A 116,897-nucleotide genomic window follows, 5' to 3' on the forward strand; every position below is an offset into this window, starting at 1 on the left:
GTTCCAACCAGTACTTTGTTTAGTACTCTGGTCCCTTGTAGAAGTGGAGAATTGCTCTGAAGTCCAGGACAGTTGACTGTGTCTCTCTCGTCTTTGGTGAAGTTTCCTGGCCAATGCCTGTGTTTGTCCTGACCTGGGAATCACTTCTGAGTTCCTGTTGTAGAGTTTCACCACTAGGAGGAACCTGGCCACTTTCTTCTTGGACTCTGTAGCTTTGACAGATGGCTAGTCATGACTGAAACTATATGACCGTCCCTCTGGGTCTCCCTCACCTCCCCAAACCTTCAGAGTCAGTTTGGCAGCTGGGTAGATTCCCTTAAGAGCCTGTCCTCATGCAGAATCTCTTAACCTCCCTACCTGTTCATATTCCTATGAGGCCATTTTACCTTGAGTCAGAGGGCTAAGTTATGAAATACTACTGAAGGGAGGATTTATAAATGGACACAGAAGTGGCAGGTACTAGACACATAACAATCTTCTCCAGAGGGATTGTAGGTCCAACTTCAAATCCTCCATACTTAGAGTTCCTTCTCAAAAGATTTGGTTCACATAGCATACCTTTTGGTTCATAGCTAAAAACTAAGCCCTATGTTAAACCTTTCTGGTAAAGGAAAATCATATGAGTTATATATAAAGCGCATGATATAAAACAGAAATAGCTTTCCAAATGCACTATAAATTTTTAGAGCTAGAGCAATGATAAATGTTGAAAGAAAAAAGAATGTCAGCGATACTTTGACAATGCTAGGAATGAGATGCTGCTTCTACCTGACATAATAAAACAGAGAATCTAGAGTCTGCTAATAATCAGAAATAAAGATGGAGAGGGGCACCTGGGTGGCTCAGTCAGTTAAGTGTCTGCCCTCGGCTCAGGTCATGATCCCAGGGTCCTGGGATGGAGCCCCACATCGGGCTCCCTGCTCAGTGGGGAGCCTGTTTCTCCCTCTCCCTCAGCCTTTCCCCCTCCTCTGCTTGTGCTCTCTCTTTTGCTCTGATCTCTCTCTCTCAAATAAATAAATAAAATCTTTAAATAAAGATGGAGAAAAAGATTCGGTTTTAGTAGTGACAAAAACTATAAAATTCTTAGGAATAAATTTTAAAAGGAAGGTATATGACCTATATGAAACAGACTGGAAAATCTCTCTGAACGATATAAAATAAGATTCACATAACTTGAGGGACACTTTTGTTCTGGATGGGAGGAAGACTCACTATAAGAAAAATGTCTGTTCTTTCCAAATAAATGAGATTCGTGTATTGGAATTCCAACTTGAATCCCAATAAGCTTAAAAAAAAAACCTGGGCAAAATATTTTAGAGTGAGGATAGAAGGTTAAATATCTAAACGTGACCAATAATTTTTTAGAAGGATTGAGAGGGGCATGCCTCACCAATTATTAAGACACTATATGAAACAACTGTGACTGTAGTTAACACCGTCTTGTGTAATTAAAATTTGCTGAGAGAGGGCACCTGGGTGGCTCAGTCAGTTGGGCGACTGCCTTCGGCTCAGGTCATGATCCTGGAGTCCCGGGATCGAGTCCCGCGTCGGGCTCCCTGCTCGGCGGGGAGTCTGCTTCTCCCTCTGACCCTCTTCCCTCTCGTGCTCTCTCTCATTCTCTCTCTCTCTCAAATAAATAAATAAAAATAAATAAATAAAATTTGCTGAGAGAGTAGAAATTAAATGTTCTCGCACAAAAAAAGATACATATGTGAGGTGATGGATGTGTTAATTAACTAGATAGAAGGACTCCTTTCACAATGTATAGCCCAAATGCTCTTAACATTTTACAACATATGTTATGTAGTAAACAAAGCATTCCTTTGTCCCTCTTATATAAATTAATAAGCAAAAGATAAACAATCTTATTGAACAATGGATAAAGAATGTGAATAGGCATTTCATAAGAAAGAAAATGAAAATGGCAATAAATATATGAAAGAAATGATCAATTTCATTAATAGTTTAGAAGTTTAAAATAAAATTAAATCAAATCATCATGTTGTACACTTTAAATATCTTACAATCTTGGGGTGCCCGGGTGTCTCAGTCAGTTGAGTGCCCGAATCTTGGTTTCAGGTCAGGTCATGATCTTCAGGTTGTGGGACTGAGCCCTGCACTGAGCCCGGCTTTGGACTCTTTCTCCCTCCCCCCATGCACTCTCTCTCTCTCTCTCTCTAAAATAAATTAATAAATCTTTTAAAAAATATCTTACAGTCTTGTCAATTATAGCACAATAAAGCTGAAAAACAAGAAAAAAAGAACATTAAATAAATTGAAAACATTTTGAAAACCAAAAAATGAAAATGAAAAAAGACTCTAATTCAGACAGTGTTAGCATAGGACTGCAAATATTGATAGGAAGACTAGAAAAGAAAGTCCAGAAACAGATCAAAATATAGGAACTTAGTAAAACAAGGACAAATGGTGATTCATGAGAAAAGTTCTAGTCCCCTCTCCCATACACAAGTATCCTACAGATGTATTGAAAATCTTGGATGTTAAAAATAAAATAATAAACATGTTACATGAAATTAAGATGATATTTTTATTACCTGGCACTAAGAGAGAATTTCTTTATAAAGACTATAAATACAGGAAAGCCAAAACCCATAAAGTAAAGATAGCTTTATTTGACTATATGAAAGCAGAAAATAAAAGGATGCATCACAAAGTCTAAACACAAACAGACTGGGAAAAATTAACATTTTACAACATATGTAGTAAACAAAGCATTTCTCTGTCCCTCTTACATAAATTAATAAGCAAAAGATAAACAATCTTATTGAACAATGGATAAAGAATGTGAATAGGCATTTCATAAGAAAGAAAATGAAAATGGCAATAAATATATGAGAGAAATGATCAATTTCATTAATAGTTTAGAAATTTAAAATAAAATTAAAAACAAGATCCCATTTTTTTGTCATCAAAAACTTTAAAAGTGTCACAACTTCCATTTCTGGTGAGGATGCAGAAAAAGGGCAGATATGTATTATTTGTGGGTGTGTGGATTATCACTGGTAGTTTGGAAAGTAATTTGGTAATTTCTATTAAAATTAAGTAACACAGATCTTTTGGTCCAGCAGTCTCACTTTGGGGATGTTTATTCTAGAGAAATTTATAAGGTCCTATAGTCACGAATATTTATTATAGCCTATATACCATAAAAATCTGTATGTCTATCATGGAAAAAGATTGAAAAAATATATATCCTGGCTTATCCATACCAGATTTATTATTATCCATACCAGAATAAGTTTAATCTGTGGGTACTGTGTTGGAAGGAAATCCAAGATCTATTGTTAAGTGGGAAAAAAATTAGATAATTTGCTTAGTGTTTACAGTACAATATATACTACTGAGTTTTTGTTCATGTTTTAATGAAGTCATTTAACCCTCACAGCAATTCTGTAGAAAGGTTCTGTTATTACTTCCATTTTACAAAAGCAAAATCAGGCATCAAGATATTGAGGTAACATATCTGAGCTTGCAGATCCAATAAATTTGAATCCAGACAGTCTGATTTTAGAATCTATGTGCGTAACCATCATGCTGAAAGTTACATTTTGGATGTTCCAAAAACAAACAGAGATTATTAACCATTTCTTACTACATCTCTGTAATGTTTGACTTGTTGCAAGGAGAGGATAATTTTTAAAACACCTATTAAGAAAAATGTTTTAAAATTAAATTTAAAAAATAAAAAAGGGTTTTAATTACTATATTGTACCCTTGAAACTAATACAACACTATCCGTTAACTGGAATTAAAATAAAAACTTAAAAAGAAAATTAAAAGGGGGAAGAAAAACACATCAGGGAGCATGATGCTGAATCCTGCATCTAATTATCCCACTTACAGAGGGAAGGTGACTCAGTGTAAACTCTTTATGCATTCACTCATTCAACAAATATTTATTGAACACCTACCTATCCTGTTCAAGAGAATAGACATAAATCCTGCTCTCGTAGAGTTACAGTCTAGCTAGAAAGAGACAAACAAGCTAACTAAAGCATTTCAGATGGTAATAAGGGTTCTAGCAACAAAATAAAACAAGATAAGGGATATAGGAAGTGAGGTATGAGTGTTATGGGTAGGTGAGTTGCTAATTTTTGTGGAACGGTCAGAGATCTTAGGGATAAGGTGACATTTGGGAAGAGAACTGAAGGCACTGAGGTAACTGCCACGTGGGTAACTGTGGGAAGAGTGTGACAGCAGAAGGAAGAGCAAGTGCAAAGGCTCTGAGATCGGAGTATGCGTGGTATGTCCAGGGAACTAGAAGGTCAGTGTGGGGTAGGGGTGGTCAGGAGGAAGAGATCATGGCAAGACCATGTAAATAAAGGATCTAGCTTTTTCTACGAGTGCTATGGGAAACCACTGGAGGATGTTGAACAGACAATGACATGATATGTCTTACTAACCAATGATGACTATTAGTTGGTCATTTCAAATTTGAAGGTAGTGCAGTATTTGCCAATCACTCCACACAGGACACATAGACACTGCAGTGAGTGTCTCCTGAGAGCATTATCGGAAAAGAGAATTTTCAAATGGCCTGGGAATGTTTTCAGGGAAGTCTGAGAGGGCAACTGAGTGGGATTCCAGAAAGGGTTGGAAATCCCATCCTTGTTTGAATGGATCCTGCTGACAGAATGTGCTGTCCATGTGGTTTGCTTGGTGCCTATCCCATTCAGAGAAAGAACCTTGGAAAAGTGATAAGGACATTTTATTCCAGAAGCAGTATTGTTTGTTTGTTTGATTTTCAGCAAACGGAAGATGGTTCATAGGACTTACCTAAGGCCTGACCTCTTCCCCCAAAAAACAAACCAGACCAAAACAAAACAAAATGAATAAAACCTCCAGGATTTTGATTGGTCAAGAAAGCTCAGAATGACATGATCATTTCAAATATATTCTACACATTGTGGGCCCAGGCAAACTTAGTGTCTTAGGTTGGGTTCCCCAGAAGCAAATCTTAAGACTGATTTGTATAAAAGTGATTTATTAGGGAGTGTTCCTAAGATGAACCTACAAGAGGTCGGAGAGTGGGGCTGGGAAGAGAAGGAACCACGCAAGGAAGCATGTAGTGTCGAGAAAGTCTGAACGGAAACTGGCTCCATGGCACAGGGGAGTTCTGCAGATAGTAGGCACACCTCCGTGTTGGCCCCGTTCCGGCAAGTTTGCTGCGCTCTTTATGGCACAGCTTAACATCAATGACGCCTTACGTCAGTTATTGGTCAAGTGCTGTGGGAAGGGAAGAAATGCTAAATCCTCAGGCAGACAAATCACAGAGTGGACTCCACTGAAAATCTCTAAGAGAAAAGATCCAGGATAAGGACGTCATTTGACTACTAAAGCGGTCTTTGAAAACTTTGAAAAATGTATCTCACTCTTTCATTCATGCTTTCCAAGCCATTATGCTTCCACAGGACAATAAACCTTTAGCTCAAACATCAACTTGGATGTTTGAAAAATGAAAGCAACATGCTTTCTCAGGCATAAAAGACAACTTCTTCAGTACTTAGAAGAGCTATCTTTTCAAAAGGTATAGACAGGGGGCACCTGGGTGGCTCAGATGGTTAGGTGGCTGCCTTTGACTCATGTCACGATCTCCAGGTCCTGGCATCCAGTCCCATGTCGGGCTCCCTGCTCAGTGGGGAGTCTGCTGCTCTCTCTCCCTCTTCCTCTTCCGCCTGCTTGTGCTCTCTCTCTCTCTCTCGCAAATGAATAAATAAAAAATCTTAAACAAAAAAAAAGTATAGACAGTACATAATACTTTCTCTGATGTCCAACTCCCAAGTGCTGAACAGTTCATGCAGACTTAGTTGCCAGTTGCCCGATTCAGGAAAAAGGCACTCACTAGTGGTCAGGAACCTATCCTGCTCTCAGACATGCTTCATTTGGCTACATATGTTTAAAAATTGGAATTGCAGTATTTGTCTGCATAAAAGATATATTGTGCCCACAAAGAATGTATAAAAAATTTATTCTGTCTTCAGAGTATTCATATTATGAATAAAAGGCTGAGAATCAAAGATATAAAATAATCTATGCTAGGGGGACAGTGAATATGGCAACATAAAATATCACAACAAAGATAAGAATTTCACATCCTTTCGATAGTTTCCTTAATAAAAATAATAAGCCAAAGATAACACATAACCAATCTGAAGTAAAATGGTCAAACAAATTTAAAAGGCATTTTGAGGGGCACCTGGGTGGCTCAGTTAAGCGTCCGACTCTTGATCTCAGCTCAGGTCGTGATTCCAGGGTTTGAGTTCAAATCCCATACTGGGCTCCACGCTGGGTGTGGAGCTACTTAAAAAATGAATAAATAGGGCCACCCGGGTGGCTCAGTCAGTTAAGCATCTGCCTTCGGCTCAGATCATGATCCTGTGGTCCTGGGATCAAGCCCCACGTTGGGCTCCCTGCTCAGCGGGGAGTCTGCTTCTCCCTCTCTCCACCCCTCCTCCCCCCCCCCATCTTCCCTCCCCTCCCCTGGTTCTCTCTCTCTCAAATAAATAAATAAAATCTCTAACAAAAATAAATAAAATAAAGGACATTTTGAGGAACTGATTATTTATAGGTATTTTAAAAGGAATGATAGAATAAGAATGCTAAAGTAAATACAAATTTTTGGAGGTTATATTTCACCTAGACAGAAATCATTTGCATCTCTAACAGACAAAAATTGAGACATTAATATTTAATATGCAAAGTTTCCATTTTATAATGTAATATTTACATATAAATATTGTATATATAATTATGTTATTACATATTATAAATCACATATGTAAATATGTAGTTACATGTCACATTTAAATATTACAATATATAATTTTACAACATATATAGGTTTATTACAAAATCTGGGCCTTTAGTCAATAATAAACAACACATCAAACAAAAGTACATTCCTCTAGATGATTAAATAATACATGGGTGGGATTGGTAAATAACATCCTGGTCCAATATTATGTCCTCTCTGTCTTATTTCTAAATTTTGGATAATTTTTTTAAACATCTCTGGCTGTACCACTAGAGATTATAATTTAATTGGTCTGAAGAAGGACTCTGCGTAATGATGTTTTAAAGCTGTCCCAGATTCATAAAATACATAAAACCTACCCACCACCATTTTGAAACTAGCTATGAAGAGCCAAGCTGTGGTTGAACAGGGATCTACCAATGGAAATTTTCTGATGCATAAGACCAAGAAATGTCTCTAGTTTCTATCTGTGATATGGAGCTAGGCCACCTGGGAGCCTGAAGATAGAAAATAGGACTGGGGGCTGGGTTTAGTTGGGGGGAGTGTTAACATACGGGCTGTTCAAGAGCTTATTGAGAAAAGAGAAGAGATGAAGAAGCATAAAGGACAACAGAAACAGTAGAAAAAGAGAGACCTGAGTACAAAGTGAGATAAAGAGATTCTGAGAATTTGACAGCATATTGTTCTTGTGAGTTACAAAAACTCACAAACATAGAATTGATGGGGCCAAAGTTAAGAGCATTTATAATATTAACAGACATTGCCAAATTTCTCTCCAAAAAAAGTCATACAGTTTACACTACCATCAGTCGCATATGAAAATGGATGTTTCTTACATCCTTACCTAAACTATAATAGCAACTGTTTTGATTTGTACCAATATGAAAGGAATAATTTTAAAAGGTATACACAGATGTTCTAATTTTCATTTATTTACCTACGACTTAGATTGTTAGAATGAATATCTTTTCAAGGTTTATTTCTTTTTCTGTTTGCTTTTTATATTTGTGTAGCCCATTTTTCTGTTGGGCTTTTTATATTTTTTTCTTAGTGATTTTTAAAACTTGATTTATTAAGGAGATTAGCTCTATGTCAAGGACTGTGTAGGCAGAACTTTAAGAAGCTTCTAGGTGCTTCTTTTTGAAGACTGTTTAGTCACTGTTAAAAAAGGAAAAGTCAATTGAATGGCCCCTCTTAAGTTCTAAATAGGAGTCAAACTGGCAGGTATCACCCCTAAGGAAAAATGTAACTGGAACATTTTTGTGGTTTATCTATGACTGTCCAAAGCCAAACATCCCTTGGTATGTTAAAACAGTAACTATTGAAAAGGTCAGGCAAATTTGCAGAGTCACCAGGATGCCTCCTGGGAAGATAGGATTATGTCTTCTACCCAATTCCTTCCCTTTTGAGTTTTGTTTTCGAACCTCTCTTGTAGATTGAGATGATCTCAGAAGGGACAGGAAACAGTCCTAAGAGTCCCAGAGTGAAACTCACCATGAGGGACATCTAGAGTCAAGACTTGAGATCAATATCAGGTTTAAATGCCCATGGATGGGGAAAGGGACAGGGTTGGCTCTGAAATAGTGTATTGGAGCCCCTTCTGAGCCAGACTGCCTGGTGGGCATGAGCTGGGAATAAACTTCTGGCGAACTGAGGCACTATGCACTGCTTGGGCTCTCAAGGTGACAACTACCACAGCACTGCATGGATTAAGGTCATCCTTCCTCACTTCAGCCCTCATAGTGCTGTTGACCTGTGAGGGCATTATTGCCACAGTAGACGCACATTAAGAAATTGTGCAGAGCTGGTGTTCAACAGTGACCCCGTGTGGCAGCAACAGAAGCTGCACAGCAGTGGGAAAGAGGCCTGATGTGAATGGATTAAATTCACCAGTTAGTTCTCTTTTGCCCGGAATTTGGAAGCAGGCACGTCTGGAATCAAATGCCTCAAGGGTTCTCGGACTATTTGAAGGTGGGAATATCAAGAAAGAGAGGTTGGGCATCCTGGTAATTTGACCGAGGGAATATTTTGAATAATTGTGAACTCAGATTTGAGAGTCAGATTATACCAGTTACAACATATGTGTGGCAAATGTTTCTTATCTCTCATTTGGATTTTTGGATTTTTTTTTTTTTTTGCATTTTGGCACTTTTATGAGCCATAGAGAGTTTTAAAGATTTATTTATTTTGAGAGAGAGAGAGAGAGAGAGAGAGAGAGAGAGCATGACCGGGGGGGGGGCAGAGGGAGAGGGAGAATCTGAAGCAGACTCCGTGCTGAGCATGAGCCTGACTTGGGGCTCGATCTCATGAGCCTGAGATCACGACCTGGGCCGAAACCAAGAATTGGACATTAACCAACTGGGCCACTAGGAGCCCCATACATAGTTTTAAAATATTTATTAGTCAGTTACTTCCTTTGTGGCTCTTGTGTTTTGTACCAAGAAAGGCCTTCCCTTCTCCCAAGATATTATATATATGAGATATAGATAGGTAATGCCAGGAAAATTGTGAAAGACTTTGAAGTGGGCCAAAAAGATGACTGGATGATCTTTCAGTGGTACACTACACGGCTTTCCAAGGTGACGTGGAAGGACACCAATGATAGAATGGATATCCATTAATTTCTACGGTATGTTAGCCACAGTCTTCCAGTCTCATTATCAAATAGGTTTCTGCTTCCTGAAACTTGCCTGAGGCTCTGCAACAAACTGCAGGCCAAAATCTGATTCTTTAGCAAAGACAAACTGCCTAGAATCTCATGGAGTTGGACTGTGCCAAGTACGTTCAACTATTGACACTTCAAAGAATAGACGCTTGGGTACAAGCTTGAGTTGACACAGCTTTGACAACATTCAGGCTGTACCTGAGCAAGGAGGTGGATGTCCAGGACTCTATTCCAGAAGCAGACAACTTTATGAAAGCAGAACGCTAACCCAAGATGCCACAGAACAGAATTTCACGGGATAAAACGAGCTGATGAGGGAAATTTAACTTTGGTAGTGTTGAGGCTGTCTTAATGCTCTATTTTCTGGATATATAAGGAGGCCATTCTTCTTCTTAAGTGACCTTTAATCTACAACAATCCGGTAGACTCTGCTTTTGTAAAGTGAAATTAAACTTCTTTTTCTGCCTCTCATAGAACTTCCTACCATCCCCAAATTAAAAAGCTCTGAGTTCCCTTACTTTTTCACAGCAATATGCTTATTTGCATAGGTTCAACAAGAATCTTTTCCTTTCTACCAGTATATAATTGGAAAAAATTGATCGTGTATCTGTGGCCTTTCTTGGAATGTCATATTTGAGAATGATGCTCATTTAATCAGTTATGTCAACTCTAAGGAACAAAGGTTGATTTTACTTATGGAAACAATGCCTACAAAACCATCCCAGGAAGTTGGCCTTAGTACCATCCCTAAAGGTGGTAAGAACGGGGCACGGGTTAGGGGACAGAACTCAAGTAGAGAGGAATTCACCCAAATTTATAGATAGTGCAAGCAAAATATGGTAGTTTCTTGGGGTTCCTTCCCCAGCCTTGAGCTAGAAAATAATAGAGACATTTAAAAGTATAATTCTGTGGTTCCAGTAGCTGTTCAATACTACATGGCTCTCAACTTTAAAAGCAAACCCAAGGAACCCTATATGATTAATTAGCACTCGTTGCACCTATGAAAAGAATCAGGCAAACCTGATGAATCCAGTCCTTTTTTTTTTTATGATCAAGAATAACTTTTGAGATTTTTATGGTCACAAAAAGGGAAGTTGTTAGGGAAATTGGAAAGACTTTGAAAGGGGCAAAAAAGGCTACTGGGAATACTTTGATGGAATACCAGATATCTCTTCTGGGTTATCTGGTTCTATACACATTTTGCCTTTTTGGGTGGGGGGTGGGGCCTTGAGTTATGTTATAGTCCTGTGAATTATGGAAAACCGATGTAGAAATGATTACTGCCTGGAGAAGTAAAAGAATTCTGCTGGTGGAGATGCAACTGATTTCCCCCTGTGGATAAGGCCAGTTTTTTGTCTATAAGCAAATTCATTTCAGCTCTCCTAATTGCTTATATATGTGTCTGTTCTTTGAATTATCCTTTGAGCCATTTTTTAAAACATCTTACTTGTTCCCTCATTAATAATGAGCTAAATAAAATTTTTGACATATAACAGCTTTATGAGAGTCATGGATTTACACTTGTGAAAAAACATATTTATCCACATGTTGTGTATTTGAGCTCTCTTTAGATATAAGAGGTGAACCAAGGACCCAACTTTTATTTTGTCAAAAAGCTAATCATCTTTTCATAATTTATTGAATAGCCCTTACTTTCCCTATTAATTTAAAGGCCCCCATTCTGGTGTTATTTGGGCCATTTACGTGTTCTCTATTATGATTATTTATTTCCACATCAGTAAAAATCTGTTGTAGGTGCTACAGCTTTATAATACATTTTAATAATCTGACAGGTTATTTTGATGTTGCACTGAGCCCACAGAGGAAGAACAGATTGTCCTGCCAATTTGGATTAGTCTAAAATGTAAACTAATTGGGCGCCTGGGTGGCTCAGTTGGTTAAAAGCAACTGCCTTTGGCTCGGGTCATGATCCCGGAGTCCCAGGATCGAGTCCCGCATCAGGGAGCCCACTTCTCCCTGACCCTCCCCCCTCTCATGTGCTCTCTCTCTCTCACTCTCTCTCTCAAATAAATAAAATCTTTAAAAAAAATAAAATGTAAACTAATTAAAGATAAAACATTGGTATACAAAAAATTGGCCCAGTTATTTGGGCCTCATCAACCCCTTTCAGACTATCCTAAACAGACAGAACACAATTATGAGCCTAGAAGGTAAGCAAACAGGTCTGAGTTGCAAAGTTAGTAAACTCGTAGTTTATTCCATAGGGGAAATAGAGAATAACCCTTACCCAGACAATTACATGTAAAATAGGGCAGAATAGAATCGTACTGGCAGACATTCATGGAATGATAGTAGAAGAAATCAGAATTTTCAAAAGCACTGGAGGATTGAACCTTTTGATTTAGAACAAAACCTGCTCATATGCTCAATGGCCTTTTGGATGTTTGCATTTTGACAACTGCTTGAGTTTGAAAGTAATAATTACACTCTTTGCCTCTGGAGTTTTGATCAACAAAGGATTAGACAAAGAGATGCATATGGATAAAAATATCAGCTTTATTGCCAATGAAGCTAAGTTGGAATACACAACTTGGACTCCTGTGCCCCAAATTTCCAACTTGAGATCCACATGTGCACCTGTGCTCTGCAGAATGGGCTATCATCCAGGCAGCTCGGGGAGAGTCAAGAAGGGCCTCATACCTGGTCATACTATGCCCAGGTTGTTTCTGTACTAACCCCGTCTACAAAAGGAATCTGGGTATCAGACTCTGGCCATGTCGCTGTTCTATAAAACATGCGGGAGGAGCCAGGGATGGATAGAGAAAAGGTCAAGCTGTAGAAGCTTTCCCCTTAGAAGTTCCAGAGAAATGGAAGTGTTGACAGAATTTTCTGTGTTACAGGTGGCTACAATATGAGTAGAGGAAGACTAGAGTCCCTATTACAACATAGTACAGAAAGTGATATCCATAAAGATGAACCCGAGTTTAAAAAGAAAATATTATGTTCAGCCTACTCTGATTACAAAGAATGGAGAAAAATGTAATCTGTTTCAGATCGGATATATTTCTATCAGAAGTATTTTTTTTTAAGTTTGGGTACGTAAATATGAGCTTTCATGAACGTGTAATGTTCTAGAACACTGACAAATGTGTGCAAATCTGTCTCCAACAATCAAACGCCCCCCCCATTTTAGTATTGCATCCCAAAAGAACGAAGGTAAAACTCAAAAATACTTTTAGTTCACATTTTTAATGTTTAAAAACTATGTTAACAGAGCAATTATAGAACAGAATTTCTTATATTTCTTTATTTACACCACATCCTGGGGGGGAAATAAACTATTTGATTAACCATGAATAGCAAAGTTTTGTGACTTGTGACTCACTTCTATCACCCATCTGAAAGTCATTTACAAGTTTTTACATTAATAAAACAGTGGTGTGCTACACATACTGGACTTATATGAAGTCCAAAATACAACTGGACTCTGGAGAGTGGATTACGTACCAATGGTCAAGATTCAAGTGTTTTGGGAAAAAAATGACTTAAGACAGTCTATGTTGGTGTCAACACTGAAAATGAAAGGCAAACATGCAAGACTTTCAAAAGCTGATAAATAAGATAACGGTCCTTTTTTTGTCCTTCAAATTTGTGCTCATAGTTAATGTTCAGGTTTTTCCCCCCTTTCAAAGATCCCAAAATTTGGGAAATGCAGCAGTTCAATTTAATTTTGAAAAGAAAAATTCTCCCCAACTTCTGTTTTCATAAATACTGTGTAGTGGTATCAGTGTTAACAGCAAAAGAGCATTAGGAAGAAACAGTTTGCCATTTTGGGTATATCTATTTCTATATGACAATAATTTGGGTCTAAATAGTCCTTATTTGTAGTTCAGAGGATTATCTCTTAAATAATTCATCTTAATACCAGTATAAGAAATCAATGCAACTATTTCTCCGACATTTTGCTTTCTAAACAATTAGGTAAGAGTTTTAGATTCCAAGTTTACACTGAGAACGATGTTACCTGGGTGAGAATGTAAATTTTTCTAATTCCCAAACAAAACCACTAATATCTATGACAACATTTATTCTTGATATGCAAATACTAGATTCTTGATATGCAGACTTTTATTTCAGTGTGGGTCAACAACTGCAAAAATATACAGCCTCCTATTTATTTACAACATATTTACATACAAATGAAGTATTTCCTACAATAAACCTCAGCTGCATAGATTCTTCCTTTTAAAAACACAAATTCAAGCCTGTAGACAGATGGGCCCAGTTCACAGCCCTTCCTCTGAGAACACCCTAAAGGAAAATGACCTAGCCTTGTGAATTTTACAATTTTCAAGAACTTTCCCTTTTAGATTTAGTGATATTTTTCAGTTGTTAGCCACCCCATTCCCAATTTGTACCTGAAAGCCCTATGTCATCACAAATAATTCACTGTGTATATTTTAGAGGAAGTATGTTCTGTTGCTAAAGGATTCTCAGATCTGCCATCTCTCAGGAAAACCATTTATTAGCACTAGATACAGTCTGTATCTTCTGTGTTTTGAGAGTGGCTACAAGTTGATAGTGAAGTGGAATGGAGGAATTCTATTCTTAAAGCTTCTGCCCTTTTCTAAGCCTCAAGCCATTTACATTGATAAACTGAGGGAAACTCGTGGCTTTTGCTCTGAGCCGTAAGATCAAGTATCTGATCATGCCCTCAACCTCTTTCCCCACCCCAATAAATGTGCCGTCCTGCATTGTGATCTACTGAAATGGAGCCAAGCTCTACATCCTTTTCTGAGCAGTTTGTAGATGCTTTATGCAGTACAGACCTTTCTAGAGAATTCACTTTAAAAGGAGGACAGGCTCAATCATTACACAATGTGCACGAACACAGTGGAGAGCTTACTCCTGACATGAATTCAGTATTTCACCTAAGGCTGCCTTTACAAAGGGTGCTTTCTTTTCCTTCTCCGCAAAAACAAAAACACTTCACTTTCATTTCTTCACAGCTTCAAAAAATGTCATCTTAGTGCACCTCAGCCCAGGCAGACCCGAGGGCAGGCAGCCTTGTCGACTGCACACCAGCACCAGCATTTCCTAGGCACCATACTCTGAGGTAGGACTAATGGGGAGAAAGAAATGAGAGACAAATTGACCTGGAGTGGTTCTCACACTTAACATGCATCAAGATCAGGCGGAGGGCTTGTTCAAACCCAGACTGCTGAGGGCTTCCACTCTGAGCATTTCTGATTTCATTAGTTCTGGGTGGGGATCCAAACCCTGCATTCCAACATGTCCTTGGGTGATGCTGCTGCTGGTCTGGGGACCACACTGTGAGAACCACTGGCTTAGAGGCTTGAGTCCAACTCCAGAAGGAAGTCAGCTGTGGGGGACTTTCTGATGTGTCCTCTCAAACACAGGAACCTTACCACAGTCCCTTGTCCACCCCCAGCCCCATGACCATCCCCCCTGGGTGCCTTTCTCAACAGGGTCTGCAAATAGAAAGAAGGAAAGTCAGGAGAAAGCTTTTTTACACCGATCTGATTACTAGGCAGTTAAACCATGGTTCACTAGCATGAAACCCATTAAAAGTGCTGTGTGCTGACTTCAAGGACTGGCACACGGGAGAAGTTATGCAGCAACATCCTGTTCTGTAATGGGCAGGGGAAGAGACAACCTATAGGAGCAACAGGTCCTATAAACAGAAAGGTCAGGCCAAGCCTGAGACCTCCAGGCAAAAGAAGGGATACCAGCTGAGGAATGCCACTGGCGGGTTCACAAGAGGCCCCTCATCGTCCTTCCCCTCCTCCTACCACAAGGTTCTTCGGTGGCCCTGGACTTTTTCTTCCCCTCCTTTGCTGGAGACCCTGCTTCAGGCCCCGCTGGTCTCCACTAACTGGTGGTGACCCTACCCCCACCATCTGGAAGGTGGCATGTGGCTGGCGTGGGCAGTCCAGATTCCATTAACAGGAGTGATGTACTCTTGGCAACTGTGAACAAATACTCCTTAGAAACAATATTATTTTTGGTGGTTAAGGCTTTTTAGCCATCGTGTTATACTATCCTATTCTGCTAAATGATGGGTCTCATCATCTTTTCTAGCTGCTCTGGGGGCCTAAACACCACGTATAACCTGGTTTTTAGAGGAAAATACATTCCAGGTTGCAAACAACCACCTAACAGGGTTTTGCAACATGATCTGCTTATAAATTGGGGATAGCCTGTATTTAACGAGACTAGATTTCTTTCCTTTACACCCTTTACTACTCCACTCCCAATAAGTAACATTAGGTAAATTAGGGATTTACAGTATATTGTGTTATAATAACTAGAGAACAGTTCTAAATCCAAAGTATGAAACTGGCACTGTTCACTAGTGTTAAGGTTCTATCTACCAAAGGAAAACGTGCTGCTCCCAATGGCTTAGGTATAATATTCTTTAGTCTACTAATTTAGCAGAAAAACTTCTATAGCACTTGACTGCTGTTTAAATTCTACCTAACATCTGTGATACATGTATTTTTGGCTACCAGTTCACTATTCTGAACAAGAAGAATTATTGCAGTACACTTTACAGCTAATCCCACACAAATGATGTATTTAATCCGTGGTATTTGACAAATTACAGTAGGGTCTATTATATTCAGTCAAAAATAAACTTAGATAAACATACAAAGAAGATTTTTAAAAACCTGCAGTATCACAGACATCAACAACAATGTGCCTCCTCTAAATAAATATTTTAAATAATAAAAATTCCCTGTACTGACACATAAAATCCAGAGATCCAAAAATATCACTACCCATCCCAAGAGTTAATGATAATTTTCTAAGTTGACTTTGTGTAAAGTGTAGAATGAATTGTTATAAATTAATGAGGAAAATAGAAAGTAGCATAATATCACTTGCAAATTCAACTAGGTATTTTTTTTTAATGGAGGGTCAGTCCACTACCTGGCTATTTCATTACTCGGTGCCCTAGACAAGGTTCCCAGGGCCAACAGACTTGTTTTGCTCAGTTTCTCTCCCTGTTCATCCAATGTGGAAGACATTGCTGAAAAGGACAGAGGTGGCTATGGACTTTACTAGGTTAGGTATTCACGTATGGGTAGGTATTCATATCTAATTACCTGAACTCTGACCTAACGAGGATATAATTCTGGAGCAGTACATTAAAAGCTATGATGATCCTACCAAGAAATGCAGGAAATAACCTTTCCTTCTCCCCCAAGAGGATCACAACAAGGTGCTTCGATGCCTGCCTTTTCTACGGGACATTAGTCTGTAAAGGGGGAGGGGACAGTTCCCTGTTACTCCCAGTGAATGGTGAGCAAAGGCCTTTGGGGATTTGAGTGAGGGAGGAACAGAACCCAGAGCTAAGTGCTTGGAAATCCTGCCAAGAGTCTGCGATTAGATTCTACTTATCTCTGGATAAGAAATCTGTGCTTGGTGAACTATGTGTTTGAGAAATTCAACTGGAATATAAATAAAACACAAGTCCTATTTCAAGAGACCAGCTCACAGAGCACAAACATTTCTTACTGTGTGATAGAGACAGTCCAATCACAGGTGATGGTCCAGCTTCAGGAGGATTCGGTTTTGGGTTTCCTTATTGTCCCCCAACTTTCCAAGCTATGCCTTGTCCCCAACGCTCTTCTTTTTCAGTCTCTGTGTAATTTCCTTCCACCCCCTTTAGGAGATAGTGGGGCTAGAGTAGGGGTGTGAGGCAACTCTGTCCTCTTGTGTGGGTCATGTTGGGCAGGGTAATGGCCCACACTTTGGTTAGGGACAAGAAGAGGAGACAACAGCTCAGGCACCAAAGTCCCCATCTGAGGGAAGGAAGGTACACTGATTCTGTCACAAGTTCTTCTCAAAGGCTATCTCTGAGGGTTCTTTTCCTTTCCTTTTTTTTTTTTTCAAGACTGAATGGATTGTTAATGGAGAAGAAATAGGAATGAGGCTTATTTAAGGTACAAAAATCTTGTATTTGTAATAACCTAAATTTATAGATATAAAACAAGTCTTTTAAAGACCCCCTAAAGTACCCAATATAAAACAGGAATTACTTATCCTAGATCATCCTTGGTTAGATACACATTATTCCCTGTGCAAAAAGCTGGTGGACATGAGTAAAAGCTGCTGGGTTTATAATTTAAGAAAGTGTTTTTTCTCCCTTCAACACTACAGGTGTAGGGTTGAAGGCTATTTGCATCACAGGAATATTTTCTTAGGCATTTTGTATGCTCTTTTTGTAATACTCGTGCTTCTCAATTTATTACAAAGGTGTCATGGGTCTCCCACAGTGGAAGGTGACTCAGATTAGAGTAACTTTGACACAACTGACCAAGAGGGAAACAAAACTTCATTTGCTAGATAACCCAAATGTGTAGTTTAAGATGTTTACCAAGGTTAAGAAATCATTCTCACCCCCTTTCCAGCAAAGAACACTCATTGGAGAAGGTCTCTGACTAAAACAGGATGTAGTACCAGTGAGGCCATTGGGCCAACCAGAGCCTGGCTGCCAGGTTGATCAGGGCCACCTCAAATGTTGGGTAGGCTCTGATCCTGCAAGGGCACACACCCCGTCATTCTCTCATGATTATCCCTGTGTGCTATGTTAACCAAAGTAGGCAAAATATTTATGAAACCATTTTCTTTTTCTGTAAAGCAAAATAACTATATACAATTCGAGATTCTTTTCTCTTCTAAAAAGGTATCAGTGGCATGAGCGTAACATCGGCAGGAAAATTATTTCAGAACCTTGGACGCATAATAAATAAACATGATCAATGATTATGTTTTCAAAGTTCTAAGGGACCATGAAGTCACAAAAAATAGAGTTAGGACTGTGAAAAATAACTGACTGTGAAGAGTACTGAGAAATACAATTGCATGAAACTTAAAAAAAAAAAAAAATCCACAATCCTTAAATTGATCCCAACTCTTAGGGGGACAGGAACCATTATAGAAACAGGTTTCTGTTTTGCTACCAAAGTGTTATTCCATTTTAAGTATCCTGTGAATTTCTGTTTTGCTTCTGTAAACTTGCGAAAGAAGTGATGAGAGATTGCTGATGTGTGGTGATGTGACCGAGCTGCGGGCCGGAACGTTTCCTGTCCTCAGCTGGTCTCAGTGGCCTTTGTCACTACTTGATGAGCAGGCCCAGTCGTAGATGACCAAGGGAATGCTGACCAGGGAGAACAACACCCCCAGGACCAAGAAAAGGGCAGCCTGGAGCAAAATAAAGGCATGGGTTATTTTCAGGGAAGCCAACATCTCCCACATACACCTGGGAAAAAAATAGAAATGCTTTTCCCTCTCTTTTTGTGTCCCCTTGTATTTGGAGTTTGTTACAACCATTGCTGAACAGTGAGAATCATTCCAAGATTGTAAGGATCTGATTCTCCAAGGATGGGAAAACAAGAACTAGCTATGCAGGGCCATCCTCCATATTTTGTTCTTTGACTTCACGGTCATCTCAGAACAAATCCATTCTATAACTCACTGGGTATCCTTACAGTTTCTTTCAAATTAAGATTACAACTAAAAAAAAAAAGGCCTTTGAAAACATAGAGGCTGTTTTGTTACTTTTTACCAACCAACCAAGGTTATCAGTGGCAGGCAAACATTTCTTTCTGAAAAAGTGGGGAAAAAAGATATAAAAAAGCAAAGTCGATTTGATCAAGTGAAATAGGAAATGGGTGTCCAGAACTAACTTATTGTAAGGGTTGAGGAAGGCCAGAAGGGGGGACAGGTTACTAAAACCAGAATCTGGAGAACATGAGATTAGAAATTGCTTGGCCTTCAAAGTATCAAAGGAGAGCTTTGCAGGGAGAAGGACGAAGTAACATGAGACCCAAGGGGGCTGGACTGGAACCTGGAGGGCAGAGCTAAGGGAAGGAGAAGAGGCAAATGGGGTTGTACACGGGCTTTCCATCATAGGTCTGGTCTAACTCCCCGTGGGGCCCCACATGGACAGGAGCCCTTGTCTAATGTTATCTGCTAGATCCTACTACCAGTTTTAAGGTAGGAGCAGGGTTGGGGAGGCCCAGAGAACTCATGTGCAACAGGCCTCTAAGCACTTTCAGATTTAATCTGAATATATTATACTGCTATGCCAGAGTAACTGCTCCTTCTCTGTCCTTGTGGAGCCCCTCCCCTACTGGTATGAGTTAGAAGGACTTGGGACTTACGGTTTCAGGGATAATCCTTTTGGGGAAGTAGATGCTGTACCAGCATCAGTGTTGCTTCTCCTAAATGCACAAGGATGATCCCTCCTGCCTGCAACTCTCACCCAGGTCTGTTGACTTGGGTCATGTGTGCAACTGGAGCACTTACACTATCTGGGAGGGCAGCTGAGAAGCCTTCTCCGAGGCCAAACAAAATGGTGCTCCAGGAGGTACTCAGGCAGTAGGCACATCACCCCTGCTTCCCTCACTCGCTCCAAGTGCACCACCTTCAAGATGCCTTTGAACTTCACCAGACCTGGAAGCAGGAATCCCAATATAGAAAGGTAGTTTCTGAATCCAGGTCTGTTGTTCCAAAATATTTCTGTCAAATCATAAGAAGGCTCTTGAAGCAAACTCAGCGGTTTTAATGAAGACATGCCATGTGCCCTGGGCTGTCGGAGGGAGTTTCGGGGCTAAGAATGGTACAGAAACAGTGGGCTGCATTAAGTCTTCGAGTCCCTTTCCCCTTCCTAGCTTGTTAAAGACAAGGCATCGCCAGAGATGCAGGATGACAAACGTCCAGTTTCCCAGATGGCCCTACCCTAGCTCAGAGCAAAGGCTAAGGCACAGTAAGAATAACACATTTTGAGAGAACAGATCAGAGTCTGATACGATATTTTAAATCTCCCAAAGGGGAAAACTACAGGACTGCTGCTCCCCCTCTGAGGCTGCTAAAAGTAGGATTAGGTGGACTATTCATTTGGTAAATTTAAATGAAAAACCAATCAGAAAAATTAGAGTCGCTGGCCTGAGACATACCCAAATTCTTTGAGTTCCTTTATCTCCATCCTGGCTTGTGATTTTTAAATAAAGAGATGAAGGAAGAATGAAAATAAGCATATTAGCAGATGTCACTCCTGTAAAATAAGAAAAAAAAAAAGGAAGTTGTTACAGTGAAATTTTAGCTTTCTAAACAGCTGTTGTAGAACGATAAGTGTAAAGTTCATAAAGCCGTACCTACGACCCCAAAAATGTCCTTCATGGAGGGTATGAAGATCACCAACAAGTTGATAATAACCAAGAGTATGAAGGTAACCAAGATATGACGACATAAATTAAACTTTGTTTTCTTAGCTAGTTCAAATAAAGATGAACGAACCTACAGGAAAAGAAAACAAAGGCTCTGTGAGGACCCCAGCATGCCAACTTTCGCGTCCTCAGTAGAAACTCACGTCCTGGTGCACAGGAATCTGGGAAATGTTTTGTAAAACACTGTGCAGTATTATAGACAGGGGGGCTTGACTTAAGGAAAGTCTGTTTATTTAAAAATAGGTTTGCGGGTGCCTGGGTGGCTCAGTTGGTTAGGCGACTGCCTTCGGCTCAGGTCATGATCCTGGAGTCCCGGGATCGAGTCCCGCATCGGGCTCCCTGCTCAGCAGGGAGTCTGCTTCTCCCTCTGACCCTCTTCCCTCTCGTGCTCTCTATCTCTCATTCTATCTCTCTCAAATAAATAAATAAAAATCTTTAAAAAAAAATAAATAAAAATAGGTTTGCTCTGGTGGGGGATAATTTCCATTTGCTCTGGTGGGGGATAATTTCCGTTTTTATCTATGACTAAGTATGCTCCTCCGGTCCCTTTCTGTTCTCTCATCATGCACAAGCAAGATCCAAACACTTTGTCTGCATTTCTTTGTGAAGAAGGAACAGATTAATGAGAATTAAGATTCATCCCAGCAGAGCCCGCCCTCTCTCACTGACCCTACTCTTTCCAAAGAGCCTTAACCGAGTCTTGGGGATGCCTCCCTGGTACCGTTCCAGTGACACCGGGAAGTTCCCGCAGCAGGCTTTCTCTGGAGCAGGCTCAGAACACGAAGGAAGGGCGGGACCTCAGCTTTTCTTATAGGGCCCTGAGGCCCGTTACTCACCGTGAAGAATAACACGGGCACCGTGAGGATGACAGCAACAATCACAGCCAGCCGCACTGTCAGGATGAGAATGTCATCTTTACTCTGGTACTTGTGAAGGAGGTCCGACTGCACCTTTTCTAAAGCGAGAAAAAGAGAGTATTGAGAAAGAAACAAGGCACACTGCTGAATGACAGTTTATCTGAACAACAAAGAACTTGCAACCAAAATAAAGGGCAAGGGAAGCAATGTTCTGGGTGTTGAAGTAACTATTAAAACAATTTATGAAGTTGAGAAGAAAAATGCCCTGTGTGAGACAGGCTCTGCTTGTCCATATGTAACTTTAAGAGGAATTTACAGTCATCGCTAGAAGCAGCTACACAGTGTGGGGATGCTCAATTTGTACTGAATTCAATCTAGGCGTAAACTGGGGTTAAAAGGAACATACAGTTGAAGCACAAAACCCTTCTTCTTCTTTTTTTTTCTTCAAGATTTTATATTTATTTGAGAGAGAGCACGAGTGGAGTGAGGGGCAGCGGGAAGAAGCAGCTCCGCCCCCCAATGAGCAGGGAGCCCGACGCAGGACTCCATCCCAGGACCCCGGGATCACGACCCGAGCCGAAGGCAGATGCTTAACTGAACGAGCCACCCAGGTGATCCGCACAAAACCCTTCTTAATCTAGACTTTCCCCCACTTGGTGCCACTCATCAAACGAACTTCACCACCAGCAGGAAAGAATTCTCTTCCATGTATGCTTTTCTTATTAAAAAAAAAAAGTATCTAGCTTATGTACCACTTTGAACTTATTTCTTAACTCTGAACTTCCGAACGTGATTTCAAAGACAACCAAAGCTCTAATGGCAGTCCCTGCAAATGCTCACTGCTTTGACAAGAGCTTCTTCCCCTCCTGCCATGTCTCCTATAAGGTCTTCTCACTGTACCAGTCTCAAGGTTCCGAGGGTGGAATTCCAATTCTATTCTGTGCCATAGATTGGTCCCAGTTTTGGAAAAGGGAGCCTAGGTTATAATAAAAATCTCACTAGTTCTAATGTTCTTGAGTCAAGATTTATAACCATCTAAAAATAGCTGAGCCTTTTTCTTTAACCAAAGAGTATAAAAGGGTTTGGCATTTTATTTTACGGGGGGGAAACTATGGATTTGCGAAGAAAACTCATGGTGTGGACAAGGTAACAGTGAGATTGTTCAACGAACATGAAGCTCTCCCTCCCTCGTTTTACCTACCCCCAGCCCTGCAACTCTGCAGGGAATCTAGAAACACTATTTTTATGCCAAACTTCAATATGGCATTTATGGATTCATCAGACAATGCTGTCTGCCATTGCTTGTGAAAATGGTAACAATACAACTGTATAACCAGGGTAGCCATGCTCTCCAGGCTGAATTAATCATCTCCAAACGAGCTTAAATTTTGAGACATTTGTGTTTATGGAAAAAAAAATGCCTCAAAGAAATATTGTTTAATAGAGAACAATGTGAGGTATATGTGTTTAAATTTAAATCAGGTCCCAAATTATAATGGTAATAAAAGATGTTAAATACAGTTTGAGGGTCATTTGAATAGGAGAGGATGAAGACCTAATAAAAGAAGGAAAACTATTCCTACAGGGCCAATAAGTTACAAATGAAACCCAGTTGTTCTCTTTTTCAGATTTCATTCCTTTGAACCTTCTCTGCCATTCCTTCAAATCTTTGCAGGGCTCCAACTTCCAGTGAACAATCAGGCGTTTTATTTTTAATTAACACAAGTGTCATGGGTGTAGCACTCTGCTCTTTCTCACTTTCAACATCTGTCTCTGTCTCTCTTCTCTATTAATGGAATCTGACTCAATTTGCAACAGCAATTAGGAGAGCCTTCTCTGGTCTAGTTTTAAACTTTCCTCAGTAAAGGTGGCATGCTTATAAAATGCAGTGTCTTTTATGGACAGTATTAGGAGAAAAAAATTACAGTATCTTGTTTCAGTAATTATTCTATTGTGCTGTCTGCACAAATATGTAAAGGAATCATCTCCATTTGCTTTATGTAGACGAAAAGACCAGCAAAATCAATAGGTAGATTTGTTGCTTTTTTTGGGCTATCGTGTTAAAAGTTATTTGGATATTGGGGTGCTGGGGTGGCTCAGTCGGTTAAGCAGCTGACTCTTGATTTCAGCTCAGATCATGATCTCAGGGTCCTGGGATTGAGCCGCGTGCACTGGGCTCTGGGCTGAGCAGGGAGTCTGCTTCAGGATTCTCTCTCCCCCTTTGCCCTTTCCCACCACACGTGCATACTCTCTCTCTCAAATAAATACATAAATCTCTTTAAAAATGTTAAAAGTTATTTGGATACTGATTTTCACTAATTTATTTACAAATACCTCTATTTATGTGCTAACAGAAGTCACTTACCATAGAATGTCAAGTAGCCAAAAATGGCAGTCAAGAAGTACATAACAAACATGGCAAAAAAGGAGATATTGGAAACCATCTGCATCTTTTTCTGTGATCGACTAGGAACAAAGATAAGGGAATTTTAAAAATTAAAAACCATGTTACTGAGTTTAAGTACCGGTGTTAACACTGAATACGAACAACTTTCTATCAGGCTAGGGAAAATATGACCAGCTGAGATTACCCCTCTTCCACCTCCCCTGCCCCCAGCAATTTAAAATAACTTCTTTTATACCAAACCGGTATTGTGAGAGAGATTCATGGCACTACCACTACCAATCCCTCAAATGTCCTTCCCCATTCTTTTGAAAGAATATCAGGTTCTCATCTGAGGGCAGAGAATATTTTTTAATATTTGTTTTTGATATTATCTCCACACTCAGTATGTACAGGGAAAAGGGCAGAATAAATTCAAATCTCCCAGCCCAGAGATCAGGGGCAAGGCTAGAACTTGACCTCAGGTGTTCTGTTGCTAAAGCTCTTATTTAGTTTCCTTTTTTCCCACTGAGTAGCTTCAGGGATGCACCTGGAAGTCTATGTTTCCAGAGCAATAAGTACCCAAGTGATAACAACTGTGATGATGAAGGGCTCTATCTCTTAAGTCAAGTTTAATCTGGAAGTTTGGGTGAACCTTTAAGTTTCTTCAATGGCCCAATAATTCATCTATAAGACTTGTACTCAATAACAGACCACGATAGTCATAACATTTGTTTGTGTCATAACAGGAAAAATTGAGAGGTACACACACATCAGAAAATTACAAACTAAAAGCTGGACTATTACATTTAAAAGATGTCAAAGACATCTTTTAAATGTCCTAAGTATAGGATCATAAGGTAGGATTAATGTACACATAGGTAGATATAGATATTTCAAAACTTACCCATATATCAATTAAATATGAAAGAGGAAGAGTCATGAGTGAATCAAAGCTAAATGATACTTTATTTTTCAATATGGAGACAGCTATATTGTATATCTTTTCTGAGCTTAAGACTATGCCATGAAGACTATTTTGATCTGTAAAGTCTGCTAACAGTAGGCTAAAATGAGAACCCAGGAGGAAATTTATAAGCAGGACTTTAGTTTTCTCTAAAACAGCAATCAAAAACAAATCCATAGAATCATCTTAATAGTTTAAAATTAACAATAATATTCTCTTGGCCAGTTTGTGGCCTTAATACTAATTTCTTTCTGCCTGATTTCACAGCCTTTTCCCTCTAAACCAATACGAGGCAAATCAGACACAACACATTCTGCAATTTATACATGAATCTATTATTACACACTTGCAAAATAAGCATAAGTGACATAAAGCAACACAAATACTTGAACTCTCCTAAGTAATATAGTATGCGAAAAACCAATTTAACAAAAAAAGTCCACATAGTTGGCCACTTTATATATTTACAGCCAAAACAAACTGCAGATTTCTGATTTTTCTTGTTCTTTTTTTCCTTTAATATAGTACTTGCTCAAGAATGGCCGAAAGTAAATCTTGAAGCTGGCTGATGAGTCCATGGGGGTTCATTATACAAATCTATTTATTTTAATACAGTACTTGCCTACTAATGAGGGGATGTAAAAAATAATTAAGGTAAAAAAAAGCAAATCTCTTACTCTTTAAGCTCACTGTAAATTGGCAGGACTGATGGGTGGCAGACAAAAGCAAACGCAATGGTTGGTAAAGCGTACACGGTCTATTTGAAAGAGAAAAATAAACATTAAGAAGAAGCATTTTTTACTCTAAAAATTATTCTGCTCCAATATTTCTGCGCTGTCGTTTTCTTTGACAGCTCTTCAGAATCCCTGGATTAGTCGGTTATTAGGAGGGCTTTAATACCAAAAATAGAAGCAGCCTTTCTAAGAGAGCTTATCTAGCTTGAGATGTGAGGCACTTGGCACACAGGGGTTTTAGGTTCGCCTCACCTACATTCTATTTTACTGCCTCAGGCAAAGCATCATCCCATATTTACATGGCACTGGCCAGTCACCAGGCACTTTCCCTGCATTATTTCATGGAGTCTCTCCAACAACCCTGAGGAGGAGACAGACCACTGATGCTCTCCCAACTCCCTCCAACAGGTTAGGTGACGCCCAGGACTTCTCCTATCTCTGTTCCACTGCTCTTTGCTCTATAGGGCCCATCAAATCAGACTTAAAAGATGGCATCTAAAAAGACAACTACTTCCTCAGTCACTACTTTGGCTGTGTCCTTAGAGTTGCAAGAGAGAGAGAGAGAGAGATCTCTTTAGTTTTCTTAGATAAGACTTTTTAAAACTCTCAAACTCAATACAACTTCTGATGCAAAAAAAAAAAAGGAAGAAAAGTAACATTTCTCATGCTTTAAATCTGTGCAAGCACTGGACCAGGCCCATTCTAAAAAAAAAAAACCCTGTGAGAGACAGAACAGAATCCTTGTTTTTCACATGGGGTTTGGTAACTTGTGGAAGGATTTAAATCCAAGCATGATTGGTTCCATAGTCCACTGCTCTCCATGCTATTAGCAGCATCCCTACTATATGAAAGTTTGCTAAGCGTCAATTTGTGTATGTGTATTTTGGTATCTGTATTTCAACTGTGTGAGCTGGGGAAACTTGAGGGATGCCTTTCTGTCACCACCAGGGAAGAGCAGTGCGCTAACAATGGCATTAATCTGTTTTTAAAGATCTACAAGGAAGAGAGGAGCTGAGACAATGATCCAGAAAGAGATTTTCACAGAGAATGCTTAAGGTTGTCCTTTATGTAAACTGGATAAGAGGAAGCATGAAATGTAATATTTGCCTATTTCTCAAAGGTCTCCAAATTATGGAATTTGGGAAGCAGTGGTATGGCGCTCTATTGAGAATGATTAATTACAACAAATATGAGAATGATAATGCTCTTAGTAAAATGCTCTTTTTTATATTTAAAAGATAAGGAAACTTACCTTTGAATTGAAGGTGACATATTTTGGCGTACACATGTCAGGGTTCGTTAAATTAGCACTTATTGTTGAATTTAGCTCCAGAACAACGCAGGAAATCTGAAATTTCTTGTAGATAACCTGGTATTAAGAAATATAGGAGAAACAATATAGACATTATCAAATAAAGCCAAACAATGAATAACTGCTGCATGGCATTGTACTATGGCAGAACCAAGCCAACCATTTTCATCAGCACTTACCACTATCAGGAAAAAAACCATACAGCTCAAAGAAAACCCACTAGTATAGCCAAGATACCCTAAAAGAAAAGTTGAAAAAATTTATTGTTATTATTTCACATATCACCTTGTTTCTTTCAATGCATTATTTATTTTTTTTAAGATTTTATTTATTTATTTGATGGGGAGAGAGTTAGTGAGAGCAGGTACACAAGCAGGGGGAGTGGGAGAGGGAGAAGCAGGCTTCCCGCCGAGCAGGGAGCCCGATGCGGGGCTCGATCCCAGAACCCTGGGATCACGACCTGAGCCAAAGGCAGACGCTTAACAACTGAGCCACCCAGGCATCCCTCCATGCATTATTTCCAGCATAGTTCCAATAATATACAAATATGCCTATGTGAATATAAGATTTATTACTTGAGAGTGCTCCTTTATTTGGCAAAATAATGGTGACTTTAAATAAAAATATTATATTACCGCTTTGATTCCCGTTTTCCCTGATACACTAGACAATGCAGATTCCCAGACAGGGAAAAAAGAGCCTCCCAAATTTGGCCAGAGCTCTCTGTTGCTCTACTCTGATGGAGTTGGTTTTTTTTTTTAAAGATTTTATTTATTTATTTGACAGACAGGCAGCGAGAGAGAGAACACAAGCAGGGGGAGTGGGAGAGGGAGAAGCAGGCTTCCCACCGAGCAGGGGGCCCGATGCGGGGCTCGATCCCAGGACCCTGGGATCATGACCTGAACCGAAAGCAGATGCTTAACGACTGAGCCACCCAGGTGCCCCATCTACTCTGATGGAGTCTTACGGCCAAAAGCATTTTCTCCTTGATCTACTCGATAGTTCTTTATTATGGACTTATTGTGTACGTACTGAATATCAGCTACGTAATACTTCTCATCCCAGATGAGGGGCATACAGAGAGGAGATGAAGTGATTTCTAGGCATAAATTGAGCATCTGGGGATCTTCACCTTGCTCCCCTTGAAGTCCCCCAACCACTGTAACTTCCACAAAGGCAGAGGCAGAGTAAGTGGTCTCTGGGAGGTTGCACTATTCTCATCCCTGGAGAAGAAGAGCCCTTCCCTCCTTAATCTGAAAAGAGCTACATGTATATATACAGAGAAGCCAAAACACAGACCCAGAAACCAGAAAGTTAAGTCGTTTTTAAGATCTACTTCTAGATCTTACATAACAGCTACAGAGGCTTGATATTTTTCATACAAAACAAAACACTATGGTTAGCAATCATTTGGGGGAAGAACTTTAATCTAAATGTCTTCCTTGAATTAGCCCAGAATTAAAGGAAATGCGTTTTGGACTGGATTGCAGTCTGGCCACATTATTCAATGTATACAATTCCCACAACATGAGACACACTTGTCTCCAAATACAAACATACACACAAAAAATGTCAAAACCAAGTGGATAGGACTTGGTGATTATCTGCAGCCTTTGACTTTTCCCTTCTCTCTTTCCCTTCAGTGAAGCAAATAATTGAGATTGGTTAGACTCTGATAATTCAAGAGTGATTCATAATACTTCAGGGGATAAATATAAGCAACTTCCTGTTTTGATAGTAGATTTGAAAATCTACTTCTCTAAATAATCAGGATACTTAAGACCTTGTATAAGGAGAATTCCATTTTCTGTACTTTTCTCAGAGTAGCCTGTAGGTTGTGCTATCGGATATGGCACTGTGTCTGTTGCTGGTCCCAGAACCTCACTGCCCCCCTCTACAGCTCAGTAGAGGGATTGCTTAGGAGGTCACATACTGACCAGTGGTTTTATCCCATATTAAAGTCAAGCCTGATTAATACTTGTAATGTATCATTCACTTAATCTTTACCCTACAAGTGAAAGTAGAGGGGGCAAAGTTGTTCATTTTTATTAGGTTTCTGACTCATTTGGGCACTGTAGAGACTATGATAAAAGCAAGCTCTTTCCTTACCTAAGTTCTTCAAGAGACACAGAGGGAGGATTATGCCAAAAGTAACTACCACCACCAGAACTCGGCCATCCACATACCAGGCTCTGAAAAAGGCATTTAAGTGGTTGGGTCATATTTCCGTAGAAAGTCACATTTTTTCTCAAATGTAAATTTCACAATATGTTTTAATGAGTTTTTACTATTATTAATTTTTACCATTAATTTCTATCATTATTCAGGTTTATCCAAACACTTTAACCCAACCACTCCCCATTTACTATTGTCTCTCTCCCAAGTGATGGAAGAAGGGATTTTTTTTCCCTCCCCCATCAGCTAAATGTGGCATTCCTCTGAATAATTTACGTGGTTTCAAAGCTGAATGCACACACTGCATTCTGTCAGATCACAACATGTCTTATCAATTATTTAAGGAGAAGTTCCTTTTTGTTTTGCTTGGCTAATACCATTGAAAAACAAGTCAACACAGATAGGCATCGCTTTCTCCCTAACCTCTTGTATTTGACCTTGAGTCCTGATGACAGAACAAGAGGAACTCTGGCTCCTATGATTCTCCCTTGAAAGAAAACAGAAAAACTAAGACTGACAAGAACTGTTAAACAAGAAGGAGTGAAAACAGCAGATGTGCCAGGTGTAGCTCCAACATTTTCCAAGCTTATCTTTAATGAAGTCAGCTCATGTAAATTTTGCTCCCTTCTTTAAGAAAGAGACTAGGGTCTTAATGTTTTTGCGTGTTCCACTTCTGTGTTAAATATATGTCTGTGTTAAAAATACTCTGTATCCATTCTGTTTTGTAGAAACTAGATATAGATTTCAGGCTCTCTGGGAGAAGCAGCATCTACTGTTTGCAGCCTGACAGATATATCTACCTTTTAAATGCTCAGAGTCAAATGGCTTTCATTTATATAACAGCCCCAGAGAAATTTGATGGAACAACAAAGTAAGAAAAAAACAACCCGGGGAAAACTCAGGTGCCTCCAGTTTTCATAAAACAAAAACTTTGGTTAGCCCACATTTACATTAAAAATATTTTCGTTATCTTACAAAAAAATGATCTATAACTTACGAAAATGCCTCTTCCTTTCCCATGAGAAACTTTATGGCAGAGGGTAGTTCATTTTTTACTATGAAGAGGTAGCTCAGCATTGCTAGAGGAAAATGAGAACATTTTTAGAAAGAAGATACTAAGGCTCATGTTGCAAGCTATATAAAAGGCTACCAGCCTGTTCTTAGACTGACCTTCAGTAAGACACAAAGACAGTTTTAGCTACTCAGTATACTTGGTTTTAAATGAGTGACTGCTCTTACTTTCTGCCTTACTTTCCATGTGCCATTTTAGCAATGAGAACGATACTGCTTCCATTTTGTTAAAATTCATGCGGCCACCCAACCACCAGAATTAGAAAAGATAATAATATTCACATACTTTAAAGTTATGTATAGAGAAGCGTGTTCTTTTTACCTCCAGTGTTCTGTAGAGAGGTGGCTCCGAAGATTACAAGCTTCCCTGTGGTGCCAAAGACCTGTTCTCCCAGCTTTTCATAAACCATGCAGCCTATTTAAAAATCATAGTTGAGAACACAAGAAATGACACAGGGATCTAAAAGTTAAAGAAAGCTAATATTTCCTCATTCTATGGACTATTCCCCAAGTTATTCTGTCTTTCTCAAAATCATACACATAGCCTTTTGGGCTTTGCAAGGGTTAAGGTGTTTCAACCTCGTGACATTTTAAAATGTCAGAAATGACCACCATTTCTCCTTTTTCAGGTTGGCTACAAGAGCATTTACAATTCAATTATTAGGTCATAAAAGGCTTATTTTTAACTGTCTCAAAGAGTCTTCCTACTTGGGGAGGAGGGGGGAAATTCCTACTCTGATCTCCTTCTCAGTCTGGTGCATATCATTAAAGTAAAGATTTGATTTAAAAATAAAAATCCTTATAGTTGGGACGAAAGTTTCCTTTTGAATTAATTACATGAACTGATGAGGCTAACAAGGGATTATTTTAATAACATTCCACGAATGCCTCATGTGTCCTAAACACAATAACAAACATATAATAGTCAACACCAGAACGTTGATCATTTGTAAAATTTAGTTCAAAGATATGCAACTCAGAAAAGAAACCAACAGATAAATCTGTCAAAAGAATAATTTGGCTACAGCAAAATCCTAACATGTTCAACTGTCTCATCTCAATAAATACTAAACTGCTAAACCATCCATTAAAAAAACATGTTTATATTTCTTTATAATAGTTCGGTTCACGTTTTCAAAATGTTCACAGAAAGCAATATGGGTCAGACTATAATTAAAACTTTGTTTAATCTCTCATAAGACTGGTGTTTAAACAAGACAATGGTAGATCCTCGATCTATTACAAAATGTCCCAGTTAAATGGAGTTGTCTCTGTACAGTAATAGTTGGCCAATGTGGTTTTAGCTAAGGTAAAAGTCAAAGTATTACGAACAGAATCCATTTGTCCCAGGAATAGAAAATAAACATTTCAGGTATCACACTCCCCAGAACTTGGAGCCTTTCCACAGCACCCTCGCTCCCACATTGCCTCGGGTGTAACATTTTCTCCTTGGAATACACACACAAGAGAATGAAAGCTCCGTTTACTTTTAAAATCTTAAAGTCTATAATATCAAAACTTGGGATCCTTGTTCTGAATTTATAAAGACCTAAGGAAAAATCAAAGCCTTTCAAATGAAGTCATCTTAAATTAGAAAAACAGGTATAATTGGGGGTGTGCTTTAAATGGCAACACTATTCTCTCAGTGTTCAAGACAATTTAATTTCCATGGTGCTGTGTCTATTTCTCTGGGTAAATGCCACCAGAGGTTTTTGAGGGACTGTAGGTCAAAGTACTCTTCAATAATCAGTTGCTGAATGGGGAGGATATCACTCGTCCACAATATCACCATGCAAATCATTCACCCTGGCTTTAACAAAATTAGACATATTATCAGCTTACCTGTTTCCTTTGAACAGATCAAAAGAAGGTTTATTGAATATATAGATAGCAGTGTCACAGAAGTCAAAAGTATCCTAAAGCAAAGAAAATAAGTCTTGTAATAACTATAAAAGAACATACTTGGATCTTACATTTTAGAAGGACAAAGGCGTATTTATATGGTTAACACTGTTGGTAGCATCCAAATTCTGGAAACTATTGGTCACACCCTCTTTTAAAATCCTCAATAAAAATGTTCTACCAAATAAAGAGCTACTCATTAGAATCTGAGTAACCCTAACTGTGCAAATCCTCTACATTAATTCAAAGCCTAAATAGCTCTCTGAGGTCATTTCAGTTGAGATGAGTTTCAGACAGTATTATGAAAGAAAGCTTTTATGGTCTATGATGTACTTTCTGTTACATCCCTGTGAGAAAGTGTGAAAGAGGTGTGGGGCTGGGGGCGGGGAGGGGCTGAGGGAAAGGCTTGTCGATGACCATGTAACTTTAGGCAACTTGCTCAATTTCTCCCATCCCTAGATTCCTCACCTATAACATAGACACAAGCTAAATGAAGTCTAAGGTTCTTTTCATCTAATTACTCTGTGGCTATTTTTGAATCTATATACTGGACCACTAAGATAATTCAATTTTTTTGCACCTGGTTCCTCTTAAAGACTAAGCACTTCTTTTAACTGATGGGAAAATTTTGACAAGCAAAATGAAAAGACTTTTTTGAATGACGAACTCATGTTTTTGTTTTAGTACATCTGGCTCATTATCAAACCCTCCTCAAGAAAAAGCACAGTTAAAATGATGTGGGAGATTACATAGATTATTTCTGAATCATTTGGTTAAAACAGACTTGGTAATTGAAAATAAAGCCTATTTGCTAAAAAGAAAAAAAAATTCCAGTCCCCCAAATGAAACCACTCACTCCCTGATGTAGGGAAATATATCCCTAGAACAATATATTAGTGCAATTGATTCCACATTTGAGTAATTAAGGCAAAGATTTTTCTAGCAAGTGCCATTGAGAGGTACTTGGTGCATCATTCAATTCTCTCTGTGTGGGCTCTCTCTTCCCAACCCCATCCCCCAGCCCACACACCCACTAAACCACTGTCCTTGGGCCCAGCTCAGATGTCACCTCCTTAGGTGACTCCCCTTGCCCCAGGCAGAAAGACAGTTCCATGGCTCTCTCATGTCTTATAGCATTTTGCTTCTCCTATATGCAATGGGGGAGTACAGAATGATTAACTGCAGAGCAGACAAGAGTGCCAGAGATTGGTCACAAAACATAAAAGAGGGACAGAGCTCAGCAGAGGTAAAAACAAACACTGGGAGAAAGAACAGAAAACCTAACACTCTGGGTGAAGACCAAACTGACCAGCTAATGAAAAGGGGAATTTAGGTGAAGATATGATGGTAAGGAAGTGCATTCAGATATATATTGACTTAGCTAAGATCCTGAGTGGGAGGGTGATGATTAAGAAGGTAAGTCCCTTATTATCTATTCTGGCTGAGGCACAGGAGAAACTGAGAGCAGGCAGTTATTCACCCATCCAGTAGTTCTGAGATATGTAATGGAACACGATTTGATATGCTCTGCCAGAGAGGAAGATACAGGACCCAACTGTGGTATGATTTTTCTTTCACCTTGTAAGAGATAAACAATATTTATTCTGAAGAAGCAAGCTTCGAATTTTGCTCAGAGTTCACTGTTTTTAGGGACACTGAACACGAACAGGAACTCCTACGTGTGCATATGACAAGCCATAGAGGACTTGGGCATGATGTGGACTAGCATGGGCTTCCAGTTGGGGATAGGAGAGATGCAAGTTTCTGCTGCTCTGGAGTGACCACGTGCCCTGTTGAGTCTATCCCTCTGGGACTGACCTGGAGAGGAGAGGGGATCCTGCCACCAGGCCCCAGGCTAATGAGTAGAGAGTATGACCTTGCAGGAAGTATGTGCCTAGCAGGAGGGACAATTACTAATGTCTACCTAATGATTAACGAAAGGCCCTAAGCCTTGGAGATCTGGGTACTTATTAGCAAAAGAAACATTATAAGGAAACATCCATTCCCTCAGCTAGCAGCCCCTGGGACCACATGGCTCTTGCACACGGTTGCCTCCCAACACATTCTACTGGGTTGAATCTCTGTAGGTGATGCTGAGCTGACCTGTGGCCCTTGGCAAGAAGTAAAAGATTTCTTCATAAACTCCTATCACCTCTTTTTCTCTTTCTGGGGGGGAAAAGTGTTGGTCAGGGAAGAGATTAGCAGGGAGTTCATCTATCTTCTCCTCCACACTTACCAACAGCAGAGTGAGGTCCTCCCACTGTGATGAAAATGACCCCCCCACTCCCGTGTTTAAGAGACATAACATTGCACCCCAGACAAAAGGACCTGGGGTGAGAGTCTGACAGTCTCTGCCTTTAACCACCCCACCTCTGAAGACAGTCTTCTCCATCCCTCCCAAAATATAGAGCTTCCCTTCGAAAACCAAAAACTAACATAAAACAAAACCCTTTTTCTATCAGGTTGTAAGAGGCAAAACCTGTATGTAAAATTTTAAGACCGCTTTAGGCTATAAAAAATATCTAGCAGTATTAATGGAATTAAAAGTTAGAGAAGTGCATCTCCTTGTTTAGATTCTTAGCAAGAAACTCTAAGTTGTCTAACTGGCTATAATGATGCTAGAATAGTTTAAGGGCATACAGGGATGTCAAAGACACAAAACATAACATCAAGAAGAAAGAGCAGGAGGAATGACTTGCAAGAAATGTAATGACTTATTTGAACATTTCTCCTGTCTTGAGCGTGATTGTACCTCTATTTGTCCAATTAGATATTTGTACATATTATTGTGGTTTGCTGGAAGAGAAATATACACCGGTATTCCTGTGCTAAGAGGAACATGAGTGATTCCTTTTTTCATCTCATCCGGACATAATGTTCGCTTTCACACTTCTAATCATTGACAACAAGTTCTAATATGGTTATGGCAAAAGCCACTTGCTGAAAAAGGCGTTTGGGTGGCAACTAAATGTCAGCAATAGGAACTGAGCTGTCAAGGTGTTGGTATTTCAGACTTATGTTCAGCCTTGAAGAGAAGGGGATCCAGAACTTGAACCTGGACATGGGCACTGGGGAAGCAACGGCAGGAGAGTTATCTAGTGAAGAATGTGGTCAGGAACTTCCGAAAACCCTCACGTTGTCAGCAACACTTAGAAGGAGGTGGTGCGGGGACATCCTTGGAGAGTTTGTGTCCCCTACAGAGAAGGAGCCTGTTAGGAAACAATTCTAGACTCCAAGATCAGGGAGGGACCTTTAGACACCACCCTGTCCAGCTTTCCACCCAGCACAGGAAACCTCTCTGTTGCATCCAACACACAGGCATCCAGGTCTGCAAGGTGTGTCACAGGGGACACATAAGCCACCCCTGGGTCCCATCCTGTTTCTGGAAAGTGCCCCACACAGGAACTGAGGCTGAGCTGAAACTACCACTGCCATTTCACCCTTTGGACCTACTTGAATCTACTCGAAATCGAAACCCTTTTCCACCAAACAGTCCATCTGATGGCACTCATTTTCAGATTGTGCCCTTTGACCTACACCTCTCCAATTCTTCCAGCTTTCATCCTGTGATGGGGAAGTTCAGGCTCTTTACATCTCAGTCATGGTCCAGTTCCTCAACCATCCTTTGTCATGGCTGTGTGCCAAGTAAAGCACAACGCCATCACATCAGTTTTGGTCCAAATAGCGCAAAGCACATTAAGATTATTAACTTGAGCTGGACATCATGCTTCCTTGAAGGCAACCTATTTTTGTGTTCATTTTTATGGCAAACAAGCCACACTTTTTTTTTAAGATTTTTTTTTATTTATTTATTGAGAGAGAGAGAGAATGGTAGAGAGAGAGCACATGAGACGGGGGAGGGTCAGAGGGAGAAGCAGACTCCCTGCTGAGCAGGGAGCCCGATGCGGGACTCGATCCTGGGACTCCAGGATCATGACCTGAGCCGAAGGCAGTCGATTAACCAACTGAGTCACCCAGGCACCCTAAGCCACACTTTTCTTATTGAGCTTCTGTTGGAAACTCATATTAGGCTACTCTTTCTGGTTCTATCCTGTGTATAATTTTTTTGAAAGGATTCTGCACTTTTCCACTATATTTTGTCTTTCCTGTCTTGTGACATCTTTTAAAATTGTTGATCTTTTTTACTTATGTATCAACTATCTCATCAAGCTTCATATCTTGAATTTGCCTTCATCCAAGGCACTGGTGCTAACGTTGAAGAGAACAAGACCCCAATCTAGAAAATGGCCCAGTGTCCTGTCAACCGCTCCAGCCAGAAACCTGGAAGTCACCCTTGATCTTTTATCTACTCTCTCATCCCTCACATCTAATCATTGGCAAGTGTCCTATCACATCTCTCTCCAAAATAGTTCCTAAATCCATATACCTTTTGTTTTTCCATCTCCACTGCCACTACTCTGATCCAAGCCACCATCACCTCTAATTTCTGGGCAACTGTAGTACTCTGTATCTATCTCTCATTTCTTGCCCTCTCTGATCCATCCTCCACCTAGCAGCCAAAGTAATGTTTTTATTTCATTGCTTTTATTTTTTCCTCCATTACTAGACAGTAATGCTTCTCCCTCTCTCCATCTGCTCCCCTCCCAACTCGTGCTCACTTGCACTCTCTCTCAAGTAAATAAAATTATTTTCAATGCCACACCCCTTTCCCCACTCCAGCCATGTCACTTTCCTGCCAAAAGGGATCTGAGGCTCACCACACTATACAATTCTTCCTCTTCTAAACCCAGTCAAAAGTATAAAACTTTTACCATCCTCATGATTAGAACAGTGGATATAAAAACTCCCTGCACCGGAGGAAAAGTAGTTTTTTTCACTAGTCTTTTATCTACCATCACTTCCCACCAATCTACAATCCGGTAGGACAGGCCATGACAGTTTAATTCAGAGTTGTAGCCCATCCTGTTTGCCTATTTACATACAACACCAAATAGACTCTTAGCTAAGAATAAGTGAATTTACAGATTAGTATCTCATTTGTAAGTCATATGGGATTATGCCAAACATCTTGCTAAAATCAAGATACATTCTGCCTAAGACAATCCTGTGACCTACTAGTTCACTATTATCTCAAAAGATGAAGTTAGTTTAGCACAACTATTTAGGAAAACCCTATTGACCTCTATGGAGCAATATTTTCTACAGTATTTGAACATAAAAGCTATCTAATAATTTGCTCTTGAATTATGCTTGAGATCTACTTTTTATCACTTCTGAAAGTTGGGATGAAATCTGCCCATTTCTAGTCCTCTGGCGATACTCCTGCTTTCCATGATTTCTTAAATATTTTTGACAGGGATCCTAGGTATATTTACTGCATTTGGTACAAGAAAATTTTGGCTCCTACCTTAAACAATAACATCTAAACATCTATTTTAAAAACATTTATTTGTTACTGTTTTGAATCACATTGATAAGACTGTAATTCTTTGTTCTACCCTAACTTACCCAAAGATTACTTGGATAACATTATAATAAATTCCATTTCTTCAAGTACTATATGCTAATCAAATGGAAAACAGTGACAATAGAACCAAATATTTAAGGCAATTGAAATGTTCATTGTTTTTTTTTTTTTAAGTAGGCTCCACGCCCAATATGGTGCCCTATGAGGGGCTTGAACTCATGACCCTGAGATCAAGACCTGAGCTGAGATCCAGAGTCAGATGCTTAACCGACTGAGCCACCCAGGTGCCTGGACAATTGAAATGTACTATGCCATGACTGTGGTGGTGACTTCATAACTATATTTGGGTAAACTTACAAATCCTATCCTTTAAATTGGAAAATTTTATTGTATATAAATTATACCTTAAAAAAAAAAAGACAGACCCCACATCACTTCAAGGATGATGAGACTATCTTTTAAAAGCCTAGCTAAGGGGCACCTGGGTGGCTCAGTCGGCTAAGTGTCTGCCTTCGGCTCGGATCATGATCTCAGGGTCCTGGGATCAAGCCCCCCATCGGGCTCCCTGCTCGGCAGGAAGCCTGCTTCTCCCTCTCCCACTCCCCCTGCTTGTGTTCCCTCTCTCGCTGTGCCTCTCTCTGTCAAATAAATAAAATCTATAAAAATAAATAATAAATAAATAAATAAATAAATAAATAAATAAATAAATAAAAGCCTAGCCAAACAACAAGAAATCGTATGACATACTCCCCACCCAGCCTCAGAGCCCTTGAAAGAGGGAGATGAAGCAGCAGCCACCGCTCTGGATCCAGAAATAGCTTCCATGGGGGTGTTCAGATGGGGGTGTTCGGGGCTGCCATGCACCTGAGTGCTTTCAACTCCTCCAGGACCCATTCCTCTTAAAAAATAAGAGAACCCTTCCCAACCTTCCCTACATGACTCCCCCTTGCCAAAGTTTAAAGCAGCTGTCCTCAAACTTTAATGGTATATACGAATCTCCTTAGGATCTTGTTACATTGAAGATTCTAATTCAGTAGATGTGGGGTGGGTCCTGAGGTTCTGCACGTCTCACAAGCTCCCAGGTGTTGCAGATGCTGCTAGTCCACGAGCCACATTTGACAGCAGCAAGGATTTAAAGCTGCAGCTCTGGCCCCATTAGCAAACAGATCTCGGTGTTCCTGTTTCTCACAACTGTTGAACTGGTGCCGCGTGGCCTGCCACACTGTCTGCAGCTGGGGTGCCATGCCGCCATCACGTGCGACTGCCTATGACATGGACCCCACAGCTGTCCAGGGGAGACTGCAGTGAGGGGGAAGCATTTACAGCTGAATCGTTATCACTTCTCTGGGACGCTGACTGGCTCTCAGCATCAATGTGAGGTCTGGTCTACTTTCTTTGGTCAACTTGCTCAGGCTCTTAGGGCATTATGTGCTTCACCACATATATATCTTAAAATTAGGGGAGCCTGGGTGGCTCAGCCAGTGAAGCGTCTGCCTTCAGGTCAGGTCATGATCCCAGGGTCCTGGGATCGAGCCCTGCGTCGGGCTCCCTGCTCAGCGGGGAGTCTGCTTCTCCCTCTCTCCATCTGCTCCCCTCCCAACTCATGCTCACTTGCACTCTCTCTCAAATAAGTAAATAAAATTATTTTCAATGCCACACCCCTTTCCCCACCCCAGCCATGTCACTTTCCTGCCAAAAGGGATCTGAGGCTCACCACACTATACAATTCTTCCTCTTCTAAACCCAGTTAAAAGTATAAAACTTTTACCATCCTCATGATTAGAACAGTGGATATAAAAACTCCCTGCACCGGAGGAGAAGTAGTCTTTTTCACTAGTCTTTTATCTACCGTCACTTCCCACCAATCCACAGCCCCTCCCTCCAAAACTCAGACACACACAATCTGGTTGATGCAGAATATTTACAAGAAAATCTAAAATTCCAGTACAAGCCAATTGGATAAACTGTAGGAAACACACTGTTTTCTGGCCAACCATCTTTCTCCAGTCCTTCCCCTCTGTTACTGGCCTCTCTTTCACTTTCTTCTACCCCTTCCCTTTCTCCTACCTTTCCAAACTGTCTCCACCTTCCTGTCTTCCCCCCTCTACTTTTTTTACTCATCTCTTATCTCTACTAACTCTCTCTGCCCTTCCATCCCCTCCCTGCCAACTCTTCCCAAGGGACATAACTATATGAAGTGAGTAAGGATCTAAAAACACTGCTGCAGAGAGCAGAGCACCAGCTGGGGATGAAGGGAGGAGGGCTGGGCAGATGGGGAACCCAAGCAAGGATGTTGAATGAGTTACCCAGCTGCATGGTTAAGGAGCTCAGATTCGGGGGTTTCCAGCTATTGTGACAGAGAGCTGGTGGAGAAGGGAATTTTAGAGTGTGGGGAGGAGAGGGGCTTTCAAGTGAAAGGCTGTGACATCTGAGCTGGACAGGGAAGGAAGTGTGCTTCTCCCTGAGGTTCTCAGAGACAGAGGTTCTCCGTGACACTGGAGGACAGGCACAGGGGGAGTACCCGAGGGAGGAGCCTGGAAGTGGAGGCCGTTGTGGTCAGAAGTAGACCCTCTGGAGGGTAGCTGCAGAGGCAGGGTGGTGCTGCATGGTTCCTGGCCTAGGGAAGCCATGCTAGTGGAAAGCTTCAGTGGGGAAAAAAAAAAAAAAGGCAACACGGAGGAAGAACTGCCTATCTAATGAGAGCCCAAAGGGAAGGAGATGTGCCTGAAAGTAAGGAGAGAGGGACCAGGTGTTCTGAGTCCCTAATCCAGGTGAAAATTTTAAATATTTTGGAAAATTCAAAATTATCTTTTACATACAACTTTAATGTACTTTAATAGGGATTCAATATAATTAATAAAACACTCAATTGATCATTACTACCAATAAATTTAGGGTATTTTCAATACGTCAGGCCCACACTAAGCACTTTAAAATATTTCACTTATGAGTATTTACTATTACTATTTTACATAAAGAAATTGAAGTTCAGAGAGGTTAAGTACTTTGTCTAAGGTCACAGAGCTAGTATTTAGAGCCCTCAAACCCTCATAGTCTGATTCCAAAGTCCTTACCCACCCATGCTATATTGTCTGCCAAAGTCAAATATCCACAGAGGAATGACAGTGTAAGCAGGAGACAAACAACTTAGAATGAAATACATCACAAGGCTAACAGAGCCTGCTGTTAACAGTGAGATTTTGGGTGATTTCTTTATACTTAATTTATTTTATGCATTTTCAAAATAGTCTTTAATGATTTTCTTACTTTTACAATAATAGTATTAAAATGAAAAATGTAAAGAACCTTGCAAATGATAGTAGTATTATTCCAATTCTTCCCTTTGGGGAGGGAGGGGTGAAGAGTTGCATTTGTTTAAACTCCAAGGTCATTAATATAGTCCCTATTTCATTTAAGGAACTCACAAAATATTTAAAGGAAGGAGCAGAAACATGTAATTATTCAGTCCCAAAGTGCACTTCCTAGTCACTAGATAGTGACTAAATTTCAACATTCTGAGGGTCAGAGGACCAGCACACCAGGATCTGGTAGCATGCAATTATTTGTAATATTTACACATTAGAGAGTGAAAGGGATGGTTTTTAAATGCTGAGCTGGGAACAGGCAGGGATCAATTATTTGTACAATTCCTTCCATTTCTTTCCTTGTAGGTAAATCTACATTTTTTTGGTGCAAAGCTGCTCTTAAACTAGCCTCCCTGCTGGTTAGGTATTTTGTGTTGTCTAATGAAAGAAATATGCCTCACTGACGACCAAATCAAATATCTAATATGATCCTAAAGAGAAAGAAGTACTTAAAAGAGGTATGCAGACAGAACGAGAATTTTATCAATTTAGTTGATGCTTTGTGAAGTTACAACGTTAGGAGGAGGTTTGACTTTAAAAGAGGAAGTCGTACTGGTAAGAAAGAAAGCCATGTGCCATCACCACTTCCTGTTTTTGCCTATAGTCGTTGGTAGAGGGCTGTGGGTTTTGCGGGCACTCCATTTATAACTCTTGACATGTCCTCCTTCCTCTTCTTCCACTCCACAAGAATAACTGGCTTCCTTTTCTCTCAAACCTAGATCCTTACCTTTGAAAATGATGCCCCCTTTATCATACTCTTAAGATGCAACTCCTGAGTGACAGAAAAATTCCACGGAATCATTAAATAAAGGAGTGTGCTGTTCTCAGTGGGTATTTTGGACTTCCACTCCAGCAGGAATGATGGAGCTGGGGCTTCATTCATACTTTCCCACTCTTGTTTCCATGGTAACAATGCACATTGAAGGAGAGATGGAAGAGTTAAGAGGACTACACCATGGGCTTGTTGCCCTCCTTCCCCTCATCCCACCACCAATCACAGTGTCATCCTAGCAAGTGCCTTAGCCTCTGTGAATCTTAGCTTCTTTACCTATAAAATAGGGACGATAAATAGGGTTGTTATAGATCCCAGGGAACACGTATACTTTATAACATCTTTTTTTCTAATTCTCTAAAAGAATAAAAGCTATTCTCAGCTGGCAAGCCATACAAAAAGAGGCTACAGGTGGTTTTGGTCAGTACGCTGTAGTTTTCGAACCCCTGATGTAGTCGTAGATCACTGATACCATGGACCCAATGTAAAGTGAAGCTTGCAGCCACCAAACAAAGCAAAACCACCTGGCTCACAAAGGGGCAGTTTTCCACTCTACTAAACCAACTACCACTCTGTGAGTAATAAAAGTTCAAGCTAGCCTTGAAAATCCAAATTTCTGGACTATAGTGACCTACTGTGCTGATACACACCTGGCCTACTGCAACCCAGTAAAGTGAACAAAAAGGCATTCATGCATCATGGAGGTATTAATACTGGTAAAACCTTAGGCTGTAGAGTTAAATTGCCTCTTGCAGGCCAAGAAAAACACAGTGCTCCAAAATGGAGGCCATGCTGTTGTCCTTGAGTCGCACCACCGCACTGGCACCGGATTCAACTCAGTCTAGATAGGACTGAGCCAACTCCCAGTACACGCTCTCGCGCATACGCGCAGCGCACACACCCGCGCACCTCTCCCGGGCCTCGAGAATTGCCTTCTAGAAACCCCTTATCAGACACATCTTAGATGACTCACTAAGCATAACTGCTCAACTTTTAAAAACAATGGGTGGGACTCATCTCCTACACTTGCCAACCCTCTTCGTTTACAAAATAAGCACTCATTTTTCGCACAACACTAACCACTTTCCTATTGCCCTATTTCTGAAAAGCTTCTTAATCCAGTTAATTTCAATAGAGTTCAATGGCACTGCCACTGTCCTTTTTACATGTATCTCAAATGTTGGCAAGCCTGAATGTGCCATTTCTCCTCTTCCAGTATTATTATTCCCAAACAAGAGACTCTGATGCCAGTGATTTTTACTGCCAGCTGAAGGACAACAATTTTCTCTTCAGATCATTTCTAAGGAACAGTGACTATAACTCAAAGAATTTTAAAAACAAGTAACTGATTGACAAAAGGGAAGATGAATGTGACTACACTCATGGACCTCCTCCTAGGATCACCGGAAGAGTAGAGTTTCCCTATTGACTTCCTCTTTAATCACCCAGTTTTTTAAGATCACAAGATCCAGTTTGGTCTTTCCTCAGGAGGCAAAGAACTGCCTGCTTAGGAGTGCACAGAGAAAGAGAACTTAACATTTACAAGGAATAACTTGATAAATATCACACAGACCATCTCTGTTACTGCTAAGAGCAAAATTATCATCTTGGTGGGTGTGATTCAAACTTTCTGGAATATATATGAAGTAATGAAGTTCAGGAACATGCAGAGTACATATTTGTGAAGGTACACTGCAATCTCACTCCAATTTAGTAGAATTTGCTGAAAAAGATGTCAGACTTCAGAGCTATGCTGAGGCAGTTATTTAAGAATACAAACCTCCTGATATCGTGAGAAGCCCATTTTTTGTGACGGGTTAATAATGATCAAATACCTACAAGATATGAACAGGACTTAGGGCAATGTGTTCATGGACCTATGGTTCTAATTCCATTTCTGTCTCCCCCTTATGTAGGCTCAACGTAAAACACTGAATTTAAAGAGAGAAGGCCCCTGCTAGTCTGATCTTGGTTTACAGAGATCTTTATATTCTAGATTGACCCTTACTGGCATGGCTATTTACTGGTTTGTTTGTAAACACTGTAATCATAGGTAATACAATGTTGCATCTTTTTAGTGGTTCACAGAGTTACATAAATATTCAGAAAAAGAAAGACAGAATTCACCTACAATTGAAGCAAACGATTTACCACAAAGTGGAGGTAATTGCTGTAAACTGAAAAGGACAATTACATTCCTTTTTGCAAATAGCAATTTAACAACAAATGCTCTTTTAGCAATGTAATACTAACCTCTTACAGGATTTAACAGGCTCTGAACTATTTAGAATGTTCAAATGAAGGAGGCATTCCCAGGAAAGTAACCAAGTAACCACTTGGGGGTGAGTGCTGTGCTAACCTTGTTATTATCATTACATCTCCACAGCCCACTGAAAATTTGAGGGTGAGCTAAACCTTTCAGTTGTTATTTGCCCTCCCATAAGTTTGCACCAATTATGAGAGCCATTGTTTTGCCCTAAAGCCTTGTTTTGGTTTTGCAAAATCTAATTCTTAGGTATTCATTCATTCATGTCAATGAAATTTTATTGAGAATCACGTATATGCAAGCAACTGTTCTAGATCTTGCTGGGGCCGGCGTGGGTGGGGGGGAAGTGGGGGGCGGGAATGATTTGAACAAGGAAGAATTAGATATTCATCCTGCCCTTGTAGGGCTCAGAGTTCAATCGGGAAGGTAGAGGAGGATCAGGGAAACAGTTCCAGAGGTGGCCTCTGACTGGGCCTCACAGGCCTGTCAGGATTCAGAAGCACAGAGGTGCGTGGGAATAAAGAGGGAGAAAGGCCAGGGTGACAAGGACAGAGCAGGTGGCCTTTACAGAAGAGGAGATTGGTGTGGCTGAAGTGGAGGCTCTCTGAAGGCAGATGGGGTTGGAAATAGAGTTTGGAATAGGTAGCACAGCATCAACGCTTATTCTCGCTCTTAGGGTCTTAAATACCAATACTGAAAATCTGTTTTTCCTCACTCTTCTGCAGGTAAGAGGGGAAAAAAGTCTTATGTCATTGGTTTTAAGTTCCCTAAAAAACAGGGCTTTCCCATTAGCTTCTTCCCCTAAAAACATATGGTAGAAAGATAATACAGAGTGTAAACTTTGCATTCCCACCTCCCCGCCCCAGCCCCTGAGGCACTCTCCAGAAGTAACCACTGTCAACAGCTTATTTGTGCACCCTCCCGAATAGTCTGTGGGGTGTGTTCATATACACACAATCTCCTTCCTTGCTCACTTCCACCTAACAGTCAGGTTTTTTCACACAATAATATTCTCAGGACATTTTTCCCATACCAGTACATATAATCCAGTTTACTCTTTTATATAGTTGTCTAATATTCTGTTTTATGGAACTACTAGGATTATTGAACCAATTCTCTAATAACAGACTTGGTATTATCTGACTTTGTCAGTACTGGGTTTTTAATTCTTAACAACATTTAGTTAAATCTTTGGAAGGAATTAAATTCAAGGACTCACGAAGACAGCGGGGAGTCTTAAATAGCACATGAGGCCGAGGCGGGTGTAGACATGACACACCCGAAGCCATTCAGAAGTTATGTTAGTTTTATGATATACTTTAGGCATGTATTTTATTGGCTATTACCAGGAACCTGACCACCCCTGATCTACAATTTGGTGCACGCAATATTGCAAAACTATTTCCATTACAATAAGGGCGATGGTTCTTGGTGAAATAGTAGTAAAATAGTCCAGGAATATTAATGATTATACAAGGTGATTTTTAAAGCTAAAATATTAACTTGCAAGTATCTACTGATCAAAATAAAATTTCTCTGATGATGTATATTAATAATGTAAATTTGGTTTCTGATGAAAGCATCACTAAAAGGCAGTATAGTGTTTTAGATCACACTGGTTCTAGAGTCAGAAAAGCCTGGACAGAACCCTGGCTCCCCAACTTGCTAAGTTGTTATTAAGCCTCAGTCACTTCATCTGTTAAAAGGAACTAATACTTACTTCATAGTTGATGGAGATTATATGACATAATATGGCATATATAATTACTGTTCAATAAATGTTAACCATTATTTAGTGGCTACCTAATTAATAATTCCACAAACACGTACTATATAGTGCTGCTATATACCAGGCACTCCTGGTACTCCATCTCTCTCTCTCTCTCACGCACACACACTCTCACACACATATTCTCTTCTCTCTGTCACACACACACATGCGTGCACACACACACACACACACACATAGCAGTCCCATGGGGTCGGCACTAATTAATAAATGTCTTCTTGCGTGCCACTTTTCAAAGTGTGTCTTTAGCTATATTATCTTTTTATCCTCACAACCAAGTGATGTGAAAATGGCAAATGAGACTCAAAAAATTCAAAAACTCAAAAAATGAGACTCTGGAATTGTAATCAACCAAAATAAAACTTAAACTATTGTCTATATAGACTGTTATGTTGTTTCACAATTATAATTTCAAACAGATGGTTTATAAACTCAGTGTTTACAAAAAATGAGCATATCTTTTGAGGTCTCAGAAGTATCATCAATTATAGTCTCCTTTTTCATTGTTTTATACTTAAGGGCTACATTATTAAAATAATAAACAATAATACCTGCCAAGAAGTTATGGAAAAATATAAAGCATTTATTGCTTTATCAGATTCTGTATAGTTTAATAAACCTCTCATTTACCTACTACTATGAGGAAGTGATACATTCTAAAGACATTCATTTTCTATAAAATGTATGCTTTTAATAGATACATTTAGAAATTTAACTTTCCTGTTTTGGGCTAGGTGGGGGAGATGGTAAGGTGAAATAAAAAACAAAACAAACCTCACCATTCTTCCATGCCAATATTTACTTTGTTTTCCTTTTCTTTCCTTTTCTTGGGGGGGTGGGGGGAGAGGGAGAAGGGGACAGAGAACCTTAAGCAGGCTCCACGCCCAGCGCAGAACCCTACTCGGGGTTCAATCTCATGACCCTGAGATCATGACCTAAGCGGAAATCAGGAGTTAGCCACTTAACCCACTGAGCCACCCAGGCACCCTGCCAATATTTACTTTTGATCCCACTTTGGCCATGATGGAGTTACAGGGGAGCTATGTAAAAAAAAAAAATCAGTGATAGAAGAGGGAGTTACAGTGGAAAAGTTGTCAGCACCCACTGCCTTTTCCTTGGATCCCCAATCTTAGGAAAACTCAGTTCAATGTGTGCATTTTACCCTGAGATACTCGTGTCTCAGCATATCCCCAAACTGCTCCCTCAGGGTACAGCCCCATTTTGTTTCCAACAGAGAACAGATACTGTCAGAACAACTGTAAGCAGAGATTCCCCATTCCCATACTTCCTGTTCCTTGGGTGGAATTATAGGGCCTCAGGATTCAGGGAAACACAAAACCTAACTGCATTCTTCCAATGGGGCAGAGTTCACTGAATCCAACTGAATCAGAGGTGTGTTAAACAGGGATGACAGCCATTATGGTTAGGTCAAAAAAAAAACAATGAGCTCCAAATTCATCCAAGGAAAAGAAATCACTCCCGTAAGTTTTCAGATGACCCCAGTGAAGAGCTCCGCACCCAGCCTCAGGGAGACTCAGAGGAGCCTTCCCAGCTGCTTTTCTAAAGAAGCCTGGACAGGCTTGGACTCTTTTTCTGTGTTGGCTTGTATGAGTCTGGAACACGGCCCTGTACCAGATGAAATACCTTGATCCTGCCAACTCCTTCTTGGCTTGGAGCAGCTGTAGGAGCAGCTGGTTTTACAACACACAGAGTGAGTCCTTGTTTTAAGGTAGGAGAGTTCTACATTTTGTGAAAAGCTTGTAAGTTTGGGTCTTTATACAGCTACCTTCACGAGCTTTCACCTGATGATTTGGTGGGTGGCTCTTGCTATTCACACATCTTGCAAATAACCAAACGATTTGTAAGAGTTTTATGCAGGGAAGTCTTCCTGCAACTGTAAGAGTCAAGTTTATCCAATTCTTTGCTTCAGTCAGAAACTGAAGAGTCATGAGACAAGAGATCAATTATCCCTGAATCACTATAATTAAAAATCAACTGAATTCTAAGAATGGTAGATTGAATATATAAACTTACTCCTGCTCCCTCCTAAGAACATGAGAGGAGATAATAAGCACAAAATTTCAGAACTGGAAAGTAGACAAAGCCGAACCTTAAACTGGCAGTGGAGAAAGACAAGACCAATCCAATTTTCACCACAGAATTCCCAAAAGGCCCCGGTGGCATTACTGGAAGGAGGGAAAAATGGAAGGGATGAGCTAAAATAAAGAGGATCTTCAAGAAATAGCTAGATTCCCAGACCAGGCACTTATTCTGTAAAGCTGAGTGGTTGCTCCTCCCCATGTGGCAAAACATATATATCTGAAGACACATTCTCTGTCAAGTATAAAATACGGGTCTCTGGGTGAGGGACCCAGCACAACCTGTGGGGGGAGTGGGTACTGTCAGGAAAACTGGGATTGGGTAAACACATGCAACTGAGATATCCACCCCAAACCTTGCCCCCAACTTGGTTCCCAGAAATATGGTGGCAATGCTCAGACCCTCCAGGCAGGCGACTGGAAGATGCTGGGTGATCCCAACAGCCAAAGAGTAACTGACACTGCTGGTTCCCTAAGTAAAGGGCTGGGGACAACACCTTATGTGAAGCTATCGCCAACAAGCCCCACTCACGTGTAGTGGGCATAAATTAGTCTTGTTTTTCCCATCCCTTACTTTTGAATATAACAGACAAAGAAGGACCACCTGACATCTGAGGAAAGATTCTAAAATGAAAGATGGAGTCCAAAGCAAACAAACAAACAAAAAATCAACTTGCGCCAGAGGGATAGAGTCGGTGGAATTCAGACTGTGGGAAACACTATGGGACAAATGGCCCAGTTTCTTCAACACATATATTGTATAGGAAAAAAGGAGAGAAATGGGGGAACCTACAGATTAAAAGAGATTAAAACACATATCAGCCAATTGCACTATATGGACCTTATTTGAGTACTGATTTGGAAAACCCAGTTGTTGTTGTTGTTGTTTTTAAAGATTTTATTTATTTATTTGAGAGAGAGAGAATGAGAGATAGAGAGCACGAGAGGGAAGAGGGTCAGAGGGAGAAGCAGACTCCCCGCTGAGCAGGGAGCCCAATGCGGGACTCGATCCCGGGACTCTGGGATCATGACCTGAGCCGAAAGCGGTCGCTTAACCAACTGAGCCACCCAGGCGCCCCCCAGTTGTTGTTTTGTTAAAGGAGATAAACAGGCAATTCAAATTTTGTTTGGATATTTGATGATATTAAGGAACTGCTGATAATTTTTTAGGTGTGACATAATATGGTTATGTATTAATAATCCTTATTAAATAGTTATTAAATATTAAATCCTTATTAAATAATTATTAAAAATAATCCTTATTTTAATGAGAAATACACTGAAATATTTATGGATGAAATGATATTAGAGCTGGGATTTGCTTTGAGACAATCCAGATGAGGGGGATGATTAAACAAGTAAGGCCATGGGATGAAGGGAACATGGGAATCTTTTATACTCTTCTTCCCACTTTATGCTTGAAATTTTCCAAAACTATCACTAGAATCCTTAGAGAAAACACTGAAATCATAAAACAAAATAATATAAGAAAGGAACATTCCAAGAATTTTTAAAAGCTCCTATAAATAAAAAATAATAATAACAGAAATAAAGCATTCAGTAAAGAGCTGGAGAAAATTGAGGACATATCCCAGAAACTACAGTGAAATATTGAAGAAATGAAAATAAAAAATAAAACTGAGAGGACGAGTTCAGAAGGTCCAGAATCTGGGGATCAGTCCCAGAAACAGAGAAAAGGGAAAGAGGAGGAAGGAATTCATTGACACAATAATGTGTAAGAAAATGTCCCCAAACTGAAGACTATGAACTTCTAAAAGAAAAGGAGGTACCAACTGCCTGACACAGTGGATGATAAAGGCCCACATCAAGACACACCACGATAAAACTGAAGAACATGGGGAGCAAAGAGATTCAACAAATTTCCAGAAACAAACCAGAACAAAAAACAAAAACCCTGGCTATATAGAAAAGATCAGGAATCAGGAGGATATGGGACTTCACAACAGAAGAAACTAGAAAGCAGGGAAGCAATACCTTCAAAATTCTGATGGAAAATTACTGCCAATATAGAGTTCTATATCCAGCCAAACTGCCAATCCAAGGTGAAGGTAGGATAAAAACATTTTGCAGACATGAAGGCCTCAAAAAACTTATTTCTATTCATCCTTTCTCAGCAACAAAAGCAAGGAAGTAAATCCAGAAAAAGGAAGAAATGGAATAGAGGGAACAGGGGATCTAGGAGAGAAGAGAGGCAAAGGGGATTCCCAGAGAAGGGGATTCCCAGAATGGAGACAAAGAGAGATTCCAAAATAAAAGTCTGTTCCCTCTGCCTCAGTTTCCTTACCCATGAAGGAGGGAACTAACACGAGTACCTATTTCAGAGACTTGCAAGGATTCAGCATCAAGTACTTAGAGTAGTACCTGGTATGAAGACTGTTGTTACCATCATCAAAGAATTGACTCTTCAACTATTTAACATAGAACTAACTCATACTGCAATAACTAAAAAAAAAAATAAATCAATGTAAAATACATTTCTGAACTGAACATTTTTCCAGCTCTGGAATAAATGATAACAGTCACAGAATCATAGGGTTTCAGAGGTGGACAGAGTTCTGAGATTTTTCTAGTGCAATTTCCTTGTTTTACAGAGTAAGCAACTGCAGCTCAGAGTGGCTAAGTAACTTGCTTAAGACTACACAGCGATTCAGAAGAGGAGTTGGGACTAGCAGTCAAGTGCCTCTGGTCACTGCTCTGAAAATCACAAGTGCAGCGACCCCACGGTATCCTCAGAGGGTCAGAGTTCCACGCATACCAAAAAAGTCACCATAGAAATATTTTGTCCAACTCCATCCTTTTACCCTAAAACCTGGCACTTGGCTCAAGATATACATAAACAGAAAGGCCACACAGAATGATCCACCCAGCACAATAAAAAGAAGAGGCCACAGTTGGGTTTACCGAGTTGGGTGGACAATAAGGAAGAAAACGTCTTGAATTCACTGTCCTATACAGAGTTTTAATTCTAGGAAGGACATGTCTGGCATGTTTACACGTTAAGAGGAAGAATATTAATCCCTAGTGCTACTGACCCATATGGCCCAGCATGAATGGACATCACTGATCCCTGGGTAATGGAATGGGCAGCAGTGTACTTTCATCACAATTTTCTAAGTCTTTCTAAAGGAATATACACAATTTGTAAGAGTACTAGCCATTTTGGTCACTGCTTCCAAAAAAATGATGCTCCCATCTCAAGATCCAGCAATGAAGACTACTGAGCAAGGCCAATGAAGAACGTTTGAGTGCAGTCAAGGGGGAAAAGGCTGGAGAAGAGAATTTCCTTCTTGCCTCTTCAGGCAAAACACCACTGATACTCCGTAGGGGCTTGAGAGGGGAATCAGGCTGAGTAGGAATTTTCCTGGTATAAATTCTATGATCTGTTTTCATCTTGTTCCAACTGAAAAGAAGCCCTCTGTACATCTGCAGAAAGTCCCATTCAACAGTGTGAGGAGAAGTTATTTAAAAACAAAACTTGCCTATTTTCTCTTAACTAACCCTCAGAGGAAAAGTACACGCTAATTTCTCATCTGTGCTTCTTGACTATTTATTACAAATAAATTTGCAATTACCGTTGGATATAGTACATATTCCACTGCAATCCAAATACCAAAGTGTTGAGTGGTTGGATTAGACACCTCTAAATATTTTGACCTTGGCTGAGATTTAAAGTGACAGGTATAAGGAATACCAAAATACCAAAAATCTTATTTTGAAAATTTTTAATCCTTTTATTTATAAAGGCTTATTTTGGTGTCTTTGATGAATAAAAAGATTTTCTCTTTCCCTTTTCTTATAAACATTAGGTGCAACTTGGAAAATCACTCCAACAAACAATATAAAAGTATGTACTCATAACTTAACCAAGTTAGTAAAAACATAAAAACTATTCAGAAATATTTCCAATTTCTTCTGTATATGAACAGAAACATACAGAAAATACAGTTTTAACATGGAAAGTACTGCAGTGTCAACACTCACAGAAAAAGTAGAATTCCGGTGTTTGCCAGGGCAAAGGCCAATCCCAAAATCCCACTGCCCATAATGGCGTTGCTTAGGTTAAAAACAGACATGCCTAAGGAGGTTGTTCCTGGAATCTAAACAGAAAGACAAACATGAACAAAACAGTCCTCAAGAAAGTTCATCATGCCAAAGTCTTTAAAGCACTATTAGGAACAGGTGTGGAAGTAAAATTCAAGAAATACTTCCTTAGTGGTCTAGTTATTTTTTAAAATGGGTTTCAGGAGAAAATACATAGGCTATCTTGGTGAATATAAATAGCTATACTTTTAGTATTATGCTCCACAAATTAAAAACATGTCCCAATTTATGTGATTAAAACAAATAAGCATACTTTATTATAAATGACACTTACATATTCATCACATTTCTTTTTTTCCAAATGGCTGTTAGTGAGACTTCTTCTACTCTCGCGATCAGAAATAAATTTGCTGTAAAGACATGTGTAATCATTTAACTTCATATAATGATTGAAGCTTAACATTATTACTTATCAAAACATCACACATGAAAAGTTATCAATCGGCCTCTTAAGAGTGTACAGCCCGATTCAACCACCTTTTTGATTTGCTTTGCTTTGTTTTTTGCCAGTCTTAGTTGTCTCTGCTCTCGTTTTACCAAATAAACTCTTAAGTGCCCCAAGGGGCAGACACTTTGCTTCATTGGTTTTGTAGAAACCACTGCTAGTAGCAGGTGCTTATCTTGAGATGAAATGAAAGACAACCATAAATCAAAAAGAATGATACTCTCAAATCATTTCAATACTAATAGATGAAAACACTATATGCAATATAAGTTAACTTTTATGTAGAATTTTCTCTCACTGAAAATTCGATAAAATCAAGGATATTATAAAGCTGGCATTTAAAGGAATCCTGGAAACAGGCCTCCTTCTGAGCTCACATCCCTGGCGTACAAACTTAGTAAATAAGCATTCCCTCTGCTGCAAAAAAGAAAATAATTCTTCCCCGATCAGACATTCCTTCAGCAACTACTATCTGCAGGTCAGCAGGCCAGGTGATAAGGGAGACATGGAAATATGTATTAAGTGAAGCAGACACTAGGCTATAGGAGTTCAGGCTAAGAGATCATGGTGGGGGAAGGCAGGGCATATAGTCTAGGGGTAGGGGCAGAGCTAGGGCTTTAAGAAAGCATGGCACTTAGAACTTGAGCTCAAATCCTCACTAGCTCTGAGGGACAAGGCATGAGACCTCAGTTTTCTCATCTGTGAAGTGGGAGTAACACAATTATATTATCTCACAGCGTTCCTGAGAAAATTAAATAAGAGAGCATGTGTAAAACATTGGTACAGCTCCGGGCACAGAGTAACAGCAATAGATGTTAATCACTCCTCTCTATGGGGAAGGTGGGACTTAAGTTAGGATGGGAAAGATTCAGACAGGCTTCATAAACTATATACAGACATAGAAGCAGGAATTCAGAAAGCTCTAAAACCATCAAATATATTCATGATTAATCTGAGAACTTTATGGCCTAAATTCCTAATTTAAAAAAAAAAAAATTCCCAGGGCACCTGGGTGGCTTAGTCGGTTGAGCGTCTGACTCGATCTTAGCTCAGGTCTTGATCTCAGGGTCCTGAGTTCAAGCCCTGCATTGGGCTCCATGCTGGGTGTGGAGCCTAGTTAAAAAAAACCTGGGGCGCCTGGGGGCTCAATCAGTTAAGCTCCTGCCTTCGGCTCAGGTCATGATCCCAGGGTCCTGGTATAAAGACCCTCGTCAAGCCCCTTGTCAGGCTCCCTGCTCAGCGGGGAGTCTGCTCCTCCCTCTCCCTCTGCCCCTCCCCTGGCCTGCTTGTGCTCTCTCTCTCTCTCTCTCTCAAATAAATAAAATCTTTAAAAGAAATCCCCATTAACAAAACAAGTGTTACTGTCAAAGAAAAGTCCATTCATAGGTAAACTCTTGCATGGATTAGTAAGACACGTTACAGATGCTTTTTAGCTCTTCTGAAAATTTAATTGTCCAGTTTTAGCAAGAACTAGTCACAGTGAATTTTTCACTAATAAATGTAAAGCAACTTGAATTGGACTATTTTAAAGAAGCAGGTATCTTTAAACTGTACACTACATTTTCATATGGTGTTTTGAATGGTGCTATATTTCACAATAAAACATTTTTATTGGGGCACTCGGGTGGCTCAGTTATTAGGCATCTGCCTTCGGCTCAGGTCATGATCCCAGGGTCCTGGGACCAAGCCCTGCATTGGGCTCCCTGCTCAGTGGGAAGTCTGCTTCTCCCTCTCCCACTCGCCCTGCTTGTGTTCCCTCTTTCGCTGTGTCTCTGTCAATTAAATAGACAAAAATCTTGAAAAAAATTATTTTTTTTAAGATTTTATTTATTTATCTGACAGAGAGAGAGAGAGCACAAGCAGGGGGAGCGGCAGGCAGAGGGAGAGGGAGAAGCAGACTCCCCGCCAAGCAGGGAGCCCGATGCAGGGCTCGATCCCAGGACCTCGGGATCATGACCCAAGCCAAAGGCAGACGCTCAACCAACTGAGCCACCCAGGCGCCCCACAATAAAACATTTTTAAATGAAAGATATATCTCATCAACGTTGGTTTAATTTAGCTACCTTTCTCGTCTTTCACCCAAGGGGTCTGGCTTCTCCCTGGCATTACTCCTCCAAGTTCGCCTTATTTTGCCAGGATAAACTAAAGACAGGCGATATACATACTACAAACTTCCCCTGGGGCCATCACGTCATATAAGCAGCACAATCTGCGGTTTATCCCTTCAGCATCTGCCTAAGCCTTCAACCCATTCAGTTACAGTGAGAGGGCAAAAGGAAGTAGAAGCCAACCTCGGTCTCCTGAAACGCAGGAGAGGCTGTGCCAGCTAAAACCAGAGTGGGGATGGGCACCTGGGTGGCTCAGTTGGTTAAGCGACTGCCTTCAGCTCAGGTCAGGATCCTGGAGTCCCAGGATCGAGTCCCACATCGGGCTCCCTGCTCGGCAGGGAGTCTGCTTCTCCCTCTGACCCTCCCCCCCTCATGCTCTCTCTCTCTCTCTCTCAAATAAATAAAAAAATAAATAAATAATCTTTAAAACACAAACAAACAAACAAAGCCAGTGGGGAGGTCTGGCTGTGTGAAAGGGAGATGAGATAAGGAATCCAGAGAAGGAAAAGCTTCTCCTATTGGTGGGACTAGCCAGAGGGAACTTAAAGGCAGAGGCCTGAGCAATAGTATTGCAGGTTCTCAGCAAGAGAATGACATAAGGAAACCAGTATCTTTGGAGACCAAACTGGCAGTCATATAGCCTTGCCATTGCTATTATTGATTGATGTGGCCTTTCTTTTGCCTTTAACATTAACTTTTTTAAAAAGATTTTATTTATTTGAGAGAGAGAGGGAGAAAGAGAGAGAGAGGGCATGAGTTGGGGGGAGGGGCAGAAGGAGAGGGTGACGGACAAGCAGACTCCCCGCTGAGCATAGAGCTTGATGCAGGGCTTGATCCCAGGACGCTGAAGTTGGGCACTTAACCAACTGAGCCGCCCAGGTACCCTGGCCCTTAACATTTTAAAATTTTTACACAGAATTGAGATTTACAGATCTGGCTGAAGAGGGGCAAGGGAAAGCTATCTTCCTTTTCACACAGTGAGCCCCCCAAAACTGTGGGTGCTGGACTTGCCTATTTAGTGTTGCTATTAAATAAAAGACTGTATTTAATCAGACTAACTTTAACAACCAACTCAAGTCTAACCAAATCTTTACCCAGAATGTCCCCCATTTGCCTTTCTTATGGAGGGGCTTGTTTTCCAAAAAGCATTTCCATTATTTTTAAATCAAGAGAAAAGCCCCGCCATGGTCAAAGAAACCAAACAAAACACCAATAAACTGCCTGTTAGGGCAGATCTGCGTTCCCAGCCTGGCAGCGCATCTCAGAATTGGTGGCGGAGGACTGGTGGGCAGAGAAGAATGGGAAGCAGGCACATGATCCCCGGGGTCATTCAGTAGGATCAAACACTGGGCCACAGAAAGGGATAAAGAATAAAGTCCCTGCCTGATTTCCAGGTCTTTCCTGCAGAACTTCTGCAGGAAAAGAATAATGAACCTGACTTGCAGAGCTGTGGTAGTAAGTAACCATTAGAAAGCACATTAAAAAAACATTGTCAGCTGCCTCCCTGATTCTATAGGTTTTCCCCCAAATCTTCACTGGCTCCCCCACAGACAAAGTTTCAAGTACAGATTCCTCACCCACAATTCCAGGTGCTGCTTAATTTAATGTTGTCTCTATGCCCCAGTCTTATCTCCCCCTGCTCCTCAAAATGACCTTCATTTTGGTGAGGATGAGACAAGCCAGCCCAGGGCATTCTGCAGTTTACCCCAAACCTTAACTGCTAACAGCCTACTGTTGGCCAGAGCCTTCCCAAGAACACGAACAGTCGATGCACACATATGTTGTATGTTATATGTATTACATACTGTTTTCTTACAATAAAGCAAGCTAGAGAAAAGAAAACGTAATTAAGAAAGTCACGAGGAAGAAAAAATACATTTATAGTACTGTACTGTATTTACTAAAAAAAATTTGGACCTGTGCAGTTCAAGCCCATGTTGTTCAAGGGTCAACTACAGTAGGAATCCACTCCCTGCCCCCCCTCAGGAGACCCTCCATCCTCCTGTCAGCCAGTGCCATCCTGCCAGTTCAAAGCCCTCATCTTCCATGAGTCTTCTTATACTCTGGTTTAAATGGAGTTTTCTGACTCTGACCTATTTACTACTTTTCTGTGGCACAGATGGAGCCATGAGGTCATTTTGCATCCTGAGTGCTTATGTGGTGTCCGCACTCCCTATCCTTCTTCTGTGTAACTATCCACTCACTTGCGACTCAGAAGACCCTCCATAACCTGAATACTCATCTTCCTTTTAGGAACTATGGAGTCTCTTAGGCTGCAGGGAAATCTAGCTCAGTAAGAATGAAGTACTTAAAGAAAGCCTCTTTATTCTCTTTGTGTTGTTCCAAATTTTTCTTCTCTTTAGTCTTTCTATCTTTGCTTTGTATTTCTGTAAATTTTTTTTAAAACAAATAAAACCAACCTTTTTTGTAATGGAAAAGTCCACTCAAAATAACTAGGTTGTACAGCTTATTCCAAGTTTCTATTATCTCACCATTTAAAAATTGCAATTGCATGTTAAAAAGCATTGACCTCTGGCAAAGAGATTGAAATAAAATTTCTCTTTAGTGACTAAAAAATGGGCTGTGGGCAAGGGTGCCTTTGACATGTGGTCTCAAATGATAAAAGTGTTATTAAAAAAGAGTTTCCACAGGGTCGGTCTGTACCTACAAGGCAGAATTCAACCATCTCTTAGGTAGCCAATTGTTCTGTGCACAAAACAAAACAAAACCTACAGTGGCTGTCGTGGTGACCTTCAACAGACAAAGCCTTAAAAAGGATGTAGGCGTTATACTGAGGTAGTGTGAAAAGAGGCGAGAAATATAGAACAGTTATTTAAAACCAAAAATAAATCAACAACAGCAACAATCCAATTAAGGATGGGTTGTATGATAGGAAGATAATCTTCCTATTGTAATCTCTACCAATCAGGTTCTTACTAGATTATAGTGTTTCATTTGAGGATTCATAACACAAAAGAAACGAGTGCTTGAACTTGAATGACCTTTGCTAGTTCTTTCCCTGAAATCCTAACACTCTACTAAAAAGGAAAAGGAAAAGGAAAAGAGAATAGGAGGAAAGAAGCAAGTAACAAAGAGATTGGAAAACATGAAAGAATGAAGGAAGTGGAAGGCATTTAAAGAGAAGACTGATCCAGATGGCCAACAGACATGTGAAAAGATGCTCAGCATCACTCATCATCAGGGAAATGCAAATCAAAACCACAATCAGATATCACCTCACACCTGTCAGAATGGCTAACATCAAAAACACAAGAAACAATACATGGAGATAAAGGAACGCTTGTGAGTTATTGGTGGGAATGCAAACTGGTGCATGCAGCCACTCTGGAAAACAGTCTGGAGGTTCCTCAAAAAATTAAAAATAGAATTACCATATGATCCAGTAATCCCACTACTGGGTATTTACCCAAAGAACACAAAAACACTAATGTGAAAAGATACATGCACCCCTATGTCTACTGCAGCATTATTTATAATAGCCAAATTATGGAAGGAACCCAAGCATCTATCCATAGATAAATGGATAAAGAAGACGAGGTACATACATACAATGTAATATTACTCAGTCACAAAAAAGAATGAAATCTTGCCATTTGCAACAACATGGATGGACCTAGAGGGTATTATGCCAAGTACAATGTCAGTCAGAGAAAGACAAATACTGTATGATTTTACTCATATGTAGAATTTAAGAAACAAAACAAGTAAATAAGGAAAAAAAGATCTCCCTCTCCCACTCCCCCTGCTTGTGTTCCCTCTCTTGCTGTCTCTCTCTGTCAAATAAATAAATAAAATCTTAAAAAAAAAGAAAGAAAGAGAAAAAGAGACAAAAAACAGATTCTTAATTATAGAGAACAAAATGACGGTTCCCAGATGGAGGGGGCTGGAGGGATGGGGGAATATGGGATGGGGATTAAGAGTACACTTCTTTTGATGAGCACTGCGTAATGTATAGAATTGCTGAAGAACTGCTGAATCACTATATTGCACACCCAAAACTAATATAACATTGTATGTTAACTTTACTTGAATTAAAAAAACATTTTTTTTAATGAAGAGAACACTGGGAGGTAAACAAAGACTTACTTGATGGGTAAACTCTACTGAAAAGAAAACAGACTTTAATTGGAACAGGAGCCATTAAAGCAAGGAAATAATTTTCTGACATGAAAACTGAAGATAGGAAGAAGTGGTGGAAAACTTCTTCCTTAACAGGTAGAAAAGATATTACATTTTCAAGGTCCTTCCAAGTGATACAAATTTAGTACACAAAATTCTGAAAGATACACAGGGACCAAAATAAGCAAACAAAGGCTGGTGAGGGTATAGTGACAAGAGCTGCCCCAGATCCTTTCAAGAAAAATCTTAACTGACAGACCCTCAAGTTTGGTTAGATGCTTCTGGGGTCACAACAACACTAACTCTACATAGAGATGAGAACAGTAGACAACATACATGAAGATTTGCATGGATACAGCTAGGGTAATCTATTATGTTTCGACAACTTTAATATTTCAACAGCTTTAAGGTAACAATAACCAGCAACCATCCAAAAGCTAAATCGATATTGTTATTCCTTGGGGTGGAGAACACAGAAGTGCTTCCCAAAGAAAGAGAGTTGCACTATTACTGCTACAGACTTTTTGTATCCTAAAAGGCTTACTATTGCCAGACACTCTGCCAAGTACTTTACATGGATTTTCTCATCTCTTTTCACAATACTTACATGTGGTCAGGACTATTATTAGCTCCATTTTAGAAAAATTAAGTGACTTGACCAAAGTTGCATTGCTAAAAATTAAGTGCTGAGCCAGGATTTGAACCTTATGCAGAACCTGAATTCTTAACCTACAAACAGTAGAACAGTATTGCATTTAATATTCCCCAACGATCCCATGAGGTCAGTTATTATTATTATCCCTGTCTCACAGGGATGGAACTAAGGCTCAAAGCATGAGATCATACAAGATCTATTCACTGAGCCAGGATTCAATTCAAATCTAAATCTAAACCATGCACTAACTGTTGTGTGTGTGTGTGTGTGTGTGTGTGTGTGTCTGTCTGAATCTCTCTCTTTCTCATTTAACAAATATTTTGTAACATCCACCCCATACCAGGCACTATTATCATATTATTACACAGTACAGGAGACATAAAGATGATTAAGATGGCTCTTTCTCTCAAGAAGCTCACATCTAGAAAGAGTCTAGAGCTTGTTACTCTCAAGTATGGTCCCTGGATCAACAATATGGGCATCACCTAGGAGCTGGCTGGAAATCAGAAGCTCAGGCCCTATCCCAGACCTCCTGAACCCAAATCTGCATTTTAACAAGGTTTCCAGGTGTTTTGTATGCACATTAAAATATCAGCAGTTCTGGTCTAGTGGACATTTTGAAAGGTTTTGCTGTTTCAGGTATAGATTTCCATGGCTACAAACCCAAAACTTAGGGCATGAAATAAAACAATTGAACTGGAATAAGGGTAGGAGTCCTAATACCGAAGTGGCTCTACTCTATTTTTAACTAAACTCAAAAAGGTGATTCTGATAGTATTCTAGAGGGGACTTTCCAGGCAAAGCTATCAGTTACATGCCAGGTAAGCAAAGATCAATATTTGCTTTCAACATTCTCTCTAGCTTCCTAAAAAAAGGTGCTGTGACCTAAAAGTTCACTGCTCTGGCAGAGGGCTCTCTTAGAGTCCTATAATTGAGCCTACTTTCCTTGCACCCATGTGAAAAAGCCACAAGAAGAGGGAGAAGTATTTAGGTGTAGCTCTTGCAGGGATCATGATGGAGGTCTTTTTTTTTTTTTTCATTTGCCTTTTTTGCCTTCATGTTGTCACATGCTGTTTTTAATTTTAATTGTCCTAGAGCCATAAAGGAAGCAAGATTCATGAACTGTGTCAGTGAAAGAGATGCATCACACTGTATTTGCAGTAGCAGAACCAGATTCCACAAAGCAAGTGGTCAACATCCGCTGTCCCCACTTACTACCTTAGTCACAGGCTGGGAGGAAGTGAGCTCACCCAGGCAAGGTGCCCAAGCCACAGGCAAGAATGGGTGCTTCCAGCTAGTGCAAGCTGTAATCCCCTCAAAAACCTAGTTTAGTAAGTACAACTTTTAAAGATCAAGTTCAGATTCTAAACGGAACAGTATAATGACTCATTTTAAGGTCCTCAAAGGTTTGCACTGCTTCGGGAATGAAGCTTCATTATACAACAAAAATGTCCTACTTGTGAGATGGTTAGACTCCCATCCACTGTTAAGTGGAGGTCAGCAGTGACTGCAGAACACTCTGGGTGTACAGAGCTTAAAATAGCACTGGTATTTTAATAAAATTAGTAAAGACTCTCTTTTTCTTCAATGCCCCAGCATTATAGTTGGAGGCAGCAGGATAGAGCAGAAAGACAGGTATTTCTACAGACCTGCGTGTGCCCTTGGGTAAGTTATTTTATTTCTCTGAGCCTCGGCTTCCTTATTTGTAAAATACATTTTTAAATTTTCCTTATTTGCAAAAGAAAGCTTTGCATGCCATAAGGAAAAACGGCAATATATGTAAAAACACCTGACATTCAAGAAATGGTAGTTATTATTGATAATTACTCAGAAAGGGTGCAAGAAGCAAATTTGAGTCCAACAATAAGACATATCCCAACACAGTGAATGGTACTTGGGTGATACTGAGGAAGTGTCTGGGTGGCACACTTCACCTCTAAGAACATTTAAGGAAGGGAAAAGGGAGAAGAGGCAGGACTGGAACTTCTTCTGAGTTGGTAAATGGTGGCAGTGGAGTCCTCTGCTGGACTTCCAATAGGACACATATCAGAACGTAGAGCAGATTTCCAGAAACAATGTCCACAGAGATGCCTGGTTAGCTGACATATGTTTTCATCTTCCCCCATCCCAACTTCCTTCTGACCACCCCCCAAATGTGCACATCATTGGCGTTCTAATAAGTGGTCCTGTCTACTCCACTCTCTTCTCCTGGCCTTTCAGGAGGTTACATGCTTTACAGCAACCACATCACCGAATCCCAAGCTGGAGAGCTTCCTGTGAGATGACCCGCATACCCTGGCTACAAAATCGTCATGTCAGAGAATGCCCCAGATCACTTTTTTAAAAAAGACATTGGTCCTACTCTTCTAACTTAAGAAACACAGGACCCAAGAGTTGCAAGGACCTGCTGAGGACATGGCTGGGGCTGAGAGCTTGGCGGGCCGATTTTTCCCACCTGCCTCCCACCTACCTCCCCTGACTCATGCTATCTTTTCTTTCTGTTTCATGTACTAATTCTCTACTATAGTTTCTCAAGAGAGCCACTGGGGCCCAACTCTGGTTATTACTATTTAAAATTCATGTTACAAATGATGCTTGTAATCCTGTACTTGTAGTTTTGAAATGGGATCATTGGCAAAGGGGGTGTTGACCGTTGGTGGGTGACAACGTGGGTTAGGGCGGATGACTGTAGTACATGCTCCCATGCGGCATGCGGCGCAATTCCAGCAGTCTGTCTGATTCACAAGCACAGAGTTTTGAAAAGTTAGGGCTGGTTGGGGTCCAGTGTATTTATGTATTTTTATTAGACTCAATTGAAAGATTTGAAAGGATGAATAAATTGCTTTCCTATTTGCTTCATCTGCTATTGCAGACTGTGCCCAACAGATGTCACATAAGAAATTCAAATTACGTCTTCAAATGGAGCATAACTTTAGTCATGAATAATTCAGGAGACTAACCGAAAACCAGAATAATATTTGAGAGACATTTCTTTCATGGGATTGAGAGTGTTAGCGGAAAAATACTCACCTATTTATTTGACCATTTTCTACTTCAGTGAAATCATTGGAATCGTTGCTAATGTTATCATCCTCTGGCACTGTCATGTTCTGCAACTCTGTTAATTCAAGTCCACTTTTGAAATGCATCATGTTTACAAAGTATCCGTAGTCAAAAAATTAGTCCAAATTCTGCTCTGAGTGTATTACAAATGGATAGCAGCAAAAATATAAGCTTGACACCCCTAGAACACAACACAATGAAAAATAATTAAACATATGACTATCACCATCAACAAAAGATAAACTATTACAAGTAAACAGAGAGTTAACTTACTGATAACTTATCCATCTTGCCATCCAATGCATTAAGGCGATCTCTGTACATCAAGTGATAAAGGCTTATCTCTAAATTTTATGCCTGTTATAAATCTCCCTCCATTTTAACTACAAAAATGAGTCCTGTCCCATCATCGTGTGCATGTCAATAGGAATACCGTGTCAACTGCGGGCAATATAGATGCCTTTTATGAGTGTGTTTAAATTGAAAGTGATGCAGTTATTGTAATGCATCCGATCACAGGGCACACTTAGAACGTGTACAGGCGACACAGACACAAGAGCACCGCGGATTTAGCAATCCCAGTTTGATAAAGATGCGAATCCTCAATAAACGGCATCATGACAGATCAACCACGCAACCTGGAGGTCAAGCGGCAAAGGACAAATCTGTGGTTTGAAATTTAGCAAACACTTTATCCATCAACTGCAAGAGATTAAATCAATCTCTTCAATGAAATCACTCTATGTCAGGGAATTAGGGAACTAAAAACCCATACTCAGGGGATTTAGGTTAATCCACCTAAAACTGTATTTCCTCTCCAGAAACGAAAGACTTGCAGAGTTCATAGTCTCCCCGACGCAGATGACCGGGACTTAGATTTCAGTGGTATATAAGGGGGGAAAAAGTTACAGACACACAGCATCACAAATTAAGACGCAGGTGGCAACCAAAACGAGCTAGACACAACTTGAAAACCAAGGCCTGTGTAGGTACAGGAGCCCCACCGGGGTCAGCTCGGGTGAGGGGATGGGGACCACGGAATGAAGTAGAACGCCAATAAGTTTTTCTTTTTACCTCCAATGGCAAACCCCTTTGGATGGTATTTTGTCTGATCCTGAATTCCATAAGCTGACTGTAGTCTGGTGAAGAGTCCAAACTCTAATGTGCCCAGCTAAGCATCCTAGGATATCCCAAGAAGCGCTGTGCTAATTGATACAATTTTCAGGACACATAGACAGTACCTTAGAATGATTAATTTTTTAGAACTTTTATTCTTCTCTTTCCCACAACCAGGCCACACAGTATTCCTTTTTGCTCATATAGACTCCTAGCTAGCATGAAACTCCCCTGGTTCCAGGATCCTTTACAACTTCCAATAGGGAGACTCCCCCAATGCTGGGGACCCCTAGTGCCTGCCCTCCCCCTGTGTCTGTCCTCTTGAATCTGGACCCCCAAATGAGGGGATGGGGAAAAACCTAAAAACCAGGCATGAATGGGAAATCCTGGAGAAAAAGCCAATTACAGAACATTTTAAACCTGTGGCCCTGGGTGTGCTAGAGACTGCCCCCGCCATCTGGGGCCATGTTAAATGGATCCTGAGGTGGGGGCCTGGAGCTTCCTACACACCCCCAGAGAGAGGGGGGCATCTCTGTCCCCTGCTGGTGAAGACACTCTCACTGAGCACTGGGGAAGATGGGCTTTAAAAAAAAAGAAAGAAAGAAAATACTTCCTAATACCTCAGGTTCTGGGAGCCTCACCTTCCTGCCAGGCAGGGCCTCTCCTGGAGGGCAGGAAGCCAGGGCAGGGAGAGTCGAAGACCCTGTCTCCCAGGCAAAGGCAAATCTGGTGGCTTAGGGCTGATTCTTCTAGCCAGGGTGGTAGTGCTAGCAACCGGGCCATGTCTAACTGTTCTCAGTGCCTTCACACAGCAGCAGGGTTTACAACCTGTCTTTACTCGACAAAAGTTGCAGTGTGCTAACACGCACTCTTACTTGTTGGCCGCCTTAATGAAAGCTGCCCAGATGGGCTAGACTGGGTAATTTCCAGCAGTCTTGCCACAGTGGCTCTCTCCTGGACAGCTTCCTCACAGTCTGAAGTCATATGACGGGGCTGGTGGGAAGGTGATTCAGTGGATGGTGTTGGCAGTTTGGGCTGAATCCTTTCCTCTCTACAGACTGGTAGGAAATAGGACACTGGACAAAAATTTTCTGAGGAGAGGAAAGGTTGACTCATAATAGATCTGGAATCTACTGTTTGAATCTCAACTTTTGTATCAATATATATGTGTGTGTATGTGTGTGTACAAATAACATACATATATGGTCATTTACATAAATGGACAAAAAGGCAAAAGCATAAAAAGAACAGAGGACGTCCTGGCCACTAAAATTATGTCGGTATTAGGCAAATAAGAGCACTAAGTTAATCACATAGAAAAAATGTTTTTTTCCTTTGGCTTAAACAGGAAAGTTTTTTTCATAGTTCAGGAGGCTATAAATCCAAGAGCAAGGAGTCAGCAAGTTTTGTTTCTTCGGAGGCCTTGTGGATGGCTCTGCCTTCTTTCTGTGTCCTCACGTGGTCTTGCTGCTGTCTGTGTCCTAATATCCCCCCCTTTTTTTAAGAATACATTCTTTATTGTTATGAAATAACCTTTCTGAAATCTAACTCATTCTTGCAAATCAAAACTGCAGGATGGGTTAAGTTAACAAAGTGACACCTCTCACCAAAGCTGAGGCCACACTTAGAAATTCCTCTCTATTCAATTCATCATCTATTTATTGAGGTCCAATAATGAGGGATTTCAAAGTTTAAAAAGTCAAATTCGGGAATCTGAGGCAGCTTCATAGGAAAGTCACATTTGAACCAGTACTTGAGAAAGAAACTTTTTTTCTTATTCTATAACTAATACATACTCACCATAGAATCATTAGAACAGGCCTTGTATAAAAGATCCCACCACCCCACACTGGGCCACTGTTAGCCTCTGATGTATTTCCTCTCCTCTTTTCTTCACTATCCTTCCCCCCCCGCTCCCTCTCTCTTTTTTTTTAACATTGGCACTTTAGACTGTTTTTAACCTACTTTTCTTCACGTAGCATTACATTATAAGCATTTTGGAGAACAGAAATGTTTTTAAAAAACATATTAGCTCCTTATTAATAAATAATGCAAGCTTTGTAGAAAAATTAGAAAATATATGTTTGCAAATGAAGGGGGACACAAGTAAACAGAAAAAAGTCACCTGTTATGTCAGCACACAGAGACGATCGCTATATATATATATGTGTGTGTGTGTATGTATACACTGGAGTATGACCTTCCAGGGCCTTTCTATGCACATAGATATAGTGCCTGGCACACAGTAGGCACTCAATAAATATCTGTAAAATGAAAAGAGTGAATACAAATAAAAAACAGGTATGCAGTTACAAAAATGAAAATCATACCATAGAGTTTTTAACACATATTTTTTTGCTTAACAAGATATGATCTCCTATCCTGAGTTACGTCGAGATAGTAAACGCGGGTCAACACAATCGCTGCAAATGCTTGCTTATCTGGTGGACTGTGCCATAAACTGACACCCAACCCTTTACTTCTGGACAGTCACCCTGCTTGGCAGACAAGAAACTGATGGGTGGAGATGGGTCCTGAGCTGAGACTTCTCAGTGAAGGAGAACATGGTCAACGGCATGGGCAGGAAGTGCAGGTTTGAGTTCAAGAAGCAAAGAATGACACCCTCACTGAAATACAGAGGCCATTATCAGAGAATACAATTAATGAAAAGGCCTAACAGGGTCATTGTGTGAAGATCTTGATGTTAGCCCAACCATAATTACAATCTCTCAACATTTATAATGGGTTACAAGTTAAAGTTTTATCAGCACAGAACATAACTTTGGTCCTTTACCACAATCTTGTGAGGTCTTCTTAAGCAAGCATTATCTTGGTATGCTGATTGGTACATTTTATTTACCAAGAGTGCCAACATAAAGACTTAAGTTTCTACTCTTCATAGTGTTATATATCAAAGGAGAAGGTACAGAGAAACTCATCTAGCCTTACATTGCTTACACCCTATTTAAGCAAGCAAGACCATCCCATATAAAGTGACAGTATACCATAAAATATCTGCATGATAGAGACCCAACTATATGGCAGAACAAAGAATAAATCCAGAAAGATTTCGGAGATATACATACATACAGATGTACAGGACGCAGGCAAGCAAGCAGGCAGAAGGGAAGGAAGGAAGGAAAAAAAAATGGGGCCTGGAGCAATCAGCTAAGGTTTTACAAAGTTAGGATTTGAACTGGGTCTAAAACCAGGTAGATTTAGACCAGGGGATTGGGAAGGCATCACTTGTATTGGGAACAGCACAGGCCAAATGTACACAGAACAGCCTTGCATGACCATTCAAATGAACCTAGCTAGAGCAGAGGGAGCAAGGTCCATGTTCTTGAGTAGTTTTACAGCTTTGGTTTTTACAGCTTTGATAAACGCTGATTAAAAGACTATAGGGGGGCACGCCTGGGTGGCTCAGTCGGTTAAGCATCCAACTCTTGACCTCAGCTCAGGTCTTGATCTCCGGGTCATGAGTTCAAGCCCCGCATTGGGCTCCATGCTGGGCGTGGAACCTACTTAGAAAAACACATAAAAAAATAAAATAAAATACCATAGAGGGAAAGCCAAACCAAAGAATATATTGTAACTTAAACAATGTCAAAAATCACTTTTTGGGATAAATACAATTTCAATTGCTAATATACTTCAGAGTGGATTGGCCTGCTCAGTATTTGTTCCTACTTGTTAGTCCAGTTCTGTAGAAGATGGAAAGTTGAGAGCTACGTTTCCCATTTGCAGCTAGGGTTCTAGGTATGATTTAGATTCCACCAATTGGAGAGCAGAGGTCGGGGGGCAAGGCATCCATTTTGCTGGTACAGTTCTAGCCGGTGCAGCAGATAGCTCTGGTACTAACAATTGTGGCTATGGATTCCTGATCATCAGATTTGGCTCAAATGATGTGTTCCTGGAGCATGCAGCTGAGATAGTACGAAACTGGCTTCCTGGTTCCCTGGCTTCAGGATGGAGGCACAAGTAGCAGTTCCCTTAGCAGACAAGTTTAAGTGGTGGTATTCCAGTAATTATTCCTAGAGGCCCAGCCTAGGGCCTGCCCTGCCATCTCTTCTGACAATTTTATAGACACTTAATTGCCTGTATTAAATCCCTTTCACTTAACATACATAGAAAGATCTCTGTTACATGCAACTAAACCCTACTGATATTCGTCATTTTATTTTCCCCCCTTTTATATTTATTATGGGAAATTTTAAACATATATACAAGTAGACAGAATCAAATGAGCCCCCATGAACCAACTTCAACAATTATCAATTCAGGCCAGTCTTGTTGAAGTTTAACCCCCACCATCACAGAGAATTATTTTAAAGCAGATCCTAGATATCCTATCATCTATAAATATTTCAGCACTTATCTCTAAAAAAAACACTTTTATAAAACAAGACCACCAGATCACTATCAAACCTAAAAAAATAGCAGTAATGCCTTCCTATCAATAATATCCAGTCACACACACTTAATTTTAAAATTGTTATGAATCACTATTGGTTTTTTATTCTGTAAAACTAATAAGAGTAAACCTTTCCTAGCTCAACTGCTGAGAATCAATTATGGTAGCTACGCCAGTAGTTTTGAGAAAGTGTTAGGCCTAAGGCCAATGATGGTCCTCTTCTTCCTGACAACTCTTCCCATTACTGAGCCGGTTTACCCATTTGAGATCCTTGGATCACCTGGCTCCTAGATGGTAATAATATGAACCTATGAGCTGCTTTTCTGTATTCCAAAAGGCCTGCCTCAAACAGGCCAAACAGGTTGACTAAAATGTCAGGTATCCTTGGTTTGGGCTAGATTGCATTAACTTGGTGTGATGATCCTAAATTCTGACTGGCAATTTTATATTCCTTTGAGTAATAAAACCAGGAAATAAGTTAATATATTAAAGTTGTAGTAAACACTCATTAAACAGTATACTTACAATCTGGATATTGCATCACATATAAATTACACTTCAACTAAAACAAAAGCTAGTGTATAGAATGCAACTGACTTCTGTGCATTGATTTTATATCCTGCGACTCTGCTTTTGGTGGAGTCTTTTGGGTTTTCTACATAGAGTGTCATGTCATCTGAGAAGAGTGAGAGTTTGACTTCTTTGCCGATTTGGATGCCTTTTATTTCTTTTTATTGTCTGATTGCTGAGCTAGGACTTCCAGTACTATGTTGAACAACAGTGGTGAGAGTGGACATCTATGTTGTGTTCCTAACCTTAGGGGAAAAGCTCTCAGTTTTTCCCCATTGAGGATGATATTCTCTGTGGGTTTTTCACATACAGCTTTTATGATACTGAGGTAAGTTCCCTCTATCCCTACACTACAGAGAGTTTTTATCAAGAAAGATGCTGTATTTTGTCAAATGCTTTTTCTGCATCTATTGAGAGGATCATATGGTTCTTGTCCTTTTTTTTATTAATGTGATGTATCATATTGATTGACTTGCAAATGTTGAACCACCCTTGCAGCCCAGGAATAAATCCCACTTGGTCGTGGTGAATAATCCTTTTAACATACCGTTGGATCCTATTAGCTAGTATCTTGGTGAGAATTTTGGCATCCATGTTCATCAGGGATATTGGCCTGTAATTCTCCTTTTTGGTGGGGTCTTTGTCTGTTTTGGGGATCAAGATAATGCTGGCCTCATAGAATGAGTTTGGAAGTTTTCCTTCCATTTCTATTTTTTAAAACAGCTTCAGAAGAAGTATTCATTCTTCTTTAAATGTTTGGTAGAATTCCACTGGGAGGCCATCTGGCCCTGGACTCGCTTGTTGGGAGATTTTTGATTCCTGCTTCAATTTCTTTGCTGGTGATAGGTCTGTTCAGGTTTTCTATTTCGTCCTGTTTCAGTTTTGGTACTTTACATGTTTCTAGGAATGCATCCATTTCTTCCAGATTGCCTAATTGCTCATAATATTCCCTTATAATTGTATTTCTGCATGTTCGTTGTGAACTCTCCTCTTTCATTCATAATTTTATTTATTTGGGTCCTTTCTCTTTTTGATAAGTCTGGCGAGGGGGTTATTGATCTTATTAATTCTATCAAAGAACCAGCTCCTAGTTTCGTTGACCTGTTCTACTGTTTGTTTGTTTGTTTTAATTCCTATATTATTGATTTCCACTCTGATCCGTATTATTTCTCTTCTCCTGCTGTTCTTGTTCCCGCTCCTTTAGGTGTAAGGTTAGGTTGTGTATTTAAGACTTTTCTTGTTTCTTGAGAAAGGCCTGTATTGCTATATACTACCTGACAATCCAGCAATTGCACTACTAGCTATTTCTCCAAAGGATACAAACACAGTGATCCGAAGGGGCACCTGCACCCCAATGTTTTTAGCAGCAATGTCCACAATAGCCAAACTATGGAAAGAACCGAGATGTCCACCAACAGATGAATGGATAAAGATGATGTGGTGTGTGTGTGTGTGTGTGTGTGTGTGTGTGTACACACACACACACACCATGGAATATTACTCAACCATCAAAAAGAATGAAACCTTGCCATTTGCAACCACTGGATGGAACCGAGGGTATTAAGTTTAGTGAAATAAAGTCAGTCAGAGAAAGACAAATACCATATGATTTCACTGATATGTGGAATTTAAGAAATGAAACAGATGAACATAGGGGAAGGGAAGAAGAGATAAAATAAAATGAAAAGAGAGGGAGGCAAACCATAAGAGACTCTTAACTGTAAGAAACAAACAGGGCTGCTGGAGGGGAGGCGGGTGGGGGGATTGGGGCACCTGGGTGATGGGCTTTTAGGAGGGCACTGTTGTAGGTGCTGCCCACGGACCCAAGTGTGGAATCCTGAGGTAATGAGCACTGGGTGTTGTATGCAACTGATGAATCACTAAATTCTACCTCTGAAACTAATAATACACTATATATTAACTAAATTGAATTTAAATAAAAACTTTTTTAAATTTTATTTTATTATGTTATGTTAGTCACCATACATTACATCATTAGTTTTTGATGTAGTGTTCCATGATTCACTGTTTGCATATAACACCCAGTGCTTCATGCAGTACGTGCCCTCCTTAATACCCATCACCGGGCTAACCCATCCCCCCACCCCCCTCCCCTCTAGAACCCTCAGTTTGTTTCTCAGTGTCCATAGTCCCTCATGGTTCATCTCCCCCTCCAATTTCCCCCCCTTCATTTTTCCCTTCCTACTATCTTCTTTTTCTTTTTTAACATATAATGTATTATTTGTTTCAGAGGTACAGGTCTGTGATACTTCAGTTTTTAAAAACCCAAAAGCTTAAAATTGATACTCAAAATCTTTGAAAAAGATCTTTGGGAGGTAGGGAATAATAAAAGTGGCCTTTAGTATTGAAAAGCCTAGGAGCCAGTAAGCAATCTCAAATCCAAGGTGTTTTCTCTCTTCTTCTTCAAGACTCATTGGCTTAACCAAATGCAAGGTGTCGTAGCTCTGCTAGCACTTTGTATCACCACTTCCTCTCCTTGCACTTCCCTGACTTCCACCAATCACTCTCAGCTCCGTATCTGTAAAGTGACTTTGTCTATAACCTTGAAATACCAACCACCCCCCACCCCCACCGGCCCTTTACTGCCAACAACCTGAACAACTTGCTCCCATCCTCATCGCTCCCCTGAAACCAGGCTCAATTGGCCAATTCTGGCTCCACCAGAATTGACCACCAGAGCCGTTGACCGCAGGCAAGTAGGTTAACTTCTCTTTGCCTCAGTTTCTGAATCTGTAAACTGGAGATGAAGAATACCCACCTCATACAGTCATTATCAGGATATCACGCTCGTGTCCGTGGGCAGCACCTAGAAAGGTGCCCGGCTGGGTCTCGTAGGCTCCCTCAACGACTGCTACCATTGCCTTGTCAAGGCAGGCGGCGCTTTCTCAGTTCCCATTCTCTCCAGCTCCTCCCGCAGCCGGCAGGGAGCAAGGCTTCCTGACCCCCACCAGCTGGCTTCTTCCTAAGCACTGCCTCTAGGCCTCGTCTGCCAGCCCCCTTGCTTCTCCCGCCTGCAGGGTAGTGTAGGGGCCGCTCCTTCCAGCACACACTCCAGCTTCTTTCCTTTCTAAGGTTTCAGGCCTGGAGTGTCAGGTTTCATCCCACAAAGGCATCTTTCAGATTTTTTTCCCCAGTCTTTTTCACTTTATAAAACTAGCATTCCTCTGCATTATGAAATAGGATCTCCCTCACAGATACTACTTGATAATGATCAAGTCACTTAACATGTCACATGTTTCTTCAGCTGTAAAATGAGAAGGCTGGAGGTGGAGAGGCTCTCTCGGGTTCCTTCCTGCTCAGAAAAATTTCCACAAATTCTTTTTAGACGCCAGCTGCCCGCTGGACTTCTCCACGCGGACGGTTGCCATTACCTCAAACTCCACATGCCTAGTTTCACACAGCACTGACCTCACGCATCAGTTTTGCTATTCCTGTTAAAGATAATGTTCCTTCTCCTCATCACTCAGACGTGGAGCCCGGGTATTGCTTTAATGCTGTTGAATATCTAATCAGTCACCAGGCCCCAGCAACATTCTTTCATATGTCCCCTCCCTGACCCTCATTCCTTTCTGCCCACAATCCTAACTCGCTTTCCCCCATGCTACCTGCCGACCCTACCTTCTCCCCCATACAGAGTCAGGCTGTTACTGAAAATACATGTCTGGCACATTGCTCTTCTCTTCTTGCCAATCATAATTTCCCACCCAATGTCTACAGGATGAAGTCTAATCTCTGGAACCTTACAAGACAATCCCAGATTGTCCATAATTATCTCTTTAATTTGCTCTCTGATGACCTTCCTCCTGAACCTTCCATTCCCTCAATGGATCTAGTCACACAGTTTTCTGCTTTGTTCACACCATTCCTTTGGCCCTGAACATGCTCCCCTCCCCGTTCCTGTAAAGCCCATTCCTATGTAAGTACATTTCTCTCAGAGCCCAGCTTGTTTTTTCTTTCATGCTTTTTTTTTTTAATTTCAAACCAACCCTCTCTGTGATATCTTTCTCCAATGACCAACCCATGATTGATTATTTACCTGTCATGAATTCTTTAAGCATTTCTGTATAGATTACTCATCGGCTTATACAAGGGCTCTTATATATGTTAATAGTCTTCTTGTGTACTTATCATCCTCCGTAATCAGAATTTCAACTCCTTGAAGACAGGGATCATAGACCTCATAGCTCCCTAGCACATGGTAGTAGCAAATACGTTAACAATAATAATGATGACTAAATTTAAAAAGCAAACTATGATCATTTGTCTGCAGACAAGATACTAACAATCCTCACAAACACACTTTCTCAGGAAAACAAAATAGAAATGGGAAGATAAAGGAAGCAACATGAATAGCCTCATCTCCCCATGAAGTGTGCCACTTACTTCCTTTTACATTTAATCTGGGCATGTGAGAATTATGTAAAAATACATTTAAAACTGTAAAGTCCTATATAAATGGAAAGTATTTATCATGAACATCACAGTTACTATGCTTGGAATGTTTAGGAATTCTTGGCATGATTCCTAAAGGTCCAGAGAAGGTGGAATTAATTAAAGCAGTGGTTGTCTACTGGGGACAATTCTGGCAATGTCTGGAGACATTTCTGACTGTCACAAATGAGGGGATGCTGCAGACTTCTAGTGGAGAGAGGTCGGGGCATGCTGTGAAATGTTATACAATGTACAGGATGGCAGTCCACAACCGTCCACAACAGTTATCTGTCTGCAAATGTCAGCAGTGCCAAGGGAGAGAAGCCCCAGGTTAAAGGAAGCTCATCAGGGGATAAGTAGCAAATATTTCTGCATGGGGCAGGGAGATGAGCCGCTCACTTCCTGGGACAGGTGGACCCTGCATCCTAACTTGTTCACAGTATCCCGACACCTGCACCCATTGCTCCAGAATTCCCCTTCTCTTCTGATTCCTACATGATCTTTCAAATGTCTGTTATCAGTATGCCCAGCCTCTGATGTCTGGGAATTAACCTATCCATATTCAGACGTTTTAAAACGACTCTGATTTCTCTAAGACAGAAAATACTGATAAATTCCAGAAGTTAACAAAGTCAATCTGTAACTTTGGATATGGGACAAACTGTATATTACATGAAAAAAAAAATCCCCTTGATGCTTAAATAAATGAGAACAGTGAGTGTATTTGAGCAGTGTGGGTACCACAAAACTAAAAATCTTCCTCATCAACTGAAAATTCGTAGATTTAAATAACTACTAAAAACACAGAGTTGAAAACAGCCTGGAACAGTTTGAGAAAATTCTTTCTTTGCACATACATGTTTTTGCTCTAATGATGTTTTTGATCAAGAACTGCTGTTGAACTAAAAACACTGGATGGGATTTTCTTTATTTTTAAGGCTTAGCTAAGCTATGACAGCGAGCTCCCAACAAAATACTCAAGAAAGAACAGAAATGGCAATTTTAAATATCACAAAGTGGTGCACGTAAAGAGGATCATTTATAAAAAAAAATTACCTTTGCACGGAAATAGAAAACATCATAAAACACACTATACCCCAATATCAAATGATGTAATAATCCTTGGACAAGTTTTTCTTCCCTTTAGGCCTGTTTTCTCACCTTAAAATAGGAAATTCTGATTAACCGATGTTCTCTCAAAGATCTCCAGTTTTAAAACCCTCTGAATTTATGATTCTATCCAGTGTTTCTTAATGGATCATTTTCAGAGATAAGAAATGGGCTTGTGGACAAATCTTCTGAATAGGTGACCTAGGCTGGAAGTCCTCAGTTCTAGAAAAGACAGAGGAATCACCTCGGGAGTTTAAAAAAAAAAATAACCTAACACACAGTAGTTTCTGATTTAATTGGTCTAGGGTGGGATCAAGCTTGGATAGTTTAAATGTTCTACAGGGGATTCAAATGTGCAGCAAGTCCTAAGGTCTACAGATAGATGTAGACTAAGGGTTGCAAATGCAACTAGGGCCCAGGTACATGTGACAAATGAGCAAGGCAGGCTGGGCGTAAGAAACTGGAGAACACATATCCCACCTATGTCAGTAGGAATAAGCCAGATCTTTTGATTTTTTTTTTCCCCAAAAAATGCCAGAAATCAGGGCACCTGTGGCTCAGTCGGTTAAGCCTCTGCCTTCGGCTCAGGTCATGATCCCGGAGCCCCACTTCAGGCTCCTTGCTCAGCGGGGAGCCTGCTTTTCCCTCTCCCCCCTGCTTGCACTCGCTCTCTCTCACTATCTCTGTTGCTTTCTCTCTCTCAAATAAATAAAATCTTAAAAAAAAGAGAAATGCCAGAAATCCAGATTTTAAGTGAGAATCTGATGTTTAAATATTGACAACTAATTCCAAACAATTTTAAAAGAAAGTGTAGGTCATAACAAAATGTACCCACGGGCTTTATTTGGCTTTCTAGCCACCAGTGTGCAACCTCAACTAAACGAGCTCCATAAATCAAGGACGGCTTTTTCTCTGTACTCTGTCCTGTCTCTCCTACTCAGAGCCTCTTCCTCCCATGCCTGGGTCAGAGCCTATCCCTTCCTTTCTTTCCATTGTCTCTTTCTTTTCCAGTCTTCTTTATCACTCCTAAAAGATGGAAACTGAGATCCACACATTAAATCTTCATGGGGCCCCAGCTGTATCACTGGACAGGATTGTATGCCTGGGAAAATCCAGGTTGTGAATTGTAACCTAAGGCTGTGGTTCCATGATGTCAACGACTGGTTGTTGGTTTAGTCAAATCAGGGGAAAAGTCAGTCAAGCTCACAATTCTGAATAACTTAGACTTTATCAAACAACATATGGAGGTTTTCATTTAAATTCTGACTTTATTTTGTTTGCTTTAAAATCTAAGCCACTGTAATTAGAATCATCCTGGGTGTTTTTAAAAATATTCCCAAGTCTGGGCTCCACCCCAGGCCAACTACATCTGAAGGTCTGGAAATGGAGTCTGGGCATTGGTAGCTTTTAAAAGACCCCAAGTTGGGGGTGGCTGGGTGACTCAGTGGGTTAAGTGTCCAGCTCATGTTTTCGGCTCAGGTCGTGATCTCAAGAATCATGGAATCTGGGCTTAGTGGGGAGCCTGCTGGGATTCTCTCCCTCTGCCCCTCCCCCCAATTGCTCCTGCATGCTCTCATTCTCTCTCTCTCTCTAATAAATAAATAAATCTTTAAAAAAGTAAATAAAAAAATAAAAAAGACCCCAAGTGGGTCTAATGTGAAGGCAGAGTTGAGAATCACTAATCTAAACTCGTCCCCTAAACCTGTGGATTAGCAGCACATTTAACTCCAGATGATTATCATCCTGAGTACTTCTTTTAACTTTTTCAAGGATTTCCTCAGCTCTGTTCCCATTTATCTTCAAAACTCTGTGAGTTAGGCAGCTTGGACACTATTTATTAGCATTGGACAAATGAGAAAATGAGGCATAAAAATGTTAACTGATTTGCACAAGTGCACTCAGCTAATTATTGGCAAAGATACATTGTAACTCTACCTGAGGCAGAATTCCTTGATTTTAAGCCTGGTTTTTGCAAAGTTTCCCCAAAACACAGGGCCTTCCTGATCACTGAATTCCTTTACTGTTATTAAGTAACCCTAACACATAGGTGGGTACTAGAAAATCAATGACTATGTGATCAAATTTCAGAAGTAAGTGTGACTTTTTTTTTTTTAAGATTTTATTTATTTATTTGACAAAGAGAGACAAAGCGAGAGAAGGAACACAAGCAGGGGGAGTGGGAGAGGGAGAAGCAGGCTTCCCGCTGAGCAGGGAGCCCAATGCGGGGCTCGATCCCAGGACCTTGGGATCATGACCTGAGCCGAAGGCAGTCAGTGTAACTGTTTTTAAAAGAGGCGGTTTAGGGTCAGTGGTCCAAGGTGTCTTTTTCTGAGGTCTATGATGCGATTTTGAAAGTGCTTACTTCTACACACATCCTTCCCCCCACCCCCACATCACCTTTCATACTTTCCATTAAGATATTATTTTCAGAAAAGTATTTTAAATGATTAAATACGTCAGAATATTGGAGGTAAGGGGAACTTTACTGATCAACTTTCCCACCACCTCTGATAGATGAGAAACCTGAAGTCCCTTTTAATTCAATATATATGGAGTGCTACCATGGTGCCAAGCGCTTCACACCATTATCTTAATTAAATCTTCAGGATAACTCAGTAAGATAGGTACCACTACCACCACCATCACCACTATCTTCATTCCCATTTAACAAATGAAAAAACAAAGCCCCATGTCAGGTTCCACACTCAGCAGGGAGTCTGCTTGAGGATTCTCTCATCCTCCCCCCTCCCCCTCTACCCTTCCCCTCTCCCAGCTCTCTCTCTCAAATAAATAAATAAAATCTTTAAAAACAAAAACACTAAGGTTTAGAGATGCTGAAAATTTTCCCAGTGTCCCTGGGCTGGTAAGTTGGAACCCAGCCTGTGCCTCATCTCCTGCCTTCCATCACCTGGAGTGACAAAAGTACAAAAAGTAAAAGATAAATCCTTATGAAAATGCTAAGAGATGATCAGTGAACACTGATTTGCAAAGGGAGAAAAGAGGCATTTGGGCTAGGCCTTCACAAATACACAGGATGACAGTAGGCATTCTAGTCCTAGAATCAACACCCATACTGAAGCAGAAAAGCCACAGGGAGAGCACAGGGTGAACTGTGAGAAAGATGGAAAGAGAAGAGATGTCAGACCGTGGAGGGTCCTGAGTGCCCAGCTAAGGAATTGAGACTTTAATTTTAGGCCAGGGGAACCCCCTGAAGGTTTTTAGAAGCAAAGTCACTAGAAAAATGCAAACTGAGTTTTAGAAATACAGATCCCATGGAAGTGTGGAGATTGAATTAGGGGAGCAGGGCTTGGTACCTGAGGAGAGCAACTAGAAAGCTGTTCTACCTCATGAATTCTCTCCTTCACTCTCCACCACGTATTGTGCTTGCGTGAAGCACTGGTTTCTTCAGGGCACCTCCACATCTGTTTCATGATCCTTGTATCCCAGCACACGACTTGCATTGCCATGTCTAGGACAGATGACAGGGACCTGAACTTAAGCAGTGGGAATGGAGATGAGAAGACAGGTTTGAGAAGCATTTGCAAGGGCCTGGTAACTGCTCAGAAGTGGGGAGAGGGTAAGAGGGAAAGAGAAGCAGAGTAAAGAAACCTCTCACATCTTCGCTTGGGAAAAAGAGGAATAACGGGATCTAGAAAGGATCTAGAAAGAATGAGATGACTAAAGTCTCAATCTGAGAGACATTTATTAAGCAGCTACTCTGTGCTCGGCATTAGGGGAACAATAATGAGTAAGACTGGTTTTTGCCCTCAAGTATCACCCAGAGGGAGGAAAAATACAAGACTAGAATAGACAGATGCCTGGCCTCCTAGTCTCTGGACAAACGTCACCCTCCCACACAGGCCCTGCTAGATGGTCATCTATTTCTAGTGCCCTCCCCCATCACATGATCCTGTTTTATTTCTCCCTTACCCTAACAAATACCTGAAATTCATTATATGTGCATTTATTGTCTCTTTCCCCCAGGAGAAGGGAAACGCCACAGAACCACGAACTTTATCTAGTTCCATATAAGTCCTCAGTAGGAAATATTTATTGAATATTTGGGGGGGAGGAGGGGAGTGAATACACCCCATCAAGGTTTTAAGACCTCAAACCAAACTAGGCAAGTTTCCTAAATACCTAAGGTGACATGCTGAGAACTGAAGTGACTCAGAAGAGTAAAGCCATTTTGAGGCTGGGGCCGAAGCAAAATCCAGGATCAGTGCCTCATCTTGACAGTTTCGCATAGATTTCAGGAGTACCCACCCACCGTGAGATGTTTCAACAATGAGGCCAGCCAGCCACCTAGCTCAGGTTTTATTTCCGTTGTCCTGACGTCAGAAAAAGCACGAGTTGCTGCACAGTTTCTTCTATCAAGGTGACAAATTACAGCCTTGCTGTTCTCCGCAGTCTGCAAACCACAACCTTATTCTCTCCTCCCCCTTATATTAAAAAAATTAACTCTACTGCAGAGATGTCAAACCCCCTTCGCATACAAATAAATACCGTTTCTTGGCGCTGGGGTCTTTTTCACTCTTCACTACATACATCACCATGGATTCGTCTGAGAAAAAGTACGTGATCCTGGCGGCAGTAAGGTTTCCACGAAACAGTGCTATAAAAACTGGGTCCGCGCCGCAGAGCGAGACACAAAGGGCTCTTAACTGTAGCACCACCTTACCAAGCCCGAGACAGCCTGTGAAAGGCATCCCGAAATGCGGTGAGGCTGTGACCGCGAAATTTCTTTTGCCGCCATATGCTCTTGTATATCCTCCGATTACAGTTCACCCTAAAACCAGGAGCGGGCGACTCCGCAGGGAAGCAGCGCCCAGGCAGCCCGGTAACCTGTGGGGTCCCAGTGGGTGCTGAGGAGCCAGACGCTCAGGGAGGTGGATTATGGGGGTGGGGGGCGCCCCAGGGCGCGCACTGGGGCGAAGGAGCGCTTTCCTCCCGGCACCGACGCGGCGAGTTCAAAGGCCTTTTGTGGCCACGTTTAGGGACGCGAGCGAGGCGTCGGGGACCGCAGGAGGGAAGGGGACAGGAGGCGAGGGCAGTCCGCGCCCGGGCCCCGCGCGAGCGGTGGCCTTTTGTTCGCCAGTTCCCGCGGAATCCAGCTCTCAGAACAGCACTTCTCTTTCTCCCCTTCTTCATGTTGGAAAGCACCTCTTCAGGGCGGGAAAGGACAGTGAATCCCCGCCAGCTTCCTTTAGTAATCCCCCCGCATCCTCCTACTCTAGGCTACTGAGAGAGGGGGCAGAGCTCGAGGAAGGGTCTGCAAACGTGCTCCTGTTTACTCACGCTCCGCGGCTCGGTTCCCCCGCGGCGCCCAGTGCCCCCAGCCCCAGCCGACCCCATGCACACGCCCAGGGGCATCACATGCTCTCCTCTGGGCCCTGCGGACGCAGGAAATTGCTCCCAAATGTCCAGGATTCGAACCCTCCTCGGGTATGCAGTAGCGCCCTCTCGGCCGCTGCACTCTCCCTCCAGACCCGCGTGGTCCCCGACCCTAAGTATCATTTAACCAGATCGCGTGCCACTCTGCCGCTATGAAAACAGACCCAAAAAGTAAGCCACAGCCCACGCAAAGGTGAAATCTGGGGCCCCTGCGCCCCCTTACGCTACCGCGTGTGTTCGGAAGAACAGAGGAGCTGGACTTTTCCCGTAATACAAGCAAAATCCGAACGCCGCGGGTAGAACCGCGCACTCCTTCCTTCCACGCCAGCTTGGGTGACTTGTACGTTACCGCCTCCACTCGCATCCAAAACATCCCTTTCCTCCCTGCCACCGCTCCCTGGGCTCCCCCTGGAAAAGCAGAATCGCCTTACCTTGGGCAATAAAGGGAAAAGTGGCAAAAGGAGGCCAGGTGTCCGCCCTTCCGGGGTCCCCCCCCGGCCGTGTGATGTCCTTTGTGTCACGGTCTGGCTGCCTCCGCGGGGAAAAGGTGGCCTCCGTCAGCGAGGGCTGGGCGGGGAGGGTTCGCGCGCGGTGGCGGATTTCCGAGGAAGGTGAAGGGCGGAGGTTCCCAGCGACCTTCAGGCAGAGCGGCGTGGCCACCCGAGCCCGCGCTCTCTGGCTCTCCTCCTCCTTTCCGGGCCGATTGCATCAGAATCTACCCCCACCGCCAACCCCCACCCACACTCTGCTCGCTAGCCTCGCACTTACATCCACATGCTCTGGCACGGAGGGTCTCGAACCGCAGTCATTCTCCTACTGGGGGGCGCGTCGCCTTTGCGCTTCCATGGCTCGTGATGGTTTAAAGGGGAAAGTCAGGCCACTCCTCCGCGTCCCGCGTCCCGCGCGCCGTCGCCTCCCCTCCCGCGCGCCCGCTCTTTAACCAAAGCTGCTTGTCACTGAGCGGTGCCCGTCACATGGTGTCTCTGCTGACAGCCGCGTTTCGCGAATTCCCTCTTGCGGCTCTCAGAGGATGCAGCGACCGCGGCTGGCGGAGATTGAGCATCAGGGAAGGGGCGAGGGAGTGGTTGAGGGGCGTGCGTGTGCTGGGCGCACTGTCGGTGGCACGGGGAGAGGAGGCGGCGCGCAGCCTGGACAACTGCCCCACGCCCTCCTGGGAACCCGACAGCGGGCCCAGAACCCGGCTGCGGCGGCGGCTGGAGACCGGGAGCCCTTGGGGTTGGAAGTGGGAGCGACTAAGAGGGCGCCGGCGGAGGAGAGGAGGGCTGTGCGATGGGGCCGCATTTCGGGGTACGCCAGAGCGCAGATGGGCCGAGGGAGCCAGGGAAGTTGCATTGTGGGAAGGGCGCAGCGTGAGGATGGCCGCGGGAGTGGCTGGTTCGCGCAGCTCAGCGAACCGCTGGCAGTGTCTGGAGCTGCGGGCAGCGCTGGGGCGGTGTGTTGGCTCCGAGGACCGCACCGAGAAGGCCCGGGTTGGTGGGGGAAGGGAAGGGGCTTGAGCAGTGGCTGGGGGAGCGGGGCGCCGGGGCACCTTTGGAAACCCTTTGTCCCTACCCCGCAGTGGGAGGCGCCTCCCCTCTTCCGGATCCAGCACACCCGCAGACCTCGCCAGCCTTCCCCGAGATCGGTCCGGTGGCGCTCTGTTTGGGGGACTGGGTGTGACGCGACCCGATAGAGTTGCCGAGCTCGGAGCGCGCACCTGCCTGGGCGCGAAGGGGCGCTCCAAATCCGGGGGCAGCGGGGAGCGAGGGAACAGGATGCAGGGGACTGGACAACTGGACCCGTTTCCCTATCTTTTGCTTACTCTTTGTTTCAGGCATAGACCCTTTCAACTGGGCACTTCCTTGCAGGGGAGTTGTGTTTCCTTAAAATGGCGTCAGGAAATCCCACCTGCGCCTCAGCCAATTGGGCTGTCATTACTGAGCGAATCTGCGGGGTGGAAACTCGAGCTCTTTATTGACAGGAATCGTTCGGTCTCCGTGTTGCATCAAAACAGGAAAGGAAAGGTGAATCATAACTCAAAAATTAATCTACCTGGAGCGTTTCAAGCGGGCAGACCGAATGGAGTAGCCATCGCTTTTTTTTTTTTTTAACCACGCTGGAAAAGTTAAAAGGCAACCAAATTTCAAACGCCTGATAACTAAAATCCTTTTTCCCTTCAAATGGCAGCAAGTGGTTTTCATTGGTTCAGCAATAGCGTCCTGAGAACCCTATTCAGAAGGCATGTTTCTTGAATAAATCTGAGAAATCAAAAATTCAGTGCAAACAGAAGGGGGCAAAATGATGGTAGCTTACCTCGGACAGACCTGTGTTCGAATTCTGCCTCTGACACTGTTGCCTTACCTGCTTCACTTTTGTCCCAGTCTTGTTTTCCCAACTCGTAAAACAGAGGGTTAATTGTACCCACATCATGGCAATATTCGACAGGTCCTCAAAAAGTTGGTTCTTTCCCCCTTTCTTTCCTACCGGAAGCTAATTCAGTATAGAGTTAATTTTAAGTAATTTTAGGTAGTGTGCACCTTGCCTGACACAATAATTCTGATAAATAAGGAAAGCAATCCGAGGGGCGCCTGGGTGGCTCAGTCGGTGAAGCATCTGCCTTCGGCTCAGGTCATGATCCTGGGGTCCTGGGATCAAGTCCGATGTGGGGCTCCCTGCTCAGCGGGGAGGGGCCTGCATTTCCCTCTGCCTGCCGTTCCCCCTGCTGGTGCTCGCTCTCTCTCTCTGTCTCTTTCTGTCAATAAATAAATAAAATCTTACAAAAAAAAAAAAAAAAGGAAAGAAATCTGAACAGGCAAGGTGGGTAAACTGAGCATAGTTCCAAAGGCTGTTGAAATCTTTACCTTATTAGGCAGAATGTATATTCACCAATACTTGTTTGGAGACATCTGATCTCATCTTTGAGATGAGAAGATCTCATCCTTTGATCAACTTATCTGCTAGTTTCTATGCACACCAAAGACTGCAGTTACCTAGCATTTTTTAAATTGGATTCAAGAGTAATGAATTGAACTTCTACTCCTTGAATTGGATTCAAGAAATGAATTGAACTTCTACTGTGCTATGCACTTTACACGTAAATATTATCTCATTTATTTTATTTTTTTATTTTTAAAGATTTTATTTATTTGAGAGAGAGAGAATGAGAGATAGAGAGCATGAAAGGGAAGAGGGTCAGAGGGAGAAACAGAATCCCTGCTGAGCAGGGAGCCTGATGTGGGACTCGATCCCGGGACTCCAGGATCATGACCTGAGCCGAAGGCAGTCAGCTTAACCAACTGAGCCACCCAGGTGCCCAAATATTATCTCATTTAATCCCTCCAACCAGTCAATTAAGTATTATCCTCTCTGTATAAACAAGAAAGCAGGTTCAAAGAGGATGACTTGTCCCTGTTCATTTAAGACAGAATGCGGTGAAGGGGTAGCCAGGAAGTGATTGCTGTTCAGGTCTCACTCAACTGAAAGGCTATGCTCAAGTCTTACCCATGATGCTACAACCTCTTGCAACTAGACACCCGTGGTTCTCAAGTTGAGAAGGATCTTCAGCCCTCATCTGGGTTTTAGTTGACAACCTGGAAGGAGAGTGCAAGCATCAACGTGGAGGCTGAAAGGAAGGGCTGCTGCTGTGTGGAGAATGGGGGAGGTGGGGAGAGGTAGTGTTCAGGGTGAGTGCCTGTTCACTGCACTGTGTGGTTTTCTTCAGGACTGCTTGTAGGCGTAACTTCCTTTCAGCAGCTCAGCCCCTAAACGCAATTGCTGCGGTCTCAAATGGGGGCAAAGGGTGTCATGATGACAGCTTCCCATTCACTGTGTGCTTGCTGAGACATAAGCAGCAGGACAAGCACTTCACAAATGGCTTCTTATTTAATCCTCACAACATTCCTAAGAGGTGCAGACCATCCTAATCCCTGATTCAGACCTTGAGGAAATTAGTCCAAGTTCACACAGGTCTAACTGGCCCATCTAGCTCTAGAATCCCGAGCTGGCTCCAAAGCTGATTCTCAGTGTCTGGCTTTAAAATGTTCCCCAATGTGGGAACAACCCTCTTTGAAGAGCTAGGAGGTGGCGCAGGTCCCAGGCCACTCTGCCTTCAGGTAGGAACCACTGCCCTGTTTCCAGAGAGTCCAGGGAGTCCGTTTGCTCTATACTGGGTTTGTGAGCTCCAAGGGCGTTGTCCATAGTATCTAGTGTTCCCCAAATGGAAGGTAGTCAGGACACATTCACAGGTTGTACTGCGGGCTGCCCTGTGAAACCCAGAAAATAACATTTCTGTGTCTGCTCTGAAGGTGATGCTGGAGAAAGAATCTATACTGTGAAAGGAGAACTGAATCACCTGGGGTCACCTGGGAGTTTTCTGGTAGCCCCACAGGTCCTTTCTGGATGGCTCCAGGAAGGAAGGGTGGCTTTGTGGAGAAAGAGCCCCAAAGAGGATTCAGCCTGAACTTCAGTCACATCTGCTCTCAATCCAGCTTCATCCTGTCCTCACCTCGGGTGGCACTCACTCCCCATGTGGGCTGCCCGGGAGGACAGCCGGAAGGGTCCCCGCTAGCTGTGCACTTACAGAGACACCGTGCTTTCCTCCATGGGGTTTCAAAACTTTCCAAATACATCTGGCCCCACTACTAGCAGACTTCTTGTGGATGCATTGTGAGTCATAGGATAAATACTCTCTTCTGAATATGTAGTTTTTCCTTTTAATCTGTAAAGGACTGTTTTCGGACAGTATGAATTTTTAACAACGATGAAAAATAGAAAAGTCAACTGGTGAGGTTAATTCAGAATAAGCGTCCTGTACATTTTCTACTTGTAACAGAAGCAGTACAGCCATCTGTGAACAAAACCTACCTCGTTAGAAAATAAGTTATTTATTCTGAAATCAGGTTTTTATTCCTATTTATAGGAATGTCTAAAATAACAGATGGTCTTTAGAATTACTGGTTTTGGGGCGCCTGGGTGGTTCAGTCAATTAAGCGTCGCCTTCGGCTCAGGTCATGGTCCCAGGGTCCTGGGATGGAGTCCCGCATCGGGCTCCCTGCTTGGCGGGGAGAGCCTGCTTCTCCCTCTCCCACTCCCCCTGCTTGTGTTCCCTCTTTCACTGTCTCTTTCTCTGTGTCAAAAAATAAATAAAAAATCTTTAAAAATTCATTAAAAAAATTTTTTTTAATTATTGGTTTTCCTTTTGATGATGTGATCACATTTCTTTGCCTGATAAACCCTTTTTACCATTCTTGTTCTTTGGATAATCTTATCCAGAGGTGACAATATTTTGGCTCTAGGAGTTAAACAGCCACAGGAAAAAGTAATTTGCAACTAAGGGAGTTCCCAGTCCTCTTGGCCATCTTTCTGCAGATACATAGCACTGTGTGAACTCACCCTTCTCAGTAGCACTGTGATGGACAGAGCCTACTGTCACTTCTTCCAGCACTGAGATGAACATTCTACCTCCCTGGATTTGTTTTTCTTTTCTTTTTTTTTTTTAAGATTTTATTTTTTTATTTGACGGGGATCCAAGGGGAGTGACACAAGCAGGGGGAGTGGGAGAGGGAGAAGCAGACTCCCCACCAAGCAGGGAGCCCGACGCGGGGCTCAGTCCCAGGACCCTGGGATCATGACCTGAGCCGAAGGCAGACGCTTAACTGACTGAGTCACCCAGGCGCCCCAACCTCACTGGATTTGTAATTGATGGGTTCTGGCAGGAGGTCAACAATCCCCACTGACTCTAAACTGAATTTAATTAAAATCCCAGAGTGGGCTTCTTTAAAAGTGTCTCTTGCCTCTGATTTTGGCCCAGGTCAGCTTTGTAGGGTCATTTTTTGTTTGTTTGTTTTATCTCTTAGGAGAGCAGGGAATAGGGTTCATGAAGTATTGTGACTGTATGACAAGATAAAGACCCAGGGCTGATGATCAGTCCTGAAGTTTTGATGTCTAATTTACCTGACATTTATGCATCATTGTGCAGGTCAACAACCCCCTAGCTTATTGCCACATGGGGTAATGATACGCATCTGACGGTCAAATGAGTCAGGTACAGAGTACTTACCAAAGATAGGGGCACAAAGTACTTTACTGTCCTCACCCCATACTGAAGATCAAGCCCACAACTCTAGTCCCATTTCTGCCACCGTGGGAATGGGGAGAGAGATGGTATTAGAGAACAGTTAGCCCTCCACTTCAGCTCTCAACTTTATCTCTAAGGAGAGAAAGGGAAGTTTAGGATCTACCTAATAATGTATTAACTAAAAAGTAGAAGTGTTCCAAAGCAGTATAGCATCTGTACTTACTAATGGTACCAGTGGAAATTGGTACAACTTTTTGTAAGGTAGCAAATTAGGTGATCGAGTGTGGGCTCTGGGCCAGATTGCCTGAGTTCTAATTCTGATGCCACAGCTTACTAGCTCTGTGACCTTGGGCAAGTTACTTAATGTCTCTGTGCCTCAGTGTCCTCATCTTTAAAACAGAAATGAACAAAAATACCTATCTCATAAGAAATTTGTATAGTAAGTGTAAACACTTAAAATAGTTCACAATGTATCTTAAGTATTCAACAAATAATGAAAATTATTACTGGAAAACAATTTGGCAATAAGTAGAAGGAACTTAGATTTCATTGGTGTCACTTCTGAGAATCAGTCCCTAAGAATAGTACACAAAGATGTTACTACCAGCAGAGAGGGCATGGATGCAGGCTTTGGAATCAGGCAAGTAAAGGTCAAAAGCATGTTTCCAAGTATGCATTTTTCCCCCAAGTATTCATTTAAAGCAAGGATGACATAAATTCATAAATGACAGATTGAAATAAAATGCTCCAGTGGCCACGCCGAGCTATAAACCCTCCATAAGCCCCTAGAGATTCTTAGGAAACAGGATACAGGGCTAACTGTTACCTTTCTCCTGATCCAATGTGATCCTTCTTTCTTTCTTACCAGTTTGGGTGTCCAAAGGCAATAGAGCTGGAGAGAGGATCTGCATCCAAGAGTGAGAGAAAGGAAAGTGATAGGGAAGTGGTTGAAGGGCATCAGGGAAAGATAAAGACAAGAAAAGGAGAAAATGAATGACAAGATCAGGAGGTGAGAAGATCTGAAACCAGTGGGAACTGCATGGCATGAGCTACCAGGGCAGGACGAGAGCTGGGTCATCTCACGGTGCTGGAGGCTCTCCTGGGGTTATTTGATGCTACAAGCTGTACTGGGGCGGGGGGGGGGGGGGATGCAGCTTTTGCCTTTTCTGATGAAAAGATAGCTTTGAAAGGGAGGGGCTGTTTTTTGTTTTTATTTTATGTTATCTTATTTTCTACTGCTGGCAGTACTTAGGGGGAAGAGTGCTATTCATGACTTGAGTAGAGTAACACGCTTTACCAAAATAAGTTCCTATCCTAAATGATTGTTCTTAAAATAGGAAATACCCAGAAATATCCCTTTTGAAGGACTCTTTATTCAGTTTTATTTTAGGCATACGAAGCTACTTCATAATCACAAAGGGGTAATTTTAACAAGAGACGTAAAACTGATAGTCTTCTGGGCGCCTGGGTGGCTCAGATGGTTAGGCGTCTGCCTTCGGCTCAGGTCATGATCCCGGGGTCCTGGGATCGAGTCCCGCATCGGGCTCCCTGCTCGGCAGGGAGCCTGCTTCTTCCTCTGCCTCTCTCTCTCCGACTCTCATGAATAAATAAACATTTTAAAAAATGTTTAATAAAAAAAAACTGATAGTCTTCTGTTGTATGTATTTATAGTTATTTATACACACATATATTTATACACACACAAATAAAATGCTCAAAGTTTTTGATTCAAATGTAACATGTCCAAGGTTGAACTCATCATTTCTTTCCCCAACCCAAAGGGTCCTCTTCTCTTATAGACTCCATCTTGGGAAACAGCACCACCAGGGGCACAACCCCTCGAGCTGGGAGAAGGGGAGTATCTTTTACTGTCTTCTTTACTTGTCACATCAAATTAATTAATTCTTTGAATTAACATTAACTAAGTGCCAGGCGTTTTGCTGGTCTTTCATGGAGCTGGGAGTTAGAGTGGGAGGCCAATATTCCTCAGGTGATCTTGGCAGTAGATGTGAAAATTACAGATGGAGAGGAGTGCTCAGAGGAAAAGAACTCTGAGCATGACTGTGAGAAGCACAGAGGAACATGCACTGGCCTGGGAGTCAGGAAGGCTCCCCTGGGGATGGGAGCCTTGTTTGGATTCTGTCCTCTCTACCCTAAGGGTTTTAATAGGGCGGGGGTGATGGACATGCTCCAGTGTGCATTTTCAAAGGAATAATCGCCCGTCCCAATGCTCTGCTGCCTAAATACTTCAAGCTTCTGTTCCTTCTTCTCCATCCTCATGGCTATCGCTAGCTTGAGCTTCCATCAACTCTCTCCTGGCCAAGTTCTCTCCAAAGGAGGTTGATTACGTACTTAATCATTAAAAACATCTGATTATACTTACTCAATCTGTACACGTACATATCTGTCAGGAACATATATGTATTACTGTCCCATTTATCACATACATTAAAAGCATTTCCCCAAATTTTTAACAATTAAATAGGATTTTACATTATTTATTTATTTTAAAGATTTTATTTATTTATTTGACACAGAGACAGCGAGAGAGGGAACACAAGCAGGGGGAGTGGGAGAGGGAGAAGCAGGCTTCCTGCCGAGCAGGGAGCCCGATGCGGGACTCGATCCCAGGACCCTGGGATCATGACCTGAGCCGAAGGCAGACACTAAACCCAAGCTGACCCAAGCCAAAGGCAGACACTTAACGACTGAACCACCCAGGCACCCCTATATTTATTTGTTAACAATATTTTATTCTATTACTAAAGTATATTCCTAATTGTTATTAAAATGTTAACATTTTAATGAGGTAAATTTGATTCAGTCTACTTTATTTTTTAAATTGTGCTTAATGTTCTGTGATACAGCAATTCACAAGTCTGGTTCCAGATTTGATTTATTTTGACGCCGAATTTAATGGCTGTCATAGCTGGCAAAGAAACCTCAAAGACATATGTGGACCCAGTGGAGGAGTGACTGTTAGCTTCACTTACCAAATCGAGCTATTCATTTCTTAATCCCATCCACTAATTTACAATAATAATTTATTTTATTCATTGTTCTTCTACAAATGTACACTTAGATGAGGGCTGTCATTAATGACTATGGAAGAGAGCCCATAAACCTTACTTGATTATTCTGAATTTGTTTTAATGGACTTCTTGTCACTTTCACTAGATGGGCATTGCTTTACCTTGCAATGTAGCCCTTACCTGGAGTGAAAGCGTCAGCTCTACTTTTTCTCATTTCCTTATGCTTGTATTATTATTTTTTTAAGTCTGAAGTTTCTTTAGATGAATCTTTTAAATCTACTTGTCCATTTTTGGAGGACAAGTTAAACTAAAATATAATCTGTAAATTTAATCAACCAAGCATGCAGAAAAGCAATACATCACAATATGCCAAAAGGGGACAAGTTAACAAGGGCACCATTGTCACCTGTCTGGGCTCCTTCCTCAAGATACCCTGAGTGCTGAAAGTGACAGGGCCATCTAACGTGTACGCTGAGGGAGAGTTACCAAAGATCTGTGTATTAATCTAAACAGGAGTTCCAGTATTTTCTCCCTGAGGTCCATGTTGTTATTCCACATCAGCCTTTCCTGAGAGCCTCCTAACAACCCACTCTACCTGCTCTTGACCCCCAAATCTCTCCACTGCAGTTTAGAAGTCACTTGCCATTTCTGAAATCCAAACTAGCTTATATGTTTCCCTACATTGAAATTATTTATTCAAAGACTGCCTTCCCCCTAGTCTACAAGCTTCATGAAGGCAGATGACATGTTTTCACCTGTTTCCAAGTACCTCAGACATAACTGAAGTTCAATAAATATTTGTCCAATTAATAAATATATGACTGAGTAAATAGAATATAGTTAAGCTCTATTCCTTTCATATTTAATTTAAATGTCAGATCCTTAAAAGGACAAGGAATATAACAAAAATATAAAACAGTTATCAAATGTATAGCTAAGTTTTGAAAGTTTAGGAGCCTGTATACATGTATCAGATGAATAGCAAATGAACAGCAATTTTTGGAATCTCATGAATAAATTAGTTTTAAAACACAAGGGTAAGTGTCTATTGAATGTCATTCTTAAAAGGAAAGAAAGAAACCCCAGCCTACGTTTAAAAGTAATATATTTAGCTTAACAGTTTTCTAGCTTATGGGAATTATCTGGAAAATTCAGAGTCCCAACCACTTCCTTAACAATAAGTATAGTTTTTACTTCCAGAATTATCTGGATAAGTGCCAGCATTCTCCACGGCATACTCCCTGTATGAAATTAACATTTGTAAATGGAGTCTAATTAAATTTTGTGCTTAAAAAAAGTTACAATTTGTTCTATTGTTTCTCCTTGCTCTTCATATAAAAATGAGAATTTAGACATAATCCTATAGTTAAGATATGAACCATTTAGCAATATCAATAATGAATATGATAGTTCTTTGTCTATATTCAAATTGTTATTGTTAATTCACTGATTTCAGTTCTGAAAAGGAACAGAATTATAGGAAAACTGTCATACTGCTGGCATTCGTGTATTCATTCATTCATTCATTTATTCATGTGTTCAACGAAATGCGTTTGAAGTTAATCCCTTTTAAAGGCAGCATTCTTTATCTGATTCTCTCATCTCCTTTGGAAAGTTGCTCCAGCATTTATTTCTTTACTACTGTATTTTCATTCCCATCTCTATTGACAATAAAGTATTCGAACCTCTCATCATTAAAAAAGAAAGAAGGAAGGAAGGGGGAGTAAACAGGAGAGGAAAGAAAAACCAGGAAAAAGAAAGGGAGGAAATTTTTCTTGATTTTACATCTCTCTCTAGATACAGCTCTTCTCTTTCTTCCATTTAAGAACAGCTTCCCCAAAGAATAGTTAACAACATGTTTCCAATTTTTTACCTCCCATTCATTCTTTAAATACTCACACATATACACACACAAAATTGCAAAATTAATTTATTTTCACTGTAAAAAAGTTGGAAAATGCAGTGAAATCTAAGGAAAACCAAACTCATCTGTAAGTTTATAGACCTAATTTAGTTCATTTTGTATATGAGCCCGTCTTTTTTACATTCAGAATCACGTCCAGTTTTGCATTTTCAAGCAACATTAAATTATGATCATTTTGTTATATCATTAACAATTCTTCAAAAACATAAATTTTAATGACTACAAAATAGCCCATCATATGGTTTTGCATTCTCATTAACTTCAGATTTTCATTTTCATTTTATTATATATGCATATAATACTTTCCCCATCTCTGATTATTTCCGTATTTCTGTATTATGTATCATATACTTTACTCTATGTTCTAATATTTTAGTGTTTTTATTTTATTTTTTTTAAGATTTTATTTATTTATTTGACAGAGAGACAGAGAGAGAGGGAACACAAGCAGGGAGAGTGGGAGAGGGAGAAGCAGGCTTCCCGCTGAGCAGGGAGCCTGACGTGGGGCTCGATCCCAGGACCCTGGGATCATGATCTGAGCCGAAGGCAGTCCTTTATGACTGAGCCACCCAGGCGCCCCTATTTTAGTGTTTTTAAATCCATTTGTGCAAATGTTTTATATTTTAAAAGTCATAATTGTAGCCAATTATACATTTTCTCAACTTTTTGTTTGCTTTTTATTTTTTATGTTCAGAAGTTTAAAATTTTTATGTCAATAAACTGTTGAATTTTTTTCTTACATCTACAAATTTTTTTCTTGTGTAGATACAATATTCACCAGAATTTGGCCTTACTTCTTATGACTTGGGTTTTTCCCATTTAATTCTTTCATCCACCTAGGAGTAAGAGTTAAGAATCTAAATTGATTTGTTCCAAATCACTAACCAATTATTCCAGTACCAGTTGTGAAAATTCCTTCTCTTTACCTCTCAGCTGTGGTGCCTCCCTTATCAGATGTTATTACATTTTAAAGTGTATATATAATAAGGTTTTACTCCTGATCTAACTATTCTGGTCGGCTGATCTCTTTCTTCTATCATCTATACTTATTTAGTAGACCTTTGTTATGTGCCTTAATAACAACTAGGGCACAAGTCTTTTCATATTTTTCTTAGCTATTCTTATCTATTTATTATCCCACATGAATTTTAGGATCATTACTAAGTCAATAAGACAAAAATCCAAGTTTGGACTTTTATTATGCCTATAAGGCAATGTAAACATATACATAAAACATTTACAATAAAAACACAAAAATCTAAGAGTTCCCTTAAAAAGAAATCTGTAGGCTCTCTTTCTATAATTTTGAACCTATAGGGATGCCTGGCTGGCTCAGTTGGTAGAGCATGCGGTTCTTGATCTTGGGGTCATAAGTTCAACCCCCCACATTGGATGTAGAGATTACTTAAAAAAATAAAAGAAACACACTTAAAAAAGTAAAGTATAAAATTTTACTAATATATAAATGAAGTACTGAATACACTGGGAAATATACCATACAGTCAGAAGGTAATAATTTTTCCTAAATTAATTTATAGAAAATTATTTATTATTTATTATTAGAAAATTATTTATTATTTTTATTATTTTTTAAAGATTTTATTATTAAACAGTCTCTACACCCAACATGGGCTTGAACTCACAATCTTGAGATCAAGAATTGCATGCTCTACCAACTAAGCCAGACAGGCGCCTCCATACATCCTTTTTTATTTTTGTTTTTATTTTTATTTTATTTTATTTTTAGAGAGAGAGAGCTAGCAAGAGAGCACCAGCAGGGAGGGGGAGGGGAAGAGGGAGAGAGAGAGAGAGAGAGAGAGAGAGAGAGAATACTAAGTATCCTCCATGCTTAGCGAGGCTCCATCTCACCACCCATGAAATCATGACCTGAGCCAAAATCAAGAGTCCGGGGCTTAACCGACTGAGCCACCCAGCCACCCCCACCCATAAATCCTTTTTTAAAAAAAACAAAATGAGGGGCAGCTGGGTGGCTCAGATGGTTAAGCGTCTGCCTTCGGCTCAGGTCATGACCTCAGGCGTCCTTTAGATGGAGCCCCCACTGCCCAACCCCTCAGAGCTCAGTGGAGAGTCTGCTTAAAGATTCTCTCCCTCTGCCCCCCCTCAAATAAATGAATAAATCTTTTAAAAAGAATAAGACCCATTTTTAGGTAAATTACATTTCTATTATTAGGAAAGCATAAATAACTTTATGCGCTTCAGTGTTTTGGGGTTTCGGGTTTGGTTTTTGCTTTTGTTTTTGCTGCAAAAAGCTTTATTGTTTCCCCTCGGTCCACGGTTGGGAGAGGGCTCCCGGGGGGCTACAGAGCTGCCTAGTGGCCCACCGCAGAGGCCCCGGCGCGAGCCCGAGGGCCCTCCAGGGCTGCCGGGGCCCCCAGGCGCGCTTGCGGGTGAGCCTCGGGAAGAGACCCGCGCCCAGCCCGCCGGGTGGCTCCAGCCTGCCGAGGTGAGTCGGGCGCAAGCCCGCGTCGTCTGGCGGAGTCCGGCGGCGGGGCCCGGGCCGCGGTTGGGCGGGGAGCGAAGGAACGGCAGCGGGGCGTCTGCGCAGGGCCAGGCCCCGGGCCGCTGGGCTCGGGAGGCTGGCGCACGGCCTCCGGGCCTGCATCTTCCGGAGCCGCGGGCGCGGTCGGGCTTCTCCTGGGCCATTCGCTGGGGAGCGAGGAGGCGGGGGACGCGGGGCCCCGCGGCCGGAGCCTGGGCCTCGCGGTGGAGCGAGAGGCGGGGAGGCCGGCGGCGTGCGAGGCCGCGGGTGGTGGACGGGCCTCCGCCGCGCGGGGACGGGAGCCTGGCGAGGCCGGAAGCCGGGCCCCAGACAGGGTGCTGGCGGGCCCCGGGGGGCGGAGGGGGGCCGAGAAGAGGGTGGCGAAGTTTGTGACTGGAAAAGAGGTTGGAGGGTGGTCGGAGGCCGGAAGGAGGGGCGTCCCTGGGTCTGTGCGGTCCCCACACTGCTGGCGCGAAGGACGGATCCGGGGGCCGCCCGGGGCACCGCCCTTAAATGTGCTTAAGTTTTAACCATCCTCAGTGTATTTGTTGACATTCTTATTCTCTAGGTTAAAATGAAAGACACCACTTGAGTTTGCTGTATCGAGTAAAAGAGTATTTTGGTCCGAGTTTCCAAAAATGTTTAATAATCAACCAATTAGGTATCCAGGTTTTGGATTCTCTGGGGAAGAGTCTAAGACTGAGATTAATGTGCAGGAAGTTTATCGCCTTGGGATCTACACTTGAGGAAGGGGAGGAAGCAACACTAGGGAACAGAGAAGTTGGACTATGGTACAGTCTCAGCGAAAGCCTCAGACAACGCCTCAGGGGAGCTTCGAGGCTGCGGTGGCCCTTCAGGCTTGCCTTGGGTTAGGGTGAGGGGCCGAATATTTTTACCCGCATGTTGACCATTGGATGCTGGCTGCCCTGGGAGCCGAGTGTGACCTTGGTGATTCAGCTTTCTGCAGCTGACATACTTCTGTAAGAGCAAATAAATGAGGGCTTCTACGGCTTCCAAAGGGGGACAAGGACAGTGTCCCATAGTGTCCTCTGTAGTAGAGTAGGCCTTAAAATTTCCACATCGTGTATCAGTGTGTACTCCATAAATATAAATGTAAATACAAAAGTAGAAAATTCTTGAGAGAATTATTTTAAAATACACACAGCCTAGTGTACATCATGTCATAAACAGGAAGAAATATAAAAGGAAGGATTCTAGGGTTCTCATTGTTCTGACTTATCTGACTCTTGGGCACGAAAAACCAGGATGGAAGAACTTGAATCTCATTTCCTTTGCTTTCCATTCCCTTCTTTAGTGAAGCAGCAAAGTAAAATGAAGCCAGGAAGAATAGCAAGGGATCAAAATTCACCATACATACCTGAACAGGCAGAGGGGATGGAGCTTAGTCAAGATTTCATAAACAGCAGTTAAGCTGAATTTATTGTTTTAAATTTAAATTAAATTTATTTATTTATTTGACAGAGGGTGGGGGAGCCGCAGTCAGAGGAAGAGGGAGAAGCAGACTCCCTGTGAGGGGTGTAGGGAGCCTGATGTGGGGCTCGATTCCAGGACCCCGGGATCATGACCCGAGCCGAAGGCTCAGGCTTAACCAACTGAGCCACCCAGGTGTGCCCCATAACTCAGTTTTTAAAAGATTTTATTTATTTATTTATTTATTTGAGCGAGAGAGTGAGTGTGGGCATGCGCAAGCAGGGAGAGGAGCAGAGGGAGGGAGAATTTTTTTTAAATTTTATTTTATTATGTTATATTAGTCACCATACAATACATCATTAGTTTTTGATGTAGTGTTCCATGATTTATTGTTTGCGCATAACACCCAGTGCTCCATGCAGAACGTGCCCTCTTTAATACCCATCACCAGGCTAACCCATCCCCCACCCCCCTCCCCTCTAGAACCCTCAGTTTGTTTATCAGAGTCTGTAGTCTCTCATGGTTCGTCTCCCCCTCTGATTCCCCCCTTCATTTTTTCCTTCCTACTATCCTCTTTTCTTTTTTGACATATAATGTATTATTTGTTTCAGAGGTACAGATCTGTGATTCAACAGTCTTACACAATTCACAGCGCTCACCATAGCACACACCCTCCCCAGTGTCTATCACCCAGCCACCCCATCCCTCCCACCCCCCACCCCTCCAGCAACCCTCAGTTTGTTTCCTGAGATTAAGTGTGAGAGGGAGAATCTTAAGCAGGCTCCATGCCCAGCGTGTCAGAGCTATTGTGGGGCTCAACTGAGATCTGAGATCACGTCCTGAGCGAAAACAAGAGTCAGATGCTTAACCTACTGAGCTACCCAGGCACCCCATAGCATAACTCAGATTTATCATTCATTGGTTTAGTAAATATTTATGGATTGCTTACCAGGCACTTTACTATTTGTTGGGATAAAAAATAAATAAAAGAGAGATGGATGAGATACAGTTGTAGTCATGAAGATCTACCGGGCTTATCAGTCCCATTAATTAGGGTGTTTGTTTTGCTATTTTGCTCCTATGCCAGTGGCAAAGTAACTGAAATAGTTATTAATTCCTTTGATAGCTTGCCCAAGCTACCTAAGTGCATGTTGAGTGGGCACAGAAAGACATTAAAAGCATAAGGTACACCTTGAAATAGATTTTTGGAGATGAAGGTGGATATGCCTGGCATGGAGAGGGGAGAGAAAGGTGACCCATTTTTGAAATGGAGGCAAAGTAAAAGAATATCCTATAATGGTAGTAAAAATGTGAGTTAAGGGGGGCATTCCTGAATTATTTGTTGATTTTAATGAAGAACCTAAAAGAGAAGTTAGATGCCATTCATCCTTTCTTTTGGTATAAGGTCCTGCTCACAGGCATGGTACCCAAATTCTAGTCTTGTCCACATGCAAGATGCCCGTGTGGGCAAGTGACTCAACCACCTCAGTCTTGCGTATCTTCACATGTAAGATAGAATTGATAGCGTTACCAATCTCATAGGATTGCTGTGTGGATTACAGGAGCTACAGGCTTAAACAGGGCCTGATACTTATTGCTTACTACTTATTAGCTCTTGTTAAGAATTGGTATTCTTTACTTGAACACTTATTTAACCCTGTTTATAGTCAATATGGGAACTAGTGGAGCCTGATGGTTAAGAAAATGATCTCCAGAACCAGACAGCCAGAGTTCAAATCCAGGTTCTGCCTTGGGCTGGCTGCATGACTTTGGGCAAGTTACTTACCCACATCGTTCCTCAATTCCTTGTCTGCGAAGTGGGAATTATACAGTTCTTACTCATAGTATTGTTGTGAAGATTGAGTAAGTGTCTATAAAGCCTTTAGGATAGTACCCGGTAGAAAGAGCCATGTAGGGGCACCTGGGTGGCTCAGTTGGTTAAGCGTCTGCCTTCAGCTCAGGTCATGATCCTGGAGTCCTGGGATCGAGCCCCACATCGGGCTCCCTGCTCCACATGGAGCCTGCTTCTCCCTCTGCCTCTGCTGCTGCCCTGCTTGTGCTCTCTCTCAAATAATTAATAAAATCTGAAAGGTAGGAAGGAAGGAGAAAGAGAGAGAAAGAGAAGAAAGAGAAGAAAGAGAAGAAAAAGAAAAAGAAAGAAAGAAAGAAAGAGAAGAAAGAAAGAAAGAAAGAAGAAAGAAAGAAAGAAAGGAAAGAAAGAAAGAAAGAAAGAAAAGAAAGAAAGAAAGAAAGAAAGAAAGAAAGAAAGAAAGGAAGGAAGGAAGAAAGAAAGAAAGAAAGAAAGAAAGAAAGAAAGAAAGAAAGAAAGAAAGAAAGAAAGAAAGAAAGAAAGAAAGAAAAAGAAAAAGAGCCATGTAAATATTGGCTATCATTGTCATCACCATCATCATCATCACTGCTTGGGTTGTTACAAACGTGCTTCTCCAGATCAGTTGATGTTGCAAAACACGTAGCCCTCAGGCACACACCAACACACTGGAAAACACACACACACACATACACAGTCCAGCTACCAATAGTCCAAGCTGCTACAGACCATTCTCTGGGGAGACTAGCAGTGCACTTACTCCTTTGCTGCATTTCCCTGGGAAAGGGAGCTGCCTTCTGGAACCAAATGCAAGGGCAACATAAGACAGGAGGAATGAGCAGCCTGCAGCGCTGCCAGCCGGGGGCAAAGGGCAACCCCGGTGCCCTCCTCACCTCCCTTATTAGCCTCCTTTCCTTCCTTCTGCCACCCTCTCTTGCCCCCCAGGGCCTCTCCTGGGTCTGGTCCCCAGTTTCAGTGACTTTTAGTAATGAGCCTTTGCCAAAGTATGAACTCTAATTAAGGCATTTGCCGAGAAGGTCAGGTATGCAACCTCCCAGAGGGCCTTTTCATTTTTTACTGGAGGGGGGGGCGATACCTGCTTTGTTGCTTCCCGCCCTCCCCCCAGCTCCCCTCCTTCCTATCCCGAGTCCGTGTAGGGGGGCGTGGTGATAGCCCACCGCAGGTGGAGCTGTGGGGCCGCTGGCTCTGGCTCTACCTGCTGCCCCTCCGGATGTGCGGGGTTTGCTGGACCCCACCCACGTCAGCTCTTGCACCCCCTTACCGGATTATGTGTCGGCGCTGGGGTTCCTACTTTGGGTTCAGAAAGGCATCGTCAGGTACCTAGTCAGTCTCCATAACTTTTCTTGCACAAGAAACATTCACACTTCTAGTTGGAGAAAAGAAAGGAGTCATGAAAAAGAGGGAGGAGAGAGAAGTTTGAGTGAAGGCTTGGGCAGGTTCTCTGAAGCAGCCAGACCTGCCCCAGTACGCCAGTGGCCACGCAGGTGGCGGACAGATCTTGGAAGCGTCATGGAACTACATCATTCCGAGCCGGGACTCCGGCATTTTCTTTGTAACATCCCCGATAAGTGGTAAGTCTAGCCACTTGGGGTTTTTTGTTTTGTTTTCGGGTTATTCGGTTTCTCCCGGCTGGGCCCTTCGCTTCCCCACCCTCCTCTTCCCTCCGCCACCTGACAGAGCCCAGATACTCAAGAGTAACCTCCCACTCTTCCCTCTGTAGCCACCACCTCGCCCAGGCCAACGCTACCCCAATCTCTCGTCGTCCCTTCCTCAGCGTATTTCTAGTTCCCTTGATCATTCCCTTTATGAGTGTTGACAATATGTTCTGCAGTTAAAATTTTCTCAAACCTACGATCTGTGCTTACTTTGGCTAGTGTTCTAAACATTGTTTGGAGAAGGCATTGCTCTGGGCCACTAGGCTATTCCTCCAAATTCTCTATTTCTGACTCCTGATCTTGCTCGCTTCCTCTCCCTTTAACCCATCACAACATCCTAAATACTTCGCATAGGTACGGGTGAAAGCTGCCGATCCCTAAAGTACCCTAAGTGTTATTCTAAGGTGCTGGTGGATGTGGAATTCAGGAGTGACCAGGATGTACGAGGAGGGGTACAAGTGACAAATCTTAGATGGTGGAGGGGAGCACAGAGTTAGAGTCCAAAGTTCATAGAACAGAAGAAAACACACATCCAGTCAAATTTATACTTGAAATCCCTTTAAACTTTGGTCTTTCTGCTCCTTGATGATTATTTGTCTTCTGTAGATTATTTTTGTTTCTTTATCTCTTTATTAGTTCTTCACTTAGTTCCTCAATTTCTTCCTTGAGAATATCTACCCAGCCCTTGCTACACAAGCATCAACAGTGCCGGCATCATCCGAGAGTTGTCAGAAGTGCGGGACCTCACGTTGCACCTCAGACCTAAGAATCAGTCTGCATTTTAGCCAGATCCTTCAGTGATTACCTTGCACCCTGAGAAGTGCTGTACTAAACCATCATAGCCGCCTGCCAATACACTGTGCTTCTTTGTCAGTGGCTGGAAAATCGTAAAATAGTGATGCTTTGTCCCAGAATTCCACCAACATACACCAATCATTTTATCCTTGACTACACGCATTGACATTGATTTTTTTAAAGGCGTGTCCAGTTAAATTCAGGGCCGTTCAATATATGGGTTATATACTCCAGGAAGTACAAGGATAGAGGACTTCACTGTAATTCTAGGAAAAGATGGAAATTTAAATCTTTGTCTTTTGATAAAAATGGTGATGAGGAAAGAAAGCGGCATGGGTACAATTAAAAGCAACCTCAGGACTGGAGCTGTTTTCAGGAATAGACTCGGGATGGCCATATTTGCTTACAATGAGAATGAGTTGACAGGCACAACCCAGTACCCATGATTGGAAAGCTGAAGCAATGTGGGGGCAGTTAATAGAATATCTTGTGGACATTTGAGCAAAGAAATAATGTAACTAAAAAGAATTTTGCAATTTTTTAAGAGGCTGTAAAGGATGGACTGGAACTTTTCTAAGCCTCAGTTTTCCCGTCTGTAAAATGGGATGTAATTTCTAGCTACAGATTGTTGTAAGGAATAAAAATATATTATGTAAAGAGTTTAGAGAGGGTTGGCACATGGGAAGCACTCAACTGGCACAGAGGTCGTTGTAATTATGCATGTGGGGGCAGAATGAGAGACTGAAAGTGGAGAAAACATCTAGGAAGCTCTTCACCAGTAGTAGTAATAATAGAAGCAGTAATGAGATGCTCACTGTGTGCTGGGCACCATTCTGAAAGTGCTTTCCAGAAGGTGACACATGTACTTCTCACCATAGTCATATGAGGTGGATACTGTGATTCCCATTCATCAGGTTGGAAACTGAGGGACAGAGAGGTTACGTGACTTGCTTAAGTTGCCACAGACAGAATTCAAATGCACGGCGTGACTTCACACCTGACACCCTTGAGCACCATGCTGTTGCATTGCTGGTGTCCCCGTGAAGACAAGGAGGAGGGGCGTGATGGGAGAAATAGAAAAGAAAGGGAAGAGCAAACAAACACCCATCAGTGAGGAGAGATGGCAGTGTGTGAGCAAACAGCCCTGGGTAAGTATACAAAGTCCAAAATAGCTCTAGCTGGTAAGCAGAGTTGGGAGGAAAAGAGCACTGGCGCCAGAGATGGAGGCTTGTTTTGTTTTTGGCTTACTGTCCTTGAAATGTTTAAGGTTTGATTATAATCTCTTGGATCATTTTGGAGTTATAAAGCGTTATTTCTTTAAAAAGAGTATTGCTTTTGCTTTTTGAACAAAGAACACTCAGCACCGGTCATTCACCTGAAGTCTGTGTGTTCAGTGATTAGTTCTGTACACAGGTGAGAATTTCCCTCAAGTAGCACATATTTAAAGAGCATAAGTGGCTTTTTTTCACACCCCATTTAATTTACACTGGTTTTACCTCCCTGCACAGATGGCCTGCTTTTCCTCTTCCTGTGCTTAATTCTCACTGAAGCCAGAGAATGCTAAATGCCCATGAGGATTCAGCGGAGTTAAGGAATATAGGAAGAGGAGTCAGATATTATAACAAAACTGCAGGGAATGGTTCCTAAAGTTATGATTTTAGGCATAAGGCATTAAAAGCATTTTTGCAGCATAGGAAAATGGGAAGATACAAGGAAATGTCAAATAAAAGAGAAAACTAAATAGTATATGCAGTAGGATTCTTAAATGGTAAAATTAAAAAGTGTTTATAAATGTAAACATGTCACATATTTTTTTAAAGGCCAGGAATTTATTTTCAAAAAGTAAATAATTACTGAGCAGTAATTTTGGTTGAAAAGACTTAGGGTAATTTTATTTTCTTCTTTAAATTCATTTTCATTTTTCCACGCTGAGTACATATTCATTTTATAATCAGAAGAATCCCATGCTTTTAAGAAAGAAAAGTGGCGTTTAGAATCTCTGTTTTCCCTGTTAGGTGTTTAAATCTGAATGAAAGCTGCAGTTTCCGCCGAGTTTTTTGCCCGGTGGGGGCAGTATTAGTCCCCAAGATTTCTGCAGTTGCCATATTATTGGTATGTTTGGGGGAGCTTGAAGTGCAGGGAAGAAGTGAGGCTCCTCTGTTTCACCAGCTGTTAATTGATTAGCAACACTAAGTAGAATTGTTCTTCCTATTAAGTGGAAGAGTCAGCCTAGAGGAACAGAAGGAGGGGGTGGTGGTGAGGGAAGAACCTTCAGGAGAGCTTCCTCCTCAGCATTCTTCAGTGATGATTACTACAGGGACATAGCCAGCTGCACTGTGCAGCTGCGTTTCCAGCTGTGCCGAGCGGGGCTGGAGGATGTGTTTGGCAAGTGCCCCAGTGGCCCTTTTCTGGGTCATGTAGGCCAGGCAGTAGATATGGTGGAACTGGGGCTACACTGAAACTCTAGGGAGTGGGCTTTCTGGACAACTTTCAGAGTTGAAGTTGTACCTTTCAGGTGTCAGGAAGATCAAGTGAGCCAATATCCTTAAAATTGAAATCTACAAAGCACTATCTTGATGTGTTTGTATGAGATTACAATTATTTCTCTCCTTAAGCTCTAAAACTTGAAAGCTTAACCACTGTTACTTTTACAAATGGAGTAGACATTTTTTTATTACTTAGCATATTTTAAAATTCTGAAAACAGTATTACAATGACCACAAAGAATGCTTTAGAATATGAAAAGGATTGATTATGTAAGAATCCAATTATTTAAACAAAATAATACAATTATTTTCATTTTGGGGGCCTTAAAGTATTTGTGCTTATAAGAATAATGAAACAATATTATAGAAAATTTGGGGAAAAAGATCATCTCCCTGAGATTACCCTAAGACAACTGTCATCAATTCTATATATTTCCTTCCAAGTTTTTTTCTGGAGGCAACATCTTTAAACTTTAAATTATAGTGGATTTAATACTTTAGTAATCTGATTTCTTTTTGCTTTTCTGTTTAACACCATACTGAATAGGAGACAGTTTAGGGTAATGCTTAAAAATCCACACTCTTAAGTCAAGTTCCAGGAGCTCCTTTAAGGAATTTTCCTTCCGTGAAGTAGAAAGGGAAGTCAGCATGGAGAGATAATTGAAAGAAGGCAGGGGGGAATGAAAGAAGAACCTTGAAAAGAGCCTTAAATAGGGGTAATACCTACTTCACAGAATTATTGTGAGACCGAAATGAAGTAATATCCACAATATAGTTACTACACGGCCTGGGACACAGTAAGCATTCAGTGAATGGTAGCTATTGTACCATACATATATTGTTATATAGACTTTATAATTACTTTAATGCCAGTATCAATATTTTAATTTCACCATAGAATTTCAGCAGATACATATATCTTTATTGGTGACCATTAATTTTCTTATAATTTTTCAGCATAATAAATAATGCAGGACATGGCTTTTCTCACATTTTAGATTATCTTCTGAGACTATCTACAATTTAATAGAATTACTGTGTCAATGAACATTTTTATGGTTCCTGATACATTTTGCTATATTGATTTTCACACATGTTCAATTTATAATGTCATTATCAATATTTAAAAGCAATTGTTTTACTGTACCATTGCCAGGATTGAATATTAAAGTTGATTTGTGTGTGTGTGTGTGTATGTGTGCATGCACATGCTTGCATGCATATGCACACATTGTGTGTTTGTGTATGCTTACTAATGTGGTGAAAAGTGAATGACGATATAAGAGTATTTTTGCTAAACCAGAACAAAGCCTCTGATAGGCTGGCATGTGGAATTAGGAAGCACTGCTCCCTAGAGGTACTTTGCAGGATCTGTGTGAACTAACTTCCTAATGGAATTAGAAAGTTCCAGAAATTGACTCCCACAGGATGTACAGGACAGATGCCTAACTGTATCTCCCAATTTGCACTGGTTCAGGAACTCAGTGGGAACGAATTAGAATTCAGCTTACAACAAATGGGGCTCAGATGTAGAAGGTTTTAATGGTAAAAGAGAGACTCTCCAAAAAAGAAAGAAAGATATATCAAACTTCAGGAAAATGCAGTTGAGACTTTGAGGAAAAAGTCTCTTTGAGTAAAGATTTATTCTGACAGAGTGACTTAGGCTCAACAGCAGGATCTGAGTGCTAAAAAGAGGTGTCATGCTCCTGAACTCTTAGAAAGAGAAGATGGTAATAAAGGAAAAGAAAAAATATCACCTTGGATACAGCATCTTTGCTGTGGCAACTTTCTCTGAAACAGCTGGTCAGGAAAAGCAGGTGTCTCCAACTAGCTGGAGAGTGAGAAAAGCCCTTGAGCAGATGGGAGAGGCGGGTTGGGGGGGCGGCAGTGTGCAGCAGGGCAATAACCATCGGTGGAACAGGGATGGCTGAAACACCAAGCGCTGAGGTAGGGGCAGCAATACTTTGGCACCACTGATGTGTAAGACTGTGGCCCTGCCTGTGGCTGCTTGCTGTCCTCTTTCTGAATTGCTGCTTCTGATCTACTTTGGCCTTGGAAACCAGATACCCAATCTCATCAGAATTGTGGGTAAAATAACAATAAGAATTTTCTGGGATGGTGGTGGAATAGGAAGCACCAGAAATCTATTTCCCTACCTAGACAAAAACTGTACCTTCAGAATCTGTCTGATGTAGCTATTTGGGAACTGTGGAATCTGTTGAAGGCTTGCAACTTCCAGAGGAAGGCTTGGATGGTAAAGTGCTGTTAATTTTGGTCAATTTCAGATCTTAGCACAGTTGCAGCCACCCAGCCCTCACCCCCTAGATCCACAACAAGCAGCCATGCATGCATTCCAGAAGAATGTTGTATTGCAGCTTGTAGGAGCCAGGGTGGGCAAGAAGAACCCAGTCCTCCAAACACTGGGGATCTGCACTCCAATTACTGATTACTGCTCTGATCACAGAGATGCAGACAAAGAAGGGGGTGGCCATTGTTGTTGCACCTTTCCCCATTGTCGCAATCCCCTCCTGCTCTGGCTGACATGACTTCCAGATAACTTAAAGGGCCAATAACCTTTTTTCCCTTCACTTTTCTTTTTCCCCTTCTGCGAGCCAGACATTAAAAACCAAGACATTCAAAAACAAACAAAAAAAAAGGCCCCAAGACTTTCAAAAGCAACTGCAGGGGCACCTGGCTGGCTCAGTCAGTACAGTACGTGACTCTTGATCTCAGGGTTGTGAATTCAAGCCCCATATTGGGCACAGAGTTTACTTAGAAAAAAAAAAAAGCCACTGCCTATATGGGGACACTGGAAAGTCATTGCACATGCCCAGGGAAGAGCACATGCACAGAAAAGACCTGAGAAGACCTTAATTTTACCCCTCAGGTCAATCCCTGGCACAGAGATAGCTCCCAACAATCAAAACAGAAACAAAAACAATAAATCAAAACAAAACCCAGAAAACCCTGGGCAAAGGGGAGAATCTGATTTTCAGGTTTACTACATTATTAGATTCAACTGTTAAGTTTTCAATAACAACAGCAAAAAAAAAATCACAAGGCTACAAAGAAACAGGAAAGTAAGGCCCAGTCAAGGGAAAAACAATAAGCCAAAGAAAAAATTGTCCTTGAAAAAGACCCAGGGGCAGATCTTCCAGACCAAGTCTTTTAAAACAACTGTCTTAAAGATGCCCAAAGAACTAAAAGAAGATGTGGGGAAAGTCATGAAAACAATATGTGAATAAAATGAAAATATCAATAAAGATAGAAAACCAAAAAAACCGAAAAGAAATTCTGAAGCTGAAAATTACAAGAACAGAAATGAAAAATTCACTAGAGGGATTCAAAGGCAAATTTGAGTAGGCAGAAGAAAGAATCAGTGAACTTGAAGATAGCATGATGGAAATTATCAAGACTGAGGAACAGAAAGAAAAAAGATTGAAGAAAAGTGAACACAGAGAGTTGAGACACCATCAAACAGATCAACGTACATATTGTGGGAGTCCCAGAAGGAGAGGAGAGAAAGAGGCAGAGAGAATATTTGAAGAAATAATAGCTAATCAAACTCCCCAAATTTGATGAAGACATGAGTATAACCATCCAGAAACCTCAATGACTCCCAAGTAGTATGAACCCAAAGACACTCAAACTAAGACATATTATAATCAAACCATCAACACACAAAGACAGAGCGAGAATCTTAAAAGCAGTGAGAGAGAAGTGACTCATCACATACAAGGGATCCTCAATAAGATTATAAGCAGATTTCTCATCAGAAACTTTGGAGGCCAGAAGACAGTGGGCTGATATATTCAAAGTGCTAAAAGAACAAAACTACTAACCAAGAATCCTGTCTATATCCAGCAGAACTATTTGTCAAAATTAAGGGGAGAAATTAAGTCATTGCCAGATAAACAAAATCTGAAGGAGTTTGTTACCATTAGACCTACCTTACTAGAAATGCTAAAGTGAGTCCTGTAGGTTGAAATGAAAAGACAATAGACAGTAACTCAAAGCTGTATGAAGAAATAAAAAGCCCAATAAGGATAAATACAAGGACAATTATAAAATCTGGTATTTTTGTAACAATGGTTTGTATCTTCATTTTTTTATTTTCTGCATGATTTAAGAGACTAATACATTTTAAAAAACAATTATTTGTCTAAATGCTAGTATTATTGCAACTTTGGTTTATAACTTCACATTTTGTTTTTTACATAATTTAAGAGACTAACAGATTTTAAAAAAATATCAGCTTATGTTTTTGGACATGCAATATATAAAGATGTCATTTTATGACCTCAATAACAAAAGGGTAGGGGCAGAAATGTAAAGGAGCAGTTTTTGTTATGTTATTAACAGTAAACTGTTATAAATCCAAATTAGCATGTTATAACTTTAGGATCTTAAATGTAATCCCCATGGTAACCACAAATAAAATAAAAGCCAATTCAAAAATGGGCAAAGGACCTGAATAAACACTTTTCCAAAGAAGATATACACATGGCCAGCAAGGACTTGAAAAGATGCTCAGCATCACTAATTGTTAGGTAAATGCAAATCAAAATTACAATGAGATACTACCTCAACCCATGAAGATGGCTTCTAGCAAAAAAAAAAAAAAAAAATCCCAGAAATTAACAAGTGTTGGCTAGGGTGTGGACAAATTGGAACCCTTGTGCACTGTTGGTGGGGATGTTAAATGGAACAACTGGTGTGGAAAACCATATGGCAATTCCTCAAAAAATTAAAAATAGAATTTCAGTTTGATCCATTAAACCCCGTTTCTGGGTATATACCTCAACATTTGAAGGCAGGGTCATGGAGAGATATTTGTTCACCCATGTTCATATCAGTATTATTCACAAGAGCTAAAATGTGGAAGCAAACTGAGTGCCCATTTACAGATAAATGAATAAGTAAAATGTGGGGTGAACATACAATGGAATATTATTCAGCCTTAAATAGGAAGGAGATTGTGACACGTGCTACCACATGGATGAACCTTGAGACTGCTATGCTAAGTGAAATAAGCCAGTCACAAAAAGACAAATACTGTGTGATTCCACTTACATGAGACACTTAGAGTAGTCAAATCATGGAAACAGAAAGTAAAATGGCGGTTTCCAGGGGATGAAGGGAGGAGGGAATGGGGAGTTATTGTTTAATGGGCATAGAGTATCAGTTTTGCAAGATGAAGAGTTCTGGAATTGGATGGTGATGATGATAGCACAACAATATGAACGTACTTAATGCCACTGAGCTGTACACTTAAAAATGGTAAGATGGTAAATTTTACACTATGTATATTTTAGCACAATAAAAAGTTTCTGAGAGAGAACCTTAGGAATTATCCTATAAGCAATGTGTGTGTATTTTAGTATATGAGATTTATAAACTCCATTTTGACTACTTATTCTTTTTGTTTCTTCCCTGATTCTGTACTCTGTTTTATGCAAAGGACTTTGTCTAAGAGCTGAATTCTAAATAGGTGAAGTCTTTTGGCAAATTTTGTACAGGTTTCTTTGCCCTCATCCAGGTTCATAATATATAAAGGCACTATAATGGAGTGGATACAAATTTAGGCTCTGGAATCAGAAAAAGTCAGAAGACTTGGGTTTGAATTTGAGTTCCACAAGTAACTACCTATGTGATCTTGGGAAAAAGTTATGCAACCTACCCAAGTCTAAGTTTACTCATTCATGAAATGGAGATAGTAAGTTCCCTGTGGGATCCCTTGTGAGGATTAAGGAGAAAATGCATATGTGATGATACAATGCAAGAGGCCTGACCCCAGTGAGAGGCAAGGCATGTTAACACTACAGTGAGAAGAAGCTCCAGCAGGATGGGGGAGGATTCTCTCTTGCTCATTCTGCTTGGTGATGAGTGACTATTCAGCATAATATAGTCAGCTCACTTTACAACGTGGAGGGGGCGTTACACCTGGCGCATTGCTTTATTATTAGATGTTATCAACTACATGTGGATTTGTAGTGGATTTTCTAAGAGAAAGAATGAGTTTTCAATTAAATTTAGAAAATAGGCAAGCAGAAAAAAAGCTCATTTCACGTGAGTTTACCCTATAATCACAAACTGAGCCCGAGTGGGCATATGGCCTCTTAGAACAAGGGTAAAATCAAGTCTTTCGAGACCTAGTTGTACACATTGGTTTTCCCTAAAAGACCTAGAGATCAGATATTCAAAAGAGATACTTTTTAAATAACATTAAATTTGGAAGTCTATTTTCTCACGTTTGGATGAAGCCTCTACATGTGCACGCACGCACGTATTCATAGGTGTGTGTGTGTATTCTTAGTTTGCCTACTTATATTTTTTCCCACAGGAAAAAAAAGAAACATGCAATTGCCAGATAACCTTGGTGAATATATCCCTTCATTTTGAATCAGGGAAGGGGTGTTTGGGGTTCCAGGTCACCCTCCTTTCTACCTTCCTTCCCTCTACTCTCTTCTTTACTCAGGCTTACAAAGAATGTGAGGTCATAACTGATGATAAAGTGTCTTCCTCTCAGAAGGCATGCAGAAGAAAAAAGCACATGTCAGTAAGCTATACAAATGAATACTGGGATTGAAAACATATGTCCAAAGACTTTATGTGAATGTTCAAGCAGCATTCTTCATAGTAGCCAAAAAGTTGACACAACCCAAATGTCAATCCCTTGATGAATAAACAGAATGTGGTGTATCCATACAATAGAATATGTGTGTATATATATAAATATATACACATTTGTATTTAGTTTATTCAACTCTGTTGTATTCAGTGAGCTGTATACTTTAAAGGGGTAAATTTTATAGTATGTGGATTATATCTCAAAAAAGCTCTTTATTTTTTTATTTTATTTTTTAATGCTATACATTTTTATCTTATTTTGTTTATTTATTGTTTTAAGTAGGCTCCACACCCAGCATGGAGCTTGAACTTACAACCCTGAGATCAAGATCTGCACTGAAGTCAAGAGTTGGATGCTTAACCGACTGAGCCACCCAGGCTCGCCCTTTTTAAAGCTGTTTAAACAAAAGGAAAAGAAAGGCATGACTAGTTTCTCACAGACCTGTTGTTTTTATCACATCTATATATAACTTCACCATAGCAAATTTATAGCATTTTCATAAATAACCTGAAGGTTATTTACATAAAGCCAATTTATTCTGAAAAAAAAAAGGACAGAAGTTTCCAAGAAAAGCAGGCAACATTAATGGTAAATTTGCTCCAACCCACTTGGAGGATTATGGAAATATTCGCACTCTCTCTTCACATTCATCAGTTGAAGCTTTTGAGGCAATGTTTGTTTTCTGAATGTTTCCTGCTTCCTGGAGAGGTGGAAGAATTCTTATTAAGAGTAATGCCAAAACAGCATTACCCATTTGACGCATTTGATGTGAAGAGTTAAAGAGAATGACTAATGAAGTTCTAGGCGAAGCTTTGGCCTTCTAACTCTGTTCTCTACTAGTATGTGTGAGTCTTGTTTTCCTATGCTTTGTTTATTTAAGCAATGAATTTCTTCCAGAAATGGAAAACCCGGTAAGCAATGACAAAGACCCCTCTAAAAACAAAGTTGAGTTTTTGATTGCTTTTCCATTTGATCTTCTTTAAGGATTAAAAGGAACAATGTCATCAATATGCTAAAGTAAGGAATTACATTGAAATAATATTACAGGCTTTAAATTATGCTATGTTTTTAATTTTATAGGTATGACAACTGATATTTTGGAGCTAGGGGATTGTCCCTTAATTATCAATAGAAAAATTCTTACAGAAAAAAGGTACATCATGTGATTAGATTCAGAGCTTATTTGGATCATACATTTAATTATGCTTTTCGAAAAAATAAATTCTAATCTATAAAACAGATTAGAAATAACAGCACAAATCCTCGCAGGCTGCCAACCAGTTTTATTGTCAGTTATTATCACAAATTATCTATAATATTCAATGAGCCAATCCATTGCTGGCTCCTTTAAGAACATAGTCTCCAAAATAAAGCAAAAATAAATTAAACGAGAAATAGAGACAGAATGAGTCATTTGCAACCTCAGAGATGTTTCTTCCCTGGGCCCAAATAGCTTTCTTTTCAGCTGATGTCACTCAAGAATTCCCAGCAATGCCTGAGGGCTACTGTGGAAGTGCAGAGGTACCCTGGTTTTCAGGGACAGCTTCCTGGACTAGAGAAATCTGAACCCAGGACTGCCCCTGCAACGAGTCTTTATGATGTGTTTTTAAACTTCTGAAGTCACTTCTGGTGGCCCTACTCTTGATCTGACCCATCCAATGACCAGGCACCCATGACATCTGGTCAGGAACTAGGGACCACTGCACTCACTTCTGATACCTTGGGACTCACGACATTAGACTTAATTTTTCACCAGTGCCTCTCCTATCTCACGCATTTGCCCAAGATTATCTTCCACTTTGTTTCCTCAACCCACGTATGCTTGTTAGTCTCCATTTGCCCCACCCCCAACCTCAGCCCATTATCTGTTCTTTTCCACCCTGAACTGTGCTTCTAGAGGTTGACCTTCACTGAAGCAGCTCCTGGGTTTTTGGCACTTTGGAGTCCAGTTGGCTTCGGCCAACGGGAGGCACCAGAAGTCAGATTGGAGGGTGAAGGTAGAGAGGTTGGGATATTTATCCTTATGGTCTTTCTCCCCAACTCCCACCCCTTGCCTCCTTGTGATCCTGGCAATAGCTTCATCCCTCTACAGCCATAGACCCCTCTTCGACATCTCCAGCTCTCAGTAGACTCTACATTTCCCTCCTTCTGCCTTCTCTGACCAAGTGGTGGTAATGGATTCCTGCTAGTACTTGTCCCAGATGCTTCATCTTCCCTTGTTAATTCCTTTAATCCTGCCCGCTTCTGGTTCTTGTTGGGACAGTGGCTTGATATCCTATCCCTTTCCCTGAGTATCTCCCTGATTTCTAACTCTGAGGCTTCTTGGTGCAATTCCTACTAACCACTTCTGAACACCTTTCTTATTCTCTAGGAATAACCACATTGATGATGGGGAGTGGAGAAAGGATTGCATCCTTACAGTTCCTTTCATTCTGTTTTATTCTCCAAGTATTATTGAGAGATGGCAGCTACCTGTGACACAGGACAGGGCTTTCCTCTGCCCAGAGTATTAGTCGTAGAGGGACAGAGACAGAAAGAGGCTCAGTGGGCAGTCTGGCTGTGCACCAATGGCATTTTCAGAGACGGTCTGGGATCCAAGTCACTCTGAACCATTTAGGCCTCCAGCCATTGTTATTTCTAAACCCCATAGCTGTTGAGTGAGGGTTTGTGTTATACAGACCAGCTGGCTTCATTTTTCCAGCAAAGGAGCAATCTTCAGAAAGCTAAGATAGTTTTTAGGGTCAAGGCTGGGTCTGACAAGAACCTCCAATTATTTCGTTATATAAAATACAGATCTTCCAATGCCAAAAGTTTATAATGAGTTGAATGTCTTCTCTTAGCCCAGTCAGCTCCAAACCACTAAAAACAAACCCTTTATTAGGCAAAATCAGATGTATTGACCCATTGCTATGGGGGAGACCACACACTAGAGAAACTGCCTGGCATCTCCCCAAAGGGAAAGATAGAGTTTGGACTGATAGAATTCTGGAAGAATAGAGTTTAGGTAACAATTTAAATAAATCATTGTCTTGATAGGTTCCAAGCAAAGCAAGGCTGGGTGGAGTGGTTAACATCCCATCTGGACTGCAAAGGAGACTGAGGGCTGTTTCCTTGGGGGGAAAGAAACAAGATGGATGCGGAATGCTGTGTGCTCAAACCCCTTATCCAAAGCTCTGCACCTGGGCTGTAAATCCAGATTGCTTCTCTGTGTCCAAGTAACTTAGCCCCTGGGCAAGTGGGTGGTTTCTTACTGGCATCATCTCAAACAATTTGAATCAAAGTATTTCAAATTTTGATAGTCTCTGATTTTAGACAATAGTTTCTCAGCGAGTGAGAAAGCAGTAGTCACTTAAAGGAGGGGGGTGTGATGACAGTTTACAGCTGCAGGGTGTCCTTGGGGGAAATATTGTTTCCTGTTAACTCTGCAGCTGGCTTTATCTGTGCCTTTTATTCCAATCTGATGAATGGCAGGATGGATTTTTACCATCCAAGCTATTTTTACTTTCTCATTGCCTCGATGAACTGCATTGGACATGTAGCATAAGCAAGAAATAAGCTTTTGTAAGATTAAGCTGCTGGCATTCTGAGGTTTTTGTTTAGTTTAGTTTTGTTTTGTTTTGCTTTACCAGAGCATAACCTAGCCTATTCTGGATGTCATAGACATTTCTATTTTAATTACATTTCCATAAAATGAGGTATTGGCTTAGGGGCTGGTAGCAAGTGGTAGAAAACTATTACTGGAAGATGAAAGGAGGTATATACGTATTCTTCAGGAGCAAAACATTTGGTACAGTTGTCATCTACAGTAATTTGTGTGGCACAGAAAATTTCTAATAATTTATGGTTTAGGAAGAAGAAGTTGGAAAATAGAGTGTTTGTAGCCTGTGTTGCTGATGATGAAGTTTGGCGTGGTATTAGAAGAAATAGATAAGCTTAGGAAAGAATTGGCCAGTTTGCATGCAGGAAAGGGACTAGAGTGTCCACAAGTTTGGGAATTTATAGGGTTGCAAAAGGCAACCATTTCTGAACCTCAGACAGTGAAAAGTAGCATTGAGAAATGCTTGGTTAAGGGGCGCTTGGGTGGCTCAGTCAGTCAAGCATTTGCCTTTGGCTCAGGTCATGATCTCGGGGGCCCAGGATCCATCGATCGAGTCCTGCCTCAGGCTGCTGGCTCAGCAGGGAGTCTTCTTGTCCCTCTGCCTCTGCCCCTCCCCCTGCTTGTGCTCCCTTCTCTCTCTCTCTCTCAAATAAATAAATAAAATCTTTAAAAAAGAGAGAGAGAGGAGAGAGAGAGAAATGCTTGGTTAACAAAGTCTGATTAAAACTCAAACATGTAGCAAGGATCAAATCAAGTTACAGCCATTGGACATATTGTTAAAATCTCTGTATTGGTTAGGGTGGCACCTGCTGTGTCTTTTCAGTTGGACAGACTAGCTCAGGGTAAATGTGGCTGTCTCACCAAAGATAGGCCCAAGGTAACTGCAGTTGAGAGAAGCGGGGCGGGGCGGGGGGGCGGCGCACAATAAAGCAAAGAAAATGTAGAAAATTCAAGAAGTATGACTAAAGAGAAATGAAAACATACACCTGTTCAAAAACTTGTACACAAATGTTTATAGCAGTATTATTCATAATAGCCAAAATATGGAAACAACCCCAAAGTATATCATTTAATGGATAAATCAAATGCAGTATATTCATACAACGGAATATTATTCATCAATAAGAAGAAATTAAGTGCAGATATATGCTACAATATGGATGAACCTTGAAAACATTATGCTAAGGGAAAAAAAGTCAGTCACAGTAATCAATGGTCCACTTCTCTGTTATCCTCACCAGTGTGAGATCTTTAAGGACATTGTGTATCTTTGAATTCCCAGCTCCTGCAAACAGTAAGTAATCAATAAAGGGTGATGACAGCAACTATAACTTACTGAAGGTTTACCATATCTCGGTGCTAGGGTAAAGGCATTGCCCACAATATTTCATTCAATCCTGATAGTTATATGCAGGTCTGTTTAACACAAATATTGGTTGAATGAGTCTCCCTGAGTCTTCCAGGCATCTGGGATCTTTGTGTCTTCAGCATGGGAATCAGTATAGTGTGAGCCCTTATTAGAAACACCCTCTTCCCCAAGATTTCTGCACATTTCCGAGAGCTTGGTTTTTTTCACAGTCTCTTCCTGCTTTTATTTTTCTTTTCCTCCTGAATTCCTGACCTCACTTGGATCTTTTCTCCTGCGCATGTCATCTCTCGGCTTTATATCAAACATGGAACATGGGCCTTTGCTTGAACGTCACCACGCTCTTTAGCATGAGGTAGTTGGGGGTAGCAGACTGTTCCCCAAAGTCTTGAGAAAAACAAAATAGCATGTTGCATTGCAGCACTGCATACACTCTAAAATTGAACACAATGCCAAATATCTCTGAAAGAATACACAAGAAACTGTTAACTGTAGATGCCTAAGGAGAAGGGAACCAGAGGGTTGGCGGCTCAGGAGAGAAAGATGGGCTTTTCATACCACAGGCTTATGTCATCTTTTCAAGAAAACAACAACAACAAAATGCAATTTATAAAATTGTTTTTTAAATTATTACTTCGCTCTTAAAAGTCCCTTGGCCATTCTCATCCTCAAAACATGACCTCTGGCTGCTGCTTGTCGTCTCTCAGCCTTCTCCTTCCTCCCTACTCCCTTTACTCTCAGCCCTTATTCTCCACTTTCCCACCTCTTTTTTGGTTCTCCATTAATTGTGCCCTTTTCCCAGTTTTCCAGACTAGGCCCAGAAGGAGAAAGAAGGGGAAGTTTTATCTTTCATGTCTGAAGAGGCCATCTGTATTTTCCTTGAATCAGGTATCAAGGGTAGGAAGTGGCAGTCTGTTATTTTAAGTCACACCTATTAAGATGGATATAATTTTTTCAAAATGAAAAGAACAAATGTTGCTGAAGTTTAGAGAAATGGGAACCCTCGGGCATTGCTTGTCGGAATGTAAAATGGTGCAGCCGCTGTGGAAAACAGTTTGGCAGCTCCTCAAAAGGCTAAACATAGAATTATCATATAACCCAGCAACTCCACTCCTAGTTATATATCCAAAAGAATTGAAAGCAGGGACTCGAACAGATATTTGTGTGCCCGTGTTCATAGCACAGTAGCCAAAAGGTGGAAACAACCAGTGTCCATCAGGAGATGAATGGATAAGCACAATGTGGTACATACATACAATAGAATATTACTTAACCATAAAAAGGAATGAAATTTTGTTACATGCTACAACATAGATGGACCTAGAAACATTATGCTTAGCAAAATGAACCAGACACAGAAGGACAAATATTATATGGTTCCACTTATATGAGGTACCTAGAATTCACGACCTTATAGAAACAGAAAGTAGGATACACATTACTAGGGACTGAGGGGAGGGGCTAGAGAGAGTTGTTTAATGGGTACAGAGTTTTTCTTGGGGATAATGAAAAAGTTTTGGGTATGGAGAGTGGTGATGGTCACACAACATTGTGCATGTATTTAGTGCCACTGAATTGCACACATATGAATAGTTAAAATGATAAATATTAGGTTATATTAATTTTACCATAATAACCCTCCCTCTGAATACCATGCTTTCTCTACCTGCTATGTATTATTTCCCCCATTACAGAGATGCAGACTCAGGCTTAGGAAAAATAACATTCTCAAGGTCACACATCTAGGAAGTGTAGGATTGGAATTCAAATCCAGGTACGCATTCAAGTCTTCTCTTAATTGTATACTGCACTAAATCATTCTCTTATTTACTGTACCACTTTTTGATAGCACTTCCAATATTAAATTGCAATTAACTGTTGGTCTGTTCCCCTCATTCGATTGTGAACTTCTTATAGGAAGGAAAAACTTTCTCCATCTTTGAATGCTTAATGATTATCTCAGGAGCTGACACATGGAATCTTCTGGAAGCTGAAGGCATTGCTAAGGGTTAGGCCAAGACCCAGCTTAGGGCTTGGTCTGAAATGGGGCTGTAATGGATTCCATCAAGTAACTCAGCAACTATTAATGTAGCACTTACTCCAAGTACTGTTAGATGTTGGGGTGCAGGGACAACGGACACAGTCTCCCACCTCAGGACCTTCAGTCTAGTGGGCCAGGTATGGACAGACAGTGAGACAGTTTTAGAGAACCATCAGATACTTGCTCCGAGAGTGTCTAAGGTACAATGGAGGAGAAAGAGGAGGAAAAGAGCAGGAACAGTGTTCCAGGCAGAAGACAAAGCTTATATGAAGACATGGAGTGTATAAGGTTGGGGTGGGTTCTGGGAATAATTCTTTGTGGTTGAGATGTGGAGGGAGGGGCAGGAGACGTGTTGTGATACAAAGCTGGGGAGGTGGAAAGGGTCCCAGTCGTGAAGGGCCACAAAGATTTGGGACTTTGTGCTGATGGATGGTTTTCAAAAGAGAATTGACATGATCACATTTGTTCTGTGGAAAAAGACTGAATGCAGTGTGGGGAATGGATTGGAGAGGGGCGAGGCTGGAGTCCCAGGGTGGATTCTAGAAACACTGGTGGCTTGAAACCATCTGAAAAGGGTTGCAAGCCAAGGGTTATAGGAAGGGCCCTGTCACTCACGGGATGTAACATAGATGCCAGAAACAGGGACTGACAGCCGGGCCTGATAGTCTAAGGAAGCTGCCGTCGGAGAATGCAGAGGTCAAAGATGGAGTCCGGGAGCCAGGCTGAGTCAGAAAGCAGAAAGTGGATGCCAGCATGGGGCAAGGGTTCCAAAACTAGGATCTCGGGGAACCTAACGAGCCTTCAAGATCCCAGAGGAAATGTCAAAGCAGCAAGGCATGTCCCCTTTTTATGAGAGGCCGGATGAGAAGGAGCCAAGCATTTGGGGCCTGAGATCTGTTCTGATGTATGTCTCTGCCCAGTCCCCGCTACTTACTCTGCACACGGTGTAATCTTTTCTTCTCCCATTGAACTACATTGAGATTTTGAGTGATCATTAATTCAACGATTATTCAGCATTCCAGATGAACTTGTCACTTTGATAGAGCCCTTGGGACACAGAGACCAAAAATTGGTCATGGGATGGAGACACCTGTCTTCCTTGTAGCCGGGGCTAAGGGGCACTGATGAGCTCAGGCTGCTGTGGATTGTGTAGGCACCTCATCGCATTGAGCAAGCTCAAGAAAGGATAAATGGAAAAAAGCCCAAAATTTATTGATTACATATTAATTTAAAACATGAAATTTCCAGTTGCAAGGGTGGAACATTGAGAAAAAATTGGCAATTTCATGTGGTTTAGACTGTGTAAGTCACCTTGTGGGCCTCAGAAGTACATAATTGACTTAATCAGTCACATTCATCATTGGTCCAAGTAGGCCCCCTTTGGTCTATCAGTTTTCCCACCCTCCCCCCACAACACCAGAGAGCTAGAGCCCTGACCAGCTTCCATCTACCTGCGTGCTCTCCCCTCCCCGCCTTTTTAAAACCCTCCCACAACAACCACTATCTTGAATATTGTGTACATCACTCCCTTGCTTCTTTCTCTAATTGTTGTATCCAGCATATAAGTATGCTAACCAAGATACTCTTTAGTTGTCGTTGTTTTGAACTTTATGAAAAGGACATAATGCTCTAAATGTGTGATATTCTGAGACTTGGTTTTTTCTTCAAGGTATTACTAAAATGAACGATAGTTCATTCATTTTCAGTGTTTATAGTATTCCATTGTGTAATACACAGTGAAAAACACTTTCTGGGTTACTTCACTCCATCTCCAAAACAACCCCCTAAATGGGCAGTTAATATTCATCCTTTCTTTGAGAGCAAATTAATTAATGGCCAGACATCAGGACTGAGGCTTGAGTCCCAACTCCATCACTTTCTGAGCAAGTTACTTAACCTTGTAAGGTTGAGGCTTGACCTACAAGCCTCAGTTTCTTCTTCAGCAAAATCTGGATTAAAAAAAAAAAAGCTCCTGTCTCAGGGGACTGTAGTGATTATCCTCATGTGACCTGGTAGGTAGTAAGCACGAAAGGATGTGAGTTATGTTAGATTTTATTATGAAGCGAGCCAACTGGGGCATAGGCAGGTTAAGGAACTTGCCAGTGATTAGATAGCTAGTAATGGCAAACCAGAACTTGAACCTGT

General features: G+C 41.2%; 1 protein-coding gene across 3 annotated transcripts; it reads right to left on the bottom strand.

Annotated features, from left to right (window-relative positions):
• Positions 1-12,631: 12,631 nt before the first annotated feature.
• On the bottom strand, positions 12,632-80,421 carry SLC38A1 (solute carrier family 38 member 1). 3 transcript variants are annotated; one of them, XM_028123088.2, is made up of 17 exons: positions 79,800-80,045; positions 65,554-65,692; positions 62,280-62,493; positions 52,176-52,251; positions 51,782-51,897; positions 32,001-32,074; positions 30,481-30,573; positions 30,085-30,166; positions 29,022-29,104; positions 27,092-27,150; positions 26,853-26,969; positions 25,544-25,623; positions 23,882-23,982; positions 21,496-21,614; positions 20,588-20,729; positions 20,390-20,487; positions 12,632-18,632 (listed from the first exon to the last, which is right to left on the bottom strand). In XM_028123088.2, exons 3-17 carry the CDS (start codon positions 62,399-62,401, stop codon positions 18,531-18,533), a joined length of 1,464 nt encoding a protein of 487 aa, XP_027978889.1. In that variant the 5' UTR covers positions 62,402-62,493; positions 65,554-65,692; positions 79,800-80,045; the 3' UTR covers positions 12,632-18,530. The 3 variants fall into 3 exon arrangements, with proteins under 3 accessions (XP_027978889.1, XP_027978890.1, XP_027978888.1); XM_028123089.2 differs by lacking the exons at positions 65,554-65,692; positions 79,800-80,045 and adding an exon at positions 80,137-80,421; XM_028123087.2 differs by lacking the exon at positions 65,554-65,692.
• Positions 80,422-116,897: the final 36,476 nt, after the last annotated feature.

This window comes from Eumetopias jubatus, unplaced genomic scaffold (genome assembly GCF_037043125.1).
Source record: "Eumetopias jubatus isolate StellerSeaLion01/CBP00866 unplaced genomic scaffold, mEumJub1_p1.0 scaffold_8, whole genome shotgun sequence".
Lineage (NCBI taxonomy): Eukaryota > Metazoa > Chordata > Mammalia > Carnivora > Otariidae > Eumetopias > Eumetopias jubatus.

Coding starts and splice junctions, on each gene's coding strand:
- SLC38A1 (XM_028123089.2), bottom strand. CDS start 62,401: ATGATGCATTTCAAAAGTGGACTTGAATTAACAGAGTTGCAGAACATG. Junction 32,075..51,781: donor ACCGGAATTCTACTTTTTCT/GTGAGTGTTGAC, acceptor TCTTTGCTTTAG/GATACTTTTGACTTCTGTGA. Junction 25,624..26,852: donor ATGTCACCTTCAATTCAAAG/GTAAGTTTCCTT, acceptor TCTTTCAAATAG/ACCGTGTACGCTTTACCAAC.